At 51.0% G+C, this 142859-nt stretch overlaps 1 protein-coding gene and 1 pseudogene across 3 annotated transcripts; both read right to left on the bottom strand.

The window, feature by feature from the left end:
* Positions 1-28124: 28124 nt before the first annotated feature.
* On the bottom strand, positions 28125-124129 carry ACTN1 (actinin alpha 1). 3 transcript variants are annotated; one of them, XM_041758689.1, is made up of 22 exons: positions 123834-124129; positions 71064-71178; positions 66595-66714; positions 59065-59151; positions 56858-56945; positions 56213-56291; positions 53924-54005; positions 52296-52381; positions 45057-45149; positions 43485-43715; positions 41486-41633; positions 38523-38673; positions 37911-38019; positions 37270-37410; positions 36039-36221; positions 35606-35740; positions 34269-34448; positions 33399-33545; positions 32330-32410; positions 31799-31864; positions 30407-30565; positions 28125-28870 (listed from the first exon to the last, which is right to left on the bottom strand). In XM_041758689.1, exons 1-22 carry the CDS (start codon positions 123936-123938, stop codon positions 28712-28714), a joined length of 2745 nt encoding a protein of 914 aa, XP_041614623.1. In that variant the 5' UTR covers positions 123939-124129; the 3' UTR covers positions 28125-28711. The 3 variants fall into 3 exon arrangements, with proteins under 3 accessions (XP_041614623.1, XP_041614621.1, XP_041614622.1); XM_041758687.1 differs by lacking the exon at positions 31799-31864; XM_041758688.1 differs by lacking the exon at positions 32330-32410 and having other exon boundaries at positions 123834-124128.
* Positions 117116-117199, bottom strand: LOC121494137 (annotated as a pseudogene).
* Positions 124130-142859: the final 18730 nt, after the last annotated feature.

The following is a 142859-nucleotide window of genomic DNA, read 5'->3' as shown; positions in this document are numbered from 1 at the left end:
TATAAACAGTGAGCCAAGGGAGGGAGGGAGCTGACACAGGATGTGGCCAGGGCTCGAGCTGTCTGATTATTAACTTCACTTTTATTTGGAGGGGGATTCGATTCTCTGTTTTACTTCCCATCAAGGAAGTGAAAGCCCAGGTCTCAGAGGGGCCTGGTTTCAAATTGTTTTGTCACAGCTCATTCATTTTTCCTCTTAAATAAATAAACAAAACCACCTCTTTGTTTTCCCCTTAATGAGCGTTCAGCAAATCATCTGTGGGTGAGGCATGAAAGGGGTTTTCTGGAGTCCTTCATGAAGCATTTGGCTTATTCTTTTAAAAGGAAAAAGAATTCTTCCTGTAGCTTCAGCCTCCTCCAAGACTCTCCAGGCACTTTCCTTTCTGCCTCCTGTGGGACCTCAGCCCAAATACCACCTCAAGCCCTGCTTAGACCTGTCTTGGCTGGCCCTTGGGGCCTGACCTGCAGACTGGGCATCCCTGTCACAGGATCCCACCCCGAGGCCACACAGGGGAAGCAACATCCCAGGACTCAGTGGTTAGTCTTCTTGGTCAACTCAGCTCCATGGTGTTTGTTCCTATGACACCCTGACATTTCCACTAAAAATAACTTAAAGCAATTAAAAACACAAAAGGATTCCATTACAGGGCTTAAGAAAACACCATTATATGTTCCTTTGCCCAAGGTTCAAAACGTTTGAGAACTTTGTTTCCAACGCCAAAACCCATTCAATAATTTCATGATTGTCTGGCAACCCTTTACTGAATGACCTACATGTGTGCTGTTGTCAGGGACACTAAGACCACTGCTATCTCGTGGTCTCTCCCCTCAAGGTGCCCATAATTTAGTGGGGGAAGACAAACACAAGGAAGAAAACAGAGTCCTGTTAGCAAAGGCTAATGGTACCACCTGTGGGCAGAGAAGGGGAGGGACAGAGTCTGCTGACAGCAAAGAGAGGAAAACTGAGGAAGGCTTCCTGCTGGAGCTGATATGTAAGTTAGACCTTGAAGGACTGATGATATTAAAAATATTCTAGGGGCACGTGGGTGGCTCAGTATTTGAGCGTTTGCCTTTGGCTCAGGTCCTGATCCTGGGTTCCTGGGATCCAGCCCTGCATCAGGTTCCCGGCATGGAGCCTGCTTCTCCCTCTGCTTATGTCTCTGCCTCGCTCTCTGTGTCTCTCATGAGTAAATAAATAAAATACATATTTAAAAAAAAAAAGAATATTTTAGAAGCTGAAAAATCCCAAATGACAGGAGAGAGAGTGTGGATGAGTGAACCAGGTCAGATGGAAGACCACAGGTGTGGTGTGGCCCGCAGGCCTGAGGCTCCTGGAGGGGCATTCGGAATGGCACTGGAAGTCCTCATGGTGGAGAGGGACCGAGAGGAGAGTGCCACTCAGATTCAGACCCAGGCTGCCGGTCCTTGACCCTTGGCTCGGACACCCGGACACCCGTGTGGCCTGGGGAGGAGCGGCACTCCATGCAGTGAGCAACAAGACACCGCACTTGGCTGCAGCTCGCCTCGGATCCGATCCGACTGCAGACCAACACCTGCTGGCCGCAGGAGCCGCTTCACCGCCTCCGTAGGCTCTTCTAACCCCGGGCAAGGAGGAGGAGGTGCGCCGCAAGGGGCCCGCTTCGCTTCGCAGAGGCCTCGGGGGCTGGGGCTGCCCGGGCCCAGGCTCCCCCCGCCCCCCGTCTCAGTCGCCGCCCCTCCCCCCGCCCCTTCCCCGCCCGCCGCGGCCGCCAAGATGGCCGACTTGTTTTGCACGCCGGAGGGGTCACGCGGGAGGCTGCCCTTTGCCTTGGGGAGGCTGTCAAGGTCCCGCCGCCCTCTCTGGCGCTGTGCCCCAGGCGGCCTGACGGCATCTCCTCCCCTGCGCGGCCTGCAGTCCCGCCGAAACTTCCAGGCCCACGGCGAGCCACACTGGCCACCAGGCCGGCACCGGACGGCGAGCAGGGAGGGCCGTCGGGGAGCCGGAGGACGGGGTGCGCGCGCCTGCGCCCTCCGCCCCGAGGGACGCCGGGGGCCGCGGTCGGCACCGGCTCGCCCCCATCTCCCTCCCCGCCCCGGGCTGTAGCCGCCCAGCGGGTCCGGGCGGCCTCCAGGGCTGCTCCCGCTCCCGCCGCAGCCTTGGCACGGGCGCCGTCAACGTGGCCGCACTGCCCTCCAGCGGCCAGCCCGCCAAACGGCGCGCGGGGCCGGCGTCCGCCTCCGCCTGCCTCCTGCCAGAGGGGCCGCCCCTCCGCGGGGTTGGACCGTGTGGCTTTGCTCACCCCCGTGCCTCTTCTGGAGGCCCACGCTGCCGTCTGCCACAGGGCACGCCGGTGGAAGGGCAGGGGATCTGCTTCCTCCAGGGGTTCTCAAACTTCAGCACGCACCAGGGTGCCGGGACAATAGGTTCAAACCCACTGTTGCTGGGTCCCACACCTCAGATCAGAGAATTTGCATTTCTGACCAGTTCCCAGGGGCTGCTGCTGCCACTGCTCCTGAGACCACATTTACAGAACCGGCTCAGTTGGCTCATCCTGTCCTAGCGATTCTGGCATCATTCGTGAATAGATAATGCACCTGCTGGGCCCTAAGGACAAGAAGTGACCCATGACCAAGTTTCCACCCTTGTGGGGCCTATTCTCACAGAGGAGACAGACTTGTTTTGAACAAATAATCTCATAAATGTAAGATTCCATTTGAAAAGTTCTCGAATTCCTGTGAAGAAAAAGAATAAAGTGCTCAAAGAACATATATATATATAGGGGAAACTCGTTTCAAATTGGGATGGGCTGTTGGAGAAGGCCTCTCTGAGGAAACCCTTAAGCTGAGGCCAGAAGGAGGAGAGAGATCTGGGTAGGAGGGGTGAGGCTGCAGGTAGAGCAGGGAGACGCTGCAGAGTCCAAGGGAAGTGCAGAAGTTGGAGGGGCAGAGCTGGGGGGCAGGCACCCAGAGACCTGACTCTTCAGAAACGTCAACACTCAAAGGGGAAGAGGAGAGAAGGTGGTTATTGAGCATTTAGCCATTCCCTCAGCACCCAAGAAGGGTGTCCCACCTGTGGGAACCTCAGCTAAGTGCCTGTGGCCCAACTTACTGCTGCCCAAACCAGATTTGTTTAGGCCCCTTCCTAACATCTAAAGGAGAGCCACATTTGATGGATCCAGTTCACCGAGCAATGGGGAGAAGATATGGCATACCCTCCTAACCTTCTGTACATTCCACACTTCATCTCCCGCACTGTGGGTCCAGGACACAGCCATTTCTCCAATGACCATTTTTAAGTACCTACTGTGGGTCTGTAGTAGAGTCCCTCCAGTGACATGTCAAGCATACCACAAGGGGGAGGCCTGCCCTGGACTGCACCTTGCGGGGCAGGAGATGAAGTACCATCCCCCGCCCCCAGTCTCAGTCCCTAACCTATAGCATGAGACCCCCATCCCACCTACACATCCCTTGGGCAGCTCCTCTGGCTTGAACAGCTGGGTAAAAGGAGGCCATTCTGGTGTAAGGATGCTCTTGACTTGGTGTCAGTGTGTTTAATGGGAGCAGGAAGGGCATCTTCCCATTAGGCCCATCCTCTTGCAGTCACTGCCCTCCCCCATTTCCTCATCTGAAAAATGGGGGGCAGGGATGATCCCCAAGGTGTCTGAGTGCAAGCCTGGCTCACCTGCACACTACGGGGGGTGATAGATGAGTAAAAGCCCCTGCTCAGTGACCCGCAACTATGCAAAGGCAGGCCTTTGGGGTGTAATAGCCTCAAGGGGAGGGAGGAAAGAGCACCTGAAAAGCAACATGCAGTTTTATTTATTTATTTTTAAAGATTTTATTTATTTATTCATGAGAGACACAGAGAGAATGAGAGGCAGAGACATAGGCAGAGGGAGAAGCAGGCTCCATGCAGGGAGCCCTATGTGGGACTCGATCCCAGGTCTCCAGGATCACGCCCTGGGCTGAAGGCGGCGCTAAACCACTGAGCCACCAGGGCTGCCCAACATGCAGTTTTAGAGTCAAACTAATCCAGGTCAAATTCTAGCTCTGCTTCCCACTCACTGTGTGATCTCCAGCAAGTGGCTTAACTTCTCTGGGCCTCAGTTTCCTCTTCTGAGAAATGAGGATAATACAGTACCTACCTCACATGGTGGCTCTGAAGATTAATAGTACTAGCTACCATTTACCGAGTGTTTATTCCACGGGTAGCACTGCGCTAAGGGCTTCCTATCAGTTCCATGAGGCCCTTTGTGAAGCACTGGCCCCTGTGGCACAAGGAGGAAGGTTTGATAATGGGAGTCCCATGGTTCTCATTTCACAATGGACCCCAGTGCTGTGTGCACACATGGCTACATCCAGCAGAAGGGGCTTAGCCAGCCCTTGGAACATGGTGAGCATTCAATAAATGGTGACCTTCATGATCAGCCAGAGAAAGGGGACCCTTGTGAAGAGGTCTGGTGGCAAAGAGAAACATGAAGGAGTAAGTGACCCACGTGGTGGTGCGCCCACTTCTCCCTGGGAGGGCCAGCCCCAGCTCTAGTTAGCCAATGCCCATGCTGGGATGTCAGCTCTTACTCACTCTTCCCAGAGAGCAGCTAATTAGCCTCTACACAGCCAGGAGCTCCCCAGATGAAAGGTGCTTAATACAAATGCAAGGTGTGACCCCCGTATTTATAACCAAGGTTCCCTTGGGTGAGGAAGGCCTGGGGGTGGAGAGACAGGCCAGATCAGGGCCTCGCCCTCTTTATGACAGTGATTCTCAGGGAAGGAAGCTGGGCTGAGGTGGTTGTGAGCCTGAGAAAAAGGCTCCGGGGCGGTGAATGTGGGGCCGCCCAGGTCCTGGGAGTGGGAGGTGCCAGCTGGCTGAGGAGGCAGGAGATGCTCCAGGCCCCAGGTTGCCCTCTAGACCAGGAGCTCTGAGGGTAGGAGACAGCCTACTAGGGTGGGTCACAGTGAGGACTGTGATGCCAGCCTGCTGGGTGGAAATCCCAGCTCTATGGTGGCTGTCCCATGTCCCAGCGCCTCAGCTTCCTTATCTACAAAGTGGGCAAGACAACAACCCGGACCTAGTCATGAACAAAACAGATCACGTATCTACTTCTGTGGAACTTGCTTTTTTTTTTTTTTTTTTTTAATTTATTCACAAGAGACACAGAGAGAGGCAAAGACATAGGCAGAGGGAAGATAAGCAGGCTCCATGCAGGGAGCCCAACGTGGGACTCGATCCTGGGACTCCAGGACCACGCCCTGAGCCGAAGGCAGCCGCTCAACTGCTGAGCCACCCAGGCATCCCTCTTTTCTTTTTTTAAGATTTCATTTATTTCAGAAAGAGAGAGAGAGAGCACGGGCGCATGACCAGGGGGAGGGGCAGAGGGAGAAGGAGGAGCAAACTTCCTGCTGAGCAGGACCCTGGGATCAGGACCTGAGCTGAAGGCAGATGCTTAACCAAATGAGCCACCCAGGTGCCTCGGAACTTGCATTCTATGTGGAAGACACATGATAAACACAACCAAGAGGTTCCTAATACATTGTCCGACAATGGTGTACACTGTGAAGAAGATGGGAGTTGGGCCACAGTGATGTGACAAGGGTGACATGTCCAATACAGTAGCCACATACTTTCCAAGGTAGGCAGAGGCAGGTATGAGCAGATTGAGAAATGGGCCAGGGTTGAAGGGCCAGCCCAAAGCTGCCCAGCAAATCAGAGGCTGGAGCCTGGGTCTCGAGCATAGGAACCTGGACCACAGCTGGTGAAGCAGCCAGTGAAGTTCCCTTTTCCCTTGGCTGAGGGGATAGGCCTGGCTAGGCCCCCTGCCCTCACCTCCACCTGGGCCTCTGTGTCAGACCCCACAGTCCAGGGCAGAGCGAGGAAGGGAACTGGTAGTATGGCCGCCAGGGTGATGCGGCTTCTGTTCCCAATTGCCAGCATCCAGCCAGGGCCTCTCACGCACCCGCTCCCCGGATGCTCCCAACCCCCTAGTGAGGTCAGCAGCGAGCCCATCATTTTTACCAAGGTGACATTTACGTGACAGAAAGTGAGCCGTTTTAAAGTGCACAATTCAGTGGCATTTAGCACGTGCACAACATTGTGCAACCAGGACCTCTATCTTGCCATGAATTATGTTTCCCCCAAAAGGGGACTTGCAGCCGTTAAGCAGTAGCTCCCCATTGCCTGGTCCCCACCAGTCCCTGGAAACCACCAATGTGCTGTCTCTATGGACTTGCCTATTCTGATACTTCATGAGCCCAGACCTTATGTCTGTCTTCTTTCATTGAGCACATTTTCAAGGTTCATCCATACTTTAGCACGGATTGGTATTCCATTTCTTTTTACCGCTGCATAGTGCTCCATGGTGTGGAAGCACCTCCATTTTACAGACAAGGAAATGGACTCAGGACAAGCAATCAACACCCAAAGGTCACAGCCAGTAGCCAGTAGCCAAGCAGGATTTGGTCGCAGCCTGAGCCCCACGGTGGAGACACGGCATGTGAGCATGCCTGCTCCCGAGGGGGCCCCATCCTGGCACTACAGTCCCAAGAGGAGGGCTCACTGGTGTGGCTAAGGTGACCTCCCAGTCACCCTGCTCCAGGCCAGGCCAGAGGATGGTAGAAGAGGCTACCTCCTCAGGGGAAATTCCAGTTCTTGGCCAACCTCCTGGGGTTCAAGCCATCTGTCTCCACTGGGTATGAAGCTGGGTGGTGCCACAGGCCTGGGGCTAGCCTGCTGGGCAGGCCAGGTCATGAGCACTGTCCCTGGCCAGCTCCCTGGGCAGAGCTCCCAGGCCCAGCCGGCAAGTGTATGCCTCAGTGGACAAGTGTTTCTTAAGCACCCATTCTATGCCAGGTGCCATGTGGGCCCTGCCTTTAAAGCACTCCCTTTCTGAAGAGGGTGCCAAGCCCCAAATAGGAAGTGGGTGTTAGGACCCAGGAACAGGACAGGGGAAATCCCTGAGCTCACCAAGAAGGCTGCACACATTCCAGGCCTGTCAGCCTCCCACATCAGTACAGGTAGAGAGCACAGGGCAGGTGGTGCCCAGGCCTCTAGAAGACCTGCCTGAGGTGCCCACCTTGGCTTACTCAATGCCTGACAAGACATGGTAGTCACTGTCCCTTTACCCTGTTCTGACCACGTGCCTGCCTAGTGGTCTTTCATTTCATTCAGTCCTTCAGAGCCAGTCACACTACGAGGCAACAAGAAGACTGAGGTTTTAAGAAAAAAAAGTCCTTGTCCTTTAGAAGCTTCAAATTGTGAACTAGGGTGCCTGGGAAGCTTAGTTAAATGTCCAAGTTTTGATTTCAGCTCAGGTCATGATCTCAGGGCCATGAGATGAAGCCCCACACCGGCTTCCATGCTCAACAGAGTCTGCTTGAGATTATCTCCCTCTCTCTCTGCCCCTCCCCCCCAACTCACTTGATCTCTAAATTAATTAATTAATTAATTAATTAAATATTTTTAAAAAACTCAGTGACCTAATCAAACTAAACACACTAATACTGACCACATTGCCAGGGGCGAGGAGCCCAGAGGCGGGGCCCCAACCCCATGGGCAGTGGCAGCTGAAGTGTGGCTGTGCATCTGCTTGCATGGGTCCCACAGCTGAGCCCATCTTTAGAGTATAATCCCCCAAGGCAGGTCCATTCAGTAATGGGCTTTGGGCTACTTAACCACCGCCCTCCCCCCGCCACCAGCACCCCCATCCAGGATGCAAAAAGCTTCTCCCAACAAGGAAAGGTGCTCCAGAGACCTGGCTGAGGGGAGAGAGAGGCTCCGTCTGAGCACTAACAGGACCCCATCTCACACTCCAGAAGGCAGCTGTAGGTAGGGGTGCTGGGCTGAGTCAAATGGCCAGGGGACACCCAGACTGGTATACTGCCATTGCCCACAGCGGCTGCCCCTGATGTCAGAGCACTTCCTAGGTGCCAGGCTCATCTCAGGCTCAGCACATAACAGGAATTCCCCCCCCCCAAAGGAGGGAGGGAGGGGGAGGGGCAGAAGGACAGAGAGAATCTTAAGCAGGTTCCACAGTAAGGAGCCTGCCTCAGGGCTCCATCTCACAAGCCTAAGATAATGACCTGAGCTGAAATCAAGAGTCAGACAGTTAACCAACTGAGCCACCCAGGCGCCCCTCACATGCATTTCTTAAACCACTGAGATTTTACTGGTGACTTGCTCAATGTCACATGGCTTGTAGAGGATTTACATTCTTGTCTAACCCACTCCAAAGTCCACACCCACAGTTCTACATGTCTCCCCCAGCCAAAGCTAGCGTGCCACACTCCCCCATGTACTGTGCAGCCTCCAGGCCAGGCTGTCTAGGGGCAGGGGTGGGGAGGTGGGGAAGAAATCCCTCAGACAGAGCTTCATTTCAACCATGCTCCTGTCTTCTCCCATCTTCCCACCCTTCCAGCTCAGCCAATTTTTCTGCAGCCAGGAAGCATCTTCTAACCCCAAGAATCCCCCAGAGCAGCTAAAGGGAAGAGTCCACAGCAGGCCTGAGAAGGGAACAGGGTAGGGGCTAAGTCCTGGCCAGGTATAGGCCTCAGACAGGAGGGGAAATGACCCCTCAAGGGATCAGATGCTCTAGGCCTGTATCCACCCCCCACGGCTGTCATGGAGAACTAGGCAGCAAAAAGGGAAGAAGCAAGCTGGATCTTCCAGGTGTTTGGCTGACCTGACGCAACCCCTGAGTGCCCCATGGGCAAGAAGGCAGAGTGAAGGTTGTGTGGGAAGGCAGTGATTATCGCCTTCCATTTCAAGGCTGGGTGTGGGGGCCACCTATCTAAGGAACATAGTCTGGCTGAGAGACAGGGATGAGATGGGGTAGCCATGGGGAAATAGGCCAAAGGCAAACCCCATGGCCAGGACATGGCCCCTGAGAGGTCCAGTAACCACAGCTCCAGTTCCCAGCCTGTGGTCAAAGCACTTGAATTAATCCTGAAGCTAATCTTCAAACCCATCCTGGGAGGAAGACGACGCATGGGGTCTCTATTTTATAGATGAGGAGACTGGCACTCAGAAATTTGAGAATGTGCCCCCACAGTTATGGGGCCAGGAAATACTACAACCAGGAGTCACATCTGGTCCCTCCGACCCCGGAGGTTCTGCCCTTCACCACTTAGCACTTCCCTGCTGGCTGTTCCTAGCACTGGACTGGCACCTGATGTATTCAGACATTCACTGGACAAGAGAGGGAGTGGACAAGCAAGTAGACAAGTGGATTAGCACAGGGATGAGTGAGAGGACCAGTGCACAAGTGGACAAGTAAACTAGTAAACCAGTAGTTGTATGGTTAATGGCCCAGCTGGAGGGAAAAACAGTAGCTGCTCTGTCACATGGCCTCTGGGAGACAGGAAGGAATGTGGCTTCTGAGAAACTGGGTGGCCCACTACGTGATGGCTCACCATGAATTCCCCCCAGGTCTCCTTCCCTAGACAGCAAGTCTCCAGAATAAGGGGCTCTAGAAGCCCCAGGGCCCCTGCCTGCCGGACACATGCACGTTTGGTGACCAAGTAACAGGTTGGCCTGGTCAATCATCGACTGGCCACTGAGAGCTCGATTGCTTAAGAGGACCCTGAGCCAGGAGGTATCGACCTGCCCACCCCTGCTGGGAGGAAAAGAGGAGCAAGAGATCCATTGGCCCTGCCTGAGGTGGAGGTGGGGGTGGGTGGGTGGCCAAGAGGCCTCACTACTGCCCTGTATAGGCAGGTAAGGCCAGGCCAGGATAGCACCCCTGCCCACTGTCCACTGGGCCCTGGGGTCAGTACCCTAGCCTGTTTGCCCAAGGGGGTGGGTTCGAGCTGACATGGAAGTGGCTTACCAAGGGCTTACTGCCATGGCCGAGGAGAACCGAGGGCCCCTCCTTCTGGGGTAAGTCCCCACTTGGGCTCTGGACTGGAGGTGGGGCAGGCTAGATGGTGCCAGGAGTAAGGATAATGTGTCAGAAACTGGGTGATGAGGAAACTGCTGCTCTAATGTGGGGCCGTGTACCTTAGAATTGGAGGGAGGGGCACCTATGGGTCTATGAACTCACCCCCCCCCCCCATACCTTCCATGAAGCACAAAGGGAAAGTAAGTGGACCAAGTCAAGGGCTATTCTGTACATTAAAGGGCACACAGAGAGACTCCCCACCCCCACCCCCAGCCAAGTTTCTAGAGGAGACTGAAGCAAGTAAAGGGCAGGGGGGAGCCCGAGAATCTCCAGAGAACAAGTGCCAGGTACTCCACAACTTTGAGACAGAGGAAGCCAAAGAGGAGACTAGAGTCATGTCTGGTCAGGCACAGGCCTGCCTTGCCATGAGTTGTTATCCCTACCTCCACCAGAGTGTGTGGGAGTGTGTGTGGCATGTGGTCCAGAGGGTGTTACCAAAGGGGGTGTGAAGCGTGTATGTGTAGGGGGGTTCACAGCAAGCTGCTCAAGGGCCTGGCTCCCCTCCCCGTGCCCTCGGGCCCTGCATGAACCCCCTGATACAAGGAAACCTTCCAGGGGAGTGAGACCAACACTGCCCTCCCCGGCCTTCCTGTGCAGGGTCCCGTGGGACAGTTGGCCCCCATCTCCAAATGGGGACCTTCTGGAGATTACACTCCATCCTCAAAAATGCCACAGAGACCAGTTTGGATACGGAGCAGGTAGCAGTGGGAAGCCGAGTTTGGGGCTGGGGACCTCCCAGTCTCCGCACGGGGGAGGGGGGGAAGGAGGGGGGCCCTCTGGTGGCTCCTTGTCGCACAGGTGCATAGAGCTGCACTCCCCAGATGGGACTCCTGGGAGCACAACCTCAAGGCAGCCTCCTACAGGCTCCTGGAGCATCTTCTAAGCAACCAGCAACTGCCTAAAACCAAAACTTACATCAAAGGTGTAATGTGACACAACTTACATCAAAGGGTCACCGTGAGGAGTGCCCAACATCTGCAGCCCTCTCAGCATACCGTTCTGCAAATAATAATACCACCAAGAGTAAGAGTTGTTTTAATCCTCACAATGACTGGGCTGAGGTAGGTGTTGTTTCCAGTTTCCAGATGAAATAAGGGCTTGCCCAAGAGCATACAGAAAGTATCTGGCCGAACATGGACTGGAGCCTACATGTGATAACCAAGCCTGTACTGTTTTAGGTGCTCCCCTATAACACTCAGATCTTAGTCAGAGAGGCCACCTCCAGCCAAGGGGTAGCTTTTTCTCTCTAGTCTCCTGCTCCCAAGACACACTGCACTGTTGGAGAAAAGGCAGAGAAAGGGTCCTTTCTCCTGTTGTGATTACAGGGTCAATGATAAACCTCTGCTTATCTTGTTATACTTTACAAAGGACTTTTACCCATGTTCTCTCATACCCTGCACAGGAAGGCCGGGGAGGGCGGTGTTGGTCTCACTCCCCTGGAAGGTTTCCTTGGATCAGGGGGTTCATGCAGGGCCCAAAGGCACAGGGGAGGGAGCCAAGCCCTTGAACAGCTTGCTGTGCACCCACCCGCACCCTTCACACCCCCTGTGGTAACACCCTCTGGACCGCATGTCACACCAGCACTGTGAGGGAGGGACTCGCGGCCCCAGAGGAAGAGCAACCCCAAAGCCAGTGGTCCACTCCCACTCTGCTTCCAGCCACACAACCACACCAGCCCCACCTGGAGCCAAACCCAATAGCCAAGATTCCTGTAAAACTCCACTCACAGAAAATATTTGCAAAACATATCCGACAGGGGACCAATATCCAGGATATAGAAATAACTCATACAACTCAAGTTGTAAAAAAACAAATAACGCCGTTTTTAATTAGGTGAAATATTTAAACAAAAGGTTTCAAAAGAAGACATGCCAATGGGGTATCCCTGGGTGGCTCAGCGGTTTAGCACCTGCCTTTGGCCCAGGGCGCTGTCCTGGAGTCCCCGGATCCAGTCCAATGTCAGGCTCCCAGCATGGAGCCTGCCTCTCTCTCTCTATGTCTATCATGAATAGATAAATAAAATGTTTAAACAAACAAACAAACAAAAAAGACGAAGACCTGCGAATGGCCAATAAACATACAAAAAAAGACAGCGATCCGTTACTAGTCCTTATCAGGAAGCGCAAAATAAAACCAGAGCGAGACACTCTCACACACGCACCAAAATGGTCAAAAACTAAAAAGCCTGACAAGACCAAATGCTAATGTTCGGTCACACTTTGTTGCTGAAAGTATAAAATGGTACAACCGCTCTGGAAAAGATCTAGCGGGGGCAGCCCGGGTGGCTCTGCCGTTTAGCACCGCCTTCAGCCCAGGGTGTGATCCTGGAGACCTGGGTTGAGCCCCACACGTCGTAGAGGCCCACGTTGGGCTCCCCGGGGGGGGGGGGGGGGGGCCTACTTCTCCCTCTGCCTATGTCTTTGCCTCTCTCCGTGTGTGTCTCGTGAATAAATAAGTAAAATCTTTAAAAAAAAAAATCTAGCGGCTTCTTTTAAAACTAAACATACACCTCCCCTAGGACCTAGCAAGTCCACCTCCTACGTACGTTATCTGCCGAGGGCCTATGTTCACAAAAAGACTCACACGGGAATGCCTCTGGCAGCCTTACTCCTCAGGAGCCCCAGTCAGAGGCAACCTAGCGGATACACAGGCCGGCGAGCAGCTACAACAGAATACGACTCCATGAGGAAAAGGGACGTGTCACAGGCACACACGACGCCGAGGGTGTTACCCCCCGTTAGGCTGACGGAAACAGGTATTGCCAAGGAGACTGGCCGCGCCGTTCTGCTTCTCTGGGGTTCTAAAGTGGGAAGAGAGGGGCACGTGGGGGGCTCAGTGGTTGGCCACGTGCCTCCCGCTCGCTCGGGTGGTGATCGCGGGGTCCTGGGATCCGGTCTCGGATGGGACTCCGCGCGGGGAGCCTGCTTCTCCCTCGGCCTGTGTCTGCCTCTCTCTCTCTCTCTCTGCGTCTCTCGTGAATAAATAAAATCTTTCAAATAAAACTGGCAAAACCAGGGGCAGCCCGGGTGGCTCAGCGGTTTGGCGCCGCCTTCAACCCAGGGCGTGACCCTGGAGACCCGGAATCGAGTCCCGCATCCGGCTCCCTGCATGGAGCCTGCTTCTCCCTCTGCCTGTGTCTCTGCCTCTCTTTGTGTCTCTCATGAATAAGTGAATAAAATCTTAAAAAAAAAAACTGGCAAAACTAGCCCTGGCGGGAAAGAAATCCGAATGCAGGCTGCCTCGAGGGGCCGGGGCAAAGGCACGGGGGAACTTACTGGTCGCTGGTAACGTCTGAGATCTTGGTCAGAGTCGTTTCGACGGAAGACGCGTTTGTCAGAACTCACAGGGACAGGAGGTACGTGCATCTCACGGCATCGGAGTCTCGCCTCCAAGGGCGGGGGAACCAGAAACAGACACCGCGCCCCAAAGCACCGCGTGCACGTGCAAGTACGCAAGGGGCCGCGTGCTGATGGGCCCCAGCCCGGCTCCCCGCCTGCCCCGCCATACCCGCCTCGCCCCTGAGTCGCGGCGCGACGCCGCCCCGCGGCCGCCAACGTGCAAACAGAGCGTCTGCACACGGCCTGACGAACAGAACATCCTGAGTCAGGAGGCCTGGGCTGGGGCCCAAGCGTGTGCGTGTCTAACGAGCTCCAGGTGCCGCCGCCGCTCCTCGGGCTACGCTTGGAGGAGCGAACGAGGACGCAGGCCAGGCCCTTCGGAGGAAGGGAACTTGCGTCTGGCGGGCCCACAAAATGGCGGCTGCCACACGGCGGCGCGGAGCACGTCACAAACCTAAACGACGTCAGAACGTCAGGACGCCCAGAACAGGAAGTGCGTCACTATGAGGAACCCTAACGTTAACCAATCACAGTCCTCCACCCCGGCGCCCCCTTACCTGACCCTAGCCGTTTAGGTTAGGACGCGCTAGCCATTTAAGGGCATCAGTCCCCTCCCAGCCAATCACGCCCTGTTTCCACGAAAAACTCTTGCCCCAAATCCCTGGGAAAGCCTGCCCCACGCGCTTGGGAGGCAGTATACTCCCGCCCCCCCCCCCAACGGTTTTTCCTCAAAAGACACCGAACTCATTGCTAAATTGTTTACATTCGTCATTGGACGCGTCCACCTCTTGGCTTTTGCTCCCCCTGCACCTCACAGTCCAGCCTGCTCTGCCTTCCCCACCCCATGACTTGGCTTCTGCGTGCCCATCCGCATCCTAACCTTTGCCCATCCTTCCTCTTCCAGCTGATGACAATAATCATGACGACGATGATGATAAATGATAGCAACAGACACCATTTGAGACTGCATCAGGTGCCAGGGGCGGTGCTACGTGCTTTACAAGCATGATTTTGTGTTTCACCCTTTTGTTAAAAGCAGCCCAATGAGGTGGCTGCTAATATTGTTCCCATTTTACAGATAAGGCAACTGAGGTACAGAGAGCCTAAGTATTTGCCCAGGGTCACACAGTCTTGGCCATCTGGATGCTTCATTTGGTTCTAATTACTGACAGCCTTAGTGACAAGTGCCACCACCACCATCACCACCACCACCCCCCAGTTCCAAGCTCCCTACTCTCCCCCACTGATGGGTTGTAGCTGGCTCTCCTGCTGTGCGGGCCTTTCTAGGCCATCCTCTCTGGTTCAGGGCACTTCCTCCAGTCTTTAATCTCAAGGTGTCCAGAATCTAAGGCGACTGACCTGGGTGCCCTGACTGGGAGGAAACACTAGCAAAAAGGCTGCTCTGCTTCCACCCCAAACTGGGGGCTCTGTGAAGACAGGACCAGACCCACCTTGTCACAGCTGCATCTCTAGTGACATTTGCTCACTGTAGATGGGGGCCGGTGGGGGGGGGGCGGGTGTCAGTTTCCTGCACTGGCCTGGTCCTCATAGGTCTGAGCCGGGCTCGCATGAGACCCCTTCCTCACCCAGCCCAAGTAATGCTGCCACTTTTCAGTATCTCCATCACCCTCCCACCTAAACCCAGAGACTGACAGGTTGGGGACTGATGTCCTCAGATCCGAGGCACTTCCCACCCCAGCCCTAACTCCGCTCCTGCAGTTCCCAGCCCTTCCTCCCCACTCCTCCCTCCCCAAGGCCTTTGGTGGTTTCTCTCCACCCCTCAAGACCGCTTAGGGAGGATATTTTACTTTCCCAGTCAAGCTCGGGGATGCAATTTCTCCTCCTAAGAGGTTAGGCTAATTGCTCTTCCCAGAAGAAAATCCTCCGAGGTTTTCCTTGTGGTGGGATAGGAGGTTTGAAAATTAGACGTTCAGGGCAACATCGGGTTACTATATTAAGTCCTGTTTCACAGCGGGGCGGCCACTGGGGAGCACAGGCGCCATCTGCTGGCCAGAAGCAGGATTGCGGCTAGGTCCTCCCAGCTGGACTCGATTTTTCTCATTTTAAACGCCCCCCCCAACAAAAAAATAAAATAAAATAAAATAAAAAATAAAAAACCCCGAACAACAGCGATGTCTAATTTATTGGCCCCCACATACGTTAACTGTGTGATTTCCAGGGATGGAGAGACTTAAAAGGTGCCAGACACAAGCACATCAACTTGTGTACGTTAAATACCCACAGCTTTCTATTTATCAACCAGACCTCAATAAAGCAGTGTATTTTAAAAATCCCAGGCAGATAATTTATAAACCTTAGGCAATGAAAAGATGATATGTTTGTATATATACACATACACACAAATACGCTGACATCTAATTGATGCTGATCCCTACCACTTCTTATATCAAATTAGTTATGCAGCTTTTATCCTATTTATCCTATTAGATTGCCCTAATCTCATATTTAAACAAATGGGATCTCTCAAACATTAAGGTGGGAACATAAATGAAAGGTAGTTTTTAGGCTATTTAGGCTAAAAGCACATACTCATCAATGCTACAATCCCATTACTGGTAATGAGGCTTACAGACACATCTGCATTCATGGGGACAAAGATCATGTTCAGGGAGTTCCTCTGTAGCTTCATTGATAACAGCAACACACCAGGAAGTGTCCCGCTAATTCTAAAACTCATACTCTTCAATTAAAAAAAAACTATTGTACATTTTCCAAAGGAAACCACTTTTCTAGGTGTCCAAGTACCCAGAATAAACTGGGGTCAGGGTTAAGTTTTCAGAGTGCACTGAGGAACTCCATGGGATTGCTCAATAGTTTTTGAAATGCAGATATAATTTTCATACAGAAAAACAAAACTACCAACCATTTAGCCAAGATATCTCAAAACAACAACAAAAATATTTTGGAAACAAATTTTTGATTCAGAGCCATCAGCCTTACCTTAAGAGTGTAGCAAAAGGGGAGTGAAGTTGTGAGTTGTGCATGAAAAGAAAACATTTGACAGGACAGAACTTACAGGAAAGTCAAATCGGGGCATGTTTCCAGGTGGCATCAGGCTCAGGGACTGCCACATGCCTGCATCAGCCTCTAGGGCACAAATGGTCAGTGCTGCGACTCTAGGAAGCCCGTGGCCTGTTTTACTGTATCTTAAACTTCTGCATGCTGTAGGGGGCAGAAATCAGATGGGCATGTCAGCCTCTTGAAATGTGGGAGACCCATGTGGGCAGTGGATATGGCCCTAGGAGGCTAGAAAGTCCTGGACACAGTGTGAGCCACCACAGACCCTGACTTCCTGGGCCCCTTGAGACTGATGTCAAGAGGGACATTCAAGCAGCCAGAAACCACGTGCATCATCCAGCCCCCAAGCACCAGTCCAGAGAGGGCAGTAGTGTTTTTGGAGGGAAAGAGAACAGAAGATCTGAAACTATTTCTCCAGGCCAGCTGGGGGTGGGGTTCTTGCACTCTACAATATTCCAAAGGCAGAAAAGTCCTGAAGCATAAAAATCACAGATGAGAAGAAAAAAAAGAACGACAACATTTCATCAGGGCTAAGATGGACTTTTTTTTCATATTTTATTATCTCTGGAATCTGGGCATATCTTACAACGGATGGCAGGTCAGTTTATTTGGTAGCTTTGTTTTCTTTCTTAGAAAAGTATAAAGATGACTTTATGTTTTCAATTGAAGACAAACTGACAGATAAAATCGTGAGATATTTAAAGTGTACAAGATGCATGTACATGTTATAAAAGCATTCTCCCCCAAAAGATGGACTCTTAAAATTGGTGGCATTCAATAATATCTCAGTAAACTGAGGGGAAAAAAATGATGACATGTTAGGTTCAATGAAATCCAATATTATTTATTGAACACTAATTATATTGCTGGCACCATGTTGGTCAGTTATCATACGTTATTACACAACCCTGGGAGCCTTATCTCACAGATGAGTGATGAGACCCGGGTAAACAGCCTCCCCAAGGCCACAAAGCTAGTAAGCAGCAGAAGCAGAATTCAAATCCAGGTTTGCGGGCCCCTATGCTTCCCTGTATGTAGCCCGAGGCTCTTGCCTTCTAGCTAAAGTGAGAGAGGCAAGAGCAAAGTCAGTTTGTCATTTCTGTCTTCAGGCTCTGGCTAATTCTCCAGGGTAGGTAGGTCATTCTCATCTGCTTTTATTTTTTTAAAGCTTTGTGTATTTATTTATTTGAGAGAGAGAGAGAGAGCACATAAGCAGGGGAGAGAGGCAGAGAGAGAGGGAGAAGCATCAAGCAAGGAGCCCAGTGCAGGCCTTGATCCCAGGATCCTGGGATCATGACTTGAGCTGAAGGCAGATGCTCAACAGACTGAGCCACCCAGGCACCCCCATCTGCTCTTTTTGAATCCTTAATATGCAGAAGTGCATATTAAGTGCAGAAGTGCAGAAGCTTCTGGAAGGCCTGGTTCATGGCTCCCAGCTCACCTGGTTCTGCAGCAGCTCAGTGAACTTGGCTTCCTGGCCTGTCTCTACCTCCCATCCTACCAGGCTCTTAGTGTGAGTTTCCTGTTGCCCTCCCAGCCCCACTGGGGCTTTACAGACCCTGCTTACTTCCTGCTTCTCTCCTCAGACCCTGGAGAAAGAAGCTGCAGGAGCTCCCGAAGGTGGCAGTTTGGGGAAAGACACTGATTGCAAGTTCTCTTGTCAAACTAGAACTAACAGGATACCAGGTCAGGGCTCCCATGTTCAAAATAGCTGGTGGGCCACTGGCAGGTTCTGTCTGGGTTTCAGCTTTGGGGGTAGGGAGGGCCAGTGGGATAGCAGATCATACTAGGGTCACTGTTCCCCAGAGACTGAGGGACACCTCTCCTTTCTCCTCATCTATGCTGCAGCCACCTGCTTCCCAAAGACCTGACATTCCCCCACATTCCCTCTTTACCCCAATCAGTTTTTATTCTTGCTGACCCCTGTATGTTCAGTTTCTCCCTGCCAGGCCTGGTGGATTCACAGTTAATGCTTGAACACTCAGGTCTCGGCCAGAAGACTACCTCTAGGTAGTCTAGTTTTCCCAGGCCCATGGGTCCCCTTCCCCTCTGCCCAGGCACATCTTTTTTTTTTTTTTTTTTTTTTTAATTTTTATTTATGATAGTCACACAGAGAGAGAGAGAGAGAGGCAGAGACACAGGCAGAGGGAGAAGCAGGCTCCATGCACCGGGAGCCCGACGTGGGATTCGATCCCGGGTCTCCAGGATCGCACCCTGGGCCAAAGGCAGGCGCCAAACCGCTGCGCCACCCAGGGATCCCCTGCCCAGGCACATCTTGACAGCAGTTCTCAACTCTACAACCACCGTGGTTTTGCTACTCTCATTGGCTCAACAAATATTTGCACTCACGATGAGGGGACACTGCCAAGTGCTGAGATGACAGGACACCACAGAGGGGCCGCAGAGCAGCAGCAGACACAGTAGAGCACAGCAGATGTTACAGGGCAGTGCCGCACAGAGCCAGCTCACACCACCCTGAGAGCCAGCAGTGGGCACCTCCTCTCTGCCTTGTGGATCAGGGACATCGCGTTGGTGGATGGAGGTCAGCCTGGTGGGGTACTTACACCACAGAAATCCGCAAACACTGCAAACCAGAGCTTTTCATATTTGCTGGACAGCAAGACATTAAACGTGGACTTGTGTGCCACTGAAGAAGCACCATACCAGGGGCTCTGGGCCCAGGGAGGGCCACTGGCTTGGTTTGAGTTTTCCCTAAACGCACACCCCAAGTCAGGGATTTAAGAATAAGGGGTTTATTTGGAAGATGATCATTCTTATGATCTTATGACTTCTTAGCAGCAGTGCTAGGGCCCCCAATATGAGCAAGCTGGCCTCCCTCCTCCCAGCCTACTGTGAGGTTTCATGCTGCCTGGTTCCTCCACTGACCACACGGACTTCTTCCTCGCAGAGGATGTGTCCTTGTTTGATAGCACTCCGTGGCTCACATGAAAAGCACCCCCACGGTGACTGGGACTTGGTTCCCAAATGGTCTGTTATGGGGCCTTATCTCCCCACTCCCGCCCCCAGGGCCTGTCCCAGGGATTAGCTGCTTCAGATACCAGGATTGATGCCCCATCCCCCCCACCGGTGACACCTGGGGCAGCCGCTCCATAGACCCCACAAGCCCCCCTCAACCCTGCTCAGGGCAGTTGGGACATTCCAGCTCAACAACACTACCTGCACTCACTCTGGGCCTCTGCCAGATGATGCAAATGTCCCCAGCAACATCAAGGTGCTTCATTTCCATGGGGGCATAGGGGAAGGAAAAAAAAAACTTTTTTTCCCCCTCTACTCAGCTCAGGTTCATTGGCTGGGGGCACTGTAAGTTAGCCTAACCAAAGACAGATTTCAGAAGTACTTTCCATTTTATCTAGAACTACTTCTATAATAGCAAATGTAATATTAGAACAAAAACTTTCTTTCGAGTTTTGTTTCCACGGGTATTGGACTTCGAATCTCAAAAAAATCAACAAATACTTCACAAATTTGAAAAAAAGTTAACAAGTGATACATCTTCTGGAATGATTCAGATATTTGTCTATTCTATCATTTATTTATTTATTTATTTATTTATTTATTTATTTATTTATTATTTTTTTAAGTAGGCTCTATGCCCAGTGTGGAGTTCAACATGGGGCTTGAACTCATGACTGTGAGATCAAGACCTGAGCTGATATCATCAGACACGTAACCAACTTGAGCTTCCTAGGCACCCCTATTCTACCTTTTAATTTATTTCTGCCCCTGTCTATTTATTTTTTAAAATATTTATTTATTTATTTATTTATTTATTTATTTATTTATTTATTTACATGGGAGACACAGAAAGAGGCAGAGACATAGGCAGAGGGAGCAGTCTCCCTGAGGGGAGAGCCTGATGTGGGACTCGATCCCAGGACCCCAGGATCATGACCTGAGCCAAAAGCAGAAGCTCAACCACTAAGCCACCCAGGTGCCCCTTGCCTATTTTAAGTGGTAGATCGTCTCTAAATAAGGTGGATGATTATTGATTCAAGCCATATTTCTCTGTGAAACTCATCAATCTGTAATAATGATCACTGTACTTCAGAGGAAAAGCCTCAAAATGGAAGGAATTCACTTACTGCTTTCAAAGAAAGATAAGGAAAATTGAGATAATTTTTCATCTTCGTTAACTTTTTAATATACCAAGTTATCCTTCACTTCGAAGTACCAAATGAAGTAAATGTACATTAATGACAAAGGGTGGAGTTTTGATGAAAAAAAAGATCAACAAGGAGACACAGGATGGCTCAGTGTTTGAGCATCTACCTTAGCTCAGGTTGTGATCACGGAGTCCCAGGATCGAGTCCCACCTCGGGCTCCTTGTGTGGAGCCTGCTTCTCCCTCTGCCTGTGTCTTTGCCTCTCTCTCTCTCTCTCTCTCTCTCTGTCTCTCATGAATAAATAAATAAAATCTTTTTAAAAAAGAAAAGAAAAGAAGATCAACAAGAGAAAAACAAACAGAAGTTTATTAACATGTTCCTCCCACATATGCACGGGAGCGCTCAGAGTTGAATGACTCAGAAGGGTGGTTAGAACTTGGGCTCATACAGCATCTTGGCAGAAGAACAATACATTTTTAGAGAAGCAAGACAAAGAAAAAAGACCGTTTCTAGGGCAGCAAATGGGAAATTAATGGGAACCAAGGGCTAGTTTTAGCAATGTTGGTTATGGAGTGCCATTGTGGGCAGAGGAGAGTATAGAGTTCTCTCTGGTGACCAACTTCTGTTGTTCCTAGTTGAGGGGAGAAGGGGACCCTTACACAGCCTCATGTCCTGCTTTCCAGGATATAAGAGGAGGACAGGATATCTTTCTTGTATCTGCTTCTGGATCACCTTCCTTTCAAAAGAATGCCTATGCAGAAGTGGCCTGTCCTTGAGGGCCTCCGGGGGACCCACTGTAAACACATAGTGGAATGCTGAATGAAAGGAATCTCCAAGAACAAGAAAGCAGGGAGAAGGGGCTTGTCTCTCGGACGCATCGAGGCACCGTCATCTGCACACCGGGGACACTGACCTCCCAAGGTTACCAAGGAAGGGAACATGGACTGTGTTCATGAGAGCACCTATCAAAATGCACGGCATGCAGACATGAATTGAATCAGCAGATATAACTAGAAATTTCTTTCTTGGGGCATCTGGGTGGCTCAGTTGGTTAAGTGTCTGCCTTCGGCCCAGGTCATGATCTCAGGGTCCTGAGATTGAGCCTGGGGCATTGTGCTCCCTGTTCAGTAGGGAGTCTGCTTCTCCCTCTCCTTCTGCCTCTCCCTCTGGTTCACTCTCTCTCTCTCTCTGTCTCTCAAATGAATAAATAAAATCTAAAAGAAAGGAAAAAAGAAAAAAAAGAGAAAGTTCTTTCTTGTATCCAGACAAAATCTCCCTTCTAGCAATGATGAGATTTTACTTCGGTGCTTCCCAAAATGCGGCCTGTGACCGTCGTTGGATTACTTACTGGGTTCTACCCAGAATGTCCTAAGGACAGACTCCCAGTTGTCTTTGCTCCTTAGACTCCACTTGGTCACGTTTTCAAGGGACAGAGCCCTGGGCTCTGCATCTCTGACAGCCTTCCCAAACAATTCTTGAGCACAGCAGAGTGCTCTGTTCTTACCAGAAAACCACTGATAAGGTGAATGAAACACACTGTTTCTGCGTCTAGGGGTTGGAGGGACCTGGGTTCAAATCCCAGTTCCGTCACTAACTTAAGATTTCTGTGCCTTGGGCACCTGGGTGGCTCAGTGGTTGAGTGTCTGCCTTTGGCTCAGGTCATGATCCCAGAATCCTGGGATCAAGTCCTGTATCAGGGTCCCTCCAGGGACCCTGCTTCTCCCTCTGCCTATGTCTCTGCCTCGCTCTGGGTGTCTCTCATGAACAAATAAATCTTAAAAAAAAAATCTCTGTGCCTTGGTTTCCTGGTTTTTAAAGGGATAATGTCTATGTGAGTCTATGTGAAGATTAAATACATGCAAATGGTGTAAGACTTAGGCCAGAGCCAAGTAAGTGCTCAACAAATGTTAGCCATTGTTTTTCTCCTGCTAAGTGTGCCCAGTTGCTCCTGCTGTCCCTCTGTGGCACAGGCCAGGATCCCTCATCATCCCAGAAATTCCCCAGGTGAGACACGTTGGGAGCAGGGCAAATGGAAGCAGGGGAGGATGTCCTGGTGAGAGCGTTGGGCTCGCGCTCCCTGCTGCAATCCGTGATACGCTGTGAGGAAACGCTAGGCCACTGGGGGGCAGCATCCGCCTAGCTCATTTTAACAACAGCTTTCTCCGCATTTTCACGTAGTAGCGTTAGAAGGGTGGAAGCCTTAACGGGGTTTTACTGGACTCCGGGTTAGGTGCTTTACCTAACATCCACCCTCCTCCAGGCAGTGCTTAGTGAACAGATGTGGCCTAAATATCACCTATAAAGAAACGTTTTGCATAAAGAACCCTGTTTTCCCATTACCTTGAATTATAAAATGGGAATTTTACTCCTAAACCTGGAGTCTCCCACTGGGGAGGCGCCCAGTGACAGTTTTCTGAGTGTCCATATGCCCGGCCACCAGGATTCCTCATTCCTCTCAAGCACACTGGAGGCTCCTCCAACCAGCAGGCCCAAGTGCTGTAGGACGATGTTTGGCCGGGACATAGGACTCCCTGCATGCCCATCTCAAAGGTCTAAACGGAGGCCACCAGGTAAAGTCACTCTGCCTGCAGGTCCCTGAGAATAGGCTGTGTGCATTAGGGCTATCCCCAAAGCCACCACTGGGTGGCTGGCTGCTTATGCCACAAGCTCTGGGCAGCTGGATTCAATCCTGTGGGACAATGCTATGAAACAGTGCAAACCTCCAGCCTCAGAATAATGCCGTCTGAGGGGTGTGGAAGCTGGTATGCATTCTCCCTAGAAGCTGCTTCCTCGCAGCCTGCCTTACCCTCAGGCAGAGTGGCCTTCGGTGGTTCTGGCAGGGGGGGGGGGGGGGAATGTCTGCAGCACAGAGATGCAAGAACTCTAGGTGAAAGTTTGCAGGGCCGTGACAGTGGTGTGACTGTTGCCTCTGACTTGGGTGCTGGCCACCCATCGTCCCAACCCTAATTCCCCTTGCCTCCAGCCACAGCCCCTGATCTAGGATGGGAATCCATTCCTTCCCACTTTCTTAGATGATGTCATGTTTGCTGGCTGGCCAGCATCAGCTTCTGGAGAGCCCATTCTTTATGGGAATTTTGGGGGCAGGCAGAGTCTTCTGTGTTGCTCGCAATAAAGAGTCCCGACACACTCACTCCAAGTCCAGGTGGCCCAGGTGGGGCTGCACCTCCACTCCAGAATGAGCACATAGGCCAGGCCAAAGCCAATGAGCAAACCCCATTGCCTTGGCTGAGGCCATCATGTTACCTACCTCTAGGGAATGTCATTCTCTCCCAGAGTCTCTCTGCTAGATTCAGAATTGTAAAGCTGGAGCCTCTGGTCACTTTGTCGCCTCGGAGGGAGAGCCTATTTGAGAATGCAGTCAATCCCGAAAAAGCATGTCCTGGTGGCATTGTGTGAGTCCCTGCCCCAGGCACCTGGGAAGCCAGCATTACCTCTGGACACTTCAGTTATCCAAGTCTCTAAGGTGGGTCACTGACATCAAGGAAGCCGCCAGGCTTCCCAGAGGCCTGGACAACCATGCAGGTGTTAGTTTCCTACGGCTGCTATGACAAATTACCACAAACATAGTGGCTTAAAACGGATTTATTATCTTATACAGGCATCTAGTTCGGAGCTGCTGCAGGTTCTGTTCCAGACCACTGCAATAGAGCAAACATCACAATAAAGCAAGCCAAATGAAGTCTTTGGCTCCTTACTGCATATAAAATTATGTTTACACTTTACTGGAGCCTATTAAGCGTGCGATAACATTATGTCAAAAAAAAAAGGGATGTACACACCTCAATTTTAAAATACTTTATTGACACAGAGACATGAAGTGAGCAAACGTTGTTGGAAAAATGGCGCCGATAGACTTGCTCAACTCAGGGTGGCCAGGAACCTTCAATTTGTAAAAAACACATGATCTGGGAAGTGCCATAAAACAAGGAATGCCTATGGTTCTGGAGGCCAAGTCAGAAACCCAAAGTCAGTCAGCAGGGCTGTATTTCTGGAAACTCTGGGGGAGAATCCATCTCTTTGCCTGTTCTAGCTGCTACAGGCCATCCCCATTCCTCGGTTTATGGCCCTACAGTGCTCCAACCTTTACCTACATTACCTCTCCTTCTTGGACTTTGACACTCTGGCCTACCTCTTTATGAAGGCCCACCCAGATCACCCAGAATAATCTTCCCATCTCCAGATCCTTAATCACACCTGCAAAGTCCCATCTGCCATGTAAAATAACCTCATCACAGGCTCCGGGATTAGGACATGGACTGTGGGGACCATATTCAGCCCACTACAGAGCTCAAAGACTTAAGAGGACTCTTCTTACTAGTATTTTCCTAGTCAGTCCTTTTCCCTGAAGAATAAAGTAGCTTAACAAAGCACAGTTAATTAAAAAAAAAAAACTATATTAATACTGTTATCTATTGAATGCCTACCATGTGCCAGGCACAGAAGGAAAAAAACATTATTGACACCATGTGGAGAGGTTATTTGCCCAGCTGGGAAGCAACAGGGCACACCCGAGCCCACGTGTCTCCCTTGAAAGGCACTGATGCCCGAAGAGGTTGTATTTCTTCCCTCAGTGACAGGAAGGCAGGCCCTAGTCTAGGACTGGGTTGAGATGGGACACCTCAGAGGCACTCTGCACCCTGGACGCTACCCTTGGACACCCTCCATGCTGAGCAGCCTCACCCTTTGGCACAGAGAACTGACAAAGCCTCTGATCTCCTTACAACCTAAGGAAATCTTATCTGTTCTCAGTTCTGGTAACTCCCCCACCCTACTGACTGTACCCTTTGGGCACCAGTCCTGTATCCAGGGGACAGTTCTGAGCTGGCCCAATGAGAGGACACAGCGGACTCCTGAGACAGGCCTGGGATTTAGAATGGTTGTAGGATTTTACCAAAGGCTTGACAGGCTAGAGAAAGAAGAGCCATATTTATAGATTGGCCTTCCTCAGACTTGTCAACAAATTCCCTCCAAATGCATGTGTAGAGGCAGATAAAAATACAAAAGAAACGTATGCCCTACATAGGCAAGAAAGAGATTTGATGAGTTCACCCCCCTGCTGCAAGAACAATCAACCACCACTACATCAGGGAAGAGAATTTCATCTTCCCAATCATTTAAAGCAAGTTGGAATTGTTTATGATGAAAAGTGGCCAACGGTGAGATAAAAAACATGACCGGCAAGGGAGTGAGGTGACAAGCTGCAGAAGAAGCGCCAAAGCAGGGGCCTGAGCTCAGGGACCCTGGTGACACAGCAAACAACGTTGGACTCTTAAGAGTCGATGCCATGAGTTCACCGGTGTCTTGAGTGAAATCTAGAAGTGGATGATCACCTCTTCTTGTGTCCTAGTTTGGAATCTCCACGTGATGTATGTCCTAATTCTCAACCTGCCACCCTGAAAACCTAGCAATGAGTGACAGCAGGACTTGATGTCACCTATGTAGAAAGAAGTACATGGATGAAGTAAATCTAATTCTCAGTATGAAGATTTCAGCAGTTTTGTACTCATGACAACCTGTGGATTAATTTAAGGAGCTTGAACACACAAGCGAACCCAGCATATATTCGCGTTGGGGTTTTTATCTGGAATGCAGAATTGAAATTAGATGCGTGATTTTCATTTTGGAGGTATAAGAGAATTGTTAGTAAACAGCTTTGAACTGCTCCAGAGAACTTGATTTACATTTATAAGACTCCAATTGCTTTGTGCTGAGCAAGAATTTGCTGCTTCAATTTGAATTTGCCTCAAATGGGAGTCTGATGTACTGGAAAGAATTATTAAAATCTGCAAATATGTTTAAAATAGTTACAGGAATTATTTAAATGGGGAGATTTAAATAGGGTTGTTTGGGGGAGTGGTTAACTGTTACATGTATGAATGATTAGGGCAAGCAAGAGTGTTTTTATTTTTACAGAAAAAATGACATTGTCAATATAATAAGACATATGTGATGACCTAAAATGCTTAAGAAATAGATTTTTAAATTTTTACCTCTTTAACAGATTGAATTTTTAAAGTAACTATAGCCATTTGCACACATACAAGTACACTTGAATACTGAAAATATCCAATCAGGGTATTTCTCTAAAGAATGGGCTCAATAAGTACACTTTCATTCAAATGAACCTCAACAATTCTTTTCTAAAGTGAGCAGTGAAAAAGTCGATTGATCATACCTCTAGAAACTGCGTTGGGGACACCTGAGTGGCTCAGTGATTGAGTGTCTGCCTTTGGCTCAGCGTGTGATCCTGGGGTCCTGGGATGGAGTCCTTCATCGGGCTCCCTGCACGGAGCCTGCTTCTCCCTCTGTCTGTCTCTGCCTCTCTCTCTGTGTCTCTCATGAATAAATAAATAAAATCTTAAAAACAACTGTGGGATGGTAAAGAGCTTGTACCTTGTACCCAGGAAACTTTCTGGCTGGAACAATTTCTCCCTCTCCTCAACTCTTATAGCACTGTGCCCTTGGTTGGACTCATCTGTAAATAGCTAAAATAGGGCATCTTGTGTATTAGCCTCTCTCAAAAGGACTTTGACCCTGAGACCAGGCTCTGGCCTTGTTCCACAGCAGATGGACACTGAGCATTCACTGGACATTTTTTACCAGACAGTGGTAAAACCAGTGTCATTTCCCAAAGCAAATGCCAACCTCTACCTCCATGTCCTTACTTCTGAACAGTCCTCTTGCCTCTTTCCCTGGACAAGTGAGTATTCTAGAATGTTCTAAGATTCTAGGAGCTCTGTATTACTGCATTGGCTTTCCCTTTTTTTAAGAAAAAGATTTTATTTGAGAGAGAGAATACAAGGTGGGGGGAGGGGCAGAGGGAGAGGGAGAAGCAAGCTCCCTATTTGGGAAGCCTGACGCAGGGCTGTATCCCAGGACCCTGAGATCATGACCCGAGCTGAAGGTAGACGCTTAACTGACTGAACCACCCAGGCTGAACCACCCCAACTGCAGAATATTTTGAATAGCAAAGGCCGAGGGGACTCTTACTGAGACAGTTCAGTGTGTTCCCCTGTAGCAAAAATAAAAGGAAGGAGGGCACACAGATGTCACCAAGCTGTCCAATGACAGAGAAAACAAAAGCAGGGCTTATCATTAGAGTCCCTTCCTTACACATCCATGACCTCATCTTCAACTCATAGGAGCCTTCTGAGGAAATCACCTTTTCTTGTTTAAAATACTGATAGCAGGGCAGCCCCGGGGGCTCAGCAGTTTAGCACCTGCCTTTGGCCCAAGGCCTGGTCCTGGAGACCCAGGATCGAGTCCCACGTCAGGCTCCCTGCATGGAGCCTGCTTCTTCCTCTGCCTGTGTCTCTGCCTCTCTCTCTCTCTCTCTCTCATGAATAAATAACTTCTTAAAAGTCTTAAAAAAAAAAGTAGATAGCAAGGTGTATGAGGGATGAATGCGCCAGGGTCAAAAGCCTTTTAGGGTTGGGCACAGGTGCCCCATATCATCCTTGACCCCACACACACTTCTGGAAAACGGTAAGCAAGGAGCAAGGCAAGAGCCATCATGGGAGTGCTGTTGCTTTAATATGGTGTGTGACAAGCAATATCAAAGTTATCCACACTCTCCACCATTTCTAATAGGTAATATTAAAACTAAAGGGGAAAAAAGTGTGTGCTAACCATACCTCTGGACTTAAAAATGAGAAGATAAGACACATAAATTCTCTTCCTTAAAAAACAGCCATTTCAAAAGATTTTCTTTAATATCATAAAATATTTTCATGGACAAGTGAGCTAGCAAACACACATGCACCAATGTGCCTTCTGACAATATCCCCCCTGACCCCCACCCTCCCACCCCCACATCAAGGTGGACATGAGATTGGAGAAATGAATACAGCAGATGATACAGAGAGAGAAAAAAAAATCGATAAAAAGTACGGAATACAACATTGTGCTTGGTTATTTTCCTATGTTACAACAAAACAAAACGTTTCGGTGCAAACAGTTAATTTTTCCTCTTTTCCATTTAAGTCTGGTGGAGAAAAAAATACTTTTTCTATAATAAAATATGTGGTTTTTTTGGTTTTTGTTTTTGTTTTTGTTTTTTTTTTACTTTTTTTAACATAACTTTTTTTTTTTCTTTTTTGCAGAAAATAATTTTGTAAACTGTCACTTGGCGGGCGGGGAGGCTCAATGCCACGTGGGGTCCCAGCTGGTGCCCGGCTGGAGGCTGAGCGAGGAGACCTAACCCGGGCGGGAGAGGGGGGCAGCGGGGGGCGCAGGGCGGGGGGCGCACAGCGGGCAATGAGGGCGCTGGCCGGGGGCAGGTTAGAGGTCGCTCTCGCCGTACAGCGCCGTGGAGAAGGACATGTAGTCCAGAGCACCCGGCACGGCGTCGGGGCCCGAGTAGGGGGCCATCCGCGCGATGCAGTACTCGGCCTGGTCGGGGGGCAGCTCTCGGCGCAGCTCGTCCACGGTGATGTAGTTCTGCGGAGAGAGCGCAGGGTGGCCGCGGCCACCATCGGGTCACTGGAGGCAGCGGTACCCCAACCCAACCCCGTCCCCTCCCTTCTGCTTCTGGTTAGAGAGGGGTGTGCGCACACACATCCACAGGTGTATCACGTACGCACGTGTTTAGGAGGCAGACACACGCACACCTACACATGTGTGTATTTACAAAATATACATTCATTTTAAATCTCTGTTTGCCATGTCCATACATATGCTGGCCTGCTTCTGAGCAGTGCTAACAGTGCCAGGTGCTAACTGCACCTCTAATTTCATGTATGACTCTAGTCTGCAGTAGCCATGGACTAAAGCAACACCAGCAGGTACTCTGGTGAAACATAGTGGGACCCCGCACCAGCTCAAGCGAGCGCTCTGGAGGTCGTGTAATTTCAGCAAAAACGGTGAGCATCCAAGTGGGACATCACCAGGCAGACAGCTGTGTCAACCATGTTTATAAGATGTGGGCCTGCCCCCACCTGGCCTCACTCCCAGTCCCAGTCTCTGCTTGTCCATGGCAGGTCTACTGGGGGGTTGCTTATTTTGGGAGTTTTAGGCTCCAGAAGTGCTCAATCGGAGGCTCTGACCCACAGGGTGGCCCCCAACCCCATGGCCTACCTCTGCCAGAGTCCCCTAGGAACCGGTGGGACTCTGGCAGAGTCCCAAGTCTCAAGAAGGTGGGGTTGCCCTCAGGTCACTCCAAAAGTCAGGCAACTAGGCTCCTTTCTAAGGGCCTCTGAGACCCAGAATCAGGTCAAGCAGGTGGCTTCTGAGGGTCATTCTCGCTCCAAGGGCTAGGGCTCTACTAGGGTGTCCTTTAACTTAAATCAGACCTTTAGAAACCTCCATAGGTTGTCTTTTTCCCTTATAGATCGACACATTTCAGAAATTAATGCTCCCCACTGGCTTTTGCTTTTTATTAACTGAATCTTTTCAGTCTGAAGGAAGGATGGCATGAGGATCACCCTATGGATTTTGCACAAAGGAAATATGGCCTCTAGACATCCCCCGCTTGGCCAGTTTCCCCCGGTGTTCCCACTTTCCCATGGCCAGGCAGGGCTTTGCGGGGAACTTGGGAAATTGGGAAACTGAACTGACTGCAGCTCCAGGTCGACAAATGAGAGACATGCTTCCCTCCTGCTCCCCGCCATCCTTCCACGCCGGTGCCCAGAGTGATGTAAGGGTGAAGTCTGAGTTCTCCGATCGCCCTTCCATCACTAGGGTACATACCCACTCCCCTCTACCCAGCTCTACTCTCATCACTCCATCCCATGAGTGAAGGAGTCCCGCACCCTGGCTGGAGTCCCCTTTAAGCTCATATTGTGTCCTAACACCTTAGCTGATCCTAAAGCATTACAAAAATCGATAGAGGTGGACAGCCGTGGGAGGCCCAGTGGGAGGAAGGGGCCACAGTGAAGGAGGCCCAGTGGGAGGAAGGGGCCACAGTGAGGGGAAGATCTGACCTCCCCTCCAGATCCAAGTAGCCCCTGCACAGTGCCCACGCCATGGTAGACCCACCTTGTCCCCAGCCAGGATCTTGAAGGAGGCCATGACTTGGTCGGCTGTGTCTGTGTCGGCCGTTTCCCGAGACATAAAGTCGATGAAGGCCTGGAATGTCACTACCCCCAGGCGGTTGGGATCCACGATGCTCATGATGCGGGCAAATTCTGCCTCTCCCTGGAGAGAAGAGCCAACCCAGGCCTGTCATCCTCTCAGCCACAGCCTGCTGGGAATCTCTCATATGGACCTGAAGCCCCTGGGGCTCAGAGTAGCCTGAGGCTGTTAGGGGGAGCACAGCAGCCCCCTGACCTAGCCTGGGCTGTCCTGAGGGCATCACAGGGACAAGACACCCAAGAATGAAGACTTAGTTCAGGCCTCCCAGCCCCACTCACAGGTTCCCTCAGGAGCAGAGTGACAATGCTGACCACAGCTATCATGGCTGCCAGCACACAGCACGTACTGGTGCAAGAGGCGCTCTTCCAACTGCTGCATGTGTGTTTCATTTCATTTCACCCTCCCCACCACCATATGACGCAAGTCATTATTATTTCCATTAGGTTTCCAGATAATAAACCTGAGGCCCAGACAGGCTTGGTGACTCATTCAAGGTCACACAGCCAGTAGGCAATAGAGTTGGGATTTAAACTTGGATGGTCTGGCTCCAAGGCCTGTGTCCTCCCTACCACACTGTACTCCCTGTGTGTCAGACACATGTGCGGCACCCATGCAAGTTCCTTCATTTAACCCTGACCACAGTCCTGCAGGGTTTCCCTCACCTCATCCCAGTCCCCAAGGTGGGGGTGGCAGGGCTAGGACCTACTCCTGGGTTCACTGTGTCTAGAGCCTGTGCCCTTGCCCTGCCCTGGGCAGCCCATAAGCTCTGCATTTTGCACTATGGCCCAGGAGTTGCCTGGCTGCCCAGCTCAGGCCCCTGCTCTGCTCTGCTTAGAAGGCCTGCCTGAGGGAAGACAACTGAGAAGGTTGTGAAGGCCAAGGGGTGACAGGTGGGGCTGGAGCCACCACCAGGGCAGAGGCAGAAATCTCTGTGCTTCATAAAAGATGGAAGTAGAGTCAAACCCGACCCAGGAAGTCCAAACCACCAGTCCTTACTGTTAGCCTTGGAGCCAGCCCTGCTATCCACCACGTCAGTGAAAAAGCCCATCTCCACAGTAAGTACCAAAAAATACGCCAGCAGAGACCAAGGTGAGAAGGCCAGACCTCTGGGACACACACAGGCCACGAGGCTGGGCCCCGCCTTCAGGGCGTCATCTTCCCACAGACCAGAATCTTGAGGCCCCTCCAGGGAGAGCAGCCCCTAGCCTGAGAGCTTCCAGCCTGCCCTGGCCTGGACTTGGCCTCTCTGGCCAGCTGGCTGGCCCTCGTCAGAACAGAGGGTGGGGTTTACATTACCATGTTGTAACCCATGGAGATAAGGCAGGCGCGGAAATCATCCGTGTCCATCATGCCTGTCTTCTTCTGTGGGGGCAGTGGCACCAAGACACAGGAGGGTCAGAGGCAGGAGGAGGAAGGGCCAGCCCAGGGCCAGAAGATAGGGCACAGAAGGCCGGAAGGGGAAGTCGAAGTGTATGGTTGGGGGGTTAGGAAGGGAGAAGAAACACAGGAGACACATCCACAGGGAGGAGAGAGGAGGGAGATGCAGAAGTCCGTCCACAGGATGGAGAGTGACGAGGAGAGAGGGAGGTGGGCCCCGAGCAGGTTCCCACGAAAGACGATCGAGGGCAGAAGTCAGAGGTTGAAGCAGTGGGAAGACATGGGCCCCGACATGGGCCCAGTGGGGACAGTGGGAGAGGATGAGCCCCAAGGCCCACAGGAAAGGGGAGACAGGGAGATCCAGACAGAGAGAGAAAAGAAAAAGGAGAAACGCGTTATTTCTCGCCCCGGATGCCACCCCTGAGCGTGCTCCATGCAGGAGGCAAGTACCTGGGGGTCGTTGCCAATATCATAACCCAAGCTGATGAGGCAGGCTTTGAACTCCTCGGGACCCAGCGTGCCGGAGTGATCCTGAGGCCGCCGTGCGCCAGGCAGCGAGCCATGCGGTGCCAGGGAGGTGGAGGCCGTGAGGGGAGGGGGGTGGGCCATGCCCCGGGTGGAGGGTGGTGTGTGTGGGGAGACACAGGGACAAAGGCATGCGGATGGAGAGGGTGGAGGGTGGAAAGGGCAAGGGAGGAGGGGAAATAAAAGTGCACACGGTTAGACACACAGACGTGGTCCAGAGGGTGCCCTCTCCCTGGCACACACAGCCCTGCTCCGGGAAGCAGGCCAGAAGGGAGCATGGTGAGCCATGAGGGTGAGAAGCTCCCCCAGAAGTGCCCAGCCCACCCCAGCCCCAATGCCCTGACCCGGCTTTCCAAGAGGGCTTCACCCACCCAGGAGGCTGGAGGACGGTGAAGCAGGCAGGGGTGGTGGGCAGCACCTAACCCCATGCTCCTACCCCTCTGGCTACCCAGAAGCCCCAGGGCACTGGGAGGACAGCCCATGTAAAGCCCAGCCTGTCCCAGAGCTAGAATGAAATCCCAGGACTAACACCACCGATGTCCCCATGGAGTCTCCCAAAGGCTGCTGGGGGGTGGGGGTAGGGGAGGGAGGCTCTGCTCCTCTGCCCTGAGGCAAAGGCAAGCATTAGTTCCCAAAGCGAGGGGACAGCAGGCCTGCCCTTGAGGCTATGGTAGCCTTGCTCCCAAGGGCCAACTCCTCAGACAGGAAAGCAAGTGCCAGGGGCCAAAGATCCTCGCTCCCCTCACTACATGAGTTCTTGCTCCAGAAAAGCAGGGAAATTCACAGGACACCAGGACAGGCTTCCTAAGGCCAGTTGTGAGGTGCGAAGAGTCAGAGCAGGATAATAGCACTTCCCGCTCTCCCTCCTCCTCTGCCTCCTCCTCCCTTGCCCAGGAACTGGCCCAGCACGCTGCCCATCTCCTGGGTAGTGCCCCCCGGGGCTTTGGGGCAGGGGCCGGGGACTGCCCCAAGTGTAGGGGGAGGGGGCTCTCACCCGGTCAAAGTGGTTGAAGGAGGCCCGAAATTCATTCATCTGCTCCTGGCTGATGCCCTTGGCATCTCGGGTCAGGATCTGATTCTCCACTTCGTTGATGGTCCTGGCGATGGTGGTAAGGAGCTGCTCCCAGCCCACACGGATGTGCTGGGGATGGTGGTGATTGAGGAGCCTGTCAGCCAGGGGCCCCAGGCCTGGGCCTAGGCTGTTCCTGGCTATTCCTCCCCCAACTATTGAAATGGCCTAAGCAATCAGAGCCGGACTTCATCCAGATTGACAGCATCACCAGGACAAGGACAACACATCAGGACAGAGGACCCAGATGATGAAAGGGGAAGTATGGGCAGAGCGGTGGCCTCTGCCTGAGACAGCAGAGACCAAAACTGACAGCATGGGCCAGGTCAGGAAGTAAGCCAAGTTTGGTAGGCGGAAGGATTAAAGAATGAAGTTTGTGTAAGTCCCTGTATATCCCACTCTAGAGCCACACACACAAGCCTTCATGACCCAAATAATTCACCACTTGGAAAGCAGGTGCCTCAGTCAGTGTTTGGAGGCCACCTGCATTGAATTGCCAGGATGCTTGTTAAAAGTTTAGATTCCTCAGCCCCATCCCAGACCTAGTGAATCAAATTCTGGAGATGGAGTCTGAAAATCTGCATTCTCAAGACAGGCTCCCTGGGAGAGTCAGAAGGAACTGAAGACCCAGAGCTCCAGGGGTGAGGAGCAGTGAGTAGCTCCTCATTCCCAAGTGAGAGTTTGTCCTCCTATGACCACTTTCCTTAGAAGATGAATAAGTCCCAGTCCAGGGGATAGAGAACAGAAGGGGATCTGGAGCTCCCTTCCTGGAGAAGCAAGGTGGGTGCCACCCACCTCCATGGTGTAGTTGGTGTGCTTGTTGTCAAAGATGAGTGCCTCCTGGATGAGCTGGTGGTCACCCTCGAGCTGGTCGATCTTGGGCTTATAGTTGACGATGCTCTTCTCGTACTGTCGCAGGTGGCTGAGCTGGTCCTCCAGCGTCCCGTGCATCTCAATGGAGATCCGCCCTATCTCCTGCTCACCCAGAAGGAAGCTCTTGTCAGACTGCCCCACTCTGTCCCTGGGGTAGAGGCTGGGGCACCCAGGTCATTGGTCAGCCCCTCAGAGGCTTCTCATTTCCCATCCCAGCACCAGGAAACCCATCACTGGTAATTAGTCGAGAACAAGCAGGGATACACCTTGGTGTGGAAACAGCATCATATAGGGTATCATAGAGGCATTGTTACACCTCTCGGGTACCTGTCAACCTCAGAAAGGGGCTGCATGTTCAGTTCCTAACCGAAATGTTCACTCCTCTGCTTGCCATTCTAACTCCCAGTGTGAGCCTGTTCCCAACTATCACCCATCCCGGGGATTCTCTCTCTGCCCACGGAGCCAGCTTCCTTGCAGCCTCAGAACACCTGACTTGCCTCCTCCGTGGTCATGCACCTGCTGTCCTGCTCCTAGGGTACCTGCCTCAGCCTGCCTAAATCCTACATGGCCCATGGGCCAGGCCTCTCAGCACCGCTTCTGTCTATACCTCATCCATGTAAACAAAACTTGCTTGTAAAAGCCCTTTCTGTGCACTTGATTGGACCCAGCAGATATTTCCTGAGCACCTACTATGCACCATGTGCTAAGCAGGTGGGGTGGGTGTGAGAGACACACGAATATGAACTGGACATAGTCTCTGCCCTCAGGGAGCTTAGAGGGACACCATGCTCTAACCCAAGCAGTGCCCCTTCCCTCATCTACAGCACCCCAATACCCGGCCCAACAGTTCAACAAAAAATTCCATGCTTGCCCAAAGCTCAGTTCTTTCTGGAAAGATCATTCTCTTTGACAAAGCTCTCTGCACGGGAGGAAGGGAGACCTGGTCGACCAGCCAAATGAGCCAAAGGATAAATAAGCTAGTCAGTTCCCCAGGCACTCATCCTTCTGTGGGACTTTCTCATGTGGCTCTTCAGTGACATCTGGGTGTGGGTCTTTGCTCCCAAACCAGAGATTGGGATCAATCCACTGGCCTAGTCTACAGGCTACACACCCTCTGTAGAGCAGCAGACCAATTGTGGGCTTAGGATTGGCATTCCTCCCTGGGTCCTGCCTAGGAGGAGACAGGGCAAGCCTGATGGGCTGAGATGGTGCTGGGAAGGGGTGGAAGCCCCATCCCCGCCTCCAGTATTGGGACCCACCTCCATCTTGGTCTGAATCCAGGGCCCGATGACATTGGCCTGGGCTGCAAACTGCTTACGTAGCCTCTCATTGTGCTGTTGGCGAGCGTGCTCCTCCGTCAGGGCCTGGTCCCTCCGTGGCACCAACTGCCGCACCTGGGGTGGGAACAATCGTGGGCCATTGGGGATGGGCCAGCCACCTGCCCCATACTTCAGATGAGGAAATGGAGGAGCCACGAAGGGAAGGAGCCAGTCAGTACTAGAACAGGAGTCAACAAGTTGACCTGTTCCAGAAATTCCATCATTCCTTAACTTGACAGATGAGTGCTAACCATGTGATAATGAAAAAAATAGAATCAATGAAAATCAATAAAAATCAACCAAAAAAAGGACAAAATCCCTGCCCTTATAAAACTCACAATGGCAGCCAATGCCCCCCAGCCCTTGGACTCACGTGGTCCCATTTGCCATTGATCTCCTGAGGAGTGATGGTTGTGTAGGGGTTGGTGCCTGCCATGTTGACGTGGTAGGTCTGGACAATCTTGGACACCTCGTTGTGGATACCTAGGATGGCCAGGCGCTCCTTGTCAGCATCAGGGAGGGTGGCCTTGAACTGCTCATGGGCTGTGGTCAGTCCCTGGAGGCAAGAGAAGTACAGTGACTGGTGTCTCCTGTGGGCAAGATGAACTAAGGGAAACCTACAGGTCCCAGGATAGAGGTGGGCAGAAGGGCCACTGAGGCTTGGCCCCATACCAGCTAGGAGATCCAGAGGCATCAACCAAGGATGCTCATGGCTGAGAAACAGGTGAGTGGGGCTGGCCATGGGGAGGTGAGGGCAGAGCCATCAAAGCAACAGATTCATGGTTAGGGCTGGTGAAGTCAGGAGCAACTACCCTAGAGTGTGCACTACCCCACAGTCAGGTCAAGGACAGGGGTGCCCCGTGTTTCCTCCCCAGGTAACCTCCCACAACCTAGGCTTCCTTTACAAAATCTTTTAAATCTAATCCCCTGTAGCCGTATAAAAGAATAAGGAAGCTGTTTATTGCTATACAATGAGATCCAAAACATTACGTTAAAAAGAAAGGTTTAGAATTAAAGGTTAGAATACAGTATATAATAAAAAATGCTTTTTGTCTTAAAAAGGAGTATGGGGAGGGCAGCCCCAGTGGCTCAGTGATTTAGCGCCACCTTCAGCCCAGGGCATGATTCTGGAGACCCGGGATTGAGTCCCTGCATGGAGCCTGCTTCTCCCTCTGCCTGTGTCTTTGCCTCCCTCCCTCCCTCCCTCTCTCTCTCTTTATCTCTCTCTCTGTCTCTCATGAATAAATAAAATCTTAAAAAAAATAAAAAGGGATATGGGGAAGAAGGCATTAATAAGTAAATATATTTGCTTGCATATGCAGAGACTATGTGGGCATACTGCTTCCCTCTAGGGAGGGCCCTAGGGTTGGAGGGAGAATTTATGGCATATCCTTTTTATCTTCTAGATTTTATACCATCTGTATATATTACCTAATCAGAATAAATAAAATGTAATTCTTTTGATGTATAAAATCTTTGGATGCTCCCCCCATCCCTCTATCCTCTCCCTACACAACAGTCCTGCCAGAGTGAGGTTTGCAGGGCAAGGTTTCCACAGGTGCCTGGGGAAGTCGGCCTCCACTGGTGTGGGGTTTGCAGCACACCTGGATCTCCTCAATGGTGTGCACGATGAAGGTGTCCTGTAGATCTTCCATGGCCCCCTCCATCCAGTTGTTGAAAGGTGCAGCCCGCTTGGCATACTCCAAGTACAGCTGGTCAATGGTCTCCAGCAATTTCTCTGTCCGCTGGGAGTGACAGTTGAGGGGAAGGGGTGGACAGGGAGGTATTCAGCAGAGTCATATCTAAAATCACTACTCCCTGTCCACCCCCCAGAGACTCCAAGGTCCTCCCAGCCAGCCTCAAGGGGTCTAAGTCTAGAAGCACTAGACTAAGTTCTCTGAGACACTGGTTCTTAATATAGGGTCTATGGACCATCCCACATTGGGATCACCCAGCCTGACGCCCATCTGATCTGTAGAATGGGAAAATTCTCAAATGGCTGGGGTTGCACTGCAAAGTATACTAAACCAGGGGGATGAGGTATGGTTAGGGCCAGAGACAAGGCATCTCCATCAATGCAATGCCCAATGCAGCGCCAGAGTGAACCCTCAACAGTCAGTCCAGAGCAGTTCCAGGGAACACAGTGGAGCCTTTTGGCCCAAAGCAAAGGGAATCACAAAGCAGGAAGAGGCAGGCACGCAAAGCTGCTAGAGGCAGGTCTCCCATCTCCCTCAGGGGCCCTCACCTCCAGAGCTTCCCTCCGCTTCTGGGTTAGCGCTCCCAGATTGTCCCACTGGTCACAAATCTTTTGGCACCGGGCATTGACACTGGGTGAGTCGTAATAGTCCAGCTCACTACAAGGGAAGAGACAGGAAGAATCAGGTGACCCGGGCGGGCTACCTGCATGGCCTACTCTCCTCTCCCTGGGTCTGGGGATGTGAGTGGTACACGGAGGCTGGGCGTGCTCCCTTCATTAAGACCTTCCAGGTGCCCCTCCCACCCCTAACTCCTTGGATTTCAGAATATTGCTGGGCCAGTTCTCTCTAAGGGCCCCTGCCACACCTCAGCTGGAGGCGATGCCAGTCTTGACCTCAGTGCCCAATGGCAGCAAGCCACTGAGAACTAGCAAGAGCTATGGGCAAACCTGGTCATCCTCTTGTCCTGTGCTAGTTACAGGTGACTGGATGCCCTCAACAGTAGGGTCACGGGCTCACTCTCCATCTGGGGGGGACACTCATAATCTTCTGCATTGATGCCCTTCCCACCCAAGTGTCCACTGTACCCATCACCCTCCTCACTCTTCATAGCTACACCCCACTTCCCACCACTGCCCCAACCCTTGCCAGGCCATGCCTACTTGAGCTCCTGTGCAATGGCGGCAATCTGCTCCACACGGTCCTGGTGGGCGGCCAGGTCACTCTCAAAGGCCTCGTGCTTCTTGAGCAGGGCCTTGATCTCCGAGAGAGTGGCAGTCTCATAATCCTTCTGCCGTAGCATAGCCTCTTTGCCTGGATTTGGAGAGGGGGTACAAGGCTGAGCAGAAGCTAGAGGCCCCATGTTCTTGGCCACATTTCAGCTAGGAGCCCCATTTCTGGGGGTACGTCCCCAGATGTCCATCCTACAGCAATCAATCATCTGCAGTTTGAGAAAGCATCCACTGTAAGGCTGGCTCAGGGAAGTTACTACTTTCTATGGAACATGTGTAGGGCCATGGGGAGTAGTTACATACAAAGGCTATGCAGGACTAAGCCCTGTGGCATAGCCAGGAAAAAACAAGCCAGGCACCGCAGGGGTACCCCATCTTTTAGAGTTTCTCCAGCTACTGTTGCTAGCTCCCAGCAGCCCTGCAGGGACTGCTCCCCTTAATTACTCTCAGGATGGGGTCAGCATGTCCAGTGCACTCTACACCTGATCCATCAGTGGCCATGACCTCCTCTGACTGATAGGGGCACTGCCCTCTCTTTAGGAGCAAGGCTTGAATTTCTTGGATTGCAGTTTCCCAGGAGGAAATGGGATGAGGAATGAACCTCCTGGGACTACTGATATATGAATGTCTGCCAGCTGTCTTGTGAAGCACCTGGTACAGGACAGGGGCTGCCCTGGCTCTGCCCACATGTGCACCCTCCACATCTGGGCCTGTCAAGGATGCTCAGCCCTGCTCAGGCTCTGGAGGCAGAAAGACTGCACCCAATGTGGCCTTTCTTTCCTTCCCTCTACTTTCTTTTTTTTTCTTTTTTAAAGATTTTATTTTATTTATTCATGAGAGACACACAAAGAAAGAGAGGCAGAGATACAGGCAGAGGGAGAAGCAGGCTCCATGTAAGGAGCCCAATGTGGGACTCAATCCCGGAACTCCACGATCATGCCCTGAGTGGAAGGCAGACTCTCAACCACTGAGCCACCCAGGCATTCCTTTCTTTTCTTTTCTCTTTTCTTTTCTTTCTTTTTTTTTTTAAGGATTTCATTTTTAAGTCATCTCTACGCCCAAGGCAAGGCTCAAACTCACAACCCCAAGATCAAGAGTCTTCTGACAGAGCCAGTTGGGCACCTCTCTACTTTTTTTCCCTTTAGGTCAGAATATTAATATGACAGGTTTAGGAGGAAAAAGTTATAGATGAGCCTATTTATCAACTCCTTTCCAGTCTTTCCTTGTACGGCTGCTGTGTTAAAACAGCAGATATACCAGAAGATATATGTAAGTTGTGTTTCCTGCTTTTCAAACATTCAGCAGCACATCATCAGAGTCTCTGCTCTGGCTCCAGATTTCAAGTGTGCCTCCCCCGGAGGCTGAGTCACCACTGGCATGACCACTTGCCACCCTCCTGTGGGGTGTTCAGGCCTCTCCGCTTCTGCTGTTAGAGAGGGTCTCACAGCGAATATCTCTAGACGTGTGATTTCCCCACATTTAAGATGAATGCTTTAGACAGTCTCAAGAATTCCTGGGTCAGCAGGCAACAACACTGTTAGGCATACATAGCCAGATTGCTTTGCCCAGAGGCTGTGCCAGCGATGACTACCAGCATGTCAGCAATGCTCATGTCCTAGCTGGTGGCTTGCTGGCTAATGGGGCCAGTCCCTGCTCTGCACTTTCCTGTGAGCTGTGCCTTGGCCCCAGAGAGGCCATGATAGAAGCACATGGGTGAACTGGGGCAATCTCCACTTCCACTCTGCACCGTGCACACCTAGATACGGAATTTCATACGTGTGCAATGGGCTGGGTAGCAGCGACCTCTCATCATTGTGTCCTCATGGCATGGAGCTGAACCGGCCCCCTCAGGCTGAGTCAAGCCCACTTCCATCCCCTACTAAGCCATACTGTTCCCAAGTGGCCACAGGGTATAGCTGTCCCTAACTATCTCCAGCCTAGGATCTGAAGAGCACAACGGAGGCTAATGGGGGAGTGTGGAGACATTGCATCCATCCGCCAGGAGGGTCTGCCCGAGGCTCCAGCTGAAGTGGCTGGAGGACCCCAGCAGACGAGCAGTGTGGATCCCACTCCAGCCCTTGCCCGGGTTCTGAGGAAAAGACTATCAGGAAGAGGGAAGGCAGTGGAGCAAAAATCCTCAGAGCTCCCATTCACGGAGTGTGTTCTACGTGCTGGGCACTCAGTGAAGCATGAAATGCACTTATCATATTTACTCCTACAACAACCCTATGAGGAGGTATGCCCAGTTGAACAGTGTCCCCTTGAAACTCATGCCAACCCAGAACTTCAGAATCTGACCTTATTTGAAAATAGGGTCTTTATAGATGCAATGAGTTAAAATGAGATCATATAAGACTAGGGAGGGCCCCAAATCCAATGACTGGAGTTTTTATGAGAAAAAGAAGGAGAGGGCACCCAGGTGGCTCAATCGGTTAAGGTCTCCCTACGCTCAAGTCATGATCCTGGGGTCCTGGGATCGAGCCCGTTGGGCTCCCTGCTCAGTGGGGACCTGCTTCTCCCTCTCCCTCTGCCCCCTGCCCTGCTCGTGCTCTCTCTCTAATAAATAAAATCTTTAAAACAAAGAAACAAAAAAACTAACAGTGAATTACACACACATAGCACTGTCATGTGCCAGGAATCCTTCTCAACACTTCGGATGTACTCTTTCATTCCATTCTCATAAACCCAGCAAGTTGGCTCTGTGATCATCCCCACTTTACAGACGAGGAAGCAGAGATGACCAAAAGGCTAATGAACTTGTCTAATGACAAGGAACTAGTAAGAGACAAAGCAAAACAAAGAGCAGGAGAGAAAGGAGCTGTGTGGCTGGCGGTCCAGCTGGCAGAGCACGAAAGCGGAACCCCCGGGGCGGCGGGCGGCTGGGCTGGCCTTACCGTCCGTCCAGGCCTCGTGGATGGAAGCCTTCTGCCGGAACTTCTCTGCCAGGTGGTCGAGCCGCTCCAGCCTCCGGATCTCATTCAGCAGCCACTCCTCGTAGCCTTTCTCAGCCTGCTCTAGACAGCCCCAGGCATTGTTGATGTCCTGAAGGGATGGGAAGCACAGGGTCAGCCCCTCCTGGCCCCCGAGGCCCCCCACAACTGCCCTGTGCCTTCTAGAAGAAGCCCCTTCCCCATCTCAGCCATACACTGGTGTTCCCTGAGCTCCTGGACACCAGCCTCCTGGGCAGGGAGTGAGGCCCAAGTCCACATGGGCCACCCGGCTACAGGGCTTTGGGCGTGTGCCCCTCTGTGGCCCAGGATTCCAACCAATCACAGAGGATGTAGGATCAGCCAGGGGAAAAGAGCAACTAACGAACAAGGCAGGCAGGCATGGGAGCCTCCCAGGCTCCCCCACATTTCTGGATCTGCTCTCGGGCTCTGGGCAGTAGCCTGGAGCCTGCAGGGACCCTGGTCTGGGCAAGCTGGCCAAGCACCTGAGAGAGCAACAGCTGCTAAGCACAAACCCAAGGCCCTTTAGACAGGAAGCCACCCACAGGGTCACTCCTGCAATTAGCATAGGGCGCGTGCTGGGCAGATATGGGCTGAACTGGCCTGTGTGCCACCCGGGGGCCCCAGGGACAGGCTGCCTCCACCCAGAGTAGGGGGTGCTTCTAACTCACAGAGCACCCGCCGGGTAGCGGGGCTCTAGCCACCTAAGACCTGCTGTTTCAGCCTGGAATCTATAAAAAGACTACAATTTTCCAAAGTGCATACACAACAGGGCCTGTTTCCTCTCCTCCAGGGTCCCCCAGGATCCTGCCTCCTTCCAACGCTGTCTGCCTGCTTTGCCCATTCCCTGCCCTTCCCACCTTATATGCCCACACCTCATACTTCTCATTCACTTTGGTGAATTTTTAAATTTTCTTTTGCATGTTTCTCTGGCTCACAACATTTCTCCCCAAGTCTGAGGGTAAGGTAAGAAGGAAGGAGAAACAACGTAAGTAAACTAAATTTAACAACTTGGAAAGCCATTCACAATATAATTTTAGCTTTTTTAAGCAGCTTATTAAATAAAACATGCTTTAGGATTTCCTTAAAAATTATATTTATGTAGACTAAAAGAATCTTTTCTAAAAAGCTTTTTTTTTAAGTAGACTCCATGCCCAGCATGGAGCCCAACACACAGCCTGAACTCACAACCCTGAGACCAAGGCCTGAGCGGAGATTAAGAGTTGGATGCCCAAACAACTAAGCCACCCAAGGCATCCGGTAAAAAAACATTTTTAAGTTTATATTGGGCAGTTAAGATTATGAGTAATTTCTATTTTCTGTATCTTGCTTATTTGTATCTTTGAAATACCCTACCACTCTCCAAAATCCCTTACTTGCCTAAGATAACACATTTTTAAAAAGTGCTTTTAAAAGATTCTACAGCAGTAAAAATTATCCTAATTGCTACTGAATTGTGGCCTGTTTGGTTCAATATGTCAAGAGGCATTTTGAGGGACATCTGGGTGGTTCAGTGGTTGAGCCTCTGCCTTTGGCTCAGGGCGTGATCCTGGGGTCCTGGGATTGAGTCCCACATTGGGCTCCCCGCATGGAGCCTGCTTCTCCCTCTGTGTCTCTCCCTCTCTCCCTCTCTGTGTCACTATGAATAAACAAATAAAATCTTAAAAAAAAAAAAAAAAGAGGCATTTTGTTTGCAAAGATGATTTTCAGAGGGGTAGGGGAGTAGGCGGTGCTAGAGGTCCAGATGGGAGTCTGGCAGGGTGAGTCTGGCCTAGAATAGTTGGGGCGGGGGGGTGCTTGAGCCTGGGGGGCAATCTGGAAGGGAGAAACGATCTCCGGAGCAGTGTAGCAGATGGAGAAGACACGTCCCCGCCCTGAGCAGGAGCAGCCCAGGGGCTGGAGGCAGTCCAGCAGGGCTGTGGGGGCCTGGGCTCCTGGCGCTCACCGAGACCATCCTGCCCTCGGAGGGCATGAAGGCGGGCCTGTTGCTGAGGCGCAGCTTGGTCTGCAGCGTGTTGAAGTTGATCTCCAGCTGGCACTTCTCCTGCACCTTGGGCGGCTTGTGCAGGCGCCGGTAGTCCCGGAAGTCCTCCAGCTTCTGCTGCATGGCATGCATGGTGTTCTCTGGCGCCCGGTTCTCCAGCCATGGGATGGTGCGGCGGATCCACTCCAACAGCTGGAGGAGGGGAGGGCGGCAAGGGTGTTCCCCTCTCCTCCTGATGGCCTTTTGGCCCTTCCCCCCCCAGGGGAGCTGGCAGAGGTCTGTCCCCGCAGCACACACTGTCCCAACTACCACTCCCTGGCTGCGAGGCCAGGTTCCAGGGTCTTCCCTCTTAGAATCACAGGCTTCATGCAGCCTGGCCATCAGCCTCCTCTCTGTCAGTGGAAGTTGTTAACTCAACCTCCCTGCTCTGTCTGCTGGGGGCAGAACCGCAGACCTGCTAGGAAGTCAGCTCGACCAGGAGACCCGAGCTCTGGTTCCAGCTCTACCACCTGGCTGGGCCTCTGTGTCCTTGTCTGTACCAGGGAGGGGGTTAACAGTTGTTTCCTGAGGCTCTTGTCACCTGGCCATCTAGAATTCTAGAATGAGGATCTCGGACTCAGAAAGGAAGTGGCTGGCTTCTGGGGGCACAGGCAGGGAACAGCCTGGATGAAGGGATGACAGTGGAGAAGCTGGAGGAGGAGTGTTGGTGGTCACAGGAAATAAAATGAGCGCCTATAGGGTGTCAGCTTGTCCCCCAGATTAACTCACTGGGATGATGACAGGAACCCCAGGGGGTCATATGCTGTGATCTTCCCCTAGGTTGCAGAGGGGTGACTGAGGCACCATGAGGTTATGTGACCTGCCAAAGTGACAAGCTGGAATGGCAGAGCAGGGATTAAACCTGGCACCTGGGTTCTTACTATGCTGGATGGCAGATCCACCAAGAGGCCGGGCTGAGCTGTTCAGAAGACTGAATTCTTTTAAGGAAGAAGCAAGTAGAGCCTTAACCCAAATACAGTCAGTGGCAAAACAGCAAACCCAGCCCTGTGTCCTGTCCCCTGGGTGGGCCCAGCTGCTAAGCTAGCTTGAGCCAGCCCAGGTCCATCTCCAGTTCCTATCATCTCAGAACCAGGTGTCCTCCTTTTCTAGCCCAACCAACTCACAGAACAACAGTGTACCAGGCTAGAAAGGCACCTTAGAGGTCTTGGCTTAGTTCTTACTTGACAAGTGAAAAAAACCAAGACCCAGACAGGTGATGAGTTTGCCAGGCTCACTGTTGGTTGGTGAGAAAAAAAGCCAGAGACTCGGCCCTCTGGGGCCCAGAGATCGGCCCTGTCTCTGCCTTCTAGGAGAGCCAGAGAGGAGCCAAAGCTGCCCTGGACTTGCTGTGCTGGGACCAAGGACTATGCCCAGCCTCAGACTGCACCCCAGGGATGGGTTTGGAGGTACAGGTTCTGGGGGCTCCCACTTCCCCCAGGGTGGGGTAGGAGAGCCTTGCTGGAGCCAGGCCAGGAGAACCCAGGAGGTACCCACATCGCTGGCCAGCTTCTCATAGTCTTCCATGAGCTGCTCGTTCTCCTGGTTGACGGCCAGCACCTTGCAGATGCGATTGGCTGCTGTCTCCGCCTGGCAACAAGAAAGGGGGGGTGGTGGTCACAGTCAGCCCAAGACAGCAGGAGCTGCCACCCCTGCAGCTCCAGGTGGCAGGAAGGCAGCTTCCAAGGTTTCGAATCCACATCTTCCTTGTCAGCCTCTGCCAGCCCATGCTGGGTCCCAAGGATCAAGTGAGCTCAAAGAGAGATCTTGGTGGCTGAACTCAGGGCCCCTGGAGAAGGATCTGAGCTTGAGGCCAACCATGCATGTTGGGAAGACACTAACGTGATGACTGATACAATCAAAATGGTCAGCTCAAGTGAAGAGGTGAGCCTAGAACCCAAAGTGCAGGCCCTGGGATTCCCAAGGCTCATGCTCTCGGGCTGGATTTGCCAGGATCTTGGGAGATACAGAAATTCAAAGCTGGGAGTCTAGAATAAGGTGCAGAGGGGCCTCTCGGGATCCCTACAGAATCTGCTCCTAGCTCAAAGCCCAAAGAACATCACAGAAGATTCAGGGACCCTCTATGGCATAAAGTGCAAGACTTTAAGGATCAACCAAACACGGGCAGAATGTGCAGGAAGCACAGGCGGGAAAGCTAAGCACAGGTGTGTGCTGAGTGAGAGCTAGGCTAGCAGACGCTGGACATGGGTCCTGGGGACGAGAAATGAAAGGGGACTGACTCAGATGCAAAGGCCTGGAAACTCCAGGGAATATCGCCTTCTCAGGCCATGGAGGGTGCTGTGGAATCAACACCAGCAAGGGCCAGACAGTCCTATATCACCTGCCACTCTGGTGATTTTTAAATTCATCTGTTCACATAATGACCCAACTCCAAGGGGAAGGGAACTCAAAGCCTTTTTGGGGTCCTGGGATAGAAAGACAGCCTAGGGATGGGAGCAGATAATGCTGATGAACAAACATATGAATCCTGGGGCTCTAGAGAAGGGTGACCCTGTAGATATCAAGGGCTTAAGGGATAGAAAGATGGGACCTCACAACTGGTCGATGAACAAGACAAAATCTTATTGCTGCAAGATAAACAGAGGCTAGGCATAAGGGAGAACTTCCTGAGAATGAAGGTGCTTTGAACTGAAAAGAAGTAATTCAGATGTAAATGTTTTCTCTTTGCAGAACTTTCCAAATAGGACACATGCCCACTGAATCGCCCACTGAATCGTGTGACTGGGAGTGACTGCTGGGATGTGTGTGTGAGGGGACAGAATGAGCATAAAGGTCCTTTCAGGCTCAAAGTCAAGAGATTGCACCCTCCAGGGCAAGACGTCAGAGTAAGGCCTCCACCAGGTCCAACTGTGGGATTGGCCAGAGGGCCTCCACGATGGAATGGGTCCTTTGAGTCCCAGTCTCAAGAAATGGAGGCAAGGAATCTAATCCTTAGACCCTTACCCATCTGCCTTCCAGCCTAACTGCCCTGGAGATGCCATGGCCACTTCTCACATGGAGCTCCTGATTGATCATCCTTCCTCCTAAGAGCCAACAGGTAACCACAGGGAATCCCAAAAGGTGACAAGGAGGGACATTCCTTCCTTGTGGGGCTCTGGAAAGAGCAAAGTCATAGGAAACAGGCCAACTGCCCCACGAGGAGGGCTGGGAGTAGCAATCCACCTGAAGTCACCAGGGCCACTTCCTCTGAGGCTGGGGCAAGGGACACAGGGGGCCAGTGGTCTCTGTGCGGACACAGATAAGCTATCCCCAGCATGCTGACCCAAGTGGGTAAGAATCAGAGATGGCCCACATCCTAGGCAAGAAGCAGCTCCCACTGTGATGTCTGATGGATAAAGCCCTCCTTGGCCTTGTTATCCTCCTGATTCATCTTGAAATCCTGGGCTCAGTGGTCATAAACTTTGACTTGTGTGTCAATGTCAAACTGGTAAACTAAATGAGGCCTGTGTTCATTTTAAGAATTTTAAGAGATCTGTCCTGTGAGCCACAGGAGCCTCCCCCATCCCTCAGAGCCTGTTGGCTGTTTCAGGGTCAACAGAGGCTCCTTCTGGATGAAGTCTGGGCAGGGGGGATGGGGAGTCCCAAGTGGGCCACCTGGGAATTTTTCAGAGACCTGCCTCTTTCCCAAGCCAGCAACTCAGCCTGCCTACACCCAGGTGGCTTCACCCAGAGAGACTGAGAAAACCCATCATTACAACCAGGAAATCTGCCTTTGGAAAGAAAGCATAGGCATTACGGAGCAAGAGTACTTTCTTTCAAAAAGGCAAAGGCCTGTCTGCAAACTCCATCAGGGTTGCCTCTGCCCTCAAGGGACAGCCCAGCTCCCACAGTTACCTTTAGGAAAGAAACAGGCTCCTGGAATCCAGATTTTATTTTATGGGGAAGACAGGTAGAAACTTCAAGACCTTGATCTATTTCTTTCGCTCACTACTTAACTCCGCTAGGCTGGCAGCCACCCTGCTGCAGAAGCCTACTACGTGACACTTGCTTCCACATTGGTCCTTTTACAAAGAATGGTTCAGCCATCCAGCACCCCCAGCCCAGGAGGTCACAGAGACCACGAAGGAAAGTAAGGTCTATAGGACATAATTACTGGGGTGGAAGGCAAGTGAGACTCTTGAGCGTGGGATTGAAGCCTACCCTAATTGTCCCACTCGTTTTCTAGAAATGGTTTCTCCTGTGGCTACAAGAACTCCATCATGATGGGGGATTTAGGAGAGAGGTACCCAGCACCACCATGTCATAAAGAGACTGCTCAAGGGAGAGATTGGTTCTAGGGGAGGAAAGACTTGATCTCTTAGAGAAACAGAAATTGAAACAACCCTAGAAAACAACCCTAGAAAAGTCCTGGCCTTAGGCTGTTCTGGCAAGAGGAGATGGGGTGCTTTGGACCCCAAGAAGCAAAACCAGACTGCCCAAGACTTTTCTGATGCTGACAGGATTTGCATGAAATCAGGGACATGAGTGCAAATAACTGGAACAGGCTGAGAAAATATTCCATAACACTGGGCAAAAGGATTACTTCTAAATGCCAAAGGAAGACTTCTAGACATTTGTGTGTACCTTCCCTTGGTTTATTTTTTCATGACTTACATTCAACTGTATTATTATGCAGCTTAACACAGAACAATCTGGTTTTATGTTAGAGTTGTTTGTTAAGTTATGGACTATTATTCCTGGAATACTAATAACTTAGCTATCCCAAGCCAAACTGCTGTTCTAAGAAGCAACATCAAATTCACTGGTACAGGTAGTTAATTAGGGTGATGTCTACCATCCAAAGTGCATCCAAGTGACGCACCATGGCTCTGCCATCCACCACCCACAGATTCACACGAATGCCACAAAAATGTCATCTGTGACCTTTTTAGTCAAAAATCTCCCAAATTCTATCTAGAATTGCCCATTTCCTTCCTCCCACAGCCTTTCCCAGAGTCTAAATCAACAGCCAGCCCCAGGGTCCCTGCCGGCGGGGCCCGCAGGCCAAGGGGCTCAGCATGCTCCCCAGCTGCCATCATCTCCGGCTTCCCTCGTGTGCCTCGCGCTGGGCAGCGGGAGGGCCCTGGCACCACTGTTAACTCACCCTCCCCTCACAGGCTTCACCGTCACACCTTGAAGCTGTCACACAAGCTGAGACTGCCTTCCCAACCCTTGCCACACCTTCACTAGAGGACTCCTATTCAACCCTTGGGCCCCCAAGCTCCAGGGCCTCTCATTCAAGAAAGCTGTCGTGTCGTGCAGCCCCGCAGCCCTCTGATGCACTTGTCCCCTGCTCAGCTCTGCGGCAGAGCAGGCGCTGATCAGATAGCAGCCAAGGCTGGCTTCTGGGTGGAAGGGCTCCCCCAAGTGGACTGTGCGTTCCTCGAGGGCAGAATGGTGGTTCCCTCCAGGAGGAGATTTATGATGTGAAAAAGCAACTGACAGGCCAACAGGACAGGTGCAGACATCACCATCAACTCCTGAAAGCAACCAGAAACACCTACCGCAGAGCTGATCAGGGCCAGCTCATTATTTCTCACAAGCATCCCCAACAGACCATGAACTTCAAAGCACAAATTACATAAACAAAATCCGCTGCTTTCTGATGATTCTAAATCGACACAGGGGAAGGGGAGGAGTAAAGAAAACTGAGAAAGAATCAGAACCCAAACCACCATTTCAAACAGAAGTGGGTCTTCGTCTGACCAGGAAAACCAACGACATGCACTCGCGTGCCTCATGCCTGTTTATGGGTCCACGGACTGTGACACACGCTCGCCTGCACACGTGTACACACGTGCATGCATGCAAGACACTCTGCCATCTTTCTAGTTCCACCGTCCACGGCTTGACAAGGGAAAGACAGTGGAGAGGATGCAGGGCGTTGGGCATGGGTTTCAGCACATTTCCCCCCACTGGCACCAGACACGGAGACAGTCAAGACAAGAGAGTATGAGTCTGAGAGAATCCTCCTTCTTCCATAGGGGAGGGAGAGACCTCCCCTACCCCTGGCCCACTTGGCTCTAAGCAGTTGCCTGAATCCTTAGAAGTGGTTGGGGCCAGCTCCGGGAGAGGCTGCTGACCCAGGACATGAGAATGCACCACCACTTCCCCCACTAGTGACCTTGTCCTTCAGTGTGGACAAAAGTAGCATGAAATGATTGCAACAAGGATGAGAGGGAAAGAAGAGGGCATGGGCGGGAGCCGGGAGCGGGGGGTGGGGGGGTGGAAGGTGGCATGAGACCCGGGAGGGAAGAAAGCAGGCTGCTACATGCACACGCACATATGCACATGTGAGCACATACTCTCGCACACACTCCCGTCCGAGCATAATCATCAGCCAGGACACAGGGAAGGCCAGTGTCAGCAGGCATGAAGCCCAGGAGAGAACCCTTGGAGGAGCAGGGGAGAAAGAGGAAGAGCTGCAAAGAGGAACCCCACCCACCCACCCACCCCAGCTGTGGCTGCAAGCAGGCAGGGCTGGGAGCCCACCCGAGAAGTAGACAGATGCTGCTTACACCCTGGCTGAGACGTGGGGGGTCAGAGGAGCCAGAAGAAGGTGACAAGAGAGCAGCAGCAGAGATGCGATAGAGAAAGGAAGCCAGAAGCAGACCAGAGAAGAGGCTGGAAGGGGCTGGAGGGGGGTGGAGGGCCAGGACACCTGTGAGGCAGCCTGCACACAGGACAGCTCTCCAGTCTCAGGGGGTACAAGGTGAGGCCCGGAAGGCAGGCAGGGAGAGTTCTGGGTGCCCATCTGGCCAGGGAACAGGGCTGCTACTAGCTCACACGGTGTTTCTGTGTGATTGAGAGGCACCTCTTCCCAAGGCACCTCTATTGGAAAACTATCATACTGCTGTGTTTGAGGATGTTTCTACTGCCATCTGCAGGAGGACCTCAGTAACAAATATTCAAATCTCCACGGTCTACAGTGGACACAGGGTACCGCTGCGGAGCGTGTGGCCTGCACCACGTCCATGGCAGGCCTGGCTGGGAAGGGCTCTGAGCCCCCGGCCCGGACACCAGGAAGACGGCAGGAAGATTTCTCCCTGCCCTTCTGCTGGGTCATTTGAGAGGATGGGCTGGCCAAAGCAGGGAGGGGAGAAGAGGAAGGAGTCCTGAACCTTTAAGGGAACAGTCAGGAAGCACAGCCAAGAGCTGTACTGCTCGGGATAAGGGCTCCTGACTCAGGCTCCAGGGAAGGAGCGGAGACCGCAGGCTTCGTTCCCATCCGTGGCCGCCAGCGCGTACGGACAGAAACACGGGGGGCCGGCCAGAGGCTGGGGCTCTCCGGCACCTTCCGGTGTCCTGGCCAAGGTTCAGAGAGCACCCTGCCCTCCTCCAAGAGGCAGAGGGGCTTCTCCAGCCCCTCCTGTCACTGCAGGGCTGTGGCCCCACGGGACGTTGCCAGAGCATCCAGGGAAGACTGAAGAGGCGGGCGGAGGGTGGCGGGGAGAGCAGACGAGGCCGAGGGGGAGCTCACCTTCCGCGCACCCGAGAAGGCGTGGCAGTGACATGAAACAATAGGGCACATGGCCTTCCCCTCCGGCCTTAGCGTGCCTACACATCTGCACAGAGAAGGAGAAGAGGTTGAGAGGAGAAAGGGCGGCAGCAGCAAGAATAAACCCAAACAGCCGTGGTGGACGGAGAGGACACAGGACAGTTGCATGGGCAGCAAATGAGGGAATGGGCAGAAAGAGGAAAAATGAGATGGTGGGAGGAGTAAGGGGAGGGGAGGGAGCACAAGCTAAGACGGGGAAGGGGGAGGAAGAGCAGAGGGGAAGGCTGGGCGGAGGTGGGGGGAGCACCCCCATCATGCATTTGGAGACAGGTCACTCAGACTCCATGCAGAGGGTGAGGAATTTGCCTAGCACATCCATGTGATGTGACAAGTCCACAGCCCCAAATCATGAAGGCCCGGCCTGCGGTCTGTGGTCATGTCTACCTGCATGTTGTGTTTCCAGGGTCCTGCCTGTGCGACGGGTCTAGGAGAGGGGCTTCTGCTGCCTGAGCTAAGCTTCACAACAACACATTCAAATCTTTAATGTCTGTGGTGTGATCGGTGCTCTTTAGTTGTGCAGTGCAGAACCTGCACAACCAGACTTTGAACTCAGGCCTCCCTCCCTGAGCAAAACTGAGCCAGGGTATTTGAAGGGGTTCACAGCTGCCCACCTCCTCCCTGCCCCCACCTCCAAGGAGGGGATATAGAAGGATATAGAAGGTACCAGGAACCCACAAAAAGCTGTGGACAGATTTGCTAAATCATGCCCATGAGTGGGAGAAAGGTGGGAACTTTGTGACATGTTTGTAAAATAGGTCAGTGAAGACAGGAGATGCCTCCCCAGGAGAAGCCCTGCGGCTCTTTTAAATGCCTGTAGCTTCAACGAAGGTGAGCACAGAGGAGCTGCTGCCCACTGCGCCTTGCAGGCATCCAGAACCCCCAGGCTGACTTCACACATGCAGCTCTTCCTGCGTAAGCCAGCCCTCTGGGCCCCAGAAGGCGAGCTCTAGCCCAGTCTTCTCAGAGACTGCAGAGGAAGAGGAGAGAAGGAGCAGAGATGCAGGGTGGGAGAGGAGCCGAGCAAGAGCAGCACGCCACGTTGGCACCGGGAGCTGACTCTACCAAAGAGACAGACCATCCAGACCCTGTTGCCGGGGAGAGGCGGGTGGGGCAGGGGCACATGGTTTGGGGCCCGGCATGAGGTGTGCCACGCAAGGAAGGGGCAGGGGCCCTGGTACCTTCTGGGCTCCAGAGAAGGCATGGTAGAAGCTGGACACGTAAGTCATGATGGCTTTCTCATCCGGTCGGGCGGTTCCGACAATATCTGTCAAGAAAAATCTGGAGTTAAAAGCCAGCTGGTGAACACATGATGCACTTCCTGATGTGACGTGGAGAGTTTATAGAACCACCAAGTCCTCTTGCCCAAATGCTGAGCCTGAGTCCTACGGGCTTCTGGCATCAATCTGCATGTACAGGAACATGAGAGATAGACAGTGGAGAAAAATAGTGCCCCAGGGAAACAAACAACAGACCCTGAATATGGAACGTTCCATGAACGGCTGGCCCGGTGTCTGTAGCAAGTTCAATGGCAGGAAGAAAAAGGAACGGAAGGAGGAGGGAAGTGCTACAGATGGGAAAAGACTGAAGAAATAGAACTAAACGCCACATGCAGACCTTATTTGGATCGTGATTAAAACAAACTAACTCACAAAAGAAATGACTGGAAAAAATTTGATTTTGAATTGGGCAGTAGATATATCAAGGGGTAACAGTCAACTTGCTAAGCATGAAATTTGTTTCATGGTTGCATAAGAAAATACCCATATTTTTAAGGTATGTATTCTGAAGTATGTAGTAGTGAAATGCTGTGATGTCTGCGATTTGTTTTCAAATACTTCACCTAAGGGATCCCTGGATGGCTCAGCAGTTTAGCGCCTGCCTTCCACCCAGGGCGTGATCCCATAGTCCCGGGATCAAGTCCCACATCAGGCTTCCTGCATGGAGCTGGAGCCTGCTTCTCCCTCTGCCTGTGTCTCTGCCTCTCTCTCTGTGTGTCTCTCATGAATGAATAAATAAAATCTTTTAAAAAATAAAATAAAAATAAAATAAAATACTTCACCTAAGAAAACAAAAGGGGAAAAGAAGTGGCAAAGTCTGTAATTGTTTTATTGGCATGATGGGTATATGGAAGTTCATAGACTAGTCTTCCAGCTTTGGCATATATTTGAAAATGGTCCCAGACAGACATTGTCACAAACTATCACCTCTCCCTCCTATTCTCCCCTAAGGGCCCATTCATCTTTCTAAAAAGTACTTTGCTTTTCCATAAATGCTGGTTGTCCCTTCCCTCTCCCCTCCAAGTCAGGTGTGGATATAGACCCCAAACTCCTAACCACCCTGTGAAGTACCCTGAGAGCTCTCATGTGTATGGACATGTGAATAGACTTCTGTTTGCTTTTCTCTGGTTAATCTGTCTTTTGCCAGTCTAATTCACAGGATCCCAGCTGGAGAGCCGGAGAGGGTAGGGGAAAGGAGTTCTTCCCTCCCCTACAACAACAAGGAACTGCTGTGTTCCATCCCAGCACCCACTACCCCGATTCCAAGATGGAGACGAGAACCACCCTGAGGCGGTCAATGCAGAGCAGCCTCAAAGGCACCAGCCAGCTCCCATCGCGAGCTAGCCTCCTCTCCAAACCCCAGGGAACTGAGGAATCCCTGACAGGTGGGTGCCCCTTGCCTCGGGCTCTCCAGATGAGGTCCCAGAGCCAGGCCTCTTCCCTCCCCACCTCAGGCCGTTGAGGCCCATCCCTCTTCTCTCTGAGAGGTGAGAGAAGAGCCAGAGGCACAGAAGGAAAACACCTTTTACCTTCAGCATCCAACATCTTGGGGATGTCCAGGTACTTCTCTGCCACATCAAAGGCTGTGTTCAGATTTGTGAGTGGGTCGTCCTAGAGGAAGAAGAGGATGAAGGCATGGGGGGAGGGCCTAAGAAGTCACCGGTAACCCACAACTGGTCTTCAAAGATGGGGGCACAGAGAAGACTTCCACCGTCCTCTCTCCCCTAGGGCTCGCTGGGTGGGCATTTACAATGCCAGTTTTCCTCCTCCAGGCCTCATTTGTCAGAGAAACAGGGTGAAGAACACTGGCCTACAGCCCAAGAAGGAACAGCTCAGATATACACACTGAGAAGAGTCCACAGGCCTGGGCACTGTTGGTCTTGACTTCCAGTTGCAGCTCTCCCAGCAGCTGGCAGGGGTGGGGCGGGGCTGATCAGTAACCCAGCCTCCACTTCCCCTCTGGTATTAGGAGGTGCACTGGGAAACCTCAAGCCCCTCTGCTGCTTCACGGTCCATGAAATGTGGGGGCTCCTTCAAACGGCCACAGCCTTTGGACCATTCTGGCTTCTGGCACCATCTCTAGAACACAGACTGGGGACTGAGGAGGATGCAGAGGAATGAGAGCCCATGGGCACCATGGGTGGGACAGGTAAACCAGTGCAGCTGCTATGGAACATTAACACAGGAGGGAGGGTCCTCAAGTTAAACCCAGGACTGCCGCATGACTCAGCAATCCCACCTCTGGGTATATATCCCAAAGAATGGAAAGCAGGGACTGCAGGAGATAGCTGGACGCCCCTATTCACAGCAGCATTATTCACAAGAGCCGCGGGGTGCAAACAGCACAACTGCCCAGTGACAGATGAGCAGACTAACCAGGGTGGTGTCCACACAGTGGACCATTATCCTGCCTTCAAAAGGAAGAACATTCTGACACATGCTACCACCTGGGTCAACCTGGAAAACAAGCTCAGTGAAACAAGCCAGACACAAATACTGTACAATTCACTTATATATGATGCGTCTAGATGACTCAGAAAGTAGAATGGTGGCTGCTGGGGGCTCGCAGTGTGGGGAGTGGGGCATGATGGTTTTGTGAGTTTTGAGGCCCTGTGGTACAGGATGAAGAGCCGAGGAGACAACCTATGGGAATGCACCCCTGCCACCACCCTGGACACCTCAGCATGGCTTGGGTTTTTACATCATATATGTTTTGTGTTTTCATGTATGCTACCTTTTATGTTACGTGTGCTTTACAACGATTAAAAGAATTTCTTCTAACGTGGGGAAAAAACCACCACGTAGGGATGGGAGCTCCTTGCTGGGCCTCCCGCACTATTTCCTGGCTCTCTAGAATAACCTAAAGCAACCTGGTTTTGTCAGCCCAGGACTCAGTTTCCTCATTTGCTAAGATGAGAATCACAAGGTTACAAAGAAATAAATAACATTCATCCAGGATGCTTTCAGGAAGAAACTACTCAAAATAGAGAAGGTGGAGTCCTTCTGGGAAAGTTTCTGACAGCTTCCAGAATGATTTAAAAAAAAAAAAAAAAAAAAGACAATGCCAAGCAGTGAAAGTCACTTCCGTCCAGGACCTCAAGTAGCCCTCAGGCCCCGGGCTACACCCACAGGCCATGCTCAATTTCCAGGGACAGCCAGGCTCCCTTGCCCACGTAAGGCCACAGAGGGAAGGAAGAGCTTCCCAGCCAGAGCCCCACAGCTCTCTCCTGTGTCCAAATGCCAGCTAGCTCTGGCAACCCGTGCTTTCTGGAAAGCATTCACAATTCAGTGAGACCAGGTCTGTGCTAGGATTTGGGCTGGATTTTGCTGATGCAACTAAATTAAGGAGAGGAGAGACAAACGCAGTGAAACAGGGAAAAAAGATAAGACACACAGGGTGGGCAGCTGGCCGAGTAGCAAAGGCGCCTAGGCTCTCACCCCCCAGATGACTAAGACCCCTGCAGTCCGTGGAATGGGGGACGGGACTGAACAGCCACAGGCAGCAGGGCCCCACTTTATAGGGGGTGGCAAATGGCTATGGATTCACTGGCTGCCACCACATTGACGCAGGGATGCCCACAGTCACTGAAGTGCATCAGGCAAACAGTATGAAGGTATGGGATGCCGCCTCTGAAAGAAAAGTAATTACCACTTCTAGGGTTTCCTGCCTCGGCTCTGTTTGATTTGGCCACACAGCTCTCATGTAAGTCAGGGGCTTCTCAACCTCATTTTCTTCCTTGCCAGGCAGCTGAACTAGAGTGCAGGGACCCTCCCACCCACTAAGACAGTGGCCTGGGAAGTCAGACGAGCACACGTACCTTCCGCAGCTTCCCGTAGTCAATCAGCTCAGGCCGGTGTCGATGGATCAAGGCACAGAAACCGAGGCCGTCCTTCCAGCTGTCCGAGGGAGAGAGAAGGTGGGAGGCAAGCTGGTGAGTGGGGCTGGACAGAACTCTGAAAGAGGGAAAGCCCTAAAAGAGAATTGGGGGGGGGGGTCCTCCTTTTTTCCACAGAGTGCTTTGGAGCAGGAATGAGGGGAAGACAGGATGAGAAGAAACATTTCTTCCTGCCACAATCCCAGGCACTGGGGTCAGGATCTTGTGGGGCCTGAGAAGCTGAGACACCTACCACATCCAACTTACTCTCCACCAAGGTCTCTGTCTGTGCACCCCCTGCTCTATTCCAGTGCTCCAGGCTGGAACTTCCTGGACAGTCCCCTTGGGAAGCTCCCCAGTAGCTCCAGCATCAAGCAAAAGCATACACAGCAGCACAACCATATCAAAGGCACTGCTGGGAGAGGAGTGTTGTGGGGGCAGGGGCTGTGGACCTCCCCTAGAAAGCAACTTCTTCCCCAAGGACCTCTGCTCTGTTCTAGAGCTGAGACTAACCCAGCCAAGGGGGCCGAGGGGTCTTAGGGGAACAGCATAGGTTCTACAAGAGCCCCTCAGCCCCCAGCCACTCACCTTATGTGGAAATTCTGGATGTTGACATTTTTGTAAGGGGCTGTCTTTCTTTGACACCACAAGAGCAGCCCTTCCTTCGCAGAAGTCTCTGTGAGGAGGGGGATGACGGGCGGAGAGGTCAGTGGGCTGGCTCAGCACAGAAAGGGGCTGTTGGCTCACAGGAAGCCCCACCAGGACCACGAGGTCCCTGCTTGTTCACATGAGGGGTCCCTACAAAGACCCCTAGAGACCCCTAGATTCCAACCCTGGGGCTACAGGGCCACTAAGAGTTTCCTCAACAAGGTTTGAGAAGTTATTTGAGAAACAAAAAAGTAAGACAGGCAGCTTTTATGAGCTAGCCACATTACATTTAAATATTGAGGTAATGGCCTTTCAAACTTTCAGAATACCTCCCCCATCATTCCCCTTTATTCAAAGACATGTAGCGCTACAAAATAAATCAGCAACCTATGTGAGGTCTATGTTTGATTGGCCTATAAAATCTAAAGACCTGGAATCTCCACGCAGGGGTCTACAGGCTGTGCAGAGTACACACAGCCATGTGGGGCAAAAGCATTAGGATCTAAAAAAATAAAGTTCCTTTATATTTAATGCATGGATTGATACCATTGCTGTATGTGTGAAGCAGACCCGTGTCTGTAAAATAAAGCAAGGAGGTATCCGAGGGGACCCCAGGAGCTCCCAGCCCAGAAGGGTTGCAAACCACACTGCCCCCATGGGCTCGCATCTGTGAACTGCAGATATGGTACCCAGCAAAGAGGGTTCCTGGGTGATCTCATTTACTCTCAATTTACAAAATGGACTTTTAAATGACATTAAATGACTTCTGCAAAGATAATGTTTCCAGCGCAAGCAAAACAAAAAAAATCAGCAAAGCTAATGCTTCTACTCAGCTCAAGCTCATCAGCTATATTACAAGATTAAAACAATGACAACAGCCCCAAAGAATCAAATTGATCTCATCAAGAAGGCAATTTGAAAGTGGATTTATATTCACCATTACTAACTAGCACCATATATGAAGTGGACACCTTTTTAGCCACTTCCACCCTAAATACCATATATCTATAATCCAAACTTCAGATGGCTGTATCATCATGTGTCAAACCAAAATTTCCATAAGAAAGTGATTTATTCTACATTCTTCCCATCAAAAAAATTACTTTGAATAAAAATCTTTTTAAGATTCACAGGACAGGGATCCCTGGGTGGCGCAGCGGTTTGGCGCCTGCCTTTGGCCTAGGGCGCGATCCTGGAGACCCGGGATCGAGTCCCACATCGGGCTCCCGGTGCATGGAGCCTGCTTCTCCTTCTGCCTATGTCTCTGCCTCTCTCTCTCTCTCTCTCTCTCTGTGACTATCATAAATAAAAATTAAAAATTAAAAATTAAAAAAAAAAGATTCACAGGACATGACCATGAACAAAAATATATTTTTTAGGTTACATATTTATTTTTTTGGTCTCTGCACCGGGTGTGGGGCTTGAACTCACAACCTCAAGATCAGGAGTCACACGTTCCACCAACTGAGCCAGCCAGGTGCCCCATGAATACAAAATATTTTAAAATATTATCTCCATCTCACCTTTTTAAAATTTGTTTTGGTGTGTATATTTCATAATATGAATATCAATATACTAATATAACTTATTACAAAATAAATACACACATATCAGATAGAAAGCTCAAAAACTGCTGGAGTGTGGAACCAAAAGTTTATTTATTTTCTTTTCTTTTTTCTTTTTTTTTTTGGAACCAAAAGTTTAAAAAGATCCCAGCCCCAGACTACCATGGCCTCTCAAAGATCTGTGAAGTGGCCACCAGAGGGCACTATGGGAGCAAAGTGGAGACCCTGGAGTAGACTCGGAATCCTGAGACACTCTCTCCTGGTTACTAAGCTATTTCCCTACCCTTTTGGATTGAACAACCTAAAACCCAATACTTCCCACAGCACCTTAGTGTCCCAAAGTGAGGAGGATTCTCTGGGGCCAACATACCAGTGGGAACCAGCACCTAAGCAGTTCTGATTTCTTTACAGATGAGGGAGGCAGATGCCAGCGATGGGCCAGAAGCCCAGGATGTGGCCCACAATTAGGCCCCTGTTGCCTGGGGTCAGGGAATTCTCCAGGCTGAGCTCAGGGAGGAGGATGGTGAGGGCAGGGGAGAGGAGGGAGCTTGGGAGACTAAAGGCACAGAGCAGAAGACCCACCTTCCACAGAGATGTCCTGGATGGCAAAGCGGAGGATGATGGTCCAGATCATGCCCAGAGTCATTTTCACATTCCCATCCACGATTTCTAGAGAAATGGCATCAGGACATGTTAGGATGGCTTTTAGCAGGGACAGAGTTAAAATTTCCGGAGTGCCCACATCACTGAGAGTACAGAGACAGAAATCAAAGACCACACAGCTACACCTCTAAGGAAAAGTAAGAATGTTTTTAAAAGTACTATTAGGCATCACAGGTGCCAGGAAAAAAGTCTATTTGGGGGTGATCCGGGACACAGGGTAGGAGAGACCAATTTCTCTGGGTACATTAAGGAAGGCAAGAGAGAAGGGGGTGTCCTCAACAGCCTGATAGAGAAGAGGGAGAGGTTTCTAAATCACCACAAATGTTCTGGCAACTTTGTGAGTTGGGGAAGTCTGGGTAATCACAGCTCTCAAATTAGCCATCCACACGCAAAAAGCCAGTGTAGGGAACAGAAAGCAATCAATCCAACAAAGCTTTGTAAACTGACATCTTGAAGGATTTACTAACTCACAAATCAACCCCATGGCATTACTTGGGTATCAAAATACATATTTAAAAAAAAGCAAACAACAGCTTCCAGATCACAGTTAAGAGATAACCCACTAAATTCAGTCTAAGCAACACTTCAGATTTTTTTTAAAATGCTATAAATTCTATGAAGTAATTCTTTTTTTTTTTTTCTTTCTTTCTTTCTGTATCAAGCCCAGAAGCAGGGAATACGAACATAAGTACCTGTCCTTAAGGAGCCCAAGACATGGAGTCCTTTATGATCCTGGGGGCTAAGCCCATGACAATCAAATGCAGACTCCTTGCCATCACCTGCTTCCAAACTAGGAGACAGTAACTCAGCCCCATGGCAAGGTACTCTCAGCTAACAGTCTGGCATCCAAAGAATATAATATTTTTTCCAACCTGAAAAACTAACTATCGGAAAAAAAAAACAAAAAGAACCATGAGAAGGGGTGACTTCCAGGAACTCCCGATATCCTGAGCCCATATTCACTAGGGTCTGCTTCCAACAAGTGTCTTAAGCAAAAGTAGATTCTACTAAAGAAACTACATTCTAAGATCTCATCCCCTTTCTCAAAAGGGAGGGCAACACCGCATGCTGCTATATATCCAACAAGGTACAGAGCACTGCCGCTGCTTCCCGGTGAGGCAGGTGACTCTGCTGAGCCTGTGCTAGGGTGCTGAGGTGGACAGGTGACCACGTTGGACAGGAGACAGGATGTAACTCTTCCTGCTAACAAGGGCCTTTCAGAGCCCGTCCCAGAGCCCCAGACACCAGCAGGGCACAGATCTGAGTGGGAGGAACTGGATAAGACACAGAGAACAGAGTAGGGTACAACCGTCTTCTTGAAGATGTACAACAGCCAGGTAGCACATTGCAGAACATGCTGGGAGGACACAGAGGCAGGTAGTAGTTAAGAATCAGTTCATAAAGATTTTATTTGAGAGAGAGAGAATAAGCAAGGGGAGTGGCAGAGGGAGAGGGAGAAGCAGACTCCATGCTGAGCAAGGAGCCCAATCCCAGGACCTGGGATCATGACCTGAGCCAAAGGCTGACACACAACCCACTAAGCTACCCAGGTGCCCCATGATTTGGTTTTTTAAAAATGCCCTTTCATTTGTAACTTCCAATGGTCTTGTATCTATAACATTTAAACAGTTTATATAAATTCATGAGGAAAAAAGCCTAAATTCCTAATAGGCAAAGGACCTGAATAAATACTTCACAAAACACAAAATATAACCAATTTATAAGTATGCTCAATCTCCCTTGTAATTAAAGAAGATATTTCCCCAGCTATTAAATTAGCAAAGTTAAAAACACTTTAATGTGTGTTGATGGTAACAAGCTACGACACTGTGGCTAGAAGTGTAAATTGATTTCAAAAAAAAAACAAAAAACGGGCAGCCCAGGTGGCTCAGTGGTTTAGCGCCACCTTCAGCCCAGGGCGTGATCCTGGAGACCTGGGATAGAGCCCCACATCAGGCTCCCTGCATGGAGCCTGCTTCTCCCTCTGCCTATGCCTGTTCCCCTCTCTCTCTCTCTCTCTCTCTCTCTCTCTGTGTGTGTGTGTGTGTGTGTGCGTGTGTGTGTGTGTGTGATGAATAAATAAAATCTTTAAAAAACAAAAAACCACTCTCTGGGGGTGCCTGAGTGGTACAGTCGCTTAAGCGGCAGACTCTTGGTTTCAGCTCAGGTCGTGACCATAGGGTCATGAAATAAAATCCCATGTGGGCTCCATGCTCAGTGCAGAGTCTGCTCTGGATTCTCTCTCCCTTCCCTCTGCCCCTCTCACTCATGCACGCTCACAGGCTCGCTTGCTCTCTAATAAATAAATCTTATTAAAAACAAAAAACAACAATACACTTTCTGGGAAATAATTTAGCAACAGGATCAAGCATCTTGAAGTTGTTTGACTTTCTGACAGTGAAATCTACCTCTACGAATCTATGCCTAGCCAATAATCTGACATGCAGGGTACGGCTGCCATATAAAAGAGCCTGTCATGGCCTCAAGCTGGAAACCGCGAATATACCAAGTACCAGTGTGACGGAGTAAATCCCCTGCCCCCATCACTCCTCTGCTCAGAACCCCCATGGCTTCCCATCTTACTCAGAGTCAAAGCCAATGGCCAGTGAGGCTCTGATAGTGGAGGGGGCCCCACCTCCTCCAGTTAAACGGCCTCCCCGTAGCTCTCTCTTCCCTGGGTATCCACTGTCCCTCACCTCCCTCCATCTGCTCTTCATCTGCTCCTGGAAACCTCCCACTTTACTCCCTGCTTGACTCTTCTCCATCTGACACGTGTGTGTGTGCATGCGTGTGTATTTTCTCTCTCCCCACTTCCAGAACATAAGCTCCATGAGGGGAACAATTTTTTTGTTTTACATCACTGCTTAGAGCCCAGCATAGCTCCCGGCACAAAGAAAACCTTCCATCAACATCTGTTGAATAAATGAATGAACGAATGAATACCGGAGGGCACTACACATGTGTAGGCAGAGGTTACCCAGGCCTGTGGCTGGGAGAACAGGGCTGCACTCAGGCTCCTCCAGGGAAGGACTCGGGTCTGGAACAGAGCACAGCTGTGCTCAACAATTAACACAGCCACTAAAAATGACATTCACACGTTTTTAATGACTTGGAGAAATCTTTATGATATGAAGAGTAGAAAATGCAAGACTTAAATTTCATGGACATTTTCAATACAGGAGGCATCTTTTTAAGGTCTAGAAGAGGCATTAAAAAAATGGGGCCACCGGACCTTTCCAAGAGTGTGACTGCAGCCCCGGCCCCCGCCTGTGCCCCCATCCTGTGGTCCCCTCTTCTGCCCTACTTTCGAAGGCCAAATACCTGGGCCTCCTGCTGGCCTTAGGCTCACAGCCCTCCCCAGCACTAAGACAGTGGCTTCTTTTTTGGGTCTTGCATACTTATTCCTCTCTCCCTTCCCCAGAAACCGCCAGGATTTTTGCTCACTGAATTCTCACTCATACCAGATCCTGCAAGAAACAGGAGAGCCAAGTACAGGCAAAAAGAGTGGGGTGTGTTGACACCCACGCCGTACCCTAGCCTCGGGGCCTACTGGCTCCTTGTCCCACACCCAGAGCGTAGCCTCCCAAGCGACCCCCAGGACAAATCCTTTTCCCAGGCATCTATGTCTGGAGCAGGGACACGCCACCTCCCAGCAGCTTATGTCAGGGGGCTGCCAGGCATGCTGAGTCTAAAAGGAAGGTCCCACGGCCACAGCTGGGCCATGTGAAAGAAACATGAGGATAGACTACAATGTCTGATGTGCGTGCGGGAAGAAGGTAGCGGGGGTCGGGGGGCATGTTTCTGCCATTCCTGGTCTATAGCTAGCCAAGAAGCTGTTGGCATCCTTTATTTACCCCCTGCCCCCACTCCAGGGGTGCAGTCACCTGCACATGATTCAGAGAATGAAGACATTCCCCCTCAACAGAAACCAGACCCCCCGGGTTAACCAGCTTGCAGACCAATGCTCTAGCTACTGCACCACCATCCCTCCGCCCTGAGGACAGGGGATAAATCTTCAAGACCACACCCAGGCTCTTGGCACCCAGAGCCATCAGACTTTCCCTGCCCAAAGATCTTAAGATAAAAAAAACCTTCTTGGTCCTTTCACCTAGTTAGTTAAATCCCAACCTCTCACCTAGGTCAAGTCTCAATTCCACTAAGTCTAGACATTCTAAATCAAGTGCAGTACAGGAAAGCCCAAGGATCTACTCTAATCCCTCCTGGATGTACAGAGGTCCCTTGCCCTCAGCCTCCACCTGAACACCTTCAGGAACAGGGGCCATATACCCCTCCAGGGCACCCATTCCATTCCATGCCCATAGGTCCTTCCCGTTATCCAGAATCAGCTTGCCCACGGGGCCTCCCGGGCCTGGCGCTGCCCCCTTAGGGGCTCATGAGAGTCTAGTCCTGCACCATGTGATAATCCCCCTGTGATAATCCCACCGTGAGGTCTTGCCCACGCTGGGCCTACTTCCCTCAGCCCAGAATGTTCTTCAGGGTAACCAGCAGCATCTCTCCACCCCCCAACCCCTACGAGAGCTCATTCCAAGTGATCTGCTCCACTGCCTTTTATTTTATAGTCTAGAGCAGTAAACTTCATTTCATTAAAATAAACAAAACCCATTTGTGGCCTCATCCAGTTTCCTGGCACAGCAGAGCAGTCACCCCAGCATGATCTTAGCACTCAGTATGAAACAGGAGAGGTGATTTCAAAGCGGAAGACTCAGCCTAACGCACAGACTCCCTAGGGCAGTGAGAAGAGAAGGATTATCTCATTTTGAAGGAGCCTTTCCAAATCTTTAGAGAAGCGAGGCCTGTGTGAAAAAGAAAAAAAATTAGAAAGCCGTGGCCAGCTAAGCTGACTTTCCAGAAGGTCGAGGTGCTGCATGGAGTTTATGCCCAGACCTGTCTTTGCTCCTCACCCTCTGCTGGAGCAAGCGTAGCCAAGCTGACCCGCCACTCCGTGGCTGAGGAAAAAGCAGACAGGAAAGTCTTGTCCTCAGCCCCCACACACTGCATCTGGAGTGATGGGAAAAGGTTCAGACCCCAGCTCCAGAGCCCAGACTCCCAGGTTCAGCCTGGCTCTGCCACGTGGAAGCAGTCTGGCCCAGAGCCCGTGCTCAACCACACCACGTGCTTCCAGCCTAGCGACTATTCTAAACCTCGGCTGCAAAAATAAATAAATAAATAAATAAATAAATAAATAAATAAATAAATAAATAAATAAAAATAAAAAAATAAACCTCGGCTGCCTTGATTATAAAATGTAGCTGGTGATGGTCACCCTACAGGCCTGCTCACAGGTAGATGGGGACAGCATCCTGTCTAGCCAGACAAAGAGCTGGAACCAAGTGCTGTTCTCTCCCACCTTCCCCTTTGGACTTCAGTTTTGTTTTTGTTTTTAATTTGTGAGGTAGCTATTTAATTTTTCTTTCTAAAAATCTGGATTTCTGGCTTCTTTTGAAAAACTGGAAGATCTAGCAATGCTGGACCTGTATTCCCAACAGATGATTAGATCTGCATGGCAGGTGCCCCACTAAGGACGTGCTACCCCCAGTTCTCCACAATCCCCACCCATCCCTACCACCACCCCTGCCCCCCCATACATCCTTTACTTCCCTGCGCCTGTGGGCATGTGAGCTTGCACCAGACCAGCTGAGCGCCACCTTCTTTGGTTTCCCAGCCCTGCTTAGTTGAAACTTTTTCAGCCAAGTCTTTAATCTTCCCTAACAGAGCAAACTACTCTTTTCTTCTTATTAAGAAGCAGAGAATATGTCCCCACTCACAAAACAAGTACCCTGCTATGTGTGAGTCCTCTGAACATTTTCTGAGCACCTGCTGTGTGTGTCACACTGTTAGGAGCTGGCGCCACACAGACGTGGAAGGCATCAGCTTCAGCTGAAGGTGTGCTGGGACACATGGGGCATCACCCATGACTGCTTAAGTGTTAGCTTGTGTCCCCAGTAAGGTAGGGGTTGGCAAATTTTTTCTGCAAAAGTGTGATAGGAAATATTTTCAGCTTTGCAGGCCATTCGGTCACTGTCTCAACTATCCTGCCAATAGCAGCAGGAAAGCAGATAATTTTTACGAAAACCCATGCCAGCTGAATTTGACACCACGGCCTATCGTTTGCCAATACTGTGCTAAAATTTGTGTTTGATGTAGCAACATAAAATCCCTCAATTCCTAGAAAGAAAGGGGGGCAAGGGACGGCTTTAAACTCATCAACCAGAAAACAGATCTGCTCCTATGATTTACTGGAGCAAGTCCTCCACCGTCTTCAAGAGGCCACTTTTCAGGGGCATTTCTTTAGTATCATACAGATCTGAGTTCTGGCTTTGCCACTTACCAACACTGGGATCTTAAGTAAGTTATTTCATCTTGTTAGGCATGTGCTTCTTTCTCATCAAATGAGGATAATAATTAGAGCCACCAGAGAGTCTGTGAGAGGGTTCCAGGAGATCGCTGGTACAAAGGGCTTTGGCACAGTACCTGCCACAGCCTGTGTGCTCAGGGATCACAGCCGTGCACATACCTCCAATGATGAACGAACGGATAGAAACTTGTACTTTCTCTAGATTTCTGACACCACACAGCAGGTGCCCAGTGAGTCTCGTCTGAATCCATGGGGTGCAGTCCTGACACGGCCTGGCCACGACATTCCGTTCTAATCACCTCCACCCTCCCCAAATCCTTCAGTGCCATCACACTGCACACAAGACTGCCTCTTTTAAATAAGAACAAACTAACAACGATTTATATTAAGCTTTAAAAAAAAAAATTTCAAATGAAGGAAGAGAGTCAAGAAGCTAATCTGCAGAGAAATGCTATGAACGTTGTTCCTGAAGGCTTCTGGACATTGGTCTTTCCGGGGCTCCGTGGGGCCTCAGGGCAGCCTTCATCCTCCACCCAGTCCGTGTCTGACACTCTCCAGGCAACAGAATTCCCTGCCTCGGGCAGCAAAGCAGACAGGCCTGTGGGTGAGGGAGGTGGCATGCCACACTCACAGGATCTCATGGCACCAGGATTTGGTTGGAGGAGGTGGGCATCGAGGTGAGGACCGGAGAGCCAGCCCTTGCTTTTCCAGGGAAGAAGTTGTGAAATAGTCAGGAAGGGCCTCTGAGTGGGAGGGCAGCCAGGCTGAGGCAGCAGAGAGTGATGGTCAAGGCAGAAGGAACTGCATATGCAAAGGCACCCAACCCCTTCTAATCCATACTGCTTGGCCTGGGGAGATGTGTGGGCACTTTAGATGTGGGGGGTACTGAGACTAGATGGGAATCGTAGTTGTTACATGAAGAATCCATAGGTCGACCAGATGGAGGTGCTGGCAGCCCCACTTCCAAATGCACCCGGGGGGTGTGGGAACCCAGGAGTCAGGGCAGAAAAGGCCAAGAGAACAGGGAGCAGGATGTGAGGTGTGGTGGAGCAGCCAGAGAAGGCCTCACTCACCTTCAGCTCCAATGGACACGAGCTTGACACCCTTGCTGGCTATGAAATCCAGGGCCTTGTTGACGTTGGAGATCTTGTGCACTCTCATTTTGCCTCTCTCCGGCTTGGCCAAGCGCTCCCCTGAATACAGACCAAGAGGGAGGGGGGGGGGCGGTCAGATGCTGTTTCCCAGGAGTGGGGCTGCTCTCATGATACCCTCACCCAGGTGCAGCTGAGTGCCCCTCCCACCACCACCACCAGCAGGGACCAACAGGGAGAGTGGACCCTGCCTTTCCTGCCACTTCTCAAACCTACCACTTGCCTCCACCCAACAGATCTGTAATTCAGCCCAACATGTCAGGGACTTGGCTGGGCGCTAGGAATACAGGAGTGAGCAAAACAGTTCCCTGCCTCCATGCGCTTACGGACCAGGAGGAGACAGACCTTCAACAGAGAGACACACAAAAGTACGCACATGAGCAAACACCAAGAAAGATAAATGCTTAAAAAGAGGATGCAGAGGAGGGCAGGTGGGGGATGAAGGAGTTGTGGAATAGTCAGGAAGGGCCTCTGAGTGGGAGGGCAGCCAGGCTGAGGCAGCAGGGAGTGACGGTCAAGGCAGAAGGAACTGCACACGCAAAGGCACCCAACCCCCTCTAATCCATACTGTTTGGCCTGGGGAGATGTGTGGGCACTTTAGAATATTCTGAAAAAGTTCCCTAGTGTTTACGTGGAGCTGCCCACAGTGTTCCTCTCTTACTCGAGAACCGCTGCCTCTCGTGGGCATCCTTGGCTCAGCTCTAAGACAACTCTCCACCAGCAGCCCACCCCCTCCTCCAACTCAGGTTCCAGGACCAGAAGCTGCAGGCAAAGAGCCAGTTCTCCAAACACCCCAGCAAGGGTGAGCACTTCCAACTTACAACAGAGGCCCTCAGGGACCCCTTTTAAACTAAAACTAAGGGGCAGGCTCCCTGCTCAGCGGGGAGTCTGCTTCTCCCTCTGCCCCTCCCCCTGGTCCTTCTCTCTCTCAAATAAATAAAACCTTTTAAAAAATAAATAAATAAATAAACTAAAACTAAAAATGGGTTACACGTGTGCCCATAGCCGGGGAAGGGGCACATAGCTTTAGAGTCTCTAAAAGGCCAGAGACCCCAAAATGCTAAGAACTATCATCCTGGAGTCCGAGACTCAGGACCCTTGCACCTGCCACAGTCTCCAGCGCCACCTAACCACACGTCCCCTCCCCGCCACACCCAGCACATTAGTAGCCTGGCTGAGAGCAGGGCAGCCACAATGTGGGAGCAGCACTTCTCCAGGGGGCCTCCCAGCCCCCCAACTTCTAGAGAACAGACTTCCTGCCGCAGATATGATTAGGCCTGGCAGCTCCAGGGAAGCACAGCTGGGGTTTTATGATTAAATTAAGACTTTCCACTAGTGGTTCTCCCAAGGCTGTGGTCATTGCTTGGCCTCCCCAACAAGGTACTCTACCAAGCTCCTGGGCAGATGAAATGCCACAGGGACTCCCTCTCATAGGATGGATAAGGTGACACCCCATCCCACTCCCCCACCTTGCAGCCTGAAGGCTCTTCTGCTGAAGCCTCAGCCCTTAGTCCTGCCAAGCACGGGCTCCCTAGCCAGCCCCCAACTGTAGACACTGGCCAGCACAGGACTTCATTCGGACAGGGGAGGCAGCAAGGCCAGCAGTTCTCAAACTTCAGATACCCAGCCCCCTCTCCCTGCCTCCTAAGTTTTTGATTTAGGAAGTTTGGGGTGAATGTGCAGGTGGAGAAGCAGTCCCGCGGGTTCTGGTGTCAGTAGTCCAGGGACACCACTTATAGGACCTTGAGGGGCAGCCATCCCTTCCTTCTGTCATTCTACCCACCTCAAAGATGTTCGAGGACAAAATGGCAACATCTTAGTAACTCAATGTCCCCGACTCCAGGGGAAGAGACAAGCCCCCTTCACAGACGTGCACAGGTCCCCCTTGGGCACAGGCCCACCTGTTCAGTGGTGGTTATACAGAAAAGCCCACTTCAGGGCATCTGGTCACTCTGATATTTGTTGAGCATCACATACATGCCAAGTAAAATCCTGAGCATTTGGGACACAGAGATGAGACCATCCCGTCCCCCCAAGCAGCTCAGGGTGAGATGGGGAAAAGAACAAATGGGCCAAAAATGATCATGCTGTGGGAAAACTGACATGACCAAAGAATTAATGGGATGTTACAGGAGCCCAGAGTTGAGCAGCCACTCTTATGGGGAAAGCTTTCCTGGACGGAAACCCTGAGCTGAGTTTTAAAGAATGAAAAAGAATACTAGGTTTGTTTAAACTAAGAAATGTTGGAAGAGGAGGCAGTGAAGGACATTCTAAAAGGAAAGGCAGTTAGAGGAAAACAGTATGGCAGTAGCTAAAAAATATTTTTTTTTTTTTTTTTTTTTTTAGTAGCTAAAAAATATTAAACACAGAATTACTATATGATCCAGCAATTCCACTTCTGTGTTTATACCCAAAAGACTTGAAAGCGGGGGCTCAAACAGGTAGATGTACACCCGTGTTCACAGCAGTGCTTTTCACAATAATCACAAGATAGAAGTAGCACAAACGTCCACAAGAAGATGAATGGATAAACAGAATGCGGTATGCACCTGCAACGAATATTAGCCTTAAAAAGGAAGGAGAGCCTGCACATGGATGACCCTGCAAGACGTCACGATGAAATAAGTCACAAAAGGACATATACTGGATGAGTCCACTCATACGAGGTGCTGAGAACAGTCAAACAGACTAAGAGAAGGGTGACTGCCAGGGGCTCAAGGGAGAAGGGAATGGGCAGTCGCTGTTGCCAGGGCACGGAGTCTCCGTGCGGGATGACAGAGAGGTCTGCAGATGGTTGGCGGTGGCTGCACAGCAATGTGAATGTACTTAGTACTTAGTGAAATCGAAAATGTTCAAAATGCTAAGTTTCATGTTCAGTAGATCTCTACCACGCACACACAACCCCCCAGCCCTACCCCCACCCCACAACACACAGATTTCACTGCAAGAGGATATTTCAAAGTGTTGGGGAACAAGTCAATTGGAGCTTCTGCAGAAGCGCAGAGAGCGTGTCCTTGGTGAGGACTGCCTGTCTCTTGGGGTGGCAGAGGGCCTGAGGTCTGATACCTTTTTGGGAAGTCAGTTGAACACAAAACAGGTGCCAGCTCACAAAGGATCCTGCAAGCTATACTAAGGAATGTGGGCTGCAGGCTTTGAGCCCTGGGGAGGCTCTGAAGGGTTCTAAGCAGGGAACAGCGAGACCATATTTGGGCCGTCAGATGGCCCCTCTGGCTGCGGTGTGGGTGATGGGACTGTGGCGGTATAGAAGGAGCTGGGAGGGGGTCAAAGGCCTCTGCGGATCATTGGTATAGAGCTGATACAGGCCCACACTGACACCATGCAGCAGAGGTTAAAAGGTAACAGAAGAAGGAAATAGAATGAACATAACCTGAATGCCAAGTTGGCAAGCAAAGCAGAGGAAGAGCTGTCTCTAATTCCTACATTAGGTTCGGGAGAAGAAGATTAAGATAATAGGAGGAGGGATGCCTGGGTGGCTCAGCGGTTGAGCATCTTCCTTCATCTCAAGGCCTGATCCCAGGTCCGAGGATAGAGTCCCGCAACAGGCTCTCTGTGAGGAGCCTGCTTCTCCCTCTGCCTGTGTCTCTACCTCTCTCTGTATCTCTCATGAATAAACAAATACGATCTTGGGGAAAAAAAAAAAAAGACTATAGGAGGAAAGAGATCTGTCAGGGCCAGGGGTAGTCTTGGGCATGCTGGGGAGCAGGGGGTGCTGTGGGACATCTGGGTCTATATGGGGCCTGAGGGAAAAGGCTGGACTGCGAGGAGGTCTGGGACTCACTGGCATCAAGGCAGAAGGTAAAGTGAAGAGAGTAGCTAAGATCACCCAGTGTATAAACCAAGATGAGAATGTTCGAACTATCCAACCTCTAAGGAATGGTGGAGGAAAGGTATTCATAAGAAAGAGGAGCACTGCATTCAAGAGGAGCTGTCCCTCCAGATTTCTGGACATCCAGATTCTACACTGGGAGCCAGATAAGGAAGCGGGATCCTCTAGATAAAGGGAGAGAGGGACTAGTAAAGCCACAGTTTAGAGATGGTCAGTCATGGTTACATGACGACCATGCAGTCCTAGCACTCTGGAGGGGAAGGGAGCTCTGAGACTACCCTTCAAACTGCCTCTGTGTGCAAATGAGAGTGCTGAGGCAAAAAGGCAGTGACTTGTCCAAGGACGTGTGGATGGCTGGCAGCAGAGCTGGGACCAAACCCAGCCTCCTAGTCTGAATTCACACGTCGCCCACAACTTCTTTCAAGAGACCCAAAGCTCACCATGACCAAAGGCAGAGCAGAAGCAGAGATGTCAGGGCAGCATTCCCAAAGTGGCCGAACCCAGCAGGCAGCACCTCGTCCTCGGCCAGGGTGGCCCACCTCACCTGAGATGACCTCCAGCAGCAGCATGAGCTTCAGTCCATCCCGGAAGTCCTCCTCGATGTTCTCGATCTGCGTGCCCGCCTTGCGGAGGTGGGAGTTGCACCATGCCGTGAACGTCTGGGCAAAGGAAAGAAGAGCAAGCAGTCAGGCTCCCCATGAGTCACATGGTCTCTGAGCCCTCACAGGGGCCCCAGTGGGTCTCCAGGACCTACCTGCCTCATGCCCTCTCCAATTGCTGTGTGTAAGGCGTGGGTGGGCACGCGTGGGATGGACAACACAATACCCTCTAGTGACTCCCCTCACAGTTCAAAGGGCCAGCAATTTACCTCTTCAATAAGGCTTCATTTCCATCATCACAGTTACAAAAACCCCAGAGGTAACAGATTAAGCCTTTATTAATTAATCAGGGCAAATTAATTCATTAAATCTTGGTCCATTTGGCAGCTGGCTAAGGGAAAGAATTAGTTAAGTCCTGCTGGACTCAAGAGTTCAGAGGCCCAGAATCAGGACAAGGAGAGAAAGGCGAGGACCCCAATGCTCACTATGTGGGTCTGGCATCAGGGTGCAAAGCACCTCAAGCTGCAAAGGTATGAGGAAAAATTCCAGAAAGGGCATCTAAGGAGACTAAATGAAAGACCATCTCTATTGTGACTTTCTAGTCTGCAGGATAGGGGGTAGAGGGTGGGGATAGGGGGCAGCAATGGCTGAAATGGCTTCTGGATAAACCAAGCAGTCCCATGCCAACAGCACCACCTTGTGGCTCACACAAGGAACAGGGCGACTCAAAAAACAGAAACAAAAGCCTGTGCTTTCCCAGGCTTTTCCCAGGCCCGCCCAAAATGTGGGCAGGGGTTGCTCCCCTGCTGTCAGGTTCCATTGGAAACAGAAAGAAGGGCTCTCTAGCTTCAGAACCAAACTACTTCTTGGCAACTCCAGGCATCTATGCACCAAATGTCACTCTCAACTACACAGGGGCTCAAGAGCTCGTGTCCGGCTCTCCTCCCACCCGCCCCGCAAAGTTGCAATGGTGAGCAGTGAGTTACTCAAGCAGTAGCAGCCACCCCAGAACTCCCCCTTCTCCTAAGAAAGGTCATCAGACACATGACCCCCTTCCCCCACCACTTCCTCTTGCCCTGGGGAACAAAGGGAAGTGGCAAAGAACAGGCAGGAGGGAGGAACACCATACCATTAGGGGTAAAGAAATGGCTGTTTAGGTTTATAAGCAAGAGTTGAAGAGCCTGTGGGCAAGAAGAGATGGTATCAGTCCATCAGGTGGGGAGGAGGAGGCAGCATTAGGATACCCCCAAGTCTGGGCCTCATCTTTAAATCATGCTTCACGGGCAGCCTGGGTGGCTCAGCGGTTTAGCGCCGCCTTCAGCCCAGGGTGTGATCCTGCATGGAGCCTGCTTCTCCCTCTGCCTGTGTCTCTGCCTCTCTCTCTGTCTCTGTGTCTGTCATGAATAAATAAATAAAATCTTTTAAAAATCAATCAATCAATCAATCAATCAATCATGCTTCACTAGGAATTCACCAACATAGGTGACTTCTCTCTCCCAACAAACACTGTTCCAACTCTGTGGATCAGTCTGCTCCCGTGACAGCAAAGAGGCATGTGTATGCTATACAAAAGCTTCGGGAAGACTGGCATACAGACTGAGGGTGGGCAGGGGATATACACTCATCCTCAACCTGGAATGTCCTCCATGTCATGCTTGGCTAGCTCACTCTCATCTTCCAAGATCAGGCTAAGATATCACCTCCTCCTGGAAGCCTTCCTAAAAGCCAGCCATGACAACATCTGGGTTGGGGGCACAGAACCCAAAGCACTCTGTGCCCACTCCATCATTGCCCATATCCCACCATTGCATGGTGCTTGCTGACCACTTGTCAGAATGGGAGCTCCTGAGGGTGTGAACTCAGTGCTCTTCCTAGAGTCCCAGAGCACAGAGTCAGGCACACAGCAGTGAACAAAAAAGTAAAACCCCTGTCCTATGCAGCAGACATTCTAGTGGATGGAAAAATTGGGTAACTGGGTGAAGGAGCCAGTGAGGAATTCATGCAAAGTCAGGGGTGAGGGGGTCCTGGAAGCCCCAACTGCACCTGTGGATGATGCCGGATGGTTATCGGGGCAAGGGGTTGATGGACCAAATAGCACCCTCGGGGACCCTCCAGAAGTGTAAGCTCAGAGGAAGAATACTTACTGGGTGACCTTCCTCTAGTGTTGGCACTGTAACCTGGCAGGAGACCAGAGGTTACTTAGCCTCTCTTTTCATTTTGTTAAGACTTTTTTTATTGGGATCCCTGGGTGGCGCAGCGGTTTGGCGTCTGCCTTTGGCCCAGGGTGCGATCCTGGAGACCCGAGATCGAATCCCACATTGGGCTCCCGGTGCATGGAGCCTGCTTCTCTCCCTCTGCCTGTGTCTCTGCCTCTATCTCTGTGACTATCATAAATAAATTTAAAAAAAAATTTAAAAAAAAAGACTTTTTTTATTGCGAAAAATATTAGAGGGGTGCCTAGGTGTCTCAGGTGGTTAAGTGTCTGCCTTCAGCTCAGGGTTCTGGGACTGAACCCCACGTCAGGCTCCCAGCTCAATGGGGAGTCTGCTTCTCCCCATTGCTCATGCTCTCTGTCTCACCATTTCTCTCTCTAATAAAATCTTTAAAAAATATATTAAGAGAATTTATCTTGAAGAGAATTTATTTTGTGGTTCCATATTCTCTCCCAGCTGGGACCTACCCCAGTGTCAACATGCTGTATATATCTGGGGGGAGGGTGGCTTTTCTCATTTACCACCATCTGGAATTTCCACAGCGCTTGCCCTCCTCTCCCTTCCAGGCTCTGCCCGAGGTTTTCTACACACTCAAGGTGAGTTGGACCCCGCCTGCACCCCTCCCTTCCCCACAGCAGGGAATAGTTTCAGGTCCCATCTGGCCAAGGTCCTGGTGGGAATCACCTGCATCTTGGCCCAGCGGGGAGCTGTGAAATCTGTTTATCACTCAGTTGTGGAGAGGGGCTGAGGACAAGAGGAAGAAGAGGCAGGTTTTGAAAAAATATATACTGCTTTTGCAAGAGGAAAATGCTGCTGAAAGCAGCCAGCCACATTTCCTGGGGAAGCCAGGCTCCAAGGTCTGGAAGACAGAAATGCACCTGTGTTTGCTCACAGCTCCCGCACAAAGGCCTGCTTCTGAGGCCTCCAGCTGCACGGCATTGCACTGGGTTAAATCCCTGGGTCTCCTATCCTCGGCCAGCAGGGGACTGCCTTGAAGGGGCGGGTGAGCACCTCCCATGCAGCTCAAGCAGAGGTAGGGCACAGTGGAGATAACCGGGTCACTGAGAACATGCCTGTTGGGGCACACCAGATCTGGGTTTGATGCCCAAATCGACCATGTGCCAGCTGAGTGACTTTGAGATTACCCTCCCTAAACTTTAGCTCCCTGACCAGTGAAAGGGAGACAGTGAAAGCACTTTATAAACCCAAGAGGATTAGCTAGAAAACACTCATGAAGTGCTTGTCACTTAGAAAGCAGGGAAGGAAAAGCAGCTCCCCTGAAACCTACCGGTGGTTTCACTGCTCTGCGCCCCCCAGCCTGCAGCCGCCTCCCTGCCCTAAACCACCAAACTCTGTCTGGGTCCCACTCGGAAACTAGTGCCGGAGCTCCACAATGACACCCAGTGTGTCTGAGAACTCTGATGTGTTATGGGGAAGGACTAAAATTGTGATATACAGTACAGAACACCTGTGATTTGGCTTTCTCCCAGACAGCCCAGCACAGTGAGTAGTGCCACCCCAGAAGGGCTATCATCCAGCCTCATTCAAATGAAGGGCAGGGGGCCAATTCATTGCCTTGGTCCTAACACCACCTCACCCTGTCAGACCTTCTCCTTGCTCCAAGAGCCCCATCACTGGGTCCTTCTTCAGCTCCCAGTCTAAAAAGATAGAACCTGTTAATAGGGGGCACCTGGGTGGCTCAGTTGGTTAAGCATCTGCCTTGGGCTCAGGTCATGATCCCAGGGTCCTGTGTTGAGCTCCCTACTCAGTGGAGAGTCTGCTTCTCCCTCTCCTTCTCCCCCTCTCTCTGCTTGTGCTCTCTCTCAAATAAATGAAATCTTAAAAAAAAAAAAAAAAAAAGAAGAAGAAGAAGAAGAAGAAGTTGCTGATGGTCCTTTGGCAGATGCACTCTGCTGCAGAAATGGGCTTAGGGATGCAGGGAGGTCTCAGGAAATGGGCTTGGGGTCCCTGCTGGAAGTGCTTGCAGATTCCCTTTTCCATTTCACCCTCTTCCTGCTGCAACCTCTGAGGGTGCTGGGGGAGAGGAAGGGGCTGACAGAGAATATGGACCCCACTCAACCTCTCTCTGAGCTTGAATCATCTACCCATATCCAATCTGCATATCTAGCCCTATCTAATGAACAGGGTTGAAATTCAGGGCTGTGAATAGGCTTGGCCAGGCCCCAAGTATACAGTGGAGGGGACAGACAGACACATCAAGACAGGGGAGGAGGAGGAGGGTGCTTGAGCTCAGGCTGAGTTCCATGGAGCTGGCCATGGAGAAGCATCTTTGTCTACCTTCTCTAAGGGTCTCACAGTCCTGCTGCCACAGAGAATCCTCTAAAATCTTTCCATTATATCTTTAACAAGTACATATGTCCTTTACAAAGTGTTGAGAAGGGAAATGGCTTTTGAGAACATGCTGTCCGCCAGTCCCAGCTCAGATGCACTAGAATGTGACCCTAGTCACACGGGCCTACTTAGGCCTGTTTTCAAATCTGTAAAATGGGGACAGATGATGGCATCCACCAGGCAGAACTGTGATGAAAATTAAATAAGTAAAATTAGAGCATAAAAATATTATAAAAAAGAGATTAACCTTAATATTGCTAATTTATGTTAATAATGATATTAATGAAAAAAAAATAATGATATTAATGTTTGAAATACAGCAAACATGTAAGAAATAGTCACTATCATCATCATTGTCTATATTTTAGATGCTAAAAGAATCTCTGAATAATCACATTCAGCTGGAATCTGGAGTACAGAGGATTCCCCCCATAAGCATGAGTCCGAGGCTGAGCCTCTAAAGTGAAGCAGCATTCATAGCCTTCATCTTAGTGGAAGAAGGGAGTGTTGAACACGAGATGCTGAAACATAGGAAGGTCACAGGACTTGCTCAGGATCACTCTACAGAGCAAGGATCCAACACTGGAAAGATTGACTCTAAAGAAGATAATGCAAATCCCAGGTCCAACCACTTCTGATCAGGTGGTCACCGTGGGCAAATGACTCAACATGGCTTTGTGTCAAGGCACTCATCCAGGGTCCCGGGATCAAGTCCTGTACCAGGCTCCCTGCATGGAGCCTGCTTCTCCCTCTGCCTATGTCTCTGTCTCTGTGTCTCTCATGAATAATAAAATCTTTAAAAACTAAAAAAACAAAACACTAAGAGAACCTGGGACAGAGTGGCTGCCCAATAATTACCTCTTATCACTGCTACCACAATAATTAGAACTACAATTATTACAAGTTCTTGCTGCTCAACACATTTCATCAAAGAATGCTAGTGGTGGAAGCCCTGCTAACAGCAACCAAGTCAGAGCCTCACTTTACAACACAGGTCACACGATCAGAAAAGGCAAGTGGCTTTTCCCAGGCTACAAAGTTGGGTATGTTCACAATCCAGCCTCCTGACTCCCCGTCCCATATACTTCCTGTTCCATCAGGACATTGTGGATTTCAGGTGCAGGTACAGGTAGGCTGAATCTTGTGGAGTATCATTGAAAATGGGTCACTGTTGGGACGCCTGGGTGGCTCAGTGGTTGAGCGTCTGCCTTTGACTCAGGCGTGATCCCCAAGTCCCGGGATTGAGTCCCACATCAGGCTTCCTGCATGGAGCCTGCTTCTCCCTCTGCCTGTGTCTCTGCCTCTGTATCTCTTATGAATAAATAAAATCTTTAAAAAAAAAAAGAAAAGAAAATGGGTCACTGTTAAGTGACACTACCGATCAAGTGGAATCTGGGTGACCGGTAAGCATTGGCACAGAGTCAGAACTGCTGGAGCATCGGGAGAGCTGGCGTGGGATGGGCAGCCTCTCTAGAGGCAGCATGGGGGAGAGGGGTGAGGGGAGCAGGCCCAGGAAGCAGACAGGTGGTTACCAAGACATGGGAGAGCATTCTGGATGGTGAGCAGATCAGAAACGTCTTTGCAGGTAACTCTGAGACCTGGGGCTCTCTGATCAGAGGACAGAAGAGAGGACTCAGCAGCTTACCTCAAAGATTTGAAAGACCTTCCTGTGAATGAGTAAATAAGCTTGTTAGGTACAGCCCCAGGCAGGACAAGGCAGGAAGCAAAGTGAGAAACAGATTCTAGAGCAAGACTGACCCAGATCCAGTCTCAGCTCCACTGCTGAGTGATCTTAGGTGACTTTACTTAATCTCCACATCTGTAAAATGGGTGTAAGAATAGAACCTGGTCAGCCTGGGTGGCTCAGCAGTTTAGCGCCGTCTTCAGCTCAGGGTATGATCCCGGAGACCCAGGATTGAGTCCCATGTGGGGCTCCCTGCATGTAGCCTGCTTCTCCCTCTGCCTATATGTCTCTGCCTCTCTCTCTGTATCTCTCATTGGAAAAAAAAAAAAATAGAATAGAACCCACCTCAAAGGATGGTGAGGAGCAATGCTGCAAATACATGTCAACTACTGAGTACGATCACCCACGCATAAGGCTCAATGAATGGTGGCTACCATTATTAGGAAAGTGCCAGGAAGACTAGAGTTCAATGTAATAAACAGACCAAATGTTGTATGTACAGTGTGCAATCTGCCAAAGGCACGTGCTTGGTGAGGGTGCTGGGAAGGGATCCACATAACCCTGGGGGCTAAGTCCCTTATGATGCTGATTCTTTAAGAGACCAAGACAGTCCTTAAAAATGTTACTTTAGAGATGTGTTTAAAGAGCTCAGTTACCGGGATCCCTGGGTGGCGCAGCGGTTTGGCGCCTGCCTTTGGCCCAGGGCGCGATCCTGGAGACCCGGGATCGAATCCCATATCGGGCTCCCGGTGCATGGAGCCTGCTTCTCCCTCCGCCTGTGTCCCTGCTTCTCCCTCCGCCTGTGTCCCTGCCTCTCTCTCTCTCTGTGACTATCATAAATAAAAAAAAATAAATAAATAAAGAGCTCAGTTACCAAGAGTCACACTTAAACGTGTGAGCAGGGCTTTTCAACCTCCGTACTATTGATATTTGAGGTTGGTTTCTTGTCAGGGGTCAGGGGGCCTGTCCTATGCATCACAGGATGTTCAGCAGCAACCCTGGACCCTCCCATGAGATGCCACTAACATCTCCTCATTTCGCACGGTGACAACCAAAGACCACCACCAGTCAAGAACCTAGAGGAGACAAACATATGCCATATAAAAGAACAGTATTAGTGGCTAACATCTACTAAGCACCTGGTGTATATAAGACCCTCTTCTGAGTGTTCTACCCCCTTTAACTCATATATCTTCATAACAACACTGTGAGCCAGGCTCTATCATTCTGCCTTATTTTACAGATGAGGAAATGAAGCCTCAAAGAGGTTTTTGTTTTTTTTTTTTTTAAGATTTCATTTATTTATTCACGAGAGACACAGAGAGAGAAGCAGAGACACAGGCAGAGGAAGTGCTTCTTAATCAGGCTCCATGCAGGGAGCCTGTTGTGGGGCTCGATCCCTGGTCTCCAGGATTAGGCCCTGGGCTGAAGGCAGGCGCCAAACCGCTGAGCCACCCGGGCTGCCTCTCAAAGAGGTTTAATAAGTGAGCAGAAGGGACAAGCGTAAGGAGAGTGGGGCTGGGGCTCCTGGCTGGCTCAGTCCATAGAGCTGCGTGACTCTTGATCTCAGGGGCTGTGAGCTGGAGCCCTACGTTGGGTGTAGAGAGTACTTAGAAATTAAAAATTTTTTTAAATTAAAAAAAAATAAAAGGCCCCTAGAGCCTCTGGCTCTACTGTGGGAAAACATGAAATCTTTTTTTTTTTAATACTTTATTTATTTGACAGAGACAGAGAGTACAAGCAGGGGAAGCAGCAGAGGGAAAGGGAGAAGCAGGCTCCCCACTGAGCAGGGAGCCCAATGCAGGGCTCAATCCCAGGACACTAGGATCATGACCTGTGCCCGAGGCAGATGCTTAACTGACTGAGCCACCCAGGCACCCCACATGAAATCTTTCTAAGTCTCCTAACAAAAAAAAGTGGCACACACAGGAGTGTACAATGTGTTGACACGAGCACTGAGCACAAGACAGTGCTTAGCACAGGTACCCCTCCTAACACCACAGCTGCCACCAGCCATCTAGGGATCTGGGAGCAAAAGCTGACAGGACTTCCTGCCAGAAGTAGTGGGGCCTCCCCTCATTAGAGCTTGATCGAGGACTGATAACCTGGCACCGGGGACAATTAGATGTGTCACACACACTGCCATACTTTGTGAACTGAAACAAAGGTACCAATTTTCATTCGTTACCTTTGCAAAAAATAAGTTCCTGCTAATTCCCACTGCAGGGTAAGTACAGGGACAAGGCCTGCAGCATGTCACAGCAGGCAGGCCGATGTGATACCCCCCCGGGGAAAGCTACTCACCACGGGGAACTGAACTGCACACAAGCCCTAGCTCAGTGCTGGGGCGCTGCTCTGGGTAAGTAATGCTAAATAAAAGGCATGAGTATGAAAATGTTCTTGTCAGCCTTACTGGAGAGGAAAAAACTAGAAATGGCCTGAAATTATATTAATAGAGCATTAGTAAAGTAAATTATGATTCATCCACTTAATGGAACATTACACGATCACAATGAGGCGTTCTGAAACTATATATTATTAGGGGAAAAAAACCCTTAGATATAATTAACAAAAAAGGCAAGATACAGAACTGTTATGTACTGCAGGTTCGAAATTAAGTGAGTGATCACAGGAACATGAAAAGCACCTGAAAAAAAAAAAAAAAAAACCCCATCCACACGTAACAGTGCTGGTGCCCCCACGAACCAGAGGTCCACAGCTTTCTCTGCTTCCCTTGTTCAGGCACCTGCAAATATGGCCGGTGTTAACCATCTGCTCCCTCACCCTCCTCCCTGCTAGCACTTTCCTTTTTGATGTTTACTCGCCACCGAGCACAATCCAGGCCATCCACTCTTGGCTGACCTCACCAGAGAAGCCTCCGTTGACAAAGGTGCCTTTTCTATTGGTCACACAACAGAGTAAACAAGATAACCCACCTGCAGCCAAATAAGACGGGTTGGCAGTGGGGGAAGGACAGGAGCGCCACCTCACTCATCCACGGGGCCCCAGGTTCACGTGCTGACCACACCTCTCCCAGGCACATCCTCCCGCTCCTCTGGGATCCTTCCAGGGGAGCTATTGTTCAGGAGGCAGGGGTCAGGGAACCTGAGCCCTGCTCTGCCTCAGTCAGGTGTGCGTGTGATCCCAGATAAATCACCTCAACCCCTTCCAGCTATGTAACCCCAAATATGTCCTTCATTCCTTGCAGGCTGGAATCGAGCAACTTTTCCCATCATAACATGCCTAATTAAAAGACAGCAGCACAGACGTGAGCAACGCTTGTGGCGAGCATAGCATACTGCACAGAATGGTCGAGAATCACTACTGTACACCTGAAATTAATGGAATGCCACGTGTCAACTATACTTCATTAAAAAAAAAAAAAAGACACAACCGAAGGACAATCTTTTGTTCCTTGTAGGGTTGATTCTGATTCAAAAGAGGCCAATAAATTCCATAGGGACAGTTTCATCTCTATGAACTCAAAGATCAGTGTTTCAGTGTTAAGACTGCCAGCTCCTGCCCTCACAACCAGACACCTGCTAGTAGTTTGCTGATCATCCACAAAAGCTAGGTGTCAAAATATCCCTGGAAGGACATACAGGGACCTGAAAGAGTGGCTGCCTCCAGGGAAGGGAGTGGGGCCTCCTGACAGAGGGGGGAAGGACATTTGCTTTTTTACAGAATGCCCTTTTGTTTCTTTGGAATTTTACACCCCATACGGTCATCACCTAGTTAACAACAACAAAAAAGCTAAGCAAATATAAGAAAAGCTGGGGTACCTGGGTGGCTCAGTGTTTGAGCGTCTGCCTTCAGCTCAGAGTGTGATCCCTGGGACCCAGGATCGAGTCCCCCATCGGGCTCCCTGCATGGAGCCTGTTTTTCCCTCTGCCTGTGTCTCTGCCTGTCTGTCTCTCATGAACAAAGAAAGTCTTTAAAATATAAAGTCTATCTGCAAGCATATACATTTATTTAAGTCAGACCTCTGCGATGGGATACAGGAAACTTCCCATTTGGGAATTTTTTTGTAGGGGTGAGGGATCAGTGCTCATATAGTATCGGGGGGAGGAGGGGAACAGCTGTTTCCAAAATTAAAAAAAAGGAAAAAGAAATTCAACCCATCTCCTTAAAAGAATTAGAGAATCAAATAAGATATTTTATAGAGAAAGACTGTGGAAAACTTTAAAGTGCCTTATCAGTGTAGAATATTACAAAGAAATTCATAATTAGGAGCCAGGGCATGAGGATAAATCAGTCATTGTGCGCGCGCGCGCGCACACACACACACACACACACACACACACACACACACCTACCCCAATACTTAGTAAACTACTAACTGTGGGGGAAGATGAAAAGCACTACCCCCTGGCCAACTGGCTCCAGAAAAACCCCAACCTAGCTTCTAAGCCTCTTGAAAGTGGTACATGGCTGCTCATTCTCAATACCCCTCCCTGGAGTAGAGCAACCCAGACTAGGTTCATCAAGTAAAAAGTCAGTTCTCCGGCTGCCAGCCCCCAACACCCCTTCCAGTGGGTGCTCTGCTGTGGCTGCCAGTCAGAGCATAGCACGTCCCTGGTGGCGCCACTGGCTGCGGTGGGTGGCCATCAGACCAGGGGCCCCTGACGGGGCCGGGCCAGCCCGTGTGCGCAGGGCTTTGTTCTCCCAGCACCTGCTGGCCCAGCCAGGGTGCCTTCTCTCTCCCTCAGGCCACCCTGGAGACCCTCTGGTCCCCACACACGCGGCCAGTCGAGCTAGGGTGTGGGCGCTAGGTGGTTTGTCTAGGCAGAGAGCTGCCCAGAAGTGATCTCAGATGCCCGCTGCTCTCATAACATAAACAGGAGTATCTGGTTAACTTATCGAGGGCACACTGCCAGCCTTTCAAAGCAAGCTGTCAGCTGGCTCGTTCAAAGATGAAAAGCAGAGTCCTCAAGAACATCTCCACCCAGATCTATTTACTTTCCCCCAACCTGGGAGTGGTTGCTGACAAAGTTGAGAGCCGCCAGGCAGTTTCCTCTGTTTGGAAACGGCACCTCTCTAACAGCTTGCCCCCCAGGCAAGGGATCCTGGAAAGTCAGGGTGCAGGTGGCTGGGGCACCCGGCGGAGCCAGGCTTTGGAACTGGACAGGGCTAGGGTTGCAGTCCCACCCACACCTCTCACCAGCTCTGTCAGGACAGGACTCTCAGTCTCGGCCTCAGGATGCCCACCTATAAAATGGGGATAGTAAGGCCTACACAGCACAGCATGAGAAAGGACCAAATTAGATCTTACATACTTAATTACAGACCACCTGCTGCTGTGTCCATAGCAGACACTTTAAAAGTCTTAATCCAGCCTGTCTCTGTCCCTCTATGTGACCTTAATTAACCTGTCCAGGCCTCAATCGCTTCATCTGACAAATGGGATATATAATACCCCTGCTTTGCAGGTTGTTGTCAAAATGAGGCCAATGGAAGCAAACAGAACAGAGCAGGAGCCCATAAACGTCCATTGCCATACTGCTCTCACTTCCCAAGCCTTTCTGTTGAATCAAGGTTAATCATTCACAGAGCTCTACAGGCTGGAAAGAAAGACATCCTGTTTTTTCTTTCCCCCCACTAATGAAGAAATCTTGAGATCAGCCTCCCAGCCAGGTTGGGAGACTAGGTGGGGAGCAAGGGCCTGTGTGTGATTCCTGGTTTATGTCCACCTGCAGCCCATGTTGGGAGACAAAAGGGTGGCCAAGAGCAGGGGACTGAATGGCTAGCTCATCCTGGTAGGCGGTTGGACCTAATGAACATGCTCGGGTTGGAGAGAGCTCCAGGAGCCTCCTTCTTGACAAGGCCCTCAGAAAGCAGACCAAGGGGATCCCTGGGTGGTGCAGCAGTTTGGCACCTGCCTTTGGCCCAGGGCGCGATCCTGGAGACCCGGGATCGAATCCCACATCGGGCTCCCGGTGCATGGAGCCTGCTTCTCCCTCTGCCTGTGTCTCTGCCTCTCTCTCTCTCTCTCTTTGACTATCATAAATAAAATTTAAAAAAAAAATTAAAAGAAAAGAAAGCAGACCAAGGCCTGGGCAGCTCGGTGCCTTCCTGCCATGTAGGTGGCACTTGCCAGCTCCTGAGAGACCTGGGGACCATTTTAAAAGACAGGTGGCGTGTGATCCCTGTGAAGAAGCAAAGACTGTCCTGTTAGCTCCCGGCCAGTGAGAGTCAGCTGTCTCCACCAACCTCCACCTCCACAGCCAGAGACCAAAGAACAGCAATGGCTGGCAGCCATGGGCAGGCTCCGTCAACTGTGGCCTCTGTGATCCTGGTCCACTGGGCCTCAGCTGTCACATCAGTAAGACGAAGACAAACATGAGCATCTATTCCATTCGGTTGTTGTGTGGGAGTGTTGCCTGAGCTGATGCGAAGGGCTTAGCCCAGTGCTGCACTCAGATTAAATGCTCGCTAGATGTTAAAATCCAAAAAGCTATCTACAGAGACAGAAAGTAGAGTCCTGGTTGCTTAGGGCTGGAAGCAGGGGAGAGAGAGGGCCCAGCTAAGGGACATGGGGTTTCTTTTTGAAGTGATGAACAGGGTCTCCAACTGACTGCGAGGATGGTTGCACAGCTGTGAGTGTACTAACCACCATTTGACCATATCCTTTAAATGGGTGAAGTGTATCTAAATTTTATTTCCAAAAAGTGGTTCTAAAAACAAACAACTAAACTAAAATGTTCCAGGACCCCACTAAGCCTCTTACCATGGTTTCATTGTTGTTGTTCACCCATTAGTCTCACTGGCAAGAAACCAGCCAAAAAAGCAGGCTCTGGACCCTCCCCGGCTCCAAGCCCCAGCTCCACTGCCTGAACTAACTACCCAGCTACTGACTGTGGCCCAAACACAAGCTAACTCGAGGATTCCAAGGCAACAGGGACCGCTCTCCCCTTTGGTCACATGGAGCCTGAACTGTGGCCTTCTCGAGGCCTCCCTGAGGAGTAGCCACTTTGAAGGGCAGGTCACAGCCCAGGACCTCTGCTCCTCTGGCCACACCTCACACCACCCCACAGCAGGGCGACATCTTGCTCTGGAGACCAGCATGAGAAGGACCCACTGACCACTGCCGACTTTGGGCTGCTCCCGCCTGGAACACCGCCCCCACGTCTGGAGTCCAGCTCTGGCCCCTGCAGGTCTGATAGCACACAGGCCTCGGCAGGCTGTAGCTCACAGGAGTAGCCCACATTCCTTTTCCAAAGAAGGAAAAGCCACCCAAAAGTGAGGTCATTTGGTTTTTCTGGCAAGGACGTGCACAGCTATCGGCCACTCAGTTACACAGAAAACTTCCCCGGATGACAAGGATTTGGCCCAGCCTGGTATTCATAAAATATGGGGACTTGTGGTCTGGCCAACTTGACCCTAACTAGACTCCCCTGTGTAGCAGAGGTGTGACCCTTAACTTTACATCTCGAAGCCCCAATCTGTGAAAGCACAATGAGTAGAAACGGTCCTGCAAGAGCAAACGAACTGTGTGTATGACATGGTCAGCAGGCTCCATGCAGGAGTTATGGAGGTTGCCTTGGTGCCTGGTGTCTTCCTGAGTCTGGGCCAGCATGCTCCAGCAGGCCCTGCACCCCACCTCCTCCAGCCCTGGACTCCTTGACCCTGCCATGGACACATGACCAATAGGAACTCAGCACCAGTCTGGCCCAGCCTGAAGCCTACACCACGACTACACCCACCTCCCACCTGAGGGACTGCCATGCAGCAGCCACATGACCTCACACCAATACAGGTAGAAACATAGCCTCCTGAGGGCAAGTTCAAAGCTCCAGGGAACCCAGAGGCACCCCATGCAGAAAGCAGGGGTGGCAGCACGAGCTGGGATTCCAAGAACTGGAAGCATCACAAGCCGGGAGGAATTTCCCTGGTGCCTCGTGGTGGGGGAGCACAAACTTCCCGAACAGTATATAGGTAAGGTATAGACCATACCTATAAACTGGTGCTCCTTCGGGCACAGGGGCTTTCTGTAGAAGACCTCCACAGCTCTCATCGATGACAGCAACTACCCCGTGCCTAGGAGCAAGTTTCTGGTTCCTGGAGCACTGAGTGGAGAAGGGAACTGAGGCTGAGACCCCTCCAGTGAAGCCTTCTACCTTCACTCAGAGTGGGAAATAATGGGGCACCAGCCAGCATCACCCACCCAACCACCCAGCTCCACCCGCACCAGTCCTGGGTCTAAGAGCCACAGGGGCAACTGTCCTCAGGCAGTCCCTGGCCTGGATCAGGGAGGGGAGCTAAAGGGCAGCCCAGGATACTGGGCTAAGAGTCACCCCCAGGGCTCACATCCTGCCACGAAAGAAGGTCCTGGAACTGGTGGCTCCCTAGGGATGTAGAATGGGCCAGGCAGGTTTTTCTTCTAAGTCTCAGTTTTAGGGAGGTGGAAACAGGGTTTGAACTCTTGTCTCTTTTGGCTTTCTGAACACAAAGCCCATTGAGAGAGATCAGGAATAAATTAAAGGGGCAGCCAAGTTGGGGATGTGTATGCCAAAGTGTGGGCCACTGGCTTGTTTGGGCTTGGATTGGTCTGATGTCAGCAGCCTCCCCCAGAGTGGTCCACAGCAGATGCTCCTGACTTGCCTGGCTCCAGGATCCCCTGCCTGTGAGCTGGATTCACATGGGACTTGAGGTCACACGATGGGCTCCTAAATCAAGGCATGACAAATGTTAATCAAAGACTCATATAAATTACGGTGTATTTGCTGAGTTTAAATGCATACATGAATTGTTCTGGAAGGTATGAGGCTAAAACAGGGCCCTAACCTGGTCATGTGTGTGTGTTCAGGCGTGCATGCATACCCACACCTGACTGCTGCTCTGAGGAAGTCGATGATTTTTTTCTTTTTAAGACTTAGTTATTTTAGAGAGGGAGAGAGCACACACATGAAGAACAAAGGGAAAGGGAGAGAGAATCTCAGGCAGACTCCATGCTGAGTGCAGAGACTGATTGATACAAGACTGGATCATGTCCTGAGTCTGAGATCATGACCAGAGCCGAAACTAAGAGTCGGACACTTAACTGACTGCACCAGCCAGGTGCCCCTGTCAGTGAATTTTTAAAGCTGAGGAATTTTAATTAGGTGATAAGACTGTAAATGTGAAGGGGAGGCCATATAATTTACCATCCAAATCAGGGCACTTCAAAATAAGAGGAGGTGCTATTAATAATTACATCAGGGCATCCATTGATCAATGAGTATACACACACACACACACACACACACACACATATACACACACACACAGGATATTACTCAGCTATCCAAAAAATGAAATCTTGCCATTTGCAATGACATGGATGGGACTAGAGGGTATTACGCGGAGTGAAATAAGTCAATCAGAGAAAGACAATTATATGATTTCACTCATATGTGGAATTTAATAAACAAAACAGAGGAGCGTTGAGGAAGGGAGGGAAAAATAAGGCAAGATGTAATTAGAGAGGGAAACAAACCAGAAGAGACTCTTAACCATAGGAAACAAACAGGGTTGCTAGAGGGTAGGTAGATGGGGGATGGGGTATTTGGGTGACGGGCATTAAAGAGGGCACTTGATGGGGCACCTGGGTGGCTCAGGTCGTGATCCCGAGGTCCTGGGATTGAGTCCCACATCGGGATCCCCTCAGGGAGCCTGCTTCTCCTTCTGCCTGTGTCTCTGCCTCTCTCTGTGTCTCTCATGAATAAATAAATAAAATCTTAAAAAAAAAAAAAAAAAAAAAGAAGGGCACTTGATGTAATGAGCACTGGGTATTATATGCAACTGATGAATCACTGAACTCTACCTCTGAAACTAATGATACACTATATGTTAATTGAATTTAAATTTTAAAAAATATAAATACATCAGGACAACAGGTGCAAACCAAGCCATATGGTCACCTTATGCACATGTGTGGGGTAGGGTGTGGTCAGGAGGGCGAGGCCACCCAAGCGGAGGGAATGGAGCATCAATCCTCAGGCACAAGGGAATGAAGCCTTGGACCACTGGACAATGGTGCAGGAGGAAGGCGGGGGGCAGAGGCTGAGGTCAGCCGACCACAGGGGTTTGAGGCTCATACGCGAGGTTAGGATGGTTTCTCCTGAGAACAATGGAAGCCACTGAAGAGGTCTGTTTGACTTCAGTGGAGTGTCGGAAAGGGTGAGGATGAGGTGGGTGCAGGGATCAGGTGTTGGATGATACATAATTACACCTGCATCTTGGAAAGAGATTCCTAATTTTGGTGTGAAGAACAGATCAGAGGTGGGCAAGAACGTCAGCAGAGAACAGTCAGGAGACCACACAAAGTCCAGGCAAGAGATAAAAGAGGCTTAGCCCAGGGCTGAGTGGAGACAGAGAGGTGGGTGGACACAAGTACACCTGGGGGTCAAGGAGGGATCAGAGGTCACCCTCAGATTTTGTACCTGAGCCAAGAGATGGATGGATGAATGGATGAAGGTGCCACCACCGGAAGCCAGCTTTCCACCACACACCCCTGCCCAGCCAGATACCCGCAGCACCTCACCGCGGCTGCAAAGGAGGGTCTACAGGCCTCAGCCTCACAATCTAATGTGAAAGTCAGCGTGGAAGGATCTGAGCGGCCAGGACGCCCTCCCAAGCCCGCCGGCCACTGCTCTGTCAGTATCGGCACGACCAGTCCTCCCCACCTCCCTGTGAGGTAGGCTCTACCACTGATCCCATCTTACAGGTGAGAAAGCAGACACGGAGCCCACAAAGTCACTCAAGGTCACATCAAACAGTTCGTGGAGGAGCCAGAATTTAGGCTGCAGAGCCCAAGCTTCTAATCACAGGCTCGGCCAGCCTGGACCGACCCACCCGAGGGCCCAGCAGCAGGGCACGGGCACCAGCCCCGCATGAGGCTCCTCCCCCCGCACTTCCCACGGGCCCCCTGTCACCCCGACCCAGGCAGATCACCCTCCAGGAGTGGAGCCGGGGAAAGGCGGTCGTACTGTGCAGAAGGGACGGACAGCCTTGGCCTTAGAACAGCCTAAAGGAGCAGGTCCAGGGCCGCCCTCCCGCCCTCCCCAAGCCTTTCCACCGAAACCCAGAGAAAACCTGGTGGAAATCATTAAGAGCCTTCTAAAGGGAAACTGGAAAGAGCTTTCCTTTATGGACCAGGCCAACCTTGGGAACAAGAAAGCAGGTGAGGCAGTGGAGCCCTGTACTGGGAAGAGCTGGCTGACCCTGGCAGCAGCCCCTCCTCACTTCTCACACACTCTGAGCAGGGGGCTCACCCCGCCTCTGCTTTGAGAAGGTTTCCCAGACCTAACCATACAGGGCAGAAGGGCAGGAGAGGTGGACACTAGCTACCCACAGGACTTCCACGATTCCACCAACAGCCCTGAGATGATATTTGAGCCCTGTCCACCTGGCCCATGCCACCTCCCTATCCTCCTTCTATCTATGGACCCACAGTGGCCGTGAGACAAAACCCACAGCTTATCATGCTCAGCTGGGCCTGGCTTTAGAAAGCACACCTGGGGAAGTGTCCCCAGCTGAGTGGGTGTCAGGGCTCCCAGCCAGCCACCGCCCTACCACCTGTTCACTATGGCTGGTCTCTCTCTGCAGGCCTCCCTCAAGGGGCAGCAGAAAGACGCCACTGTTCCCCCTCTGCCACCACCACAACCATGATACTCACCTCCTTCTTGTCACCCCACCTCTCTCCATCCCCCACCTTTTCCATGCTTCAGTAGAATGTTTGCAGGGACAATGGACACATGGCACTGGGAGATCCAAGTTCTAATTCTGGTTCCACCACAAGGGAGCACAGGGCCCCAGACTGTCCCAGAAGCTTCACGGTCTCCTCACCTAGAACATCCTCCACTTTAGGGGGGGCCACACCTGCCTCATAGCTGTCTCAGTGGACTCTTATGAAATCAAATGACACAGCCACTAGGACAGCAATCTTAGGGCAGCAAATGCGAGAGTTTCCAAAATTGGCCTCATTATAAAACATGCTGAAAAGGCAGATCCTAGGGATCTCTGGGTGTCTCCGAGGTTTAACACCTCCCTTCAGCCTGGGGCATGATCCTGGAGACCCAGGATCAAGTCCCGCGTCAGGCTCCCTGCATGGAGCCTGCTTCTCCCTCTGCCTGTGTCTCTGCCTCTCTCTCTCTCTTTGTGTCTCTCATGAATAAATAAATAAAATCTTAAAAAAAAAAAAATGAAAAGGCAGATCCCACCCCCAACGACCGGCATTCTGGTTCAGGAGTTCTGGGGTGGGACCCATGAATCAGAATTTTTAACAAGTATCAAGTATTCCAAGTGAACCCTATAATCAAGCAAGTTGGTGCAACTCTAGTCTCCGAGAAACATAGAGGAAGTCTTACCACCTTGCCTGTGCAGAGAAGGGCAAGAGGCGTTTGCTAGAAGCGCTCCTTGGCTCTGTGCACACAAAGGAGATAACAACCCCTGCCCACACTTAGGGGGCCACCAGGTCCGGACATCAACCGGAGTGGTTGACATCCTTCGTCTCATTTAGTCTTGGCAGGGACTCTGCAGGATAGATTGCCTTCTTTAGACAGAAAAAGAAACTAAAGCTCAGCATAAGAATCTGCTCAAGGACACAAGGCTAAGATGGCAGAGCTTCCCTTCACCCCAGAACTGCCGCCACCAAAGCTTGAGTTCTTCTCAACACACTGCAGCCTGGCAAGAGGAACTGTCCTGCAGATGGGGCAGAAAGGAGAAGACAGCGGCAAGTAGGACCACCCTTCTGTTCCCTCCCCCGAGCCTGGATGGGACCCATGCACGCATGGTCCCAGTCATCCTATCCTGCAGGACAAACGGGGACCCCACTGCATGGACATGGAGGCTGCTATTTCCTGTCTTCAAATATAAGGGAGACAGGGGTCCGGGAGCCGGCAATCCATGGAGGTAGGCGGGACCCAGCGTGGAGAGTCCTGAGCCAGAATGCCTGGAGTTGAAGTGAGGGTCTGGCAGGAGAGGGTGCAGGGATCTAAGAACATGTAGCATTGGAATGAAGCCCAAGGTGCCCTGGACCCCTTCTTCCCCCAAACACATAATCCCTGCTAAGTGGGTGGCAGCAGCCCCATGACAGAATGCATGGAGAGGAAGCTGCAGCCACCCAGCCAGAGAGCTTCACACCACCCCTTCCTCCTCCCATCCAGCCTCTCCTGGGGGGCTCGGCCTGGGACCAGGCAACAGAGCAGCACAGGGAAAGCACAGGGCAGTCCCCAAACCTCACCTTCCAGCACCAAGTCCTCACCTGGGCCTGGTGGCTGGTGCCTCCCCTCCCACTTCAAGGGCACAGCAATGACCACAGCTGACAATCAGTGACATTTATTTACCATACAAGCACTTTGTACCGGTTATCACACATACTCTTTACAACAACTTTAAGAGTTAGATTTTGACCCCCATTTCAGAGATGGAAAAACTGAGGCTCCAGAGGGTTAAGCACCCAGCTGGCAAAGAACAAGCCCTCAACCAAAAACCAGGAGTTCTGGGACACCAAATTCCACAGTTCCTTCCCCCGCTTTCTCCTCCCTCACTGGGCATCTACTGAGCACAGGGTACCAAACCAGCTACTACCAGAACAAGAGACGGCCCCACTCCAGGGAGCCCCAGTGGAGCTGACAGATGGACGTGGCTCGTGGTGGAGGTCCACGCCAGCAAGCAGGCAGAAACCAGTTTGCTCTGTGTGGGGCTCCAGGTGCAGCCATACTTGGCAGCCCGGCTTGAGACAGTGGTCAACTGCAGGTGCAGCAGATGTGGTGAGAACAGAAATCGGGAGAGGACATTCTGCTCTGTTATCTAGAAACAGACAGAACTTCTCTCCAAAGGAAGCTAGGAAATTTTACATCAGTCTCTGTAACTCAGTGGCCAAAAATCTATCTCACAATTACCCTCCAGGAGAGCCTCTGGCACAGAAACAGCCTGGAACAGGAAGATCGGGAGAGGGGCAGAGTGGGAGGCATGGGGAGAGTGGGGCCCTGCTGGTTCTGGGGTCCCCACTCCTCTCCAGAGTGCCCAGGAGGCTGCAGTCCCCTTCCCAGGATCTGTAGCAGGAAAGAGGCTGGGACCTGGCCCCAAAAGATGCCAGAGCTTCTCATTAACTTGGTGGCTCCAGACTTCCCCAGAGCTGTGCCACAGCCAGCACCAGCCATGGTAACCCCATAGTGATCCCATGGTGACCCAGCTGGCCAGCCCGCCCACCTCTGTAGGCAGCTACTAGGGCAAGCCCAACTGACCAGGGACCTGGCCCTGGGGGGAGGAAAAAGAGGTGGTATCCAGGACCGTCTGTGGACCTATCAATCCTGCCTTGGGGGCTCAAAGTGCTTGCAAAGCATAAACAGTCAATACACAATACATAGCAATTGCACTGCTGAGTAGTCACAGAAAAGAACTGAAAGCAAGGACTCAAAGAGATATTTGTACACCCATGTTCACAGCAGTATTATGCAGCATAGCCAAAAGGTGGAAGCAATCCGAATGTCCATCAAAAGATGAATGGGGGCACCTGGGTGGCTCAGTGGTTGAGCATCTGCCTTTGGCTCAGGTTGTGATCCCAGGGTCCTGGGATCGAGTCAGCATCAGGCTCCCCTCAGGGAGCCTGCTTCTCCCTCTGCCTGTGTCTCTGCCTCTCTTTGTGCCTCTCATGAATAAATAAATAAAATCTTTTTTTAAAAAAAGATGGATAAACAAAATGTGGTGTATGCATACAACGGAATATTGGTGAACCATAAAAAGGAAGGCAATGCTAACAGAGGGCACAACACAGATGAACGTAGAGGACATGATGCTAAGTGAATAAGCCAGATACAAAAGCACAAACAATGTACAATCCCCCCCCCTTTTTTATATATTTTATTTATTCAGGAGAGAGAGAGAGAGAGAAAGGCAAAGACACAGGCAGAGGGAGAAGCAGGTTCCATACAGGGAGCCCGACGTGGGACTGGATCCCGGGACTCCAGGATTAGGCCCTGGGCTGAAGGTGGCACTAAACTGCTGAGTCACCCAGGGATCCCCATACAATCCCACTTTAATGCAGCACCTAAAGCAGTCAAATTCACAGAGAAGACAGTAGAAGAGTGGTTGTCTTGGGCTCGGGGAGGAGGGAATAGGGAGTTTGTGTTTAACAGGGACAGTTTCAGTTTTGCCAGATGACAAGAGCTCTAGACCTGGACGGTGGTGATGGTTGCACAATGCTGTGAATGCACTTAATGTCGTTGAACTGCACACTTCAAAATGGTAAAAATGGGGGTGGAGGGGGCACCTGGGTAGGTCAATCATTTAAGCCTCTGCCTTCAGCTCAGGTCATGATCCCGGGGTCCTGGGATCCAGCCCCAAGTTGGGGTCCTTGCTCAGTGAGGGGGAGAGGTGGTCAACTTCTTCCTCTGCCTCTCCTCCCACTCATGTTCACACTCTCTCATGCTTTCTCTCTAAAATTAATTAAAAAAAATTTTTTTAATGGTAAAAATGGGGGGCATCTGGGTGGCTCAGTGGTTGAGTATCTGCCTTTGGCTCAGGGTGTGATCCTGGGGTCCTGGAATCAAGTCTTTATCAGGTTCCCTACAGGGAGCCTGCTTCTCCCTCTGCCTATGTCTCTGCCTTGCTCTGTGTGTCTTTCATGAATAAAAAAATAAAAATCTTAAAAAAGGTAAAAATGGTAAATTTTATGTTATGTCTAGTTTACCACAAACAATCTCTATTTTTAAGTATATAGGGACGCAGATTAAACACAAAACCTTTATGTGTGGCATAGAAAAAAACAACCATATTACGTGCAGGGAATTTTTTTTTAACCATAAGCAAGTCATACTCTCATAATAAAACAGAACAGACACTGAAGACTTATCAACCCAAAACATTTCAAATCGTGATCCATGCAAGTGTTTAAGAACTGCCCACTCTATGCAGCAGGGCAATGCCATCGCCTGGCTCCTCTCCTTGCCACCAACGCCAGTCTGCCCGGCACCAAAGATGAGAAACACCTGCCCCACCCCCACCCCCCTTGGCAGGAAAGGTGGACTTGAGGTGGGAGGCCAGCTATAATGCACAGGACCTCCCCGGCCCTACACCCTTCATGAAAACAGCAAAGGGGGAGTGCCCCCAGGGCCAGAGGTGATGGGGAACCAGGGTGCCGCCTCTCCCTGGGGACAGACTCCATGGTGACTCCGGCTTTGGAAGGAAATGAGCCAGTGTGCCCCATTTCCCCTTCTAGGAAGGCACGAGGGAATGACTTAGCCCAGTCCCTGCCTGGGAGGGCTCTGGGGAAACCTTGTCCCAGTTCATCCCCATCCCTTCCCCCTCAGGAGGACAGGAAGCTGCAGGGAAGAGGGAGAAGCACAGAGGCCAAGATGGGCCTTTCCTCCTTCTGCCCTCAGTTCCCACCAAGGAGGATGCAGACTGGGGCTCTGGCGTGGATGCTCCCACCGATGAGCTGTGTGGCCCTGCCTCAAGTTCCTTATCTGTGACTCAAAAGGGTGGGATGCTTGCTATCAGCGGCTCCTTTTGGCTCTGAAACCGTAGGCTTCTGTACCAGCTGGGTGAGATTGCAGAACTGGGAAAGGACTGGGGAAGACAAGACAGGGCCTTGGAACAAGGAGAGCCTGGCTCCAGGGACCCGTGCCGGTATCCCCCCGCCCCCCACCGCCGGAAGCAATGCATCTGACTGGAGCACCAGCACCCCCGCCCTCAGACCACACCACTCGGTCATTCAATTCATGGTTCCCAAGCTCTCGGCCGGTGCCAGGGGCCGTGCGAGCCCGGACCGCCCAGACCGCCCAGGCCGGAGGCATCACAGCCTCCCAGACGTCTCTACCCCGAGCCAGCCCTCTGGGAAAGCAGAGCCTGGAGGAGTAATACAAGCAGCAGGCAGAAGGGGAAGCCGTATGGGGCCCCGAAAAGAGCACCAAACCAAACTGAGAGCCAGGGAAGTGTGGTCTGAATCCCACGTCTGCTGCTGATTTGCAGTGTGAGGTGCACTGCTGGACTAGCTTCTTCAGTCCTCTCTGCCTCAGTTTCCAGATCTGCCAAGAGGGGACTGAGGCCGGTGTCTGCAGGCCCTTCCGGCTCTGGCAGCTCGGAACACCTCATCCCGGGATCCGGGGATCCCAGCAGCACTGCTGACCCCTGACCATCCGGGCCCCAAGGACTCCAGACAAGCCGAGCTGACAGTCGGCCAGCTCCGGGGGAGTTCTGAGGCACCAGGGATGGAGCCGAGCCCCGCCAGGCCCAGCTGCTGGAGGTCGTCTGAAGGCAAACATCTGCTGTAAGTCCACGGATAGAGTGGATGCCGCAGATTTCTCAAGGTTGGAACTCGCGATGGGGTCAGAGGACCAGAAGGAAGCTTTGTGCATTCTCGGCGCCCCAGTGCCTGGCAGGGCAAAGTGGTGCCCCCCTATCCCCATCTCTGCCGGATTTGAACCATAAACACAGCCCTTTTCTGAAGGGAAGGGCTTAACACAAACCAGATGTGGTAGGGACTTTCCCCCACCCCCTCCTGGCCCTAAAATTAAACATTCAGTGTCTCCTCTGCCAAATTCACTTGAAGGCCGAGCCTTAAAGAGCCAGCACCTCCGGTTCTCACCCTCACACGTTCTCAATCACATCCCTGCTTAAACAAAATGTCAAAGTCCCCAAATGGCAAGTGTGGATGGGGCAGCCCCCCAGGAGTGCCTGGCACCCATGCGGGCCAGGGACAGACTGAAAAGAAAAGGTCACTGGAGAAGAAATGTGGATCCTCTACCACCAGCCCCAAAGGGACCAAAAGGGCAGCCCTTCCAGAGGTGGTTCCTAAGCCTGGGGAGCACCAGCCCTGTCCCTAGAAGACTCTGGAGATTCCTGAAAAGTCCATTTCCAGGACTAGAGTTTACAGTCTGTAAAAATGGGATGAATAACAGGCATCTTATTTATCTCTGATCTCATGCAGGGCTGTGAGGATCCAGACAGAGTCCATCCACCTCAAGAGAACTGGACTCTACTGGGCTGCCAGGCTGGTTGCTCCTGAAAGATCCTTCCAACCCCAACAAAAGGCCCAGACCATCCACCTATCTGTCCCCACCTCCCCATGCTGCCCCCACCTGTGCTAGGGCCATGCCTCAGCACCTAGCACTAATCAGCTGGCCCAGTGGAGGCACATCTTACCTCCCCAGCAAGAGGACACGTTCCCTCCCCTACTCTTTAACTCAGGAAACCATGTCTTATACCTTCTGTGTACTCCACAGCACCTAGCAGTACACAGCTCACACACTGAGCATGCTCGGGACAGACGGTTAAATCTCACGTAGCCACCAAGCAAAAAATATAAATAAATAAATAAATAAATAAATAAATAAATAAATAAATAAATAAATAAATATTCAGAGAGGGATAGTGCTTCAGGTAGAAATTACCTGACTTGCTATAAAATTTAAATACGATTTTTTTAAAGATTTTATTTATTTGACAGAGAGAGAACACACAAGCAGGGGGGAGCAGCAGGCAGAGGGAGAGGGCGAAACAGGTTCCCCACTGAGCAGGGAGCCCAATACGGGGCTTGATCCCAGGACGTGGGGATCATGACCTGAGCAGAAGACAAGGTACTTAACCAACTGAGCCACCCAGGTGTCCCTAAATACGACTTTTTCTTAAGAAGTTTTTCATCTTACAACCTCAAAACAGACATTTTCATTTTTGCTTATCATCTTTCTGTTTACACTGGTTTTGACAGTTGCAGCTGATTATAATGCACATACCATATAGTGTTAACATTCAATAGACTACTGAATATTTCATTCCTGTATAATCTTTATAAATGTCATTTTAAAGGCTGAAAAAATATGTTCTATCACTATCAGGTAGGTTCATGAAATGCACGCCCCCCCCCCCATGTTACTTAGACATTGGAAACAAATTTCTAGATAGCCCAGAGAATATTCTTAGACATTTCTGTTCTGTTGGACAGTCCTCTGCAGGCAAAATCCTGGAGGCTGGGGGAGTAGAATTACCAGGCCAAAGGGTATAAACATTTTCACAGCTTTTGCTACATAGATGAGCCATGATGCTGGTCCACAGGCTGCACCAATCCCAAGTGCCTTTAGAACACAGTGCAACTAGAACTTTGTTCAACTAGAACCTTTCCTGATTGGACTGTCTTTTATAAAACTGTTTCTCAGTGAAGTTGTATTGACTGGTAGATTTCATCAACTCTAGGCTTCCAGAATAAGTGCTCTAGGGATCCTTTTTCTTGGATCTTTGCTCCAAGCCCCATCTTTTCCATACTAACCCTGGTAACCCTAGTCCATTCTATGTTAATGGCTAGTTGTAGAGCTGAGGCCTCCTCTACCAAACTCAGTCCCCCACTTCTGAGATCCCTGATCCCCTTCTATATTGTGGCCCCCCACAGTACCACATCCGTAGAGAAACTCCTGATAGTCTGAGAGGCAACCAGGGGGTGCTTGACCTAGAGCCCCCAAAATGATGCCCAGGGATGTTGCATTGCACTTAAAGATTTAAACTGAATCTCACGGGCCTTCTAGGCTCCTGGTTGCCTGGGTCCATCATCAGGGGCCTGAGTCTGTGCCAAAAAAAACACACTGCTGCTGGCAGACCCCCAGGCTGAAAAGACCCAGGAGCGTGACAATGAGGCGGCACTCACAGTCTAGAGCCAACCCCAAACTCCTGTGGTCACGCTGTCTGCACGAAAGCTAGAACCCAGACAATAGTTCACAGTCCAAATTTGGCTCAATGGACACTAGAGGTTCAGAGGTCACTAAGGTGCGACAGGGTGGGGTGCAGGGCGAGGCAGGATACAGAATGCTGAAAAGCCCTCTCTCCACAGGAAACTAAATAACAGAGCTGGATGTTCACTGAAAGACACAGATGTTTGTGCTCAGTAAGCAGGCAGGGCCACCTGTGTGTTAGAGACGGCCCTTCGGAATGCCCAGGATGAGAAGAGTGTGGCCCCCACCATTAGCACTGCAGTATTGCTTTAAAACAGCCTTGCAGGGGCACCTGACTGTCAGGAGAGCATGACAACTCTAAATCTCAGGGTCATGAGTTCAACCCCCACCTTGTGCATGGAACCTCCTTTAAAAAAAAAAAAAAGAATTAAATTAAAAAATAAAACAGCCTTGCAGACAGTCAACTGGCCCAAAACAATACACCATCAGAGAAGCAAAAACAGATTTTCTTTCCTTTCCTTACTTTCCCTCTACATAATGTGGGCTTAGGATCCAGAAGAGACATTTGGTTCACATTTGCGGGAAACTCCTACCATTCAGACTGAAGCAACAATATTCTCCAGGTAAACCTTCATAGAGGTCTCTAGCATTATCTAAACATTAAGTAGGGAGCTTGCTAGAAATGCAGATTTCTGGGCCCTGAACCCAGAGCATTTGGTTCAGCAGGTCTGGGCAAGGCTCTGGACGCTACAGTTCGTATATGAACCCTAGATGGGCCATGGACCACCCTTTAGTAAATATGGCATCGGAGGGAAACTCTCCACATGGGTGGCAGAGAGCAGACAAGCCCACTGGGACCAGAATACCTACAGGAAAGTTGTGGTCACCTGGAGTGGGTGCCCGATTAACAAAGTGAGGGCAGGAGGTCCTTAATTGCTATGTGCCTCCACTCCTCTGGGCAAAGGAACCTCTCCCTCACAGAGCAAAGCATAAGTCACTGTCTCCTCAGGAGTCCCTCTCTCCTTCCCAATTACCATGAGTCTTAATTGGACCAGTCTTTATAGTCCTTGTGGTTTTCTGGGTGGGGAGAGGCAAAGAGGATAGAGTGTCTAGCAAGCCAGACAGAACAAATCAATCCCAGCCTGTCCACATGGCCGCCAGCTGGAGCGCCATGAGGCCCTGACAGGGAGCTCTTTACCCAAACAACACGAACAGCAGCTGAGACATTCCAGTGGCTTCCCCCTTCGGTGCCCCCAAGGAAATGTCCCAACACTGAGAATCCCTCTGGCAAATCCCACAGCTCCAAAATTCTGGTCATCCACAGCCCCTGGACATTGGAAGACTGTCCGCAACTGTGTCAGATGGGCTGGGCTGGCCATAGAACACTCCTCAGATTAGGATACTCAGCATTAGCATCCTCTAGATGCACCTCCAAGACAGCCTGAAGGTTCCAGTTCCAAGATACCAACATATAAGCACCGTCTCTTCCTCCCCCAAGAAACACTGTGGACCTCCAGGTATGGTCCCTGACCAAAGCACACTCAACTCCATGCATCTAGCACTAGATTACAATGAAAAAGTGGGAGAGCCAGAGCTGCAGGAGAAAGGGACCCTCTGTGCCTCACCTCTTACATATTGAAAATGACGCAAACGTCCAGGTGTGTCACTAGTGTTCGCACAGCACCAAGTGTTCCCAATGCATTCACTCATGTTGGCATTTGAAGCCACCTAAAAAATCTTTAGTTGGCTCCTAAGAGTTCCCAGGAACAGAGGCCTCATTCCCTATTTCAGGTCAAGTCATTTCATGAGCAGCCCAACTTCCTCTTCCCACCACAGCATATGGGAGATTCGGTCAGATACGTAACTGTTGGGGTGACTGGAGCTGCCCAGTGACAGAAGTTAACACTGCGGGGGGGGGGGGGGGGAGGCCGTACCCCAGTCAAGAGTTCAGCAAGGGCCCAGCCGGCACAGGAAGTGGGCTCTCCTACCCAGAGGCTTCCTCCTACAGATGGGGGACAGGACAGTGTCGCCTGGGCCATGGACTGTTCGGTTCAGGGAAGTGAAGGGGGGTGTAGTGAGAACGGGGCGCAGAGTCGGCAGCTTTAGGTTCTTATATAGGACTTCTCCCGCTTCCCTTCAATTTTATCAGACAAGCCTCACAGACAGACAGGAACTGGGAGGATGTGGTCAGCAGTCAGGTTTTGGGTAAAATTTTCCCCAACATGGATCCCACGTCTTGACCACTTTTCCACCGACCCTCATCAGCCTTGTGTCCCTGCCACTTAGGCCCTACCTGGCATGTGGTAGCTACTGAAGAATCTGCTAAGTTGTCACTGGGGGATAATATTTCACATTTTCCTCCCAAATATTTCAGTCCTGACAGTTCTCTGCACCACCTTCTATGCATCTAGCACTAGATTAAAATGTTAGCAAGGACTTCAGATTAGAAATGTAAACCCACAGCCCTTCCAGGGAGGGGGCACCTAGGACGGCTATGCAGGGGGAGGGGGGGACTGCCACAGACCACAGCTCCAACCCCTGCCTGACAAGAGGCAGTGGGTTCGCTACAGCAGCACCCAAAACCAACACCTCATACTCTTAGTATGTTAGAATTCCAGGTAATCTTTCTTCTCTTCCTTATACTTTGCTGCATTTTCCACAATAAGCATCACTTTCCATTCTAATAAGCTAAAAAAAAAATTGGTTGTGTATTGCTTGTGGCACATTACGTCAGTCTATCTTATTTTTTTTTAAGATTTTATTTATTTATTCATGAGAGACACACAGACACAGAGAGAGAGAGAGAGTGAGAGAGAGACAAAGAGAGACATAGGCAGAGACACAGGCAGAAGGGGAAGCAGGCTCCATGCAGGGAGCCTGATGTGGGACTCGATCCCAGGTCTTTAGGATCAGACCCTGGGCCGAAGGTGGCGCTAAACCGCTGAGCCACCTGGGCTGCCCTAAGTCAGTCTATCTTATGAAGGCAACCGATGAATATGTAAAATGGTCATCTCCCTCGACCAATGCATTCAGATCCCCAGATACTAACCTAAAATGCAGGAAAGTGTCCGGATGAAAGTAATATACATATAGTGGCATTACCTAGGATAGCCCCAAACTGGAAACCATGGAAATGTCCACCCCTGGGAGAATTAAGAGAATATTTGTCACCTCACTGAGGAGTAAAGCAGCCAGTAAAGCTCCCATGCTAGGCCTAGGCCCAGCCCCAGCGGGCAAGCCATTTCCTTCCAGGAGGGCCTCGTCCTGCTCTGGGCCAGAGCGCCTGGCTGAGACATGGAGCAAATCCAAAAGTGCTTCTGGAGGATATCCTTGGCCTCCACCACCTTCCTTCTGAAAAGGCAGATGGGCCAAATTCTCGTTTTCCTACCAAAACAGCAGCTTTGGTCCTCACGTGCCTAGTACCTAAAGCAAACAGTCCTCTTCTCTGTAAAGGTCTTGGAAAACCTCTAATAAACACAGGGCCCGGGAGTCCACACAGATGGCTCTCCAGCCCCAGACAAATAACTGCAAGGGAGGGTCTCCAGTGACAAGCATCTGCAAGGAGTGAGGTCTTGGCCTAGGCTGAACCTCTAGAAGCAGGAGGATGAAATTTCATTATTCAGCTTCTCACAGAAATGCCTTCATATAACTGTGATTTAACATCCTGTCTACTGGGGGTTGATTTAAGTACCAATATGCAGGGGCACTGGCTGGCTCAGGTACAGCATGTGACTCTTGATCTCAGGGTTGTAAATTCAGGCTCCATGCTGGGTGTAGAGATGACTTAAAAATTAAAATCTTGGGCAGCCCCGGTGGCTCAGCGGTTTAGCACTGCCTTCAGTCCAGGGCGTGATCCTAGAGACCCGGAATCGAGTCCCACATCAGGCTCCTTGCATGGAGCCTGCTTCTCCCTCTGCCTCTCTGTGTCTCTCATGAATAAGTAAATAAAATATTTTTTAAAAATTAAAATCTTAAAAAAAAAAAAGAAAAAAGAACCCATATGCAAAAAAGGTCTCTGTGTGTTCCATGAAACCACTACTGACGGTATCATCCATCACACCACTCTCCTAAAATGGAAAAACCCTGGTGTTCAGTACTTACAGTGTCTCTCCCATGAACTGATATACTTCCTTTTATTAGAAAACAAATGTATGATAATTCCAATTTCCCCTTTTCTTTGGCTACCAGGAAGCTCAGAACTAGGGTCAAGGCAAACTTACAAAAAAAACTAACCTCTTATAACACTGTTTTCTCAACTACTTCATCCACACCCTGACAAAGCTCAGAGCTTGCAACTTTAAAACTTTGTTATACATGAGCCTTTTAATGTGTTCTAAAAGCTTTTTGGAAAAAAGCAAAACAGTACAAATAAAAAAATATTCATGAAACAAAGTCTATACTTGGATCTCACTTTCTCCAGAGAAGGAACACAAAGGCTGTGCAACTATATATGAAAATTTAAAAAAACAAACTTTGATAAAATGCCATGTGGAGAAATAAAAAAGCAGAACTAAAACTATACATACTATGATTACCACTATCAAAATAATACACGTATGAGTATAAACATAAAAATAGGTTTCTAAACCTATAACTTGTGTGTTTAGGTCAAAGGGTTAAAATGATCATATCCACCCCCCTCACCAAAGTTGTTTGTCTTCTCAAATGGAAACAGAAGCCCATGCAAGCGAAGTAAGCAGGCAAGCAGAAGCCAGACTTCCCTGGCCTTTCCAGTGTCACCCCCAAGGCTGCCACACTGGGGAGAGGGGACAGGCTCCCTAGGGACTGGAACCCAGTGCGGGGGGTGGGAGGCTGGATTTCTTAGGGTCTTGAAGAAGACCTGGACCCATGGCCTTGGAGAGGGGCAGGAGCCATCAGCCATGACCCCTGACCTCCAAATGCCTAGGACTTGACTGGCAAACTAGTGCCCCCTCAGCCTTCCCACTCAAATGTCACCCTCATCCATATCCAGAAACTCCCCTCAGGCCTGACTGACGGACATTCACAACCCGCCTGCACACCTCCTTCCACCACCACCCTGCGCCCACACACCTGCAACCACGTCCTCCATGTCCGTCCAGCCCAGGGGACTGCAAGCCCAAGGCCAGCACAGCTGTACTTGGTGCCCAGGCGACATGAGCCAAGCGGCCAGCAGACGGGACAGGTCAGCCCCTGCTGAGGGCCAAGATTTGGGCAACTGGATTAGAGGCTTCCTCCTGCCTCCTCTGAAGTCAGGGTTCCCCCCCCCCCCCGCCAGGGCTGCCAGCCAAGCTCTTTGCCTGGCCCACCTCCTCACCTTTTGCCACCATCCCCCTTTACCTGGCTCACCCAGACATACTCCAGATTGGACTTTTAGTTCACTCTATCACTTCCTCCAGCCTCTACTTGTGTCCATCTTTCCTCCAGTGACAACAGCCCACATCGGGGCAGGAAGCCTCAGGGGTCTGAGGAGCAACCAGGCCCTGGAGAGCAAGAGGGAGGCTGACTCATCACCTCTCAGGTGGAGTGAGCTCATTCCCATCCAGGGCATCCTCAGAACCAGAAACTCACAGCAGAGGTGGTTCCCATGGCAACGGGCCAGCGCCTCCTCCACAGAGGCTTCCCTGGCGTGTACCCACCGCCTGTGCCAGGGGTCACTTACCCCGCCCTCAACCCTGACAACAGAGTGAGCGGGGGCCTTGGGGACCAGGGGAGGCAGAGCTTCTCCCTCCACACCCCCACCAGCCTCAACCAGTCTACCCGAACGCACTTGAGACCAGGAAACACATGACCCCACAGTTCATTCCTTCTCTGGAAGGTTTGATGATTAGATATTCTGAGCTAGACTCCATCTCCCACACAACTCCCACCAGTACTACTTCTCTCCCTCGGGCCTCGCAACGTGGCCTGGAGCCTTCTCGACACAGTCAGGTTCCCTCCACTACTCCTCACACGGCTCCCACCCTCCCCACCAGACTGTGTGGCTCCCCAACCGTCCCCTCAATGCGCAGTGTCCAGCGCAGGCAGCCGAGCGCTGAGCAGGCCTCAGGACACGCCCAGAGCCCACTGCTGCCCTGAAGACGGCCGAGCTGGTCCCTCTGCTGACTCACCCAGGGCGCTGTCACCCACCCCCAGGTCTCTTTCTCTTCAGCTGCTCCCAGCCCACGCCTTCTCACGCATCCCGTACCCCACCCTTCCCAGAGCCTGATACTCACTGTTCATGCCTCTGGTCACACTCTTTGCCTGGCCCACCTCCTCACCGTTAGCCACCATCCCCCTTTGCCTGACTCACCCAGACATACTCCAGATTTGATTTTTAGCTCACTTTATCACTTCCTCCAGGAACTCCTCCAAGGTGGGTTAAGGCCTTCCTAGGGCTCCCTTCACTGTACAGCATGTGACATCTTTGACCGTGACAAAGAAATGCCTGTTCATGGGCCTGTCACCCACTGGCCTCTCAAGCACCTGACCCTGATCTGCAAAAAGCAGTACTTATTATTTGTTAAATCTCGGTGGTGAGCACATGGGTCCTTGTTGTGCTATTCTCCATACTTTTTCTTAGATTTAAAATGTCTTTAAAAAGAGAACCCCTGGGGATCCCTGGGTGGCACAGCGGTTTAGCGCCTGCCTTTGGCCCAGGGCGTGATCCTGGAGACCCAGGATCGAATCCCACATCGGGCTCCCAGTGCATGGAGCCTGCTTCTCCCTCTGCCTGTGTCTCTGCCCCTCTCTCTCTCTCTCTCTCTCTCTCTCTCTCTCTCTCTGAGTACCCCTGAGTGGCTCAGTGGTTGAGCATCTGCCATTGGCTCAGGGCATGATTCCAGGGTCCTGGGACCATGTCCCGCATCAGGCTCCCTGCAGGGAGCCTGCTTCTCTCCCTCTGCCTATGTCTCTGCCTCTATCTCTAATGAATAAATAAATAAAATATTTTTAAAAAGTGTCATTAAAAAAGATGAAATGACCCAACCTCCCCTTCCCCCCGCAGTAAATGTGGACTGAGTGGATAGACTATTGTTGGTTGCGGTGCCTCTGGCCCCATATGTCTAATCACCTCAAATATCTGGCTGGACTCATCCTTTGGAAACTTTCCTCCCACCCTGGGGCTGGAGTGGGGCCATGTGGCCAGTTACCAAGTCATTCAAACCTTCTGGAGCACTGCACCATGCCTGGCACAGTGGTGACATGGCCACACAAGGGTGAGTTTGCATTAGAACTATAATATCATGCCATCTCTGGAGGCTTGTCCTTTTTACACATGAGAAGAGCAGTTCACATGGGTGCACTAATCTCACTGTAAACTAGCCCAGATGGCTAAATATGACAGGGAGGCTTCACTGCTAAGGGTTGAAGCTGGGTAATGGGTACACTGGGATTCATTATGCTATTCTCTACTCCTGTACTTGAATTTTCCATAATGAGGTTTTTCTTTTTTAACTTATTCATGCAACGAACATTCCCTAAGTGCCTACCACATGCCAGGCATGGTGGGTAAAGAGAGAAATAAGAACCTCCTCCTCTACCAGCCATGAATTGAAACCCTTTTTTCCCTTTTTTTTTTTTAAAGATTTTATTTAGTTATTCATGAGAAACACACAGAGAGAGGCAGAGACATAGGCTGAGGGAGAAGCAGGCTCCCTGCAGGGAACCCAGTGCAGAACCAGATCCCAGGACCCTGGGATCATGACCTGAGCCAAAGGCAGACGCTCAACCTCTGAGCCACCCAGGGATCCCCATGAGTTGAAAATCTGATTAAATTCTAAATTATCTGCTATCTTACCTCACCCAGAAAATTAAACACCTGATGGCACTTGTGACATGAAGAAAATACCGATTTCCCCAAAGGGAAGAAGAGCTAATGAGGGGCTTTGGACACCGTGTCTCCTGGGCTTATCTCCCCAGCCTTGCCTCCTTCACCTATCCTTGGGGTCTCCCTCTGTACAGAGGTGGCCCCCCATTTAGTAAGTGGCTGCAGGACACCAAGGGTGGGCCTCAGGGCTGCTGCCCATCTCACAAGCCCACAGGAAGCCAGGACAGGATACCTGCAGAAGCCAGCTTTCCCTCAAAGGGCAGGACCCAAACACCCGTCATCCTATCATTACAACTTGTCCTAAAAGCTTCTCAGTAACAGGTGCTAGGCCAGCTTGGGAGATTGAAATAAAGGCCACACGGAGGTCCCTGATTTTAAGGGAATCATGGTCCTATTGACTGGAAATCCTTGGATTCGAATCCTAGCTCTGCCACTTACTAGCTGCAGGACTATGGTTGAATTACTAAACCTGGGCAGCCCCGGTGGCGCAGCAGTTTAGCGCTGCCTGCAGCCCGGGGTGTGATCCTGGAGACCCAGGATCGAGTCCCACGTCGGGCTCCTTGCACGGAGCCTGCTTCTCCCTCTGCCTGTGTCTCTGCCTCTCTCTCTCTCTGAATAAATAAATAAATAAATCTTTAAAAAAAAAAAAGAATTACTAAACCTCTCTGGGCCTCAGTTTTCCCATGTGTAAAATGAGGATACTAGTGCCCACCTGACAGGGCCGTTGTGCAGATTTCATAGGTCAGGGCTTAGATGTAAAAAAGCTAAGAACAGTGCCAGGCACACAGCATTCAAAGAGTTAATTCATATGACTCCTGCATTAGTGTTATTCACCAGGCTCCCACGGCCTATGAACAGGTCTAGATGACGATGTAGCTTGAAATGCAAAGAAAAAAATCACAGAGTCAAGGCCAGATTCAAGAGACAGGCTCAGACTGGCTCTCGCTGTCCTTGCACCATGATGTTCACCCACCTGAGCTCTTCTGAACAATGCCCCAGCCCCAGCCTAATGGGTAAGTGGTGCCTGCGAACCTGGGAATGCTCTCCACCTGGCCTCTTCTCTCCGAGGAAGCCAGCAATGCCTCTTCTCCCCCAACCTGCCCTCACCCAGGACCCTGTAGCCAGGCTGAGCAGTGGTTCCTTGTTGTTTGAGGTTTGGGCTTTTGTCTTCTTGAGGCAGCTGCCAATTTCTGTTCGCTCTGGGCACTGCAGCCCCCAAGGACCCAGGCGTGAATCTGTATGCAGCATGCGAGCCTCAGGGTGCTATTTGACTTCTCGGGGTTTTGACCCCCTCACCTGTAAATAAAAAGAGCTAATGCCTCCTCCCTTGTTGTGGGGATAATGGGAGTGTGTGATATGAACCAGCCACACAGGGCCTATACCCACCATGACTGTGTCAGCAGGTGGAGCCTGAAGCACTTCCAGAGACACAGGGCCCCCCCAACCCTGACATGGCCAGGAAGGTGCCACACTCTGAAGTAGCCAGTAAAGGCATGGCCAGCACCCCTATGCTCCCTGGAAGGCCTGACAGTCTGCCTCTCCCCAGAGGCAAGGCCCAGGCCAGCCTCCTCCAAGAACAGCCTTGGGGATGGCCAGTGCCTGGGGTGCCACACACGGCAAGAGGGAAACAGAAAAGACATGGGGAGGAAAGAAGAGGCCCAAGAGAAGCCGCCATCTTGCCCTGAGCTGCCTGACATGGCACTGGGCCCTACAGTGTCAGGGACCAGAACCCCAGCAGCTTTCACAACGGAGCACCCCCACCAACCTATCACTCAGCACCCCCGATGTTATAGGTGAGAAGCAGGTGTGTCTTGTCCAGCATCACACAGCAGTCATAGGCAGCTCTAAAAACAGACCACTTCCAGGTTCCGCAGGAATGTGTAAGAATGTCTGTGTCAGAAGAAAGGCATTTGGGACCCAAGGAGGGTGGAGACCCAGTTCCATCTCTCGTGAGGGGCTTCCGGTCTCCAGTCAGGGCAGTGGTGAGGATCACGGGCTCTGATCTGGGAGCCTGGGGTTCAAAGGCCAGAATACCACTCACGAGCTATGTGGGTTGGGGTGAATTATTTAATCTCAATGAAGCTCAAATTCTTGTGTAAAGTGGAGATGAAAATGGAATAGTATCTACACTGCACAGCGTGGTTATGAGGATTCATGGATATAAAGCACATCACAGACTTAGCGCAGGGCTGGGCACGTGGTAATAAGTGTTCACTGTTAGTGTCAGGACCGTGACCACTTGCACCACCGGCACCACCCACCTTGACCCTCTGGCTCATCTCTCACTCCCCTCCTCAACTGCAATCTCAGGAGCCAGTCCCGGGGACATCCGAGTACAATAACAGCCATACAAGGACCCACCTGTCCTTCACCACCTCCAACGTGGCAAAGCACAGCTGCCGTCATGTGTGAAATGCACCTGAACCTGACCACCCACACACCAGCCGGAACCCCAGCAGCTCCATCCATCTGCCTTCAGAGCACAGAGGCTCAGGCTGCCTGTCTGTCCGCAGGTGTTCTGGAGCCCACCCGCAAGGATGACCTCAGAAGACGGTATATATGTGCTTGAATAAACACTCCTTCCCTAAACCAGCCCCGCCAGGAATGAACCCATGGCAGAGCATCCTTGGACGAGTCAGATCACCATTATGGACCTCAGTCTCTTCATCTAAGGGGGGAGGACCAGGTGACAGTATCGTTCCCTTTGGGCTCTGGCATTCTATGGTTTGATTTCTTCAAACTGCTGCAAGGGAAAGAAGGGCTAGAGCAGCGCTCTGGAAATAAACACAGTGAAGGACAAGGCTGCCTATTGACACCAGTCCCTTGGGCAGATTCCAGGCTGAAATCCTTGCTCCCTGGCTCAGGCTGGAGTTTCTCCTACCTCGCACCAGCCCTGTGACGCAGCTAAGCCTACACAAAGGACCGATTATGAACGGTCCACCTTGCAGTGGGGCAGAGATGCTCTCCTCACCCCAGGACCACACCCAGACTAGATAGAAGGCAGAGCTAAGGGACCCTTCACCAATCCCAAATAAGGCTCCCTTACCCTCCACAGGCACCTGGCTTCCCAAGTGGCCACACCCCAAGCAGGCATTTGCAGAATAAGAGTACAGAGAGGGCCCAAGATGCAGAGCACAGCTGGATCCATAAGGAAAACTCACTCACCTGGCCCCACCCACACACTCCCTAGAGGGTGGGAACAAATTCCTGAAAGCTGAGGACACAGAAGACTTCTAAAGATAAGAGTCTTGTGTTAGCAAAATAGCTAGTCTCAAGGCCAGGCTGGTAAGCCCAGGAAATCAACTTCAAGATCACCTCTAGAAGTGCTTGGCTCTACTGAGCAACCCCCACCAAGAGGACAGAAAAGGGGCGCCTGGGTGGTTCAGTGGTTGAGTTTCTGCCTTTGGCTCAGATCGTGATCCCGGGGTCCTGGGATAGAGTCCCGCGTCAGGCTCCCCATGGGAGCCTGCTTCTCCCTCTGCCTATGTCTCTGCCTCTCTCTGTGTCTCTCATAAATAAATTTTTTAAATCTTAAAAAAAAAAAAAAAAAAAAAGAGGACAGAAACACAGAATGCTGGCACTGACCCAGACCTTAGAGATCATCTCCATGTGATAATCCAGGTAAGGCATTCACAACACAGCACTCCTACCGTCCTATAACCCAGCCCCCGTCCCGCACCCCAGTGTTACAGGCAAGGATCAGGCATGGCTTGTCCAGCATCACGCTGCAGCCACAGGCAGCTCTAAGAGCAAACCGCAGGTCCCCTGTGGCCCTGCTACATAATACACGACTGTTCTCCTTGTTCCAAGGGGAAAGAACAGGGTCCCCCCAAGCACTGCCAAGCTCTCTGAACTGACAGTTCAAAGAGGATGGTTTTTCCACACTCATTCCTCTCCTAAATGCCACCCCCCAGGGTCCCAACAGAAAGGGAGGCGGGGGGGGGGGGGGGGGGGGCGCAAGGTCCTGCTGGACCCCACATGCTAGTGAGCTGGAGGGCCTTAAGTTTATGTCTAGTTCCACACCCCAAGGCCGCTGTGGCTAAAGACAACAGGCTGCTGCCATCCACCACTTGAGAGAGAACCCTCAGGGCTGGGGCCAGAAGGAGGTTTTACTTCCTCTGAGGCCCCCAAACCCACACTAGAGGACCAGAAACTCCCTAGGATTTTTCTGAAGTAGGGGGCCTAGCCAAATGCAACAGGAGCCAGGAGCAGAGAGACGTGTCAGTATGGCCAGTACCTCGGGAGAGGGATCTGAAGGGGGCCGCTGGCCAAAAGAGAACACACAGCTGGTCTGCCTAACAGGGAGCTGGAGGGGGGCGGAAGGGCGGGGGCGGGGGCCGTGCACGGGCTCCAGGCCACCCTGCAATCAGACGCCCCACGTGTAGCAGGGCCTGAGGTCATCCTAGGCTCAGACTCCATCTCAAGCATTAAGGCCGGCTTCCCTGACCTCTGGCCTCCTCCAGACTCCAGAGCACACCTCTGAGGCTGGGGAGCCAGCCTGGGCTCTGCTCTGGGACCTGGAATCAGCCCCATCACTGCTGTGGCCCTTGGTGACTTGGACTGGAGCCACCCAACACCTCAGCATCTGTCAGACATCTCCTGCTGGACTGTGGCCACCACACCCCCTCCAAAGGCACCCAGCGTCACCATTCGGCACATCTAGTATTTGGTGGGCACCTACGTCGTGCTAACAGGAGACCCCTGAGGAGCCACCCCGCTCAGGGTACAGGAGCACAGTTCTGTCCCCAGGCCTGCCACCCAAATTGAGAAAGAACACAGCTTTCCCTTATTTGGGAGGGGGAGGAGGAGGCACTAGGTTGTAAAAATCGTCAGTCACCATCTACGTCAAGACTTCTACAGTAGGTGGCAAAAGCAGCCCCAGTTCTTCACCCCTGCCTTTGTCTACCTCCCTTGCTAGTAGCTTTGAGGTGTCTGCTCACTCTTTAAAAATGCAAATTCTCAGGCCCCACCCCAGACCAATACAAACCCTGAAGATGGAGGCCAGCATCTGTATTTTAACAAGCCTTCTGGGTGATTCGGATGCCCAGTCACGTTTAAGAACCACCCTTCTAGGCCTCAAGGCTCTGGGATGAGGTGACATGAGTGTGTCTGGATCACAGTAGCAGAGCCTCCAGGAGCCCCAGATAAAAAATCTCTACCAGAGGGGCTCCCAAGACCCCCAGCTCCACCTCCAATCATCCAAGGAGCCCTAAGTCATTCATAGATCAGTGACATCCCCTGAGAACCCTCCAAATGTCCTCAGAGCCAAGAGTTTCACAACAATGCCCGAAGCGAGGGTGATGAGGACTGCCAAGAGGCTGCCAACACGCCTGTCCTTTCCAGCTCCCTCCTGCCCATCCTCTACCCAGGCGCTAAGTGAGCGAGGCAAGCGCTGAGTGGCTGAGAGCCAGCAGAGAAGGAAGAAAAGGCCAGAGCCGGGAAACCAGGCAGGGGCAGGGAGACATAACTGGAATCCCACCGGCTGCCCCTGGGGCCCAGCCAAGAAGGGCTCAGCTGTGGCTCCCCACCTCGGCCTCTTCCAAAACTCTCTGTGCAGAGAACGACTAACTTCCAAATGTTGCAGGATGCCACTGTGAGACATAAAATGCAAACTCATTTAGAAGCATTCCCAAATTCACAGTAGCTTTCTGTCATTACATATTTGCTTCATCAAGAAGCAATAAAAGCATAACTGCTACCCTGGGAGGAGAAAAACTGGCAAGGCAGCAAGTCCCTAAGAAGCTGACTCTCGGAGGCCCGGAAAAAGAGGGCAGCAGGCAAGGGTGTAGGTGCACCTCCGCCCCCCCACCCAGGAAATGTGAGCCAGGTACCAAAAAACACGTGGCAACAAAGAAAGAAGAAACTGAGGCTGGCTGCTCCTGTCCTCCCTCCTCAAATACCAGGGAGTCTTTGAACCCAGTGCAGTGGGGGTGGGGGATGGGGGCACAGGGCCACAGGTGCAATACACAGAGCAACCCGCAGAGGCAGGAAACCCAGCTTCTGGTCCCCCTGCCACCTCTAAGAGCAACCCAGACAAGTTCCTCAAGTCCCCCAGCCCCTCCAGGCCTCAGCCAGGGTCTCATCCATGAACGGGAACCAGTCCAACCGCCACAGCTCCAGGGCACAGGAAAGGACAGGGTGCGTGCAGGGTGCTATGTTGGATGTGACACCACTTAACATACAACTACACAGGCAGGGACTGTATGAACACAGGCTGAGGACAGAAAGCACCGAACCAAAAGCCAGTTACTCCCAGGAAGGAAGGGAACAGCAAGGGGCAGAGCACGCCAGCACCCCACCTCTGCCTGTAACACACGTGGTCTTTGTGCACTGGCCTCTAGAGCAGAAAACCCTAGAAATACCAGCTGGAACCGCCTGAGCCTCTGCAGGCCTTTCTAAATTTCTTTCCCTGCAGCTAAGTCATCTCATAAGGGTGATGTAAAGACTAAATGAATTCATAGCTGGGAACCCCTTGACAGTGCCTAGCCCACAGCACCCTACAGGGTCAGCACACACTGCAGGAGGGGCAGGAGATGGGGCAGATGCTCAACTCCATAGTCCCAGATACCTTCCCTGGGCCGGGGCCTTGCTGGGCCTTCTGAGCCAGCAGCTCCCCTGGAAAGGGAATCAGGGGCAGGTCCCCGAGCCTGGCACCCCTGTGCCCCACTGTGACCTTACTGCTTGTGCCAAGCAGCTCCATTACAAGGGCTCCAGTCAGGCCCACTGAACTGAGACCCTAGTGCAGCATTCCTTCATTTTTTTTTCCTTAGGTTTGTTACCTACAATGAACCTCTAAATTAACTACTGTTTAACTTAACACAAACAAACAAGAAGATTGGCTTTCACTGAGACTTAAGTTTGGGGAAACATCTAAATTAAAAAGAGGCCTCAGGGTTTCACACATGCAAAGATACCTCCAGACGGTCCCAGCCAGGATCCAGGATAAAGGGCAGGAAACCAGGGGTCTGGCCCCGCTTCCCCTGCTCCGGGAAAGCAGGATTCGTGAACCGCCTCCTCCATCTCCTGGCTCCCAGAGCCAAGTCTGGAAAAGCACTTCGGGTTCCTGGAAAGAAAGGCCTTTCCGAAATATCGGGAACACCACTGGAGAGTGCCATTATATATTATCTGGAGGATGTCTGCGGTGTTTGAAAGGGAGCCACTCCTCTGCCGAAGTCGAGGCAGTGGCCAAAATCAACACAGGGGCTCCTGAAAGCCAGAGAGACACACACGCACGAGTGCCTGCACTCACACGTGTGCACAGCCTGCACACCCGCACTCGCTCACAGCCCAGGCCAGACACAAAGGTCAAGACTGCGGGTACCTCCGCAAATGCTGCTGTCTCCCTTGCAGAGCCCACGCTGGGGGGCGGCAAGGATCTTCTCCCCTGGTGTCGGACTTGGAAGAATGAAAAGCCCCACTTCTCTCCATCCCTAAGCCATAGGCTGGGATGGTGCACATCCCCACAGTGGACACAAGGAGAGACGGTGGGGTGGGACTGTAACAGGCCCCCGCCTGCCCACGCACAGGACTTGCGGCCTGGCCTCCCAGCCGGAAAGCCAAGTTCCATTAGGAGACATGCCCGAAGGAGGCCACCCACCTCGACGTCCCCACCCCTCCTGTCGGTTCACCTCCAGACGATTTGAAAATAGAGCTCAACACCCCTCCATTCTATTCCCACCCGTTTATAATCAGCTTTGCAGATGGCTTTTAAAAAATAAATCTTCGGGCTCATAAAAAATGCTCGCCTGCAAGCCCCGGCCTGGCCTCAAATCGCAGGCCCGTGTCTGTGCTCTGAACGGGCCCACGGTACCAACCACCACGAAACAGGAAAAACAAGGCAGAGAGGAGGCAACTCAAAAGCTCCCTTCCCCCACCCACTGCTTTTCCGCCTCAGCTGAACCACTTGGGGCCTCTGATTTTGAGGCCAAAGGTTCAACACTGGGGGGCAGGAAGGGCACCATCCTACCCCCAGGCCTGTCCTCTGGCCTGGCCCGCAGCGCTGAAAAGCTAGAACTGCTTGTTCCAACCTAAGCCCCCAACGATCCCTCACCAACTTTCTTAACAATCTCAAAGCTTAAACAGGAACCTCAGGCATTGTGTTTCATTGGAAACCAAAATAAAAAGGGAGCCTCAGCTACCTGGTTCAAAGCCTGCTCAGTTCCCCTGGTGACCAAACAAAGGGAAAGATGAGCAAGGGAAGCGGGAGGGAACCAAAGCAGGAGAGGAGGGACAGGGCTGAGTCTTAAAGTTGGGACTCCAGTTCCCAAAAGCTGGGCTCTGGGACTGGGGCGGGGGGGGGGGGGGGGGGGGGGGGGCGGTCCTGCAGCTTCCAGGGGACCTGAGTCTATCCTGTCAGTTACTCCTATTGAACAGTGTGGAGAAATACAAGTAGAACACTCTCCTACCTTTTCAACCTGGGGAGTAACTTCAGATAGGCCCTGCTCCCCTGGCTTCGCCTATCAGACCTCCAGGCAAAGACCTGAACTCAAAACCAACTCCGCCTCACCCAGGTTGAGAGGCCCTGGTAAAGTCACTTAACTTTTTCTGAGTCTTACCTGCCCTGTCTATAAAAAAGGGGTAAGCCCTCACAAGTTTGCTCATCATGATTAATGAAGACAAAACCACGTGAAAGCATCAAAAATCATAAATCATGGGGCACCTGGCTGGTTCAGTCAGTAGAACATGCAACTCTTAATCTCGGGATCATGAGATCGAGCCCCACATTGGGAATAGTTACTTAAAAAAACAGAAACCAGAAATATGAGTCCTGGGACGCCTGGGTGGCTCAGTTGGTTAAGTATCAGAGTCTTGGTTTTGGCTCAAATCATGATCTCAGGGTTGTGAGATCGAGCCCTGCATTGGGCTCCATGCTCAGCAGGAAGTCGGCTTGCAATTCTCTCTCGCTCTCTTTGCCCCTCCCACTCATGTTCTCTCTCTCAAATAAATCAATCAATCTTAAAAAAAAAAGAATTCTATAATGAGTACTTGATTATAAGTCATCTTTAGTTGTTCCTTACGATTTTATTTACGTAAGCCTTGTCTCTCAAAATATAAACTAAGAATAGCAGAAGGTTCGGGCACTGAGGAGGGCACTTGATGGGATGAGCACTGGGTATTATACTATATGTTGGCAAATTGAATTTAAATAAAATATTTTTTAAAAAAGGAATAGCAGGGGGATCCCTGGATGGTACAGCGGTTTGGCGCCTGCCTTTGGCCCAGGGCGCAATCCTGGAGACCCGGGATCGAGTCCCACATCGGGCTCCCGGTGCATGGAGCCTGCTTCTTCCTCTGCCTGTGTCTCTGCCTCTCTCTCTCTCTGTGACTATCATAAATAAATAAAAAATTTTTTTAAAAAAAAGGAATAGCAAAAGGTTTGTACTTCTTAAGAGTTGAGTTCAGAGATTGATCTGCCTGGGCTCACTCATAACCTGGCCTACTAGCTGGTTGATCTTGGGCAAGATACTTAACCTCTCTGAGCCTCAGGTTCCTTGTCTGTAACAAGGAAAATAACAGTACCTTCCTCATAGACTTGACAGATTTAGGTAATGCAAACCACACAATCATGAGATAGTGAACGATCAGTCGTTTTACTTATTTGGGGAACCAAGACGATCTTAATAAATAGTGGCTGGCTGGCATAAAGCAGAAAACACTCCTTTCCAGCCTTCCCTCTCTCATCCTCTCTTCCGTCCCCAGGAGGTTGACAATGTTTACATCACCTCCCAGATCTTGGGCTTGGGAAATGCTTTAAACCAAAAGGTTCCTCCCCTTCTCGCTTTGCAGCTGTTGACCACCTTACTTTCCATCTCCCAGCTTGGGGTTTTCATCTGTCAAGAGGAATCATCCCACATCCCTTCCAAGGCTGTCATGGATGCTAAACGAGGCCACCGACAGAACATGCCTAACAGGCAAGCCACGTACAAGAGGGGTTTCTCGGTGACCCCCACCCCCCAGGCCAGGAGAGGACACCACCACCTCTCAATAAAGAACAGACCCCAGCCCCAAAGTAGCCCATTACAGCCAAGGACCAAACAGTCAGTTTCCAGGGTAACAGCATCCTCTGCATCTACTCCCAATTTCCATCCCCGGCTGCTTTTCATTCTCTTCCCGCCTCTGTAGTGGGCTAAGTCACCTCTTCCCACTATTGCTAGGCAACCCTGAGAGCAGTGCAGCTGCCTCCTGGGGGAGGACCCTGAGCCCCCTCCCCTTCCCAGGGCTCAGGCCCTGGGGAAAGCTGCCCCAGGTGGACACTTTCACCCCCACCCCATTAAGGCTGGGGCTGCAGAGGTGGGAAGCATGCCAGACCAACAGGGTTTAGAGGTGCATATGCAGGCGGACTTGGCCTTGGGAAAATGAGGAGAGCCACCCCCTGCTTCCCCACCCCAGCCTTCTTTCTACTTGCCTGTGCTCATCTATGATCTATTCTTAAGCAGTTTCCAAGCACAGGGTAACATCATCAAGCTTTTGATGAAAGGCACCCCTCTTGATTATCTTCCTCTTCTGTGGCTCTCCCACTCACTCACCATGAACCTGGATCCCTGATCTTCAACAGCAAGCAAGAGAGAACAGGTAAACACCAGTGAGGAAGAGGAGCAAGGAGGCAGAGCACCAGAAACTCCTGTGAGGTTGCTTAGCTCCGAAGGTGGGAGGACAGGCAATTGTCATTTTCTTCTCTGCATCGCTTAGCATGTTCTCAGGTTTTTTAAATTAAGATAGAATTATACCATAAAAGTCACCCATTTGAGGTTTTGGTACATTTATATATATGTAATATATATATTATATATAATATATATTATATTTACATATATTAGACTGTCTTTACATATATTTCATGTATACATATTTTGAGCAAGTTTTAGTATATTTAGTATATAATTTTCAGTGCATTCACAAGGTTGTGCCATCATCACCACTATCTATCTAACTCTGGAATGTTTTAATCCCTGGGTTTTTGTTTCATAGATGTTTGTCTCCAGTGAAATGGTCCTAGATAACACAAGTACTTTTCTTTCTTTTTAAGATTTTATTTATTTATTCATGAGAGACACAGAGAGAGAGGCAGAGACACAGGCTCCCCAGGGGGAGCCTGATGCAGGACTCGATCCCAGGACCCCGGGATCACGACCTGAGCCGAAGGCAGACGCTCAGTCACTGAGCCACCCAGGTGTCCCAAGCACTTCTTTCATAAGCAGCAAGTGGCAAGGAGGCAAACACCGGATCCACGCTGCCTGGCTGCAGATCCAGGTCCACCTCTTACTGGCTGTGTGATCTTGGAAGTTAGGCAGCTGCTCTGAGCCAGCTACCTCATCTGTAAAATGGGAATAAAGTGCCCACCTCATGGGATCAGATGTGCTAATGTAACAGAGAGTCCCCGACACAGTGCCTGACACTTAGCCTGTGCTCAGAAGGGTGAGCCACTATGAATATGATGAGAAAAAGAATTGTTTTTTTAAGTACAGTTCTGCTCCCGGCTTGGCTCTGGGAAGATGACTGTGCCCAGGCTGTTGGGGACTGCCATTATTTTTGCTTATTTGTCTGGAAGGGCTGAATGGGGCACACAAAAGCAGCAAGTTGGTGTCATGACAGTTGCCCACGTGGCTTTGGGGCCTATGCATCACCATACCAGACTTGAGGTACCCAGCATGTTGAGAATAGCCAGATAGTCCCCAGCTCCAGGACAGGGGAGCAAGGGCTACGGCAGGCAAGGCAGAGAAGAGAGCACCTGACCAGCCCTCTCTGTAAAAATTTATCCCCTACCCACTGAGAAGGAAGGTTTCTGGGAACTTGAACTTAATGCCTAGACTGGGACCCAGGGAGAAACCTTGAGGTGTTAAGAGGAAGTAGGAACGCCTGGCTGGCTCAATCAATGGAGCATGTGAGTCCTGAACTCAGAGTTGTGAGTTCAAGCCACACGTTGGGTGTAGAGATTACTAAAAAATTAAATCTATTAAAAAAAAAAAAAAAAAAAGAGGAAGGTGGGCTTCCAGGATGGCTCTAAGCCCTGATTTGCTGGGTCTCTTGTGCCCACCACTCCCAAAGCTCCTTGCCTCCAACAGGGCCAGGTTGGGCAATTCATGCTGACTTAGCAGGACACTAGTGCCCCAACAATGAGGCAGAACCTTGGGCCTGAATCAGGAGTCCAGCAGGCTGACCCCATGTGGCCAGAAGAGAGGTTTCCTCTGCCCGTGGCCCCTGAGCCATGACCTCCTGAGAAGCTGCAGATTACACGGTCCAAACCAGCTGGTGGGTTCTGGGACCTCTCCGGTGAGCCCAGCTCCCCAGGCCCTTGCCGAGATGTGTGCCCACTGAGCATACTCACAGGGGAAAAGTTTTCAATCAGCAATAATTGCGCCTGAGATAAACCTCAGTGGCTACGATACTGCCACTGCGCAAAACTCTCATGGGGGAAAAGCAGGGCTGGTGGGGAAGGTGCCTGAGACCGCAGCTGGTTGGCTGCATACCCTGTCCTAGGAAAAGTTTGTGTGGGTTACAGGTGAGGGCAGTTCAGGCGGGGTTCACTGGTGGGGATGGTCCCAACAACACCTGCACAGGTGTGGGGCTCAAAAGCCCCACCTGTGAGCTGTACACACAGCCTGGCCTCTCAGAAAGGTGAGAGGTCAGCTCTGGGAGAATGGCAATGAGCAAGAACAATGGGAGGGGGTGTCCCGGGCCGGCAGCAGCTTACACTTTGTTGCCCTCCAGTCTGCCCTTCCACACTTCTCCTTGCTCCCTCCTGTCCTGCCCTCCCTTATAACACACACACACACCGCCTTCCCAGCAGAATCTTCAAATCCTGCCTATCCTCCAAGATGCAGCTCAAATGCCATCAGCTCCTCCCCTTCTCCACCCTTGCAGGCAGCAGTGCTGGCTCCTGCCCTACAGCAGCCAACACCACACCTCTGGCCATTTTTGGCACTGCCTCGTGTGACTTTTCTATCTTCCTGGTTCCCTCTCCACCTAAACCATGATTTGCAAGACCCTAGGTGGGTGGAGCATCTAGGGTACAATGCTCACTGATGGGCTCCACTGGGAGAAATTGTTGAAGTTCTTACACTAAGAAGGGACTAGAAGGTAGAGGACAGAGAAACACTGACTCTTCTCTTGAGACACACAGTAGCAGATCTCATGTCTCAGGCTTGGGCTGCCCCACCCTGGTTCCAGAACCACAGGAGGCACCAGGTCTTATGCGACAAGTCCTCAAGCCAGGCTTACGGTTTGTGGCCACTGGCCAGGTGCCCAGCCCCAGGCATTCCTGGAGAAGGAAAAGAGAGTCCCAAATCTCAACCACAAACAACAAACTACAGGATGCCCTTTTGGTTTGACCTCCTCACCCTCAGCCCTGCCTATAAGAGGGGCCCAGGGGTCCAGGCCTCCCCCTACCCGCACCCCCAACTCAACTGAGCACAGCCTTAGCAGACCCTCCTCAAGAAGCCAGCTTCAGGAAATGACTTTCCTCCTTTTCCTTTTGAAAAGGCTGGTGACCACCGACCCTGCAGGAGCCTGCGGGCCTATCACTTCAACAAGCCCATCTCCAGTGACCAAAAGCCCCTCAAGAGCTCATCATACCTCAAAACTAGACAACTGGGTGTTCAGTGAACTCCAGGCCTTCCTGCATCTGTGCTACAGCAGCCTAGATGGCAGCCAGAGGCAGCCCCGCAGCCCTGACGCTCCAAGGCCCCCTGTCCACCTCTCCTTCAGGTTTTGTTGATCATTTTGCCAAACCATGGGGCACGTGTCCTCAGAGCACCCGCATGAGACAGGTTTGGATGAGGAAGCAGCTGTGACCAGTCCTAGAGCAAGGCAGGGCTGGCAGGTCACCAGGAGGCGTGGGCAGGGCCCAAAGAATGCCCTCAGCTACTTGACAGTGGGACCTGAAGACATTCCAGGCTGTATCCCCTTGAAGAAATCCGTACTTTGAGGTCATTTTAGCTGTACCATAACCAAGTGACAAAGCTTTGAGCACTTCACATTCATCTCTTCATGCAGGATACCCAGGAGGTAGGTAAAGGGTAGACAAGGGATTCGACACCATTCTGCAGTGAGGGGGCTGAGCTATCAAAAAAGTCAAGTGACACAGAACGAGCCAGAGTTTACTTCAGGGTCCAAGATCAAGGAGAACACAACTCCGTATCCTCCTAGCCAACAAGGAGTTGGCTCCCTCTAAGACGTGTTTATATACTCCACCTTATCTCCAAGAACATGGGGAAAGGCCACAGAAATCCTGGCACCTCAAAAGAGTTAACATTTATTTATTGAGCCCTCAGTGTCAGGTGCTATGCTACACACATTACTTGGTTTAAACCTCCACTCAACTATTATCAGGCAGGAATGATTAATTTCCTCATTTCCCCATTGGCATCATCAGGCACAGAGCAAGTAAGTGACTCACTGAAGATCACGTAAGAAGTCGGTGGAGAGGTGAAGATTTGAACGCCATGTGCCCAGAGCACATCTATCTGCAGAGGCTGGAGCCAGAATACAGCCCCAGGATGGGTGGTTTGTCTGGAATGTAAAGCATTTCATCCCTATCCCCACCACCCATCCCGGAGTTGGGAGCCATGCATGATGTTATTTATCCAATTATTCAGCGTTATTTCTTGACCACCTACAACAGGCCTTGCCCTATGCCCACCAGGCATTCAGCAGAGAACAGAAGAGGCTGGGCCCTGCGCCCACGGCCACCAGCATGAGGTGAAGCAGGCCGGAGCACAGAACAGTGAAGGGTAGGAGGCCCGGAACCAGAGTCCATTCTCTCCCGCACGTTTTACTTCCACAAGGCATCGCTCTGGTTTTTGCAGCCCTAACCTTCATGGCAGGTGGATGTCCTGGTCCTCCCCCAGTAAACCCCTCCGTGGCAGGTCTCTGCCACCCCCCCACCCCCCGCCGCTGCCCCCCCCCCCCCCCGCCGCTGCCCCCCCCCCCCCACCGGCGGCCTTGGCCAGCTCCTGCAATGGTCCTGCATCCAGCAGGGAGTATAAACAAGGTGACCCATCTTCCTGTGACCTGGCATGATGTGGGTGCAGACTCAGGACCTGGGCCTATTTACAACCACCTTTATTCACCTGCCGGGTGAATGCCGATTTCAATACCATCAGCTCAACAAATATTGACTAAGGTCTTCTATGAAAAAAAAAAACAAAAACAAAAACCACCGGGGCTGGCATCTGTGAGATCTGTTAAACCTGAGCCTCCATGATTCAAGTAAGAAGAGAGAATAGAATTTAATAGCTGAAAACTACCATTCTCCAAATCTTCATCAACCCAGCAGGTGGGGGTATTAGCTCCTTTTTCTAAAGAAGGAATAGGAAGCTGAGAAGTTACAGAAACTTGCCCCAGGTCGCAAGCCTGAAATTGTAGAGTCAGGGTGCTACTCAGAGTCCCTGCTCTCCCCAGCCCACTTGGGCCCCAGCGGGCATACACACGAGGGTGTGCAGGAGACGCATGTGACGGAATAAATGGAGGGCTGTCGTCATCCTGAGAAGATGGGTGTTCAGACCTGCTCCCCTCGAAAAGGCAGCACTGGAGCTCAGCCTGAGGCAAGTCAGGAAGATTGTGAAGGCCCGCAAACTCCCTAAGCCACCGCATTCTGGGTCGGAGTCCAGCCCCATGACCTCAGCACGACAGCATCCCTTGAAGAAGGGACAAGCCACAGCCAAACGCTGCAGGTTCTTGAGTCATGCCTCAGGTCCACACAGACGTCGACCTGCATCTGCAGAGGCCCAACCAGTTGCCAAGGAAGTACTTCCTACCACATCATTTCACCCGCTGCCTGGAAGAGCCCTGCGGGATGGGCAGGGCAGGGCAGGGCAGGGCAGGAATGCAGCCCGGGAACAGAGGAGGAAACAGCGGAAGCACCTGTCTGCAGCACTCAGCCCTCTAGCCTCAGCGCTTGGGACTGGGCCTGCCAGCGTAGGTGCGGAAAGCATTTGTCGAATGATCAAGAGAAATGAAACGACTTGCCCGAAGTCTCTCAAACTGTTGTGACTGCACTACAGCTAAAACCAGGGCCCTCTGCCTCCCCCCCCTCAGGCCTTCGTATTCCACCACACAGTGTCCTCCCACCCAGCCACCGACACTCACCCTCCTGCCTCCATCCGAAATGGCCAGCCTCCTCTGTCCCCTCGTCTGCTCTGATCCCCCTCATCCCTCACCTCCCACAGTCAGCAGGGAAGCTGTCAAAAGCAACAAGCTGGGGCGCCTGGGTGGCAGAGTCGGTTAAGCATCCAACTCGTGGTTTTGGCTCAGGTGGTGATCTCAGCGTCACGAGATCAAGCCCTGGATCAGGCTCGCGCTCAGCATGGAGTCTGCCTGGGATTCTCTCCCCCTCGCCCTCTGTCCCTCCCACTTGTGCTTGTGCACTCTAACTCTCTCTCTCAAATAAATAAGTCAGTTAACAAGTAACTTTAGGTCTGATCCCCACCACCACCACGTAATTCCACTTCCTTATCTCCCCACCACCCCACTGAGAACTAGGTGAAATTTTCTTTCAGACGCTATGGTCCATGCAAGGTAACAGAATTAACAGCAGAAAAAAAAAAAAAAAAAAAAAAAAACCTTGGATTTTCACAGTCAGGCCCAGAGCTTGTGCCACGCCCCCACCTCCTCCATCAAGCCCTGCCAAAGCAGACTTTGGCTCCCCTTGGTCCAGAGATCCATGAAGGCTCTGGATGCCAAGCCCAACTTTCCTGCCTTCCTCACCTCCAGGGACAAGTGAGGGAAAGTTTCCTGCCCCTAATACGGCTGCATTCCAGCCTCCCCCCACCCCACCCATGCACCATTTGGGATTCGGGGCTGGTTACTTCCCCCTCTGCCCCTCATTTCCTCCACATCATCCTTAGCCAATGCCAGCTCTTGCAACTGTTGAGTTTGTTCCTTAGATAACCAGATCTCGCAGATGACCCTGTTCCCACCTGGCTATGCAGAGGCCTGGAACACACCCACCACCACCCCGCAGAGTTTTATGCATCTATGTGTGTATACACAGAGAAAGAGGCAATATAATTTTTCTCCCCAACTATATTTAATGTATTCACTCATTCATTTGATAATATGGAATACTATGAGCAGGTCCAGTGACCAACACTGGGTAGACAAGAGTTTCTGCCCCTCCAGGAACTTTATCCCCCAGTCCTGTTCACTCCTGCCCCAAGTAGGCATACAATAGGTGCTCCGTAAACAGGAATGTCTCCTCTCTTCCCCATGGAAGATCCCAAGACATTCACTGCCCTAATCCCACCCCCGCCTATCCAATTTAAAATCTCGTCTGAAGAAGGCCTCACCCTGAAATTTTAAAAAGGCGACCCTGCCTTGCCCACACGAGAAATCTCCAAATTACCCACTCCATTCTCAGCTCCCCCAACAGCCCAATTGTCCCAGGAAATAAGCCTGGTGAGTGAGGGACTGTCACAGCCTCTCCCCCAGCATCCCCCCCCATAGGGAGGAGGGGGGCAACAGGAAGAGGAGGAGGGATGTTTAAGCAACTGCCACACTGCAAGTCAGCTCCCCTCCTGCCATTGCCCTATAGGGCCTGGGTCTCAGGTCCCCCCGCTTTGAGGAAGCCCTTTGTGCGTGTGTTTTAAATTACCTCTGCTTGTCTGATGAAGTGAGTAAAAGGGCGCCGATTCAGGGCTTAGGATTCCTGAGTGAGCTAATACAGGATGCCTTTGGCTGGAAAAAAAACTTCAGTCGGCTCCCTAAACTCCCCCCCTTTTAAGTTTAAAAAAGGGAATGAATGTTACCATTTTTGGACATGAGCGTTCTCCCTCAAGCCCAGCCCTAACCGCACTATCCAAAGGGACGCGCCATCCTGCCCCCCCCATTCCCAGATCAGCCGGGGGGGGGGGGGGGATGAAATGAGGAGGGACCGGATGGGAGCGGACAGCGGAGGAGCGGAGGGGGGGGGAGGAGGGTGTGCAGGGTACGTGGCCGCCTGGGGCAAGAGCTCACAGCGCAGGCAGGAAGCAGGGGCAGGGTTGGGGCGCCCTCCCCTCCTCCCCCCCTGGAGTGGTTTCTGACCTCTTCCTGCCACCGGCCACTGTGCCCGGGTCCCACCGCCAGCCCCGAGCGCAGCCCCCGCGACGGGGTGCGCGCCCTGCACACCGCGCCCGGGAGCCTGCGGACGGTGGCCAGGCAGGGATTCCCCAACGACCGACCCCAAATATCCCAGTGACAACCTCTTGTCCTGGAGCCCTGCAACTCAGATTAAGTTGCCCCCAAATCGCCTTCTCCCAGGAATAAGCGGGTGTCGGGGAGGCAGGACGCAGATGCAAGTCCGCCGCTGAGTTAAGCAATAAAACGGTTTGCCGTCCTGACCCCGCCCCCACAGGGCCGGCTGGGGGCCGGCTGGGGGCCGGCTGGGGACCGGCCGAAGCCCCTGGTTTCGCGGCCCCAGCCGCACTCCAGCAGGTCCACCTCCAGGCAGAGCCGGAGGCGGCGGCCCGTCCCCGTGGCGCCGCGCCCCGCCCCGCGCCCCCGGCCCCCGGCCCCCGGCCCCCGGCCCCCGGGCTGGGGCTGGAAGGCGCAGGTGGCGTGCAGCCGGCCCCCGCAGGTACCGGGCCCAGGGCGGCCCAGGGAGCGCGCTGCCACCGCACGCCACGCGGAGAGGCGGCCGGGGGGCGGGGAAGGGAAGGGAAAATCGGTCCGGGCGAGCAGCCGCCTCGCCCGCGGCTCAGCCCCAGCCTCCCCAGCACCGCCCCGGCCCCGGCCCACGCGGGGACGGCGCGGCTGCAGCCGGGCGGCCGGAGTCGCGGGCCCCGGGGCGACCTGCCCGCCGGCCGCCCCACCTCCCCGCGCTCGCGCTCGGCGTTCGCGGGCTCCGGGAGCAGGGCTCGCCCCCTTCCGCCCGCGCCTGTAACCCAACACCCCACCTCGCGGCGGCCGCGCATCCCCCGCCCCCGCCCCCGCCCGTGCGCGCCGGGAACCCGTTGGGAGCCCGGAGCCGGGAGCCCGCAGCCGGGAGCCGGGAGCCGGGAGCCCGCAGCCGGGAGCGGGGGGCTGCGGGGGCTGCGGGGGGCCGGGGGGGGGCTGCTGACCTTTCTCTGCTGCTTCTCCCAGGCCGGGTCCAGGAGCAGGTCCCGATCCCAGTCCTCCTCGGGCTGCATGTAGTCGTTGGTCTGCTGGGAATCATAATGGTCCATGATGGTGCGCGCGTGCTACGAGCTGGATCTCTTCCTCCACCTTCTCTCGGGGCGGCGGCGGCGGCGGCGGCGTGGGAGGGGGCCCGGCGGGCGGGCGGGCGTGGCCGGCCTGGCTCCCCGGCGCCGGTCCTCCCGGCGCTGCTCGCGGGGCTGCTGGCGGCGGCCGGAGCTCGCGCGCTGCCTGCCCGGGACTGAGCCCCACGCACAGTGAGCGAGGCGGACACCCTCGCGCTGCGGGAGCCGGGGCGGGCGGGGGCGGGGGCGGGGGGCGGGGGGAGCCTCCCGAGGCTCTCCATTGGCCAGGCCGACTTGCCCAAACTTCCCCCCACCGCCTTTCATTGGGAATTCCTGGCATCCGTCAGGCGGGCCGCGGCGCATGTAGGTGGACCCGGCGGCCCCCTCCCCGCGGCGCTCGCCCCCGCCCACTCCCGGTTCCCACTCCCCCGCCGCTCATGTGACACCAGCTTAAGCCGAACGGGACCCGAGCCGGGGACGCCTCGCCGAGCTCCGCGACCGAACGGCAGCGCGCCCGCGGGCAGGCGGCGGACTCGGGGGGCGCCGGCCCCCTGCGCCCCCACGCGCTGCGAGCCCCCGGCGGCCGGGGCTGGGCGGGCACGAGAGCGCACCGGGGCCGCGTTTCACGTCCCCGCTCCTGGGGCCCGGAGGAGTCCTGGGGTCCGCGGACCCGAGGAAAGGGGGGCAGGGAACGCCGGAATGGAAAGGAATTTCCTGGGAATTTCCTGACTCGGTCCCTCCCGCCCCGCCCGCCGGGACCCAGCCGACCCCTGCCCCGAGAGCCCGGTGTCCGGCCGGCGGGCGGGCGGCGTTCGGGGGCCACAGAGCTTTCCCGCCTCGCCGCAGGGTCCTTTCTGGCCGGACCTCGGCGCAGGGGAGCGCTCTGCCCGAGGGCTTCCCGGGGCCCCTGCCGGGCCCCGCAGGCGGGCAGGCCGGCTCTAGCCCCTTGCACACGCAGGCAGCACCCTGAAAACTGGAAGGGAGGGCCCGGAGTGGTCTGTCCGCTCCTCCGCGCCCCGCCCCCAACACACCTGACAGATGAGCACACTGAGGCTCAGAGACTAGAGCTGGAGAAGGGATTTAGCAGGTTTTCAGGACCCCAAGGCCAAGCCCATAACCTCAGGCCTAACAAACAAAGCCTTACTGTTTTTGGAGGAGGAAGGAGAGTAAGATTGGCCTAGCACCTCTAAGCTCTTGGTGGCCAGCCTGGGCCTCCTTCCCCAGGCCTAGTAAGGAGAGTCTAAACACACTGCCCCAGCTGTGACAGACACTGGGAAGAGGTAGGCCTGACCTCCTGGTGCACTCCTCTAAGGGATGCTGGCCTGGAGAACAGTAGTAGCAAGTGGACCTCCCAACAGGTCATGCACATAGTCCTAGGACTGCTTTCTTATTTGTGTCCCAAGGGCCAGCAAGCCAGCTGCAGAAACTCCAGTGCATCAAACGGAGGTGAGTGAAGGAGTTAGAAGAAGAGTGCACTGCCAGAAAGGGCCATACTTGAAAGGCCACCCTTTCCAGATGGAAAAGGTGAAGAAAGTGCCTCTGACTCTCAGGACAGCCAGCCGGTGCTGTTGTAAGCAGGTATCTGTTATGTTGCCGCTCCCTGCATCATTAGTCAACCTCACATTTATGCAAGTGTTACCGGTCAGTGCTGGGGCCTGCCACAGGCCCTGGCTGAGGAAGCCCTACCTCTGAGCCAGAGAGAGTAGATTTACAGACTATTTTATAACCATCTCATAAACATGGCTCTAAACCTAACATAGAAGGTAATATGTGCTGTAGCCATTCATTCACTCAAATGTTTGCTGAGCACCCCCTGTGTGTCAGGGTATAAGCCAGACGTTATGTATGTAGAGATGAAAAGACACAATGTCTTCCCCATGCAGCCCAGCAGAGCCAGATACAGAAACCAAAATACAGCGCAAGGGGGATCCCCCGGTTTGGCGCCTGCCTTTGGCCCAGGGCGCGGTCCTGGAGACCCGGGATCGAATCCCACGTTGGGCTCTCGGTGCATGGAGTCTGGCTCTGTCTCTGCCTGTGTCTCTGGCTCTGTCTCTCCTTCTATCTCTCAAGAATAAATAAGTAAAATCTTAAAAAAAAAAAAAAAAAATACAGCGCAAGGAGACAGCTCTCACGGAGGAAAGCTCTGACCACAGAGCCCAGCAGAGGGAAGGAGGCTCCAGGTGCAACTTTTTGGAGTAGGTGAAATTCAAGTGAACCTTGAAAATTAAAGCATCTGCAGAGTGTGGGAGGTTATGCCAGGCAGAAGAATCCGTGTGAGTACATGGGGGCAGGAAACTGCATGGTATAAAAGGAATGCCACACGTTTCAACGCAGCTAGACTAGAAATTCAAGGCCAGGAGGGGCAAGAGATGCGGCTGCGGAGGTGGGCGCCTCCGGACCACGAAGGCCTGGTGTGCCGTGGGAAGTGTGGATCCGAGGGGAACGAGGCTGTACAGAAGCTATGAGAACCAGATGCAGAGCAGTGGCAATAATCTGGGTAGGAATGGTGTCCTGGTCCATTTGGACCACTGTCACAGAGTACTGTAGACCAGGTGGCTTCAACAAGAACGTGTGTTTCTCCCAGTTCCGGAAGTTGGAAGTCCAAGGTTAGACTCAGTGTGGTGAGAGCCGACGTCCTAGTTGCTATCCTAAAAGCCATCTTCTGTGTCCTCACGTGGTGGAAGGGGCTCTGCCCTCGGACCTTCTCATTCTCCTAATACCATCACACTGGGGGTTAGATGGCAACATATGAATTTGGGCAGGATGTAAACATTCAATCTATTGCAAATGGAGAAGAGTGGGCAGACAAGAAAGACATACTTAGAATATAAAACTGAGAGGAAAGGGATCCCTGGGTGGCTCAGCAGTTTGGCACCTGCCTTTGGCCCAGGGTGTGATCCTGGAGACCCGGGATCGAGTCCCACCCAGATCGGGCTCCCTGCATGGAGCCTGATTCTCCCTCTGCCTGTTGTGTCTCTGCTTCTCTCTCTCTTTCTCTGTATTTCTCATGAATAAATAAATAAAATCTTAAAAAAAAAAAAAAAGAAAGAAAACCTGAAAGGGGCACCTAGGTGGCTCAGTGGTTGAGCATCTGCCTTTGGCTCAGATTGTGATCCCAGGGTCCTGGGATCAAGTCCCACATCAGGCTCCCCACAGGAAGTCTGTTTCTTCCTCTTCCTATGTCTCTGTGTCTCTCATGAATAAATAAATAAATAAATAAATAAATAAATAAATAAATAAATAAATAAATAACTTTTAAAAATGAATATAAAAAAATGAATATAAAACTGAGAGGCCTCAGCATTTCAATGTGAGGACAGAGAGGAGTCTTTGCTCCTCTCACTCAATGTCCCATAGGGGACAGACCATACACTTCATCTACATGAGCTATGTAAGCTCCACCTATGAGATGAGAACTGTTTCCACCTTACAGAGAAAACCAGCCAAGCCTCAGGGAGGTAGCTAACTCGTGCAAGGTTACACATGGATTTGTGACTCCTAGACCCATGCATTGGACCAGTGTTTCTTAACCCTGGGACAGTTTGACACCCTCCCTCCCAGATATCTGGCAATGTCTAGAGACATTTCTTAGTTATCACAGCTGGTGGGTTACTATTGGCACACAGTGGATAGAGGCCAGCCCTGCTGCTGAACATCTACAATGAGTGGGACAAACAGGACAGTCTCCTCACAACAAAGAATGATCCAGCCCCAAATATCCACGGTCCTAGGGTTGAGAACCCCTGCCTTCATTATTGGTTTCCAGTTTGGATGATCTGGTGAATGGTGGCAGTAGAACCAACTGAGATACAGAATTTCACATATGGGAGTGGAACTCTGGATTGAGTTTGAACTCCTTGAACTTGAAGTGCTCTGAGAAATTTTCAGACTCAGTTATCCAGCAATCACATGGCCCTGAACTCAGGGGAAACAGATCCCAGAGTCAGTGGTAAACAGATGGTATTGACAACCATGAGACCATGCATGAAGAATGCCTAAGGGGGTGGGGGGGAGCCCCTGGAGGGGTCAGTTGGTTAAGCATCTGCCTTCCGCTGGGGTCATGCGGCTGGGGCTCTCTGCTAGGTGGGGAGTCTGCCTCTCCCTCAGCCTGCCACTCCCCCTGCACATGTTCTCTCTGTGTCAAATGAATAAATAAACTCTCAAAAAAAAAAAAAAAAAAGAACACCTAGGTGGGGCTGGAAAGGGGACCAAGGGTGGAAGCAGCATTTAGAAGGGAGCATAAAGAACAAGATCCCCTGAAGGAGACAGAAAGGGGTCAGCAAGAACACGGAGAGCCTGAACCACATGGTGCTGTGAAAGTCAAAGGTACAAAGTTTCACAATGAGGGGAGTCATCAGCCTCAGATATATCAGAAAAATAAGGCCTAACGGTCTTCTTTCCGTGTGATCATTGAAAATTCACTGGTGTCCTTTGCTTGTGGAATTTTAGTAGTGTGGCCAAAGCTGTGAATTTAAGAGACACTAGGCAGTGAATAAAGGAGAACAGTGAATATAGAAGGGGAAAAATAAATACACACACACACACACATAGCATTCCTAGAGGGGATCCAAAAGAGGTGCTTTTGTTTGTTTGTTTGTTTGTTTGTTTGTTTTTTGAATAGGAGAAACTTGAGCTGTTTGTAGTCTGAGAAGGATTCAGTTGAGAGGAAAGAACTGAAAATGCACGCAAGAGAAAGGTGAGAGATGGCATAGTTCTTGAGGAGACAGGACCATGTAGGTCAAGGACACAGGCTAAAGGATAGCCAATAAAGAGAGGAAGTGGGGGGGGGGGGGTGGTACCTGGCTGGCTCAGTCAGTAGAGCATGTGACTCTTGAGCTTGGGGTTGTGAGTTCAAGCCCTACATTGGGTGGACAGATTATTTAAAAATAAATCTTTTTTTTTTTTTTTAAGATTTTATTTAGTCATTCATGACAGAGAGAGAGAGAGGCAGAGACACAGGCAGAGGGAGAAATAGGTTCCATGCAGGGAGCCTGACGTGGGACTTGATCAGGACTCCAGGATCATGCCCTGGGCTGAAGGCAGGTGCTAAACCACTGAGCCACCCAGGGATCCCCCTAAAAATAAAATCTTAAAAAATAAATTAAAAAAAAAGAAAGGCCCAGATGCTCTAAGAGGGGGGGAAATGTTCCCAGAATGGGCATGGGTGTCCATAGTGATTGGGAAGAGGGTAAGGGAGTAGGTTGAAGCAACAACTGATGATCTTGGTCTTCTCAACAGGGAGGAGGCCCTGAAGAATGGACTGAAGGTGATGAATTGACCAGTCTTTTCATCCAGGACTCACTAGGGGCCAACACTGTTGATCTTGGTCCCATATAACACCACCTTCTATAGAGAGAACAGAATTACTCAACATGTTAATTTTTTAGGGATACTAAGATATATGCATGTGTATAGTGTCCATTCTTTGTTTTCCATTGGGGTCTAACATACAGGAGCACCTGGCTGGCTCAGTTAGTGGAGCATGTGACTCTTGATCTCGGGGTTGTGAGTTTGAGCCTGATGTTGGGTGTTGAGGGTCCTTAAAAAGATAAAATCTTTTTTAAATTTGGGGATAACATACACTAAAACACATTCCCCCAGGGTGCTAATCTTCAGCATATAGCTCCATGAAATTTTTCCTGGGTTTACACCCATGAAACTACTACCCAGGTCAAGAGAAAACATTTTCAGGGATGCTTGGGTGGCTCAGCAGTTGAGCATCTGCCTTTGGCTCAGGGTGTGATCCCAGTCCCGGGATTGAGTCCCACATTGGGCTCCCTGTGAGGAGCCTGCTTCTCTCTCTGCCTGTGTCTCTGCCTTTCTGTGTAACTCCCATGAATAAATAAATAAAATCTTAAAAAAAAAAATTCAGCACCTCAGATTTCTCATGCCCCCTCCCAGTCTGTGCCCCCAGTCCACATAGGAAGCCATTATTCTGACTTCCTTTTTTTTTTTTTTTTAATTTTTATTTATTTATGATAGTCACAGAGAGAGAGAGAGAGAGGCAGAGACATAGGCAGAGGGAGAAGCAGGCTCCATGCACCGGGAGCCTGATGTGGGATTCGATCCTGGGTCTCCAGGATCGCGCCCTGGGCCAAAGGCAAGCGCCAAACCACTGCGCCACCCAGGGATCCCTATTCTGACTTCCTACTGCTAATAACTGTTCTTGTTTTGGAATTTCATAAAAATGGAACCATACAGGATGTACACTTTGATTTCTGGATTTTTCACTCAATGTAATATCTATGAGATTTGTTTATGTTGTGATTTGTATCAGTAATTTGCTTTTAGTTTTCTGTTTTTACTGTATATATAGTATTTCATTGTATAAGCATATCCTTAGTAATTTATCCACTCTCTTAGTGATGGGCACTTGCCTTGTTTCCATTTTGGAGCTAACTATGAACAAAACTGCCATGAACAGTTTTTTGTTGTTGTTGTTGTTTGTTTGTTTGTTTGTTTTTAAGTAGGCTCCACACCCAACATGGAGCCCAACATGGGGCTTCAACTCACAACCCTGAGATCAAGACCTGTTGAGATCAGGAGTCAGATGCTTAACTGAGCGCCACCCAGGCACCCCTGCCATGAACATTATTATGTGCATTTTGGTGAACATATGCATTCCTTTCCCTTGGGTATATACCTAGGAATGGAACCATTGTGTCATAGGGTGGGTCTATGTTTCATTTTAATAGATATTGCCAAATATTTTTTCAAATTGGCTCTAACAATTGACTCTGAAGCAGCAGGGTGTGAGAAATCCAGTTGCTCAATATCCCCCTACCACCAGGTATTATCAAAAAAGTTTTTTTTTTTTTATTTCAGCCATTACAGTAGGTGAGGAGTGGTCTCTTTTTGTGGGTTTAATCTTACCATAGGCTTATCAACCTTTTGAATAAAAAGACTACCATTCCTGCTGCCATTTTTTTTTTAAGATTTTATTTATTTATGAGAGAGAGAGAGAGAGAGAGAGAGAGAGGCAGAGACACAGGCAGAGGGAGAAGCAGGCTCCACGCAGGGGGCCTGATGTGTGATTCGATCCTAGGACTCCAGGATCACGCCCTGGGCCCAAGGCAGGCACCAAACCACTGAGCCACCCAGGGATCCCCTGCCATTTGTTTTAATAGCAATTCATTCTTTTTTTTTTTTTTTAATATTTTATTTACTTATTCACGAGAGACACAGAGAGAGAGAGGTAGAGACATGGAGGGTGTAGCAGGCTCCTTGTAGGGAGTCTGATGCACACCCTGAGCCCAAGGCAGATGCTCAACCACTAAGCCACCCAGGCATCCCAATAGCAATTGATTCTTTTTTTTTTTTAATTTTTTTTTTATTATTTATTTATGATAGTCATACAGAGAGGGGTGGGGGGGCGGCAGAGACACAGGCAGAGGGAGAAGCAGGCTCCATGCACCGGGAGCCCGATGTGGGATTCGATCCCGGGTCTCCAGGATTGCGCCCTGGGCCAAAGGCAGGCGCCAAACCGCTGCGCCACCCAGGGATCCCGCAATTGATTCTTAATGTGTTAACTGCTTGAGAGGCACTTGGGTGGTTCAGGCAGTTAAGCATCCAAGTCTTGATTTCACCCCAGGTCTTGATCTCAGGGTCATGAGTTCAAGCCCTGTGTTGGGCTCCACATCAACGGGTGTGGAAGCTACTTAAAAAAAAAAAAAAAAAAAAAAAAAGTATTAGCTGCTTGAGTTAAGGGACAATGGCATGCATATTACATCAATTTCCCCCAATTTTTTTAAGACTTATTTATTTATTTATTCATAGAGACACACACACACAGAGAGGCAGAGACACGGGGAGAGGGAAAAGCAGGCTCAATGCAGAGAGCCTGACATGGGACTCGATCCTCGGTCTCCAGGATCACGCCCTGGGCTGCAGGCAGCGCTAAACCGCTGCGCCACGGGGGCTGCCCAATTTCCCCAAATTTAATTCATTCAATATTTAGCAAGCAACTGCTCTATGCCCAATACCTTACTGGATAAAGATGCATGACTGGTCATGTCCCTCTTACAATAGACAGTAGACGCTTAATAAATATTCCATGAATGATTGTTTGGGGAGGCTGTGTGGCCCCCAATGGGAGCTGGGGTTTTTTGGGCTTGTTTTGGTAGAAAGCTGGAGCATGTCCATTTCTTTTTCTTTTTCTTTTTTTTAAATTTTATTTATTTATTCATGAGACACAGAGAGGGGGGTGGGCAGAGACACAGGCAGAGGGAGAAGCAGGCTCCATGCAGGGAGCCTGACTTGGGACTGGATCCCAGGTCTCCAGGATCACGCCCTGGGCTGAAGGCGGCACTAAACCACCGAGCCACCCAGGGATCCAGCATGTCCATTTCATATGACTTTTCAACTAAAAGTTTGAGAGAAAACAGCTCTTCAAAAACCAAACAAAACAAAATACCTGGTGTCATGTGGGCAGCCAAAAATGGAGTGAGGTAAGATCATGAAAGAAAATGGGAGGATTCATCTGGGAAGCAGTCCTGACTCCTGTCTTTCCAGAGGTTCAGCCTCCATTGCCCTTTTTCCATTCATCCTTTGCATTTCTTCGGGTGCAACAACAAAGGAATCAAGACTGGGCAGAGTTCTTGTCATGCTACAGGCCAGCGGGCAGGACCTGAGGCTCCAGAAGTTTGCCTCAAGTCAAGGCAGGGAAGACAACAGTGATGTTTCTTCAGGCCCCAATCGGGCCTCTCCCTGGAGATCTCCTGACTCACCAGCAGCAAGCTCGGAGACTATGAGACTAGCCTAGTCCATCACCAGCTCTGTGGGCAGTTGTTTCTGCCCCAATCCAGTTGGTGATGAATCACCCAGAAAGCCATAGGTGCTTTGTATCAAAAGAACCTGACTCTAGAGCAGATGACCTGGTTTCCTTGGAAAGAGGAAGGAATTCTCATGTCTTTGAGCTCTGGGAGCACTTACTGGGTCCCCCACTCTGTGCCAAGCAGAATGCTGGGACACACAGAAGAGCCCTGTTCCCCCAAACCTTCTGGCCTCACTGGGAGCAAACAATGGCCCTCCTCCCCTAGTATTCATCATCTAACAGATACTTGCTGACAGCAACAGACTAAGAGAATAGTAGTGAATCGGATACCACAGGAGGTGATAGAAAGAATGGAGGGTACCAGCCCAGTGCTTGGCATGCAGCGGGCCACTTAGATGCACAGAAATTCCTTCTTCTTACCCTACTATGTGTCATTGGCCATGTGAGTCCCTGTGGGGAAACAGAAAGAGTAGTTTCCAAGACTATGGAAACTAAAAGTACCGTGGACCTCCCAGCCCAGAGATCCCAGGGATTTCCTTCATCGTGTCCTGAAATCTCTACCCTTACACCCTGATGGGGAGAGGCTCCTTATCGGCCCTTCCTAAGAGAGCTAGGGGAGCAGTAGTATTTGTAGAAGGCTAGTAAGAGAGAGGGAGATTCACCACAGTTTCTTGGGTTTCTAGCTCAGTTGGTCAGAGACCTTAGTTTTGTTGCCAGTCCCAAAAGCAATCTCATTCATAAACACTCTTTCCCCTGAAAGAGGACACCATGGACACCATTTATGACTGAGATAACATTCTCTGCTTTCTTGTGCTCCTTTGTCCACGTTTTATTTCCTACTATCCCTGTGTGCTCTCATCCCTCTTCCTTCCCCCACGCAGTCTAGAACACTAGACTGGGTGGTCCAGTCAACTTGGGAGGTCCAGTTCAACCTTTACTAAATAAAAAATGTCATTAGGCAGATTCCATCTCTGTGCCTCAGTTTCCCTCATCAAGCTGTGGGAGGCCCTGGAAGGCCAGTCCTTTGACGTAGTCCATGGAAGTATTGTTTAGGTCTTTGACCATCCAAGAAGCCAGTGCTGGAGACACTGACTTGACCTGACCATCTTGCTCACAGGCTTTAGCCAGCAGCTCCCAGTTCTCACCAGGCCCCAGTCTTCACCACCAGAGAAAGGTTGTTTGCCTCAAGGCTAGTTCCTGTCCCTCCCACCACAGGCTGCTCAGGGGAGGAGGGACAGGCAGTTTGCCTCTTGCAGGGTCTCCAGTCAAGGACTGGCCTGCAGCAGGCAGAGGGTGGTTTTGGTTTCCAAGCTCTGCCCAGGTCTCTGGTCTTGGATGTCAGGTGATGGAACATCCACTCTGGTGCCCTCTTTTTCATCTTTTTGCATATATCTCTACCACAAATTCCAGGGGTCAGATCCAGCATCCACTCTGGTGCCCTCTTTTTCATCTTTTTGCATATATCTCTACCACAAATTCCAGGGGTCAGATCCAAGCAGGGCCCTCAGAAAGCCCAGCTCAGAGAGTTATCCTGAGGTCAGCTCTGTGCAAGAGATAGTCATGTCTGATAGCTGCCCAACCTGAATCCTCCAAGGAGGGGTGCGAGCTCTCCCCCAGCTAGCTCTAGTTCCCAGCATATACCAGAGCAAAACACCCACATCAAGGCTGGGAAATTCCTGTTGAGTAATACACTCCCCTGCCCCATTTTAGGAGCTGGCAGGTAGACTCCAGGCTGGGGGGCGTGAGTTGTAGGGAAGCCTGATTAACCTCAGCTTCCCCTCTTAGCAGCTGGGTCCCACTGGTCTTCGGAAGCTCAACCATAAGGGCCAGCCCAGGGCACTTTCTAGAAGTGATAGAATATCTTGGGAGGGAAGGGCAGGGGAGACCCACCTGCCTGGCTCAGGCAGAGGAGCGTGACATTCTTGATCTCAGAGTTGTGAGTTCAAGGCCCATGTCAGGCGCAGAGATGATTTCAATAAATAAAACTATACCAAAAAAAAAAAAAAAAATCTATCTATCATCTATCTATCTATCTATCTATCTATCTATCTATCTATCTATCTATCATCATCTTCTGGAGGACAGATGTCCTTATCTGGGCAGCAGGGTAACATCAAAGACTCTTGGGGCCAGGGGACCTGTGCTCCCTGGGCCTCGTTTTATTCAGCTGCACAGTAAGAGGGCTCGATGGTCATTAAGCCTTGAGCCCATGGGACGCCTGAGTGGTTCAGCGGTTTAGCACCTGCCTTCGGCCCAGAGCGTAACCCTGGTGACCCGGGATCGAGTCCCATGTCAGGTTCCCTGCACGGAGCCTGCTTCTCCCTCTGCCTGCGTCTCTGCCTCTCTCTCATTTTGTGTCTCTCATAAATAAATAAATAAAATCTTAAAAAAAAAAAAAAAAAAAGGCCTTGAGCCTGTCTTAAAAACATCCTTCTCAGGCTGCTTCTCTCTACCACCAATGAATGACAAGAGGGTTTGAGTCTTCTGAAATAGTACTTCTCAATATTGAATATAAGGAAGTTCCTCTATAAAGGATACAAATTCTCACAAAGTTAATTTTTGTTTTAATGTTGCTCAAATGCTTACAAACATGAAACTAGATACAAACTTCTTAAGGTTTTAGGTTTAAGATTAAAGTCAAAACAAGCTTACAAATTCCTGTCTAAAAGAAACTATAAAACCAGTAAGACTCAAATTAGCTACCTTAATTTAAATGTGACTGTTGCTATTTGTCGAAATGAAACTGCTACTCCCAGCATGACTGAAGTTCTGACTGTGATAGAGCAGGTGGTTCCTCGCGTTCAGGACGCCTGCATTACCATGTGCCAGCCGATGACTCAGTTCTCCTACTACTTTCTCTATTTGAACCACTGCATCAGGGCACCATTTAACCTTCACTTGGTGGGAACACACTGTAATGCGTTAAGTTCCCCTCTGCTGTGTTCTCATTAGCACTCGACAATTAAAGGTTTCTTTCTTTCTTTCTTTCTTTTTTTTTTTTTTGAGTTCTTTTTAATATTTTTGCCAACAGGATCCTTCTCTCAAGTTTCAATATCCTGGGGGAGGGATGGGCAAAATAGGTGAAGGGGAGGAAGAGGTCCACACTCTCAGTTATAAAATAAATAAATCACAGGACAGGGAATATGTTTGTGTGATGACAGATGCTAGCTACACTTATTGTGGTAAGTATATTGTAATGTTTATAATTGTTGAGTCCCTATGTCATATACCTTAAACTAATATAATGTTATATGTAAACTGTACTTCAATTAAATTTTTTTTATAATTTTGGGGTGCCCAGCTGGCTCACTCCATAGAGTGTACGACTCTTGCTCTCAGAGTCCCACGTTGAGGGTAGAGTCTATTTTAAAAAAAATTTTTTTAGCCTAAAAAAAGTTTCAATACCCTTATCTATAAGAGGAGAAATATCACCAGGATGCCTTGGTGGCTCAGTTGGTTAAGTATCTGACTCTTGATTTTGGATCAGGTCATGATCCCACAGGTCATGGGTTGGAGCCCCACTTTAGGCTCCATGCTCAACAAGGAGTCTGTTTGAAATTCTTCCTCTGCACCACCACACACCCCTTGCCCTCACCTGTGCGCACACACACACTCTCTCTCTCTCACATCAATCAATCTTAAAAAGAGAGAGAGGAGAATCACCTTGATTCTGTCTACTTTACAGAATGACTGGGAACATACATTCATTCATCCATCATTATTTATTGAGTACCCACTATGTGCCACACAATGTTCTAGGCACACAGGGTGTAGCAGTGACCAAAATGGACAAAAATCCCTGCCCTGTGGAGGTGACATTCCAGTAGGGGAGACTGATAATAAGATAAATTATGAAAATAGTATGATAGTATTAAGAAAAAAAATAATAAAGCAGGGAACGGAATAGTGGATGGAGATCTGCTATGCGGGTTTTTGACATCACCAAGCAATTCTCTGACACCAATAGGGTGTCCAATAACTGAACTCCATTCCATCACTGTCTACCCGGTGCCAGCATTGAGCCCCACTGGTTAAGTACCCCCATCTGCAAGATTTCAGATGCTAATCACAAGTCTAGGATGTCGGGATCCCTGGGTGGCGCCGCGGTTTGGCGCCTGCCTTTGGCCCAGGGCGCGATCCTGGAGACCCGGGATTGAATCCCACGTCGGGCTCCCGGTGCATGTAGCCTGCTTCTCCCTCTGCCTGTGTCTCTGCCTCTCTCTCTCTCTCTGTGTGACTATCATAAATAAATAAAAATTAAAAAAAAAAAAAACAAAAAACAAAAACAAGTCTAGGATGTCACCTCCGCTTTGGACTGACTGGCTATAGATCCCAGGTCCCCACAGCCCCCTCCATGGGTTCGATTAATTTACCAGAGTGGCTCACAAAATTCAAAGAAATGTTTTACTTATGAGAAGACTGGTTTATTATAAAAGGATATTATTCAGGAACAGCCAGATGGAAGAGATGCCTATGGGGACAGGGTGCCACTCTCCTGGGTTTTCCACATGTTCACCAACACAGAAGCTTCCCAAAGCCCATCCTTTTTTTGGGTGTTTATAGAGGATTCATTACACAGGCATGACATTAAATCATTGCCCACTGTAATTAATCCAACCTCCCATCCCTCTCCTCTCCTTGAAGGTCAGGGAGATGGGACTGAATGTTCTAACCCTTCCATTACATAGTTAGCTCTCCTGCAACCAGTGCCACCAATGCTTTCCAAAAGTCACCTCATTAACATAAATTCAGGTGTTAAGGGGGTTCTTCTTATCACATAGGAAATTCCAAGGGTTTTAGGAGATTTGCCCCCAGAAATGGGCACAAAGACCAAATATTTCTTATTATAAGTCACAAGATTAGGGGCACCTGATGGCTGGCTCAGATGGCTAATGTCTGCCTTTGGCTCAGGTCATGATCTCAGGGTCCCAGGATTGAGTCCCACATCAAGTTCCCTGCTCAGTGGGGAGTCTGCTTCTCCCTCCGCTTCTGCTTCTCCCCCCACCCCCCGCTTGTGCTTTCCCTCTCTCTCTCTTACTTTCTCAAATAAATAAAATTTAAAAAAAATAATAAATCACAATATCTGGGCACCTAGATGGCTCAGTCAGAAAAGCATGTGACTCTTGATTTCAGAGTCATTAATTCAAGCCCCACACTGGGTATAGAGATTATTTAAAATTAAAAAAAAAAAAACTTTTAAAAATTGCAATATCTTAATGGAGAAGTAGAGGGATGTTACATTATAAGAATGGCATGTTTAGGGCAAGTTTCACTGAGTAGGAAACATTTAAAACCTACATGGGATGGAGGAAGCTAAAGCATTTGAGGAACAGCCAGGAGGAGGTGAGGTGTCCAATGTGGAATAACACACAGCAGACACACACACACACACACACACACACACACACACACACACAGAAAGTACAATGCAAATATGGGTATAATAGATACCCATTGTTTCACTGCCCAGCAACCATTTCCCCTCCTGGCAACTGGACTATGATTTTCCTCTAGGGAGGCACCTCCCCTGTCCCAGGCCCCATCCTGCTGGTAAGGTGGCCCCACCCGTAACTACCAGGAATGGCCATGGGACCCAATCAGAATGAGTGACACACAATGGGACTTTTGCTGTCACCCTTGGGAGAGGGACACACACCATCTTTTCCCCACCTCCCTACCCCCAGGAGATCCGAGCAGTGAAGATGATAGGAGCCTGGAGTTTTCAGGAGCCACCACATGGAACCTGAGAAAAAAGCCAGTGTTGAGAAAGACAGATCTAAGGGGTGAAAAGAAACTGAATCCAGGAGACCTATTTTGATCCCGTGTATCAAATTGTGACTACTTTAGAACTTCTCAGTTCATGTGTACCAATTCACTCCCTGCTTTGTTTTGTTGCATAACTTAGTATATTAACTATCTTTTGCTGCACAATAAATTACTGCAAAATGTGGTAGCTGAAAAGAATATCTTTTATCTCACACTTTCTGTAGGTCAGGGATTTGAGAGTCCTCTAAGTTGAATGGTTCTGGTTCAGAGTCTCTTATAGGATTTCAGTCTGGGTATTAGCAAGGGCTCTTAGGGTCTGATTGGGCCTGAAGGATGTGCTTTCACAGTGGCTTGCCCTGTGGCTGGTGGCAGGAGCCCTCAGCTCCATGTCATGTGGGCTTTCTAGGGGCTGAATGTCTGCACAATATGGCAGCTGACCTCCCCCAGGATGAGATGTCCGAGGGCAAGTGAGGCGTGCCTTTTATGAACTAGTCTCTGAAGTGTGCATTGTCACTTCCAACTTACTCTATTTGTGAGGAGTTACTACGTCAAGCCTACACTTAAAGGGAGGTGAATCGGGCCCCTCCTCTAAAAGGAAGGAAGATCAAAGAATTGGTGGACCCAGCTGAAAACCACCACACCTAGGTCGATTTTGGTTTTCTGTCACTTGCAACCAAGAGAGCTCTGACAATTATTCAGGAGTTTATTACTATTGTATTATTGCTGTTACAAAATGGCTCTTGGCAAAACAAAAAACCAGCAGTCAATAAAATGCTAACAAAATATATCTTGTAAATGCCAATTTGATCCTGTACTATGTAAGCTCAAAAAACTTCAATGGCCCTCATTGTCCAAAAGTTCAGATTTCTTTACCTGGAGCACGTGGCCCACCAGCTTGTTCCCAGAGAGCTCTCTCTACCCCTCTCCCACAAACTCCCTGCTTCTGACTCTTCAGACTGCTGGCTCTTCTCTGAATCTGCCATATTTTTGCATCTCCATGCCTTGTCCATGCCACTCTGCCTAACTTCTCCCTGTAAAGCTCTGCTCAAAACTCAATTCAAATGTTACCTCTCCTGTGAAGATGCTCTGACTTCACTCCAAAATTGAGGATACTACTTTATTGATGGTAACAGATCATTATGCCCCTCATATTTATGATGTCCAAATCATAAATCCATAACCCTGAATTTATGTGCTTTCTATATTATCCCAGTATACAAGTAAGAAGATTCAGGCCCCTCTAAATAGGTGGAGGAACTTGCTCGTGGTCATCCAGCTGGCAAGCAGCAGGGTAACCAGGGTACCCCCTGGTTAGTTAGGCATTCCTTCCTCTGCTCCCAACACTGTGTTCATGTGCATATAGTTATTGACGAATCTGGCTCCCTGAGAGACCAAGAACTTCTCCAGGGCCAGGCCCTCATCTTATTTAGCCACCTTTCATGGAGCATTCACTATATGTGTTAGGCACAGGGATTAATGTTGCCCATTTTCCGGATGAGGAAATCAAGGCTCAGAAGGATTAAATGACCAAGGTCTGACTCCGAACTCCATGCCCTCATCCTCCATGCACTAGCAGTGCAAGAGACCTAGTAGGTGCTCAATATGCTTTTGTCAGAAGGCCTGACGGGAGTGAATGAGAGTGGGGTGGCCCCAGGTTCCCCATCCCCCACCACGTCCAGCTGGAGGCTTCAAGGCTGCTGTTTACCTGCCTCTGGTGGGGTGGTGGGGGCGGGGGGAGCTGCAGACAGGTGGAGTGGAGATACTCTGGGCCAGAAGCCAAGGGCCCTAGCTTCTGGTCCTGGCTCAGCCTCCATCTCACTATGTGACCTTGGGCAGGTCTCAATGCCAGGTGGGTTTGAGATGACTCCAGATAAAAGGGGCAGCCCAGACCCCTGCGGCTGTAGCAGCTGCTCAGGAGGCTGGAGCCCGCAGCCTCTCTACAGCAGGCATGTTCTAGTGACCAAGGCAAGCCTCTGCCCTGAATGGGGCGATTGCCCACTCCCTGTCAGGACCTCACCCCCGAGTCCTCATAAAAGAAGCGGAGATGAGCTTTCACTCCTTGTGCCTTACCTTGAGTGGGCTCAGGTTAAAATTTAGCCGCTGTCCTCGCCTGGGACACACAGGAGATTAACTCCATCTGGAGTTTCTCACAGGTCTCTTGGCTGGCCAGCTGAAACGTGTCTGGATCGACAACAAACTTCATCAGCTCATTTCCGCCTCCAACCCTCACTAAATGGATTAGGCAACAGGAGCCCCAGGGTTGACCTTTGCAGCATCCATTGTCATGGCTGTTATTGCAGACAGAAATAATAGCCAGGATAATAATTCGTGGTTAATGGTCCTCTAACCAGAGGGCTAGAGAGCTCTGGGAACATTACTTCATGGCCCTCTTGGCACGCCCTCCACAAGCCTTTTCTTCGATCCCTCTTTCATGCTCCCGCCTTCTGGAAAGCCGTCCTCCACATTCCCTAACTGCATTGTGGTACAGCTGATCACCCTGCCCCCTGGTTCCCGTCTTGAGAAGCCTCACTGAGGCCTCACCGAGAACACCGCCAGGCCTGGGAGATCTTGTCTCCCACCTAGGTCAACTGTCCTGAGCAACCCTCTCCACCGACCTGTTTGTCTGTATGTTCAGAAGGAAGAAGAATTGATGTGTCAAAGTGTTTTTGGATAGAGATAGGCAAATAGAATCTTGTGGTTGGTATCTGGCTTGCCGTAATTATTGGTACCCCCTGTTTCTGGTTGGCCAGAGGCTGAGTTATCTGCAAGTACAAGCTGTTCTTACAGAATGATTACCATAATGTGCATATAAATTTGGCTGTTGGGTGTTACTATTGGTTTCTTTCCTCTCCTTTGTTCTTCCTTTCTTTCTTTCCTTTTTACCATTTTAAAGTCAGAATACATTTGCGGTAGCACAAAAATTATCCGGCCTATGGCCAAGAAGAAGCTAAGCTACCCCCTAGATTTTGCGAAAACACAGCAGGTCAAAATGCATGGGCCGGTCAAACACCTTTCCTTGAGTTGTTTTGGAAATAAACCTGCAGGCAGGAGGAGATTATCTGGAGTGAGAAAGGAATGTGTAAAGAGGTGGGGAAAGAAATGGAGATTAGGCACAGTCTCCAGGAAATATAGCCTCCTCTCCAAAACAATGATGTGGCTTGACAACCAAATGGAATCATGTGGGTCCTGAAATATTTCCAACTGTTTAAAAAGGAAGTAACTGCAGAACCAGCGAAGACCAGCAAGTGTGTTTTAACTCCCCCAGGAATATCTTGCCTATGAAAGAAGCAGGGAAGAATCACAGATCCTAGATCCAGGCACAGTGCTGGCCCAGGTGGGCCAGCTGTCTAGGCAGAGCTTCCACCTAGACAAGGTGAGCGGGATGTACACACATGGGGTGAGGGGGGCGGGAGGAGAGCAGAACTGGAGTGAGTGGGATCAAGATGGTGCTGCTAGAGGGCGGGGCAGTGTACACCTGAGCGGGTGGTGGTGACCCTTTTTTCCATCTATAAAGTGGGAATATTAGGAACATCTGTGAGGCAAGGTACATTGGTCAGGATCTCCAGAGAAACAGAACCAGTAAGATGTACATAGAGAGAAAGAGATTTATTATAAGGAATTAGCTCACCTGATTATAGAGGTGGGCAAGTCCCAGGATCCACAGGGTAAGTTGGTAAGCTGGAGACTCAGGAGAGGCAGCAGGGTAATTCTAGTGTGAGTCTGAATGTCTGAGAAGCAGGAGAGCCGATACTGTAGTTCCAGGGCTAAGGCTGACAGGCTCAGGACCCAGGAAAAGCCAGTGTTTCTGTTCAGTTCAAGTCCAAAGGCAGGAAAAAAGCAGACATGCCAATTCAAAGGCCATCCGACAGGAAGAATTCTCCCTTAGTTGGGGGAGGGTCAGCCTTTTTGCTCTATTCAGACCTTCAACTGATTAGTTGAGGCCCAGCCACATTAAGGAAAGCAGTCTGCTTCACTCAGTCTACTGATTGATGGATGGATGGATGGATGGATGGATTTTAAAGATTTTATTTATTTATTCATGAGAGACACACAGAGAGAGAGGCAGAGACACAGGCAGAGGGAGAAGCAGGCTCCATGCAGGGAGCCCGACGTGGGACTCAATCCCGGGTCTTCAGATCATACCCTGAACCAAAGGCAGACGCCCCACTGCTGAGCCACTCAGGCATCCCCAGTCTACTGATTTAGATGCTGATCTCATCCAGAAGCACCCAGCATAATGTGTGACCAAATATACAGGCGCCCATGGCTCAGTCAAGGAGACCCATAAAATCAACTATCATACAAGGTTATTTTGGTGGCAGACCACATGAAATCACTGTCTGTGGAAGCGGTTCATTTGTAATTAC

This window comes from Vulpes lagopus, chromosome 6 (assembly GCF_018345385.1).
Source record: "Vulpes lagopus strain Blue_001 chromosome 6, ASM1834538v1, whole genome shotgun sequence".
Lineage (NCBI taxonomy): Eukaryota > Metazoa > Chordata > Mammalia > Carnivora > Canidae > Vulpes > Vulpes lagopus.
Note: the sequence above shows the minus strand (reverse complement) of the source record. Positions and strands in the feature narration are given on the sequence as shown.

Bases quoted from the DNA above. Each gene is read 5' to 3' on its own strand.
- ACTN1 (XM_041758689.1), bottom strand. From the start codon at position 123,938: ATGGACCATTATGATTCCCAGCAGACCAACGACTACATGCAGCCCGAG. The intron at 66,715-71,063 runs GTGAGGTGGGCC...GTCTGTATTCAG, and splicing joins GCTGCTGGAGGTCATCTCAG to GGGAGCGCTTGGCCAAGCCG. The intron at 33,546-34,268 runs GTGGGTGGCACC...CACCATCCCCAG, and splicing joins ACACCAACTACACCATGGAG to CACATCCGTGTGGGCTGGGA.